At 45.0% G+C, this 144,179-nt stretch overlaps 1 protein-coding gene across 1 annotated transcript; it reads right to left on the bottom strand.

The window, feature by feature from the left end:
- Positions 1-36,783: 36,783 nt before the first annotated feature.
- Positions 36,784-109,640, bottom strand: LOC126456116 (major royal jelly protein 5-like). The gene is made up of 3 exons (XM_050091873.1): positions 109,367-109,640; positions 44,023-45,013; positions 36,784-36,793 (listed from the first exon to the last, which is right to left on the bottom strand). The coding sequence occupies exons 1-3, from the start codon at positions 109,638-109,640 to the stop codon at positions 36,784-36,786; spliced, it is 1,275 nt and encodes a 424-aa protein (XP_049947830.1).
- Between the last annotated feature and the right edge of the window lie 34,539 nt (positions 109,641-144,179).

Raw genomic sequence — 144,179 nt, 5'->3', positions numbered from 1 at the left:
AATGTTTCAGTCTGTGTATATTGTACACTAAAACTTAGACTTTCATTGCAATTTTAAAGTCGGATTAATACACTTCGTTAACTCCTATCTCGTTTAATTATGTTTTTCCACAGGAAAAAAAGGCGCACCACGAAAGAATCATCCGATTAGGGCGGAAACGGGTAGATGTGATGTAGGCGTACAGACAAATCGAGCACGTTAATAACGTTTTGGTCCACCTCTAGCGCTTATGCGAGCAGTTGTTCTGCTTGGGATTGACAGAGTTGAGTGTCCTCCTGAGGGACATGGTGCCAAAGTCGGTCCAAATGGCGCGTTAGATCAAAATTCCGAGCTGGTTGGACTGCTCCACCCTTAATAACCGAAACGTTCTCAATTGGCGAGAGATCCGGTAACCTAGCAGGCGAAGACTGATTTTGGCAAGCACGAAGACAGGCAGTAGAAACTAGCCATGTCCGGGGGCATTATCTTGCTGAAATGTAAGCCCAGGATGGCTGGCCATGGTGGGCAACAAAACGGGGCATAGAATACCGTCGACATACCGCTGTGCTGCAAGGCTACCACCGATGACAACCAAAGAGGGCCAGGTATGAAATGAAACGGCAGCCCAGACCATCACTCCTTATATGGCGGGCGTCCACCCGGTTGGTACCTCACCGCTGTCGGGGTCGTCTCCACACACGTCTTCGCTGCTCACCGGGGCTGAGTTCGTAGCGGGTCTCATCACTGAAGGGGATTTTATTCCAGTCTGTGAGATTCCAGGATCCGATAACCACCCACCTACAGACTGGCGAAACATCTGGCAGACTTACTAGCACCCAAACTGGAACACTGCGAACATCACGTTATTGATTTTTCTCGGTTTTTGAAACTCTTTCTCCTGAAAAATCATCTAGTTTTTCTGAAGTTGTAATCATTCGTTCGCCTGTACACGCACATCACATCTACCGTTTTCCGTCATCTACATCTACATCTACATGACTACTCTGCAATTCACATTTAAGTGCTTGGCAGAGGGTTCATCGAACCACAATCATACTATCTCTCTACCATTCCACTCCCGAACAGCGCGCGGGAAAAACGAGCACCTAAACCTTTCTGTTCGAGCTCTGATTTCTCTTATTTATTTTGATGATCATTCCTACCTATGTAGGTTGGGCTCAACAAAATATTTTCGCATTTGGAAGAGAAAGTTGGTGACTGAAACTTCGTAAATAGATCTCGCCGCAATGAAAAAGTCTTTGCTTTAATGACTTCCATCCCAACTCGCGTATCATATCTGCCACAGTCTCTCCCCTATTACCTGATAATACAAAACGAGCTGACCTTTTTTGCACCCTTTCGATGTCCTCCGTCAATCCCACCTGGTAACGATCCCACACCGCGCAGCAATATTCTAACAGAGGACGAACGAGTGTAGTGTAAGCTGTCTCTTTAGTGGACTTGTTGCATCTTCTAAGTGTCCTGCCAATGAAACGCAACCTTTGGCTCGCCTTCCCCACAATATTATCTATGTGATCTTTCCAAGCGAAGTTGTTCGTGATTTTAACACCCAGGTACTTAGTTGAATTGACAGCCTTGAGAATTGTACTATTTATCGAGTAATGGAATTCCAACGGATTTCTTTTGGAACTCATGTGGATCACCTCACACTTTTCGTTATTTAGCGTCAACTGCCACCTGCCACACCATATAGCAATCTTTTCTAAATCGCTTTGCAACTGATCCTGGTCTTCGGATGACCTTACTAGACGGTAAATTACAGCATCATCTGCGAACAACCTAAGAGAACTGCTCAGATTGTCACCCAGGTCATTTATATAGATCAGGAACAGCAGAGGTTCCAGGACGCTTCCCTGGGGAACACCTGATATCACTTCAGTTTTACTCGATGATTTACCGTCTATTACTACGAACTGCGACCTTCCTGACAGGAAATCACGAATCCAGTCGCACAACTGAGACGATACGCCATAGGCCCGCAGCTTGATTAGAAGTAGCTTGTGAGGAACGGTGCAAAAGCTTTCCGGAAATCCAGAAATACGGAATCGACCTGAGATCCCCTGTCGATAGCGGCCATTACTTCGTGCGAATAAAAAGCTAGCTGCGTTGCACAAGAACGATGTTTTCTGAAACCATGCTGATTACGTATCAATAGATCGTTCCCTTCGAGCTGATTCATAATGTTTGAATACAGTATATGCTCCAAAACCCTACTGCAAACCGACATCAATGATATAGATCTGTAGTTCGATGGATTTCTCCTACTACCCTTCTTAAACACTGGTGCGACCTGCGCAATTTTCCAATTTGTAGGTACAGATCTATCGGTGAGCGAGCGGTTGTGTTATGATTGCTAAGTAGGGAGCTATTGTATCAGCGTAATCTGAAAGGAACCTAATCGGTATACAATCTGGACCTGAAGACTTGCCCGTATCAAGCGATTTGAGTTGCTTCGCAACTCCTAAGGTATCTACTTCTAAGAAACTCATGCTAGCAGCTGTTCGTGTTTCAAATTCTGGAATATTCCGTTCGTCTTCCCTGGCGAAGGAATTTCGGAAAACTGCGTTCAATAACTCCGCTTTAGCGGCACAGTCGTCGGTAACAGTACCATCGGCACTGCGCAGCGAAGGTATTGACTGCGTCTTGCCGCTTGTGTACTTTACATACGACTAGAATTTCTTCGGATTTTCTACCAAATTTCGAGACAATGTTTCGTTTTGGAACCTATTAAAGGCATCTCGCATTGAAGTCCGTGCCAAATTTCGCGCGTCTGTAAATTTTAGCCAATCTTCGGGATTTCGCGTTCTTCTGAACTTCGCATGCTTTTTCCGTTGCCTCTGCAACAGCGTTCGGACCTGTTTTGTGTACCACGGAGGATCAGTTCCATCTCTTACCAATTTATGAGGTATGAATCTCTCAATTGCTGTTGCTACTATATCTTTGAATTTGAGTCACATCTAGTCTACATTTGCATAGTTAGTTCGGAAGGAATGGAGATTGTCTCTTAGGAAGGCTTCTAGTGACACTTTATCCGCTTTTGTAAATAAAACTATTTTGCGTTTGTTTCTGGTGGATTTGGAAGAAACGGTATTGAGCCTAGCTACAACATTTGAATACACACATCAGAAAAATGTACAGAAAAATGGAATAGAGATCAACGTAAACATTATTTCCGCCCTTTTTAGTGCTCATGAAAACCACACATTGCATGTTGTACCGGCATACAGCGAGACCTACACAGGTGGTGGTCCAGATCACTGTACACACGGTTACCTCTTATACCCAGTGGCGCGTCCTCTTGCATTGATGCATACCTGTAGTCGTCCACAAATTCGTCAAGGCACTGTTGGTTCAGATTGTCCCACTCCTCAACGGCGATTTGGCGTAGATTCCTCAGAGTGGTTGGTGGGTCGCGTCGTCCATAAACAGCCCTTTTCAATCTATCCCAGGCATGCTCGATAGGGTTCATGTCTGCTGACCACTCTAGTCGAGCGATGTTATTATCTTGAAGGAAGTCACTCACAAGATGAGCATGATGGGGGCGCGAATGCCTCGCCAATATGCTGCCGATATCATTGCACTACCGGTCGGAGGATGCCATTCACGTATCGTACAGCCGTTACTGCGCCTTCCATGACCATCAGCAGCGTACGTCGGCCCCACGTAATGCCACCCCAATACAGCAAGGAACCTCCACCTTGCTGCATTCGCTGGACATTGTGTCTAAGGCGTTCAGCCTGAGCGGGTTGCCTCCAAACACGTCTCAGACGATTGTCTGGTTGAAGGCATATGCGACACTCCTCGATGAAGAGGACGTGATGCCAGTCCTGAGCGGTCCATTCGGGATGATGTTGGGCCCATCTGTACCGCGCTGCATGGTGTCATGATTGCAAAGATGGACCTCGCCATGGACGTCGGGAGTGAAGTTGCGCATCATGCAGCCTATTGCGCACAGTTTGAGTCGTAACACGACGTCCTGTGGCTGCACGAAAAGCATCATTCAACATGGTGGCGTTGCTGTCAGGGTTCCTCCGAGCCATAATCAGTAGGTAGCGGTCATGAACTGCATTAGTAGCCCTCGGGTGGCCTGAGCGAGGCACGTCATCGACAGCTGTATCTCGCTTTTGTTCACTCCGAGACGCCTGGAGACTTCTTTTGTTGATAGCCCTTTCTGGCACAAAATAACAATGCAGACGCGATGAAACCGCGGTATTGACCGTCTAGGCATGGTTGAACTACAGACAACACTTGCCCTGTACCTCCTTCCTGGTGGAATGACTGGAACTGATCGGCTGTCGGAACCCTTCCGTCTAACAGGCGCTGGTCGTGCATGGTTGTTTACATCTTTAGGCGGGTTTAGTGACATCTCTGAAGAGTCCAAGGTACTGTGACTGCCATACAGTATCCGCGGTCAACGTCTATCTTCATGAGTTTTGGGAACCGGGGTGATGCAAAACTTTTTTTGGTGTGTGTAATTACTTAGTAATGTGCCGTTTTTTTCGTTGAGTGTATGTTACAATGAAACCAGACGAGTGTCCCGTTTGTATCATCATGTCAAATAGTTGCATGTGGTGAAGTGACTGCCTGAACCCAAATAAAAAAAATAAAAAAAATTAAAGTATCTGTCTACCTCTGTCTCTATCTATCTGTCTCTATTTCTCTCTATCTGTCTCTGTCCCTCTCTATCTGTCTCTGTCCCTCTCTATCTGTCTCTGTCCCTCTCTATCTGTCTCTGTCCCTCTCTATCTGTCTCTGTCCCTCTCTATCTGTCTCTGTCTCTCTCTGTCTCTGTCTCTCTCCCTCTCTGTTTCTGTCTGTCTCTGTTTTTGTCTGTCTCTCTCTCTCTCTACCTCTTGCCTCTCTCTCTCTCTCTCTCTCTCTCTCTCTCTCTCTATCTCTTGCCTCTCTCTCTCTCTCTCTCTCTCTCTCTCTCTCTCTCTCTCTCTCTCTTGCCTCTCTCTCTCTCTCTCTCTCTTGCCTCTCTCTCTCTCTCTCTCTCTCTCTCTCCCTCTCTCTCTCTACCTCTTGCCTGTCTCTCTCTCTCTCTCTCTCTCTCTCTCTCTACCTCTTGTCTGTCTGTCTCTCTCTATCTCTTGTCTGTCTGTCTGTTTCTCTCCCTCTCTCTCTCTCTCTCTCTCTCTCTCTCTCTCTCTCTCTCTCTCTCTTTCTCTTTCTCTCCCCGAGCCGGAGTCGGTGTCTCGTAACATCACAGCGTGATTCACAGCTTACGTGAACTGATAAGGCACCAGTTCAGCAGTATCGCGGGACACAGTTAAAAGGACATGGTGGGAACTGCGTTGGAATGGCTCTCCTGGTGTGCTGCTGAACTGAATGGCGTGCTGGCAGCCTCATTAATGGCACCCACCTCTGTGTGTGAGTGTGTTGCAAAATGTGGCGGTGCGGTTGCTCAAGACCCGGGAGTGGCCGCCCCGCCACACTGCAGTGCGCCGAGGAGAGAGCGAGGGCAAGTGCCGCAGATTACGTTCCCGACAATGGCCACCTCATACTGTCTGCCGTAACATTTGCTTACACTTACGTGCAGTACTAAAGCGATGAAGGAAAAGCTGAAAGATGGATGGAACGTATAGAGTGGCTCTACGATGGAGGTGAGAAAGGAGATACGACAGTGCGATAAGAATTTGGCAGTGCACTGATAGATCCGAGTCCAAACGAGGCCGCTGCACTATACCACATTCCCTCAAAATTGAGATGTTTGACAGAGCCGGCCACGACAAAACTATTCTACCTGGTGAGCAAGACTTAGGACGTGACACTGTAACACAGATGTGCTCCCTAAAATTTTTGAGCATTATGTTCCATTATGTTTACTGCAAATATGATGTACTTGTTTTATTGCGTAAATCTTTAGATACTACAGGGTGGTCCATTGATAGTGACCGGGCCAAATATCTCACGAAATAAGCATCAAACGAAAAAACTACAAAGAACGAAATTTGGCCCGCTAGATGGCGCTGCCATAGGTCAAACGGATATCAACTGCGTTTTTTTTTTAAATAGGAACCCCCATTTTTATTACATATTCGTGTAGTACGTAAAGAAATGTGAAAGTTTTGTTTCGACAACTTTTGTTGCTTTGTGACAGATGGCGCTGTATTAGTCACAAACGTATAAGTACGTGGGATCACGTCAGTGCGGACGGTATTTGCTTCGTGATACATTACCCGTGTTAAGATGGACCGTTTACCAATTGCGGAAAAGGTGGATATCATGTTCATGTATGGCTATTGTGATCAAAATGCCCAACGGGCGTGTGCTATGTACGCTGCTCGGTATCCTGGACGACGACATCCAAGTGTCCGGACCGTTCGCCGGATAGTCACGTTATTTAAGGAAACAAAAAGTGTTCAGCCACATGTGAAACGTCAACCACGACCTGCAACAAATGATGATGACCAAGTAGGTGTTTTAGCTGCTGTCGCGGCTAATCTGCACATCAGTAGCACACAAATTGCGCGAGAATCGGGAATCTGAAAAACGTCGGTGTTGAGAATGCTACATCAACATCGATTGCACCCGTACCATATTTCTATGCACCAGGAATTGCGTGGCGACGACTTTGAACGTTTGAACGTCGTGTACAGTTCTGCCACTGGGCACAAGAGAAATTACGGGACGATGATAGATTTTTTACACGCGTTCTATTTAGCGACGAAGCGTCATTCACCAACAGCGGTAACGTAAACCGGCATAATATGAACTACTGGGCAACAGAAAATCCACGATGGCTGCGACAAGTGGAACATCAGCGACCTTAGCGGGTTAATGTATGGTGCGGCATTACGGGAGGAAGGATAATTGGCCCCCATTTTATCGATGGCAATCTAAATGTTGCAAAGTATGCTGATTTCCTACGTAATGTTCTACCGATGTTACTACAAGATGTTTCACTGCATGACTGAATGGCGATGTACTTCCAACATGATGGATGTCCAGCACATAGCTCGCGTGCGGTTGAAGCGGTATTGAATAGCATATTTCATGACTGGTGGATTGGTCGTCGAAGCACCATACCATGGCCCGCACGTTCACCGGATCTGACGTCCCCGGATTTCTTTCTGTGGGGAAAGTTGAAGGATGTTTGCTATCGTGATCCACCGACAACGCCTGACAACATGCGTCAGCGCATTGTCAATGCATGTGCGGACATTACGGAAGGCAAACTACTCGCTGTTGAGAGGAGTGTCGTTACACGTATTGCCAAATGCATTGAGGTTGACAGACATCATTTTGAGCATTTATTACATTAATGTGGTATTTACAAGTCATCATGCTGTAACAGCATGCGTTCTCAGAAATGATGAGTTCACAAAGGTACCTGTATCACAACGGAACAACCTAAATAAAATGTTCAAACGTACCTACGATCTGTATTTTAATTTAAAAAAACCTACCTGTTACGAACTGTTCGTCTAAAATTGTGACCCATATGTTTGTGACTATTACAGCGCCATCTATCTCAAAGCAAAAAAAGTGGTCCAACTAAAGCATTCATATTTCTTTACGTACTACACGAATACGTAATAAAAATGGGGGTTACTATTTAAAAAACGCAGTTGATATCCGTTTGACCTATGGCTGCGCCATCTAGCGGGTTAACCATACCGCCATCTGGTTTCCCCCTTCAAGCTAGACAAGTTTCGTTCTTTGTAGTTTTTTCGTTCGAATGAATGAGGTATTTGGCCCGGTCACGATCAATGCACCACCCTGTATACATTAATTAGAAACGTGATATGGTCTGTAACCTGGAGAAATTTTGTACTATGCTGTATCAATTCTGTCTTTATACCGTTAGGGAAAGTTAGGAAAGCCAATATAGTTGGCAGAGGTTAAAGACGTGTGTGCGAGCGCTGTCTGAGGAGGCGGGTGTGACGTCAGAGCAGAGCGCTTAGAAGACATGCTAGGTTGTGACACGTTAAGAGTTGACCGCACGCAAGTGGCGCACACTGCCCGGTCTTTGTGGAGGCGCAACGTTGCTAGTAGCGAAGCTCCGAGAGCATGAATGGGGGCAGATGTAAGAGGCTCCAATAGTACAGAGATCCTGCCCCGTAATTGGTCACTGCTAATCAAGGTGTGCCCGCAATATTACATGGAGAAATGGGAGCATTGTGGACAACGAAGACGACGGCTTATTATCTGCAACGAACTGGAAGATCGTTTCATTTTCGTTACCGTTTGTGAGGCATTACCAAGTGGCATTCCCGGAGAATTTCACAAAAGTAATGAGCGTGCTACATAAAAACTGTGAGTACCTGATCTTGTCAGTCATTATCACCTGCTTGCTCCGATTCCTTTCAAGTTATTGAATACCGGAGTGTTGTTTAAGTAGTGAAAATAAAAGTATTAAAAGATTATCGTTGCCATTTCTGTTTGTTTACTAAAAATAATTGAAAGTAATTAATAATGAAGCCTAAGGAAGCCAACATTGTTGTCAACTAACATCGTTGTTGTCATGTTCGATGGATCATTTTGCACGGTAGATCGTAATAATGTGGAACGAGTCATTATACATTCACATCGGAAATTAATTTGTACATACGGCTATATTGTCAACATTTCTAATTATTTTTTTACAGGCAGTTACTCCTGCTAACTGATTGAAGGCGAAGTAAAGTAACTAAAACTTAAGTAATTCTGGCAGTCTCAAATCAATTAAGTTCACATATCGCTTATGTGTGTTTATTGTAATAATGCTATTGTGTGCTGGCGTATTTCGTATTTCGGCGTTGTCGATCTCTTGGAAGCCATCAGTTGCTTATTTCATCCAGTAAATTTTTGTAGTAATAACGATCTGTTCAAAGCACATGTCCAGGAATCTAATGTACGTAAGTAAGCGTAAATCTGAGGTTACGAAATTACTGTCGTGACAAAACAGCTGCTTCCGCTTAATTAGTTGCTTTTCAATAACGAAATCGAATCCCCTTTTCCAAATTAACGTATCTCAGCATTTACGAGATAAGACAACTGCTTTCTTTTTTCATTATTGTTTCGTAACCTATTGTGCTGTCAGCAACTTGCGTCATCCTTCAATTTTCATACATACAGCAAAACGGTTACATATCATTGTTGTCCGCATTATTGATCACATTAGGCAGACAATGCCGAATAGGGCTGGCGACTGTGTTAATTCCTGTACTGTTCGAACTACTTTTGTTGTGGGCTTTTGAAGTCATGTGGTACTCTTTTCGTTTCGTATTTTATGTGAGTGAGAGCACTGTTGTGTCTACTTACAACTTGTACAGAAGGCAGACGGGAGTTTAAGGAATCGAGGGGCCTGAAAGGGAATGAGTGGTTGATAAAGTAGTAACAGAGTTGTAGCCTATCGCCAATGTTATTCTATCTGTACACTGAGCAAGCAGTTAAAGAAACGAAAGAATAAATTGGAGAAGGAATTAAAGTTCAGGGAGAAGAAATAAAAACTCTGAGGGTTGCCGATGACATTGATATGCTGTCGACAGCGAAGGACTGGAAGAGCAGCTGAACGGAATACATGGGTTGTTGAAAGGAGGTTATAAGATGGATATCAAGAAAAGGAAAAAAAAGGTTAATGGAATGCAGTCGAATAAAGTCAGCCGACGCTGTGGGAATTACATTAGGAAATCAGACTAAAAATGTAGTGAATGGGTTTTGTTATTTGGGCAGGAAAAGTAACTGATAATGGTCGAAGTAGAGAGTATATATGAAATGTAGACTAGCAGTGTCAAGAAAAGCATTCCTGAAACGGAAATTCATTAACATCGAATATAAATTTAAATGTTAAAGACTTCTTTTCTGAGGTTATTTTGAGTTTGGGCTTGTACTGAAGTTGAATCGTGGACGATAAACAGTTTCTACAAGAAGAGAATTGAAGGTTCTCAAATGTGGTGTTAACAGGAGAATGCTGAATACTGTGTGGGTAGATCGGGTAGCTAAGGAAGATGTACGCAATCGAATTGGGGAAGAAAAATTCGTGTTACAACCTGACTAGAAGAAGGGATCGGTTGATAAGACACATTCTGACATCAAAGGATCACAAGTTCATTCAGTATTGAAGAAACGTGTGAGAGGTTAAAATCTTACAGGGAGAGAAAAAGATGAATACAGTAAGCAGATTCAGAAGGACGTAGATTGCAGTTACTGTGCAGAGGTCGTTACGCTTGCGTGGAATTGGACTAGCTTGGAGAGTTACAGCAAACCGCTCTTTCTACATCCACATGGATACTCCGCAAATCACACTTACTTGCCTGGCAGAGTGTTCATGAACCACCTTCACAATAATTCTCTATTATTCCAATCTGGAACAGGGCGCGGAAAAGAACAGAACAAATATATCTTCCCGTGCGAGCTCTCATTTCCCATATTTTGTTATGGTGATCGTTTCTGCGTATCTTATTATAGTGATCGTTTCTCCGTATCTACGTCGGCGTCAACAAAATATTTTCGCGTTGGGAGGAGAAATTGATGCGCTAAGTGCGACATCAATAGAAAGTTGATGATTGAAATTTCGTGAGAAGATGCCGCCGCAACGAAAAGCGTCTTCGTTTAATGACGTCCACCCAAATCCTGTATCATATCAGTGACACTCTCTCCCCTATTTCGCGGTAATACAAAATGTGGTGTTCATCTTTGAACTTCTTCGATGTACTCCGTTAATCCTATCTGGTAGGGATCCCAGACCGCGCAGCCGTACTCCAAAGGGATGGACAAACATAGTGTCGGCAGTCACTTTAGTGGATCTGTTACATTTCCTAAGTGTTCTGCCAATAATGCGCAATTTTTGCTTAGCCTACTCCACATTTTCTGTGTGTTAATTCCAGTTTAAATTGTTCGTTATTGTAATTCCTAAGGCCGACCGTTGTAGCCGAGCGGTTCTAGGCGCTTCAGTCCGGAACCGCGCTGCTGCCACGGTCGCAGGTTCGAATCCTGCCTCGGGCATGGATGTGTGTGATGTCCTTTAGTTAGGTTTCAGTAGTTCTAAGTCTAGGGGACTGATGACCTCACATGTTAAGCCCCATAGTGCTTAGAGCCATTTGAACCATCTTTTATAGTTCCTAAGTATTTAGTTGAATTTGCGGCCTTCAGAGAAGACTGATTTATCGTGTAACGGAAATTTAACGAATTCCTTTTAGCACTCGAGAGGATGATCTCACATTTTTCGTTATTTGGGGTCAATTGCCAATTTTCGCACCACACAAATATCATGTCGAAATCTTTTTTCAATTTTTTGATCTTCCGATGCCTTAACTAGACGATAATCGTCAGCAAACAACCTAAGAGAGCTGCTCAGTTTGTCTCCAAAATCATTTATCAAGATCAGGAACAGCAGAGGGCTTGTAACACTACCTTGGGGAACGGCAGAGATCACTTCTGTTTTACTCGGCGACTTGGTGTCAATTAACCCCTCTGACAGGAAATCACGAATCCCGTCACATAACTGAAACGATATTCTTCGAACTGAATGACCACAGAAAATGTAAATTTGTACTTTCAGAAACATATAACCGAAATTACTTTGTGCCAGTAGTACTGACACATTTTTCTGTGTAACAGTCGCTTTAAAGAAGTAGCTGTACTACGCCAGGTGGTCAGATAGTATGCCAAGGCGCATTGTGTTGAGATACTACACTACTGGCCATTAAAATTGCTGCACCGCGAATATGACGTGCTACAGACGCGAAATTTAACCGACAGGAAGAAGGTGCTGTGATATGCAAATGAGTAGCTGTGCAAAGCATTCACACAAGGTTGGCGCCGGTGGCGATACCTACAACGTGCTGACATGAGGAAAGTTTCCAACCGATTTCTCATACACAAACAGCAGTTGACCGGCGTTACCTGATGAAACGTTAGTTGTGATGCCTCGTGTAAGGAGGAGAAATGCGTACCATCACGTTTCCGACTTTGATAAAGGTCGGGTTGTAGCCCATCGCGATTGCGGTTCATCGTATCGCGACATTGCTGCTCGGTGGGTTCAGGAGGGTAATACGGAACGCCGTGCTGGATCCCAACGGCCTCGTATCACTAGCAGTCGAGATGACATGCATCTTATCCACATGGCTGTAACGGCTCGTGCAGCCACGTCTCGATCCCTGAGTCAACAGATGGGGACGTTTACAAGACAACAACCATCTGCACGAACAGTTCGATGACGCTTGCAGCAGCATGGACTATCAGCTCGGAGACCATGGTTGCGGTTACCCTTGACGCTGCATCACAGACAGGAGCGCCTGCGATGGTGTACTCAACGACGAACCTGGGTGCACGAATGGCAAAACGTCATTTATTCGGATGAATCCAGGTTCTGTTTACAGCATCATGATACTCGCATCCGTGTTTGGCGACATCGCAGTGAACGCACATTGGAAGCGTGTATTCGTCATCGCCATACTGGCGTATCACCCGGCGTGATGGTATTGTGTGCCACTGGTTACACGTGTCGGTCACCTCTTGTTCGCATTGACGGCACTTTGAACAGCGGACGTTACGTTTCAGGTGTGTTACGACCCGTGGCTCTACCCTTCATTCGATTCCTGCGAAACCTTCATTTCAGTAGGATAATGCACGACCGCATGTTGTAGGTCCTGTACGGGCCTTTCTGGATACAGAAAATGTTCGTATGCTGCCCTGGCCAGCACATTCTCCAGATCTCTCACCAATTGAAAACGTGTGGTCAACGGTGGCCGAGCAACTGGCTCGTTACAATACGCCAGTCGCTACTCTTGATGAACTGTGGTATCGTGTTGAAGCTGCATGGACAGCTGTACTTGTAAACGCAACCTCTATTTGACTCAATGCTCAGGCGTATCAAGGGCGTTATTTGTGCCAGAGGTGGTTGTTCTGGGTACTGATTGCTCAGGATCTATGCACCCAAATCGCGTGAAAATGTAATCACATGTCAGTTCTAGTGTAATATATTTGTCCAATGAATACCCGTTTATCATCTGCATTTCTTCATGGTGTAGCAATTTCAATGACCAGTAGTGTACATACCCACAACTAGCCGTGCCAATGAGTTCGGTTCTGTGCAGGGAAAAACAAATCGCTCCCGATATGATCTTCGGAAAATTGATTTTCAGGAGAGAGGGAAGTGACTACACAAAATGACATGAAGACTCGCGTATTGTTCTGTTTCCTAACTGCTCCTATATAACCGTATTATTTCGCTCCGCCGTCCCGAACATGTAAATGGAAAGTGCAATCGGACAGATCGACCCGCGAGCGAGCGGGGTGATCAGCAGCAGCAGACAGAGGGGGAGAGAGAGAGAGAGAGAGAGAGAGAGAGAGAGAGAGAGAGAGAGAGAGAGAAGGGGGGGGGGGGAGAGAGTTAGCTGACTGCTGGCGCGGAATGTGAGAACCCGGCCTGTCTGCTTGCGTTGCTATAGAGCGGCCACTGTGCATTGCGAGCGAGCGCAATCCCGCTTCCGAATCGAGCCCTTTGATGGAGGTAATCGGACGCGCTGGGCTGCCAGTTTCCGAGGGCCACACTGGCTGCATTGTCGGGCGCAGCCGCTGCGAACTGTCAATGGGGACAGACAGTTCCGCGAATGGGATCGCCCCGCGCGCGCACTGGGGCGCTCGTAGTCGCCCTAAGCTGCTCCAGCAGTGATGCCCCGGCGGTACGATACTCCCCTAACGACATTTCCCCTAATTATTTACACTGCTGCCCGCTGATTGAAATAACTGCACCGGGAACTTTACTTACTGTGCGTGTATTATTGTTTTCAGTACTTCTCCCCCCCCCCCCCCCCCACCCCCCCTTCCAACAGATTGATTCTCTTTTACGAAAAATGAGTCATATTGGAACAGGATCGCGCGCGCGCGTGTGTGTGTGTGTGTGTGTGTGTGTGTGTGTGTGTGTGTGTGTGTGTGTTTGTTTGGTCTTCAGTCCTGAGACTGGTTTGATGCAGCTCTCCACGCTACTCTATCCTGTGCAAGCTTCTTCATCTCCCAGTACCTACTTCAACCTACATCCTTCTGAATCTGCTTAGTGTGTTCATCTCTTGGTCTCCCTCTACGATTTTTACCCTCCACGCTGCCCTCCAATACTAAATTGGTGATCCCTTGATGCCTCAGAACATGGCCTACCAACCAATCCCTTCTTCTGGTCAAGTTGTGCCACAAACGTCTCTTCTCCCCAGTCCTATTCAATACTTCCTCATTAGTTATGTGATCTACCCATCTAATCTTCAGCATTCTTCTGTAGCACCACATTTCGAAAGCTTCTATTCTCTTCTTGTCCAAACTATTTATCGTCCATGTTTCGCTTCCGTACATGGCTACACTCCATACAAATACTTTCAGAAATGACTTCCTGACACTTAAATCTATACTCGATGTTAACAAATTTCTCTTCTTCAGAAACGCTTTCCTTGCCATTGCCAGTCTACATTTTATATCCTCTCTACTTCGACCATCATCAGTTATTTTGCTCCCCAAATAGCTAAACTCCTTTACTACTTTAAGTGTCTCATTTCCTAATCTAATTCCCTCAGCATCACTCGACTTAATTCGACTACAGTCCATTATCCTCGCTTTGCTTTTGTTGATGTTCATCTTGTATTCTCCTTTCAAGGCACTATCCATTCCGTTCAACTGCTCTTCCAAGTCCTTTGCTGTCTCTGACAGAATTACAATGTCATCGGCGAACCTCAAAGTTTTTATTTCTTCTCCATGGATTTTAATACCTACTCCGAATTTTTCTTTTGTTTCCTTCACTGCTTGCTCAATATACAGATTGAATAACATCGGGGATAGGCTACAACCCTGTCTCACTCCCTTCCCAACCACTGCTTCCCTTTCGTGCCCCTCGACTCTAACTGCCATCTGGTTTCTGTACGAATTGTAAATAGCCTTTCGGTCCCTGTATTTTACCCCTGCCACCTTCACAATTTGAAAGAGAGTATTCCAGTGAACATTGTCAAAAGCTTTCTCTAAGTCTAGAAACGCTAGAAACGTAGGTTTGCCCTTCCTTAATCTAGCTTCTAAGATAAGTCGTAGGGTCAGTATTGCCTCACGTGTTCCAACATTTCTACGGAATCCAAACTGATCTTCCCCGAGGTCGGCTTCTACTAGGTTCGTATGAACTTTTAAATTCGTGTTTCCACAAAACACAGGAGAAGGTTGGAAATTATGAAGCAAATGCCGAAATTTACCAAAATACAGAAAATATACTTATTCACTGGTCATACCGGACTCGAGAGTCCATTACCGCAGCAACGTATTTGCGCCACCTGTCCCTGTCTTGGGCTATTTCCTTCCATTCACCTTCAATACCTAGGCTCCTCAAATCAGCCTTCACATTGTCCTCCCATCTACGCCACAGGACGTTTTCCCTCTATGTGCCCTACCAGTACTCTGCGCGCTGCCCTGCCCTCATCCATTCGAGCTACGTGACCCGCCCATCGCAGCCTACGTGATTTAATAATACTGATTATGTCAGGGCTTAAATAGAGTTCGTGAACCTCTTCGTTATGCAGTTTTCGCCACCCTCCGCCAATGTCATCCCTTTTTGCTCCGAAAATTTTCCTCAAAATTTTGTTTTCAAATACTCGAAACGGCTTTTCATTTTGCACAGTTAGACACCAAGTCTCACACCCATACAGCACAACTGGTAGAATAATAGTTTTGTATATTCTAATTTTTAAATTCCTAGACAATATCCGTGATGAAAGTAATCTAGTGAGAAGTGAGAAGTAGCACGCATTTCCCGCCCGTAATCTCTTCTTGAGTTCGGATTCAATCTCATTTCTTGAAGTGATGTCCACGCCTAGATACTTAAATGTGTTCACTCTTTCAAACTGCGTGTCTCCAACTCTTAAAATTTCCTGATCTACTGCTGTTGGCATTCTAGTAGTAACCAGGTATTTAGTTTTGTCTTCACTTATCCTTAGACCTACATCTTCACTAGCCTTGATTAACGCATTCGCATTTGCTGTTACAGATTCTTTCCTATCGCTAATGATGTTTAGATCATCTGCATATCCTAATATCTTCATATTTCCATTTAACTCCACACCCTCTGAATTATCTGCTGCCATTCGTACAATATATTCTAGGACTAAATTAAAAAGTAGCGGAGACAGGGCATCTCCCTGCTTAAGTCCGTTCTTTATTACAAATTCTTTTGACTCCAATTTCCCCACGCGTACTCTACCTTTTGTGTCTTTCAAACTCGCTTCTATAAGTCTAACATACTTCTTTGGTATTCCAAGTTCCAAAAGAATTCTGTACAATTTTGATTGCAATACTGAATCATATGCTTTTGTAAAATCTATGAAAAGATTATGAACTGGTTTATTGTATTCCCATTTCTTTTCCAAAATTTGACGCAGGGTGAATATTTGGTCTATAGTTGATCTGTTCTTCCGAAAGCCTGCTTAGTAATCCCCCACAATTTCATCTGCATATGGTGTCAGCCTGCTTAGCAGAATATTCGAGAAAATTTTGGAAATTTCCAAAATACAGAAAATGTGTGGAACGTAATAAGAAAAAGGAAGACTTATTTTTCTGGACGTTTATTTCGAACGCATGAGACTAGATTAACTCGGAGTTTCTAATATTTGTGGTGTAAAAAGTAAACAGGCTGGGTCAACGACGTAAAAAAGGATTTAGAAACAATATAAAAAAAAGATATAAACAACAGAAGCCTTTCGGGGAAAAAAGTATTGAAAATGGAGGGATTCCAAGGCAGGGTAGCTAAAAAGACCGGTTCAAAATGATCTGAAGACAGAAAGAAGAAACATAATAAACAAATGAAAGATTACTGGAGGAAAAGAACAAAGAAGAATTGAAATTGATGATGATGGTTAGTTTGTGGGACGCTCAAGTGCGACGTGATCAGCGCCCATACAAAGTCCGTTTTTTCACAATCCAATTTTGTACACAGTCGCCGGCCGGAGTGGCCGTGCGGTTCTAGGCGCTACAGTCTGGAATCGAGCGACCGCTACGGTCGCAGGTTCGCAACCTGCCTCGGGCATGGATGGGTGTGATGTCCTTAGGTTAGTTAGGGTTAATTAGTTCTAAGTTCTAGGCGACTGATGACCTCAGAAGTTAAGTCGCATAGTGCTCAGAGCCGTTTGAACAATTTTTGTACACATTCCAATCTATTCACTGTCACGGATGATGATGATGATGAGGAGGAGGAGGGGGAGGGGGAGGTGGGGGAGGGGGACAACACAAACACCAGTCCCCGTGCAGAAAAAATCCCCAACCCGGGTGGGAATCTAACCCGGGACCCCGTGATCAAGAGGCAGCAACGCTAGCCACTAGACCACGAGCTGCGGACGAATTGAAATTGGAACGTGATTCTCAGATGGCCTATTCGCAGTATAAAGAAAGGGTATTCTTAGATGAGGAAGGACGAAAAAGATCAAAATCAGTGAAAAGGTACTGGGCAGTTCGGAAAGAAAACCTATTGAAGATGATAACCAGAAAATGATTGACCGAAGTGGTCCAATCAGGCTGTAAAATAAGAAGGAAGTTGATGTGTAATATGGCCACATTTAAAGCAAGCACGTCGAACTTCTAGTGCTCAGGCTCCTTACCGTTTCAAAGGTTTTGGATGTAGCAGTCGAAGAAGTCTGGCTGTTGCGGATCTTATCTGATCTGAACCCTATTCCTTTCATGTAAGGGAACGCCGCGAAAAGCTTTATTCAGATTTCCTGAGCCCACCGCAGCTACAGACTAGGAACGCCGCCTTGTGGCAGACTGAGAGGTGGTCGAGACCCGGCTGTTCGGTGACGTGGCGCGTCTCACCTGGCGACCTGTTACCAGGTACGGCCTGCAGCGCCTCTCCCTCTCCCTTGTCCTGTCCTGTCCTGTCCTCTCCTGTCATTACGCTAATGGGGGCGGGCGGGGTCGCGTGAGCGCCACGCCTCGCTGCCGCTACGGGTAGACTGCTCCCGGAGGCGCCCTTATTACTAAAGTCGCCGCCTGCCTAAGAGAAACACACTCCCGCCCCAAAAACTTAACGTAACCGATAAACGAAAATATTCCTTCAAAACAGGATGCCTGGATGGCTACGTAAGCGAAGTAAAGATTCGTCACCAGACGGTTGATGGTCTGTGGCTGCCTTGTTGACTTACATAATCATACCATTCCTGGTGTTAAACTTGGATCAATGCAAACCACTATGAACAAGTGTCTTTCTGAGGCTTGACAAGTGATAGAAAGTGCGTTTGGAATAATGACTATTAAATGAAGATTGCTGCAATGTAGTACAGGGTGTCCGAAAAGTCTTTCCCTGATTACATAAATTGATAACACAGGCTAGAAGTAAGATACAAATATGAAACTGGTGTCTAATTGTTTACAAACCATCAAAGTTTTTTCACACATCAGTAAACTTCCACATGAGCACCCTTGGTAGCACGTAGCACATCTAGGCGATATTCAATTTCCGTCCACACATTAGCCAACATCACTGGGGGGATAGATTCAACGACTGTGGTTATCCGTTGCCGCAGGGTTTCGAGATCTGATACACGTGTTCAGTAGTCCTCGTCCTTGACATAACCACATAAAAAGAAGTCTAATGAGGTTATGTCAGGAGAGCGTGGAGGCCCATCACGACCAATCCATCGCCCAGGAAAGGTCATATCGAGATCGGCACGGACGTCCAAACCCCAATTAGGCGGTGCACCGTCTTGCTGAAACAAGACATCGGGGTGATACTGAAGCAGCTGAGGAACAGCATACAGTTGGAACATCTCCAGATACACTGCAGATGTGATGGTAGCCTCAGCGAAGAAAAATGGCCCGATAATTCGATCGTGCAATAGCGTGCACCAAACATTCACCTTTGGACTGCCTCTTGTGCACTACATGACCTCGCCATGGGGTTGTGAACCCCAAATGCGCACATTATGGCGATCACTACTCCACTGACAAAAAAGGTCGCTTCGTCGGAAAAGACAATTCGTCTGAAATAACCATCATCGTCCTCAATACGCGATAGCATCTCGACCGTAAAGTCATATCGACGTGTACTGTCATTGGGCAACAAGGCCTGAACGATTTGCACTTTGTATGCACGAAACAATAAACGTTTGTGTAAAATGTCATGGAGAGAGATTTTTGGCATCTGTAATTCACGTGAGGCCCTGCGCACCGATTTCTTCGGACTTCGCAGAAAAGACTGCCTTACAGCTTCTACCCTGTCTGCTGAGGTTCTTGGTTGACCAGACCTCGGAAGGTCAGCAACCGATCCCGCGTTCTTGAACTTCTCATACCAGGCTTTAATGCTCTTGACACCTGGTGGATTCCTGTCAAATGTTGTCTGGAAGTGTCTCTGCACTATCGTTGGTGATCGTGTCTCTTCGACACAAGTTTCATATTTGTATCTTACTTCTAGCCTGAGTTATCAATTTATGTAATCAGGGAAGTCTTTTCGGACACCCTGTAAGACAGGGTGCCTTTGTTAAGGGCCAGAATTTGGTGACAATATACATCAAAATGTCTTGTCCATGTCCTATTTTTCTACGTAGTTACCATCACGTTCTATGGCCGTACGTCAACGTTATGGAAGAGCTACGTATTCCCTGCTGGTAAATGCTCTTGTCTTGTAGGCGCAGCCATGTTTTCCCTGCATGACTGACACATTCGGTATCTTCGAAGTGTGTTCGCAGTAGAGAATCTTTAAGCGGCCCAAAGAGATGGAAGTCCGAGGATGCCAGGTCTGGACTGTAGGGTGGACGAGCCAGTGATCTCCAACCCGATTTGACGATGTGTTCCCGGGTTCTGAGGCTTGTGTTTGGGCGCACATCATCGTGTTGGAACAAGATCACTGCAGCATCATCATACACTGCACACAAACATTTAGGGATTTTCACCACGGTTTCCTTTTTTTTGCACACAAGAATTCAATAACAGCACGCTGCTTGTATCGTGGGTCGTATATAGACGCGATTTTGACTGTGTACTACTGTTCTGCCATCTGCCGGCGCACAGAACAAGCATCAAATGTGAAGCACCAACAAGGACGTTTTTCGATGTGCCGGAATATAAAGGCTGTTTTTAAAAGAAATGTGGGGCATTGCTTACTGAACGACTCTAGTACATGTTTTTCTCAGCATCTACACTATTCCTAGGCATTATACAGAATGACCAGTACCATTTACGCGAAGTGTTAAAAGAGCAAAAGATAAAATGCCTTCATTAATTAATAAGCATTTGAAACTGAAAGAACAAAACTACGAAATAAAGCACAGGATATTCTTAGGAAAACAATGCAGGCGGAACTGACATTGAAGTACTTGTTGTAGTAAGTTCTTATGTTTCTTCCTCACAAAAAAACACACATTACTTTTTGGCAATTTGATCTTGTACATATATATGACGACTTAAAAGAGTGTTAGCAGAATATTGTTAACGGTAAAACACAAAGCAGAATTGGCATGACCTATTTGTAGCAATACGGAAGGCTATAGTGACATTTTGAATTGCAATTAATTTTCTTTTTGACACAAAGGCACCTCATATTTTGGCTTTTTTTTTTTTTTTTTTTTTTTTTTTTTTTTTTTTTTTTTTTTTGCTTGTACACCTGACCAATCCGTGGCCGCTTCCTGCGGACTGAGATGTAACTGCAGATCGGAGAGACATTTCGTGGTCAGGAACGACTTCAGCTCCCATGAAGTTGTTTGAACATGCCGTGAAGTCTTGCGTAGACTTATTTCAAGATCCCTTCTGCAGTTCCATGTCCGTAAAGGCCATCTTCCGCCACGTCCACTGAGCGAGGTGGTGTCATGGTGCGCACGAAGGACTCGCATTCGGGAGGACCACGGTTCAAACCAGCGTTTAGCCTTCCTGATTTAAGTTCTCCGTGAGTTGCCTAAATCGCTTCTGGCAAATGTAGGAATGGTTCCATTGAAAGGGCACGGCCGACTTGCTTCCCCAGCCTTCCCTAATCCGATAGTACCGATGACCTTGCTGTTTGGTCCCCTCTCCCAAACCAAACAACACGTTCATAACAACTGTCAACAAATTGCCTGAGTCAGCCCGCCCTTAGTCGGCATCATACACTGAAGCGCCACAGAAAGTGGTATTCAAATACAGAGAGATGTAAACAGGTAGAATATGGCCTTGCGGTCGGCAGTGCCTATATAACACCACAAGTGTCTGGCGCAGTTTTTAGATCGGTTTCTGCTGCTACAAACTTAGGTTATCAAGACTGAAGTGAGTTCGAACGCGGTGTTATAGTCGGCGCACGAGCGATGGGACGCAGCATCCGAGGTAGTGATCATGTGGGCATTTTCCCGTACGACAATTTCACAAGTGTACCGTGAGCATCAGGAATCCGGTAAAACATCGGTGTGGCCGGTAAAAGATCCTACAAGAACGGGACCGACGACGACTGAGGAGAATCGTTCAACCTGACGCAAGTGCAACCCTTCAGTGCTGGGCCATCAACAAGTGTCAGCGTACGAACCATTTAACGAAACATCATCGATATGGGTTTTCGGAGTCGAAGGACCACTCGTCTACCCTTGATGACTGTACGACACAAAGATTTACGTCTCGCCTGAGCCAGTCAACATCGACATTGGTTTGTTGATGACTGGAAACATGTTGCCTGGTCGGACTAGTATCGTTTCAAATTGTATCGAGCGGATGGACTTGTGTGGCTATGGAGACAACCTGGTGTATGCATGGGGCCTGCATGTTAGCAGGGGATTCTTCAAGCTCGTGGAGGCTCTGTTATGGTGTGGGGCGTATGCAGTTGAAGTGATATGGGACCCCTGATACGTCTAGATACGACTCTGACAGTAAGCATCCTGTCTGATCCCCTGCATCCATTCATGTGCATTGTGCATTCCGACGGACTTTTGCAATTGCAGAAAGCAATGCGACACATTACAGGTCCAGAATTGCCACAGACTTTTCTCAGTTTAAACATTTCGGCTGGCCACGAAACTCTCTAGACATGACGATTATTGAGCATATCTGCAATGCCTTCCCGCGTGCTGTTCAGAAAAGATCTCCACCCCCTCGTACTCTTACGAATTTATGGACAGCTCTGCAGGATTCATGGTGTCAATTCCCTTCAGAAGTATTTCAAACATTAGTAGAGCCCATACCACGTCGTGTTGTCACTTTTGCGTGCTAGCCCGAGCCCTACACGATATTAAGCAAGTGTACCAGTTTCTTTGGCTTTTCAGTTTCTTTTTGCTGTATTGGCTCTACAGGACCTGTGAAACCTGAAGATGGTGATAGACAATTATTCCTTCTTTGGCATCACTCTATAAAAGGAACTACTGTAGAGTCAGGCGTCTCCGTATAAAGACCATTTCAGTAGCGCTCCTGTAGGTAATAATTGTCAAACTAATACCATTACACGTAACTATAAAGCATTCTAAATAAATCAACAAATGGTCTCGATGCAAACTGAAATAATTAAAAGGTGTACTTACTTTGTGATAGTACAGTGTGACATAACAACAAACAGGTTTCGAGTAAAGCTAAGTCGCCCATATGGAACATCGTAAATATTAATGTGTGCAGTGCCATGGTATTCTTCTTCAACAAGATATTATGTGCTTTTAAAGTTCATGTTTCTGTTGAAAAAAAACTATACTTCCATATTTTGACAGATAAAATAGTTTAGAGTGTTAATGATGAATCAAAACACGCACCTCTTCGCGTGCTGTCATTCGCACAAAACCTGACTTCAGTATGTTGCACTGCTTATCAAATGACAGTTGTTACGGCCACATGATTCACGTTGTGCACCGACAGATCTGAGTGCAGAGCGCTTAACCCTCTTGTACATATAAAACCTAATACCTCGAGAATATAGACAATATCGTTCAGCTCTCAACATCAAATAAAATTTCGATACGCTGGCTACATCTCGTATGCAGCAATGTATGACCTAAACGAACCTTATGTAAACTATTTTTACGTGTGCAATACTTAAAAATTTGTGCAATGATTTACTTAGTTTCAAGCAGCACAAAACTATGACAAGAAAGGACAAGAAATTCAGTGCTTTATCGAGTGAAGGCACCAGGCGGTGTGAAAGAATCCATTTTTTTATACCGAATTTTATGTATTGTATTGTATGTTAACCGGGAACCTAGAAACGACGGACAGGCTCCGTCCCCGCCGCAGCCGCAGTGGTCCACAACCCCACGACGACTACCGCAGTCCACTTCACCCCTCCGCCGCCCCACACCGAACCCGGGGTTATTGTGCGGTTCGGCCCCCGGTGGACCCCCCTCCCCCCAGGGAACGTCTCAAACCAGGTAAGCGTAACCCCTCTGTTTGTGTGGCAGAGTGATGGTGGGGAACTTGTTTGCGCAGCAATCTCCGACGTAGTGTAACTGAGGCAGAATAAGGGGAACCAGCCCGCATTCGCAGAGGCAGATGGAAAACCGCCTAAAAACCATCCACAGACTGACCGGTTCACCGGACCTCGACACAAATCCGCCGGGCTGATACGTGCCGGGGACCAGGCGCTCCTTCCCACCCTGAAAGCCGTGCGTTAGACGGCACGGCCAGCCGGGCGGTCTCTTATACCGAATAGTTTTCGCGGAATCGCGTGATAGACATTTATAGTGGCCGGCACGCCCACTCAAGAATTTTACCGACAGTTAATGTAGCATGGTTGCACTGCCCACGAAGGACAGTAGATGACTGCAGACCCCACGTCAGATTTCAGCAATTATCCAAAAACAAACGGAACCGACGAGAGACCTCTTTCACTGACCAGACGGTGCGACTCCAGCAGCGAAACACAGTCCCGAGAGACAACCTTACAGGTGAGGCTGCACTTACGTCTCCTACGCTGTGAGATGAGGTTGACATCCATACCAGCTTGGCCACAGTGCCAAACTGACCTAAATGGCACTTATTCCTTCAACGGTGCACGCCATCTTCGGTCTTTCTTCTTTAATAATGTGCATGGCGGCCATCAGAATAATTTTGATCCTTGCATCAGATGGTCCTGTGATTCATTAACTCACGGGTGGGTCCAGAATGCTAAGCAAAATTGATTTTATAAAAGACATTTGCATATTAAGTTTTGCCACTCTCTTACTACACACGATATCGCCCCGTGATTGCAGTCGTTGAATTGGTAATTTCCTCTTCAGTACTAATATCGGATTGGATTTTATGCCAATTCAACACTTCGGTGCTCTTTCTTTGTAAGAGCTGGACGAAACTTTCGCTAAGGTATCTGGTCTCTCCACCTGTGTGAGTGTGAAACATCTAGAAAAAGTCTCAGGTTTATAATAAAACTGCTTTTGAAGAAAAAAACCTTGTGAAACCTAAGATATGAAGCACGTGACGGTGAAACAATCAAGCTCTCATTTCAACTGCACGAAATCTCGTGGTCGGCGTGAAACAGGTGTTTGCCAAACATGCATTTCCGCTATGCACTGCAATTTCACCACTGCCAGAGAAGGTAAAGGCAATTGGTAGATGCGGATCATAACACTCCTTTGCTGCATTAGGAAAAATATTTTGATAATCGCTGCCAGCGTCATTTCAGCGTTCAAGGTAACGGTAAAAAAATCCAATATCCGCTGTAGCATACCGATTGAGCTCACATAAAAAGTTACAAAGCCCAACGCTGGCCTGGGGAAAACCTCCTTGGCATTTTTTGTCATCCTTCTTGCGACTAGTTTGAGGTGGCACGCCTGGAATTGCTCCTCTCCTGTCCGAACCTCTTCATCTCAGAGGAGCACTTGCACACTACATCAGTTATGTTTTTTGGGTATGTCCCAATGTCTGTCTTCCCCTATGCAACTGTCTCTGATACCGTGGAAGTTATTCCATGATGACTTAACCCGTGTCCTGCCGTCCTATCCGGTCCTTCTGGAATGTTTTCCACATCTTCCTTTCTTCTTTCACTCTCCAGAGAACCTTCATGTTCGTTATCTTAGTTGTCCATCTGATTTTCAAAATCATCATGTAGTGCCAAATCTTCATACTTCCGTGCTTTCCACAAAATCCGTCATTCAATACCATACAGTGGTGTGGCCGAGAGATATTTTGTCAGATTTTGCTTCATTAAAATAAGGCTCATGTTTGACACAAACAAGTTCAATACTGAAAGACAGTCCTAAACTGCAGAGAGCTCTTAAAAAACGAGGTAGAGCGTCACCAGGTTGTCTGTGTACACTCTTTGTGAGCGCGGATCGCCCACCAGCAATTTGCTCCGCGGCCATTATTACAGTTTTCGAGCGTCGCCTTACTCTACGCTGCTATGACTGATGGACGACATTTCACGATAACCTGACGATAACCCTCCAAGGGCGAAATGCATATTTTTTTAAGAGCTTTCTGCAACTTAGGATTGTCTTTAAATACTAAAACACAATAGAAGGTTGCCATACCACCGCACCACAATGGATTGGAATAAATTTTACTAGTAGACTTCTCTTGGATAGGAATGACCTCTTTGCCTGTTCTTCTATGCTTTTTGTATCTCTATACTTTGTCAGTTAAACATTATTTTGCTTCCAGCGTCACTTCGTCCACATTCATAATGTTAAGTTCCTCATTTTTGCTGCTCTTGGTTAATTTCGTCCTTCGGTCTCGGTCGATATTTGCACTAAGCAGACAGTTTATTCTATTGAGTGTGCTCTGTAATCTTCCTCACCTTCACCGAGGATAGCAGGTCATCCGCGAATCTTGACGGTGCAATACTTTCACAGTGAATTTCAGTCGCACCTTCGACAGTATTTCTTGTTGCATTACGTGTTACCATCTCTCGCAATATGAGGTTACGTCAAATCGAACACGATCGTTTTAGTGATCCAGGTGTTGCAGCGTGGTGGGGCATAATGTTGCATGGGCGTACTGAACTCCAAATCCTTGAACACGGTACACTCACTGATCAGCGTTGACACTACTCGATCGAAATGTGCGTCTTTTCACTCGTGCGTTCGGCGATAACTTCACTTTCTATGGATGACAATGTGCGACTGCATCGGACTGTGCAGGTGGAGCAACTATTGGAGGGAGAGCGTATTTGCTGAATGGATTGGCCTGCCCGATCCCCTGACTTAATTTCCATCGAGCACTTGTAAGATAGAGACGTGTCGCTGTACGTCCACATGCACCACCCTCGCTGGTGGAGGAATGAAACACCCTGCCACAAGAACTCCTTACCAGCGTTGGGGTCAACATGGGAGGACGTTGCTCAACATGCATTGCCGCCCGTGGTAGTCACAAACGCTATTAAGGGGAGGTTTACTATCTTTTGGTTCAAAAAATCGATTTTTTTAAATTGCATTTTTGGTTCCATAAAAGTGTTTAGAATCCACCCCTGAAACGGTTTTTCCGAACAGGAACGGAAGTGTTTGTTATTCGCGGTTGAACAAAAAAACGCACCTGCCTGAAATCGGCCTTTTTCACGCACCAGTTTTTTTCTTTCGGAGGACAAGTTATTGTACCAGTGCTTGGGAGGAAACACACACAATTCAAATGAAAGTTTGAACGCGTGTGTTTGGAAGTTAGCCCCCCAAGCATTTCCATTCTGGTGCGAAGACTGTGGAGACTGCGACTTTCCTGGCAGTGAGCAGCTTCACCGAAGGGTATTCAGCAATTCTGAAGACCATGACAACGATGAACGTCACCCTGGGACTCTATTCGACGCAGTTTGCCAAGCATTCGGACGACCACCGGATTCAAGCGGCCGAAAACCGCTTGTCACCGGCCGTACGAGCGGCTCTGGAGCAGCGCAGTATAGCCCAGATCGAGCAGAACGTCCTCTATGAGGAAGACGAAGGACTAGTTTATGGATGCGGAATAGCAGACTGAACGTACGTTGCATAATATTGATTTATATGTTGTCAAAACTTCAAAAGCGTTTTTCTCGAAATGATTTTTTTTATCGCGTGGTGTGGTAAATTCAAATCTACTGAACCGATTGACATGATTCTTTGTTTCCGACGAAGCTAACTAAATTGTCTAGGAGTTATACCACTTTTATTCCGATTCATCAACTATAAATATTTTTACTTGGCCGACGACGTCGAAAAATCGATGAAAAAACCCTTTTTTTCAAATGGCCGCCATTTTTGTTTCCTATGGTCCAAATAACTTAAGCGAGGTCCAACTCCTAAAGAATGTTATACACTTCGCTAACGTCAACTCGATTTTGATTTCAGACGAGCCGGCTCACCTGTGACATACCGCGCGTGGAGGTCTACATCGAAATTTTGTTTCGTTCCGACGGCACTTCAGCCTTTGCTCTTCGACATTTCCGGTCGACAAAATTACAGCCTGTAGAGGAAATATCAATACAAATTTTGACCAAATTTGACATTGGTATCTATAACAAATCCTGAGGAAAACAGTCTCAAAGAACATGCTTTTTTCGGGCCAAAGATAGTAAATCTCCCCTTAAGAACCATGCCCCGCTTTTTGTTGTGTCCGGGGCACCATCACAAATAGCGGTAACTTTAGTGCAATTGTTCTTGTTGTGGTCTTCTGTCCAGGTACTGGTTTGATGCAGCTCTCCTTGCTACTCTATCCTGTGCAAGCCTCTTCGAGTAACTACTGCAAACTACATCCTTCTGAATCTACTTAGTGTGCTCATGCCTTGGTCTCCCTCCAATGATCGTTACCCTCCACGCTTCCCTCCAGCACTAAATTGGTTATCCCTTGATGCCTCAGAACATGTCCTACGGACCCATCCCTTCTTCTAATCAAGTTGTGCCGTAAATTTGTCTTCTCCCCAGTTCTGTTCAGTAGCACCACATCAGTTACGTGATCTATCAAACATGGTTCAAATGGCTCTGAGCACTGTGCGACTTAACTTCTGAGGTCATCAGTCGCCTAGAACTTAGAACTAATTAAACCTAACTAACCTAAGGGCATCACACACATCCATGCCCGAGGCAGGATTCGAACCTGCGACCGTAGCGGTCACGCGGTTCCAGACAGAAGCACCTAGAACCGCTCGGCCACACCGGCTGGCCGTGATCTATCCATCTAATCTTTGATATTCTTCTGTAGCACCACATTTCGTAAGCTTTAATTCTGTTCTTGTCTAAACTGTTCATCGTCCACATTTCACTTCCATACTTGGGTACACTCCATACAAATATTTTCAGAAAATACTACGTGACAGTTACATACTGGGTGTTAACAAATTTCTCTTCTTCAGAAACGCTTTCCTTGCCATTGCCAGTCTACATCTTATATCCTCCTCACTTCGATCATCAGCAGCTATTTTGCTCTCGAAATAGTAAAATTAATCTACTATTTTAAGTGTCTCACTTCCTAATCTAATTGCCTCTGCATCACCAGATTTAATTTCACTAATTCCATTATCCTCGTTTTGCTTTCGTTGATGTTCATCTTATATCCTCCTTTCAAGACCCTGTCCATTCCGTTCAACTGCTCTTCCAGGTCCTTTGCTGTCTCTGACGGAATTAAAATGTCAACGGCAGACCTAAGAGTTTTTATTTCTTCTCCTTGGATTTTAATTCCTACTCTAAAATTTCTTTTGTCTTCTTTATTCCTTGCTCAATATACAGATTCAGTAACATCGGCGAAAGGCTACAACCCTGTCTCCGTCCCTTCCCAACCACTGCTTCCCTTTCATGCCACTCGACGCTTATACACTACTGGCCATTAAAATTGCTACACCATGAAGAAATGCAGATGATAAAAGGATATTCATTGGACAAATATATTATACTGGAACTGACATGTGACTACATTTTTACGCAATTTGGGTGCATAGATCCTGAGAAACCAGTACCCAGAACAATAACTTCTGGCAGTAATAACGGCCTTGATACGCCTGGGCATTGAGTCAGACAGAGCTTGGATGGCGTGTACAAGTACAGCTGCCCATGCAGCTTCAACACGATACCACAGTTCATCAAGAGTAGTGACTGGCGTATTGTGACGAGCCAGTTGCTCGGCCACCATTGACCAGACGTTTCCAGTTGGTGAGAGATCTGGAGAATGTGCTCGCCAGGGCAGCATACGAACATTTTCTGTATCCAGAAAGGCCCGTACAGGACCTACAACATGCGGTCGTGCATTATCCTGCTGAAATGAAGGTTTCGCAGGGATCGAATGAAGGGTAGAGCCACGGGTCGTAACACATCTGAAATGTAACGTCCACTGTTGAAAGTGCCGTCAACCCGAACAGGTGGTCGACACGTGTAACCAGTGGCACACAATACCATCACGCTGGGTGATACGCCAGTATGGCGATGACGAATACACGCTTCCAATGTGCGTTCACTGCGATGTCACCAAACACGGATGCGAGCGTCATGATGCTGTAAACAGAACCTGGATTCATCCGAAGAAATGACGTTTTGCCATTCGTGCACCCAGGTTCGTCGTTGAGTACACCATCGCAGGCGCTCCTGTCTGTGATGCAGCGTCAAGGGTAACCGCAGCCATGGTCTCCGAGCTGATAGTCCATGCTGCTGCAAGCGTCATCGAACTGTTCGTGCAGATGGTAGTTGTCTTGCAAACGTCCCCATCTGTTGACTCAGGGATCGAGACGTGGCTGCACGAGCCGTTACAGCCATGTGGATAAGATACATGTCATCTCGACTGCTAGTGATACGAGGCCGTTGGGATACAGCAAGGCGTTCCGTATTACCCTCCTGAACCCACCGATTCCATATTCTGCTAACAGTCATTGGATCTCGACCAACGCGAGCAGCAATGTCGCGATACGATAAACGGCAATCGCGATAGGCTACAATCCGACCTTTATCAAAGTCGAAAGCGTGATGGTACGCACTTCTCCTCCTTACACGAGACATCACAACAACATTTCACCAGGCAATACCGGTCAACTGCTGTTTGTGTATGAGAAATCGGTTGGAAACTTTTCTCATGTCAGCACGTTGTAGGTGTCGCCACCGGCGCCAACCTTGTGTGAATGCTCTGAAAAGCTAATCATTTCGCTTCTGTAGCACGTGGTCTAGGGGTAGCGTCTGTGATTCAAAATCAAAACGTCTTCGGTCCCGGGTTCGATCCCCGCCACTGCCTAAATTTTGATAAATAATCAGCATTGGCGGCTGAAGTCTTCCGGCATTAGAAAATCTAATAGTCATGGGCGACTGGAATGAAGTTGTAGGAGAAGGAGTAGAAGAAAAGGTTACAGGAGAATATGGGCTTGGGACAAGGAATGAAAGAGGAGAAAGACTAATTGAGTTTTGTAACAAGTTTCAGCTAGTAATAGCGAATACCCTGTTCAAGAATCACAAGAGGAGGAGGTACACTTGGAAAAGGCCGGGAGATAGGGAAGATTTCAATTAGATTACATCATGGTCAGACAGAGATGCCGAAATCAGATACTGGATTGTAAGGCGTACCCAGGAGCAGATATAGACTCAGATCACAATATAGTAGTGATGAAGAGTAGGCTGAAGTTCAAGACATTAGTCAGGAAGAATCAATACGCAAAGAAGTGGGATACGGAAGTACTAAGGAATGACGAGATACGTTTGAAGTTCTCTAATGCTATAGATCAGCAATAAGGAATAGCGCAGTAGGCAGTACAGTTGAAGAGGAATGGACATCTCTAAAAAGGGCCATCACAGAAGTTGGCAAGGAAAACATAGGTACAAAGAAGGTAGCTGCGAAGAAACCATGGGTAACAGAAGAAATACTTCAGTTGATTGATGAAAGGAGGAAGTACAAACATGTTCCGGGAAAATCACGAATACAGAAATACAAGTCGCTGAGGAATGAAATAAATAGGAAGTGCAGGGAAGCTAAGACGAAATGGCTGCAGGGAAAATGTGAAGACATCGAAAAAGATATGATTGTCGGAAGGACAGACTCAGCATACAGGAAAGTCAAAACAACCTTTGGTGACATTAAAAGCAACGGTGATAACATTAAGAGTGCAACGGGAATTCCACTGTTAAATGCAGAGGAGAGAGCAGATAGGTGGAAAGAATACATTGAAAGCCTCTATGAGGGTGAAGATTTGTCTGATGTGATAGAAGAAGAAACAGGAGTCTATTTAGAAGAGATAGGGGATCCAGTATTAGAATCGGAATTTAAAAGAGCTTTGGAGGACTTACGGTCAAATAAGGCAGAAGGGATAGATAACATTTCATCAGAATTTCTAAAATCATTGGGGGAAGTCGCAACAAAACGACTATTCACGTTGGTGTGTAGAATATATGAGTCTGGCGACATACCATCTGACTTTCGGGAAAAAGCATCATCCACACAATTCCGAAGACGGCAAGAGCTGACAAGTGCGAGAATTATCGCACAATCAGCTTAACACCTCATGCATCGAAGCTGCTTACAAGAATAATATACAGAAGAATGGAAAAGAAAATTGAGAATGCGCTAGGTGACGTTCAGTTTGGCTTTAGGAAAAGTAAAGGGACGAGAGAGGCAATTCTGACGTTACGGCTAATAATGGAAGCAAGGCTAAAGAAAAATCAAGACACTTTCATAGGATTTGTCGACCTGGAAAAAGCGTTCGACAATATAAAATGGTGCAAGCTGTTAGAGATTCTGAAAAAAGTAGGGGTAAGCTATAGGGAGAGACGGGTCATATACAATATGTACAACAACCAAGAGGGAATAATAAGAGTGGACAATCAAGAACCAAGTGCTCGTATTAAGAAGGTGTAAGACAAGGCTGTAGCCTTTCGCCCCTACTCTTCAATCTGTACATCGAGGAAGCAATGATGGAAATAAAAGAAAGGTTCAGGAGTGGAATTAAAATACAAGGTGATGGGATATCAATGATACGATTCGCTGATGACATTGCTATCCTCAGTGAAAGTGAAGAAGAATTAAATGATCTGCTGAACGGAATGAACAGTCTACACAGTATGGTTTGAGAGTAAATCGGAGAAAGATGAAGGTAATGAGAAGTAGTAGAAATGAGAGCAGCGAGATACTTAACATCAGGATTGATGGTCACGAAGTCAATGAAGTTAAGGAATTCTGCTACCTAGGCAGTAAAATAACCAATGACGGACGGAGCAAGGAGGACATCAAAAGCAGACTCGCTATGGCAAAAAAGGCATTTCTGGCCAGTAGAAGTCTACTAATATCAAATACCGGCGTTAATTTGAGGACGAAATTTCTGAGAATGTACGTCTGGAGTACAGCATTGTATGGTAGTGGGACATGGACTGTGGGAAACCCGGAACAGAAGAGAATCGAAGCATTGGTGCTATAGACGAATGTTGAAAATTAGGTGGACTGATAAGGTAAGGAATGAGGAGGTTCTACGCAGAATCGGAGAGGAAAGGAATATGTGAAAAACACTGATACGGAGAAGGGACAGGATGATAAGACATGAGGGAATGACTTCCATGGTACTAGAGGGAGCTGTAGAGGGCAAAAACTGTAGAGGAAGACAGAGATTATAATACGTCAAGCAAATAATTGAGGACGTAGGTTGCAAGTGCTACTCTGAGATGAAGAGGTTAGGACAGGAAAGGAATTCGTGGCGGGCCGCATCAAACCAGTCAGTAGACTGATGACAAAAAAAAAAAAGCACGTCGTCTTCGTGGTGAAGCAATTTTAATGGCCAGTAGCGTAACTGCCAACCGGTCTCTGTACAAATTGTAAATAGCCTTTCGCTCCCTTGTATTTGACCCCTGCTACCTTTAGAATTTGAAAGAGAGTATTCAAATTATTTAGTGCGAATAAAAGTGTAATTTCTGTTTGACAAAGTTTCGTCGAGCTATGCGTAAGTTAGCTTGTCCTTCAGTTTTGCCGGTCAACTGGCCAAGCGGTTCTAGGCGCTACAGTCTGGGACCGCGGGACCGCTACGGTCGCAGGTTCGAATTCTGGCTCGGGCATGGATGTGTGTGATGTCCTTAGGTTAGTTAGGTTTAAGTAGTTCTAAGTTCTAGGGGACTGATGACCTCAGCAGTTGAGTCCCATAGTGCTCAGAGCCATTTTTGAACCTTCAGTTTTGCACACCAGTGCAATTGCAGTCTGAAAAGTGGCGCCACTACGTAACTTGTGGCACGGCTGACCCACTTGTGCTCCCGGCGTCAGCTAATGAATTTCAGCCGGGAGTGCAGCGAGGCGTCATTTCGCCGGCTCCTGACCGCCCACCGCGCAGCCTCGGCCGACAAGTGGAACAGGCGCGATAAGGAAGTGACGAGTCGGCAGATTAGACCGCTAATGGCTGCACTGCCCCACCCCCACCCTCCCCCACCCGGTTCTCCTTTCCTCAGGTAGGCTAATTGGCTCCCTGGGGACGCGCCAGCCCCACTAACGACGTCAGCGGCAGCTCTAGCCGTCGCTAGGTGGCGTCGTCTTCCGCGGCGTGAAATAGCACCCCGCTAGGCTCCGCCGAACACACGTTGTCGCAACGGCAGAGGGCGTGGAACGGTAACAAGCTCGTGGAAGCTATGGAGGAGACGCTGTGGTCTGATCACATTCGTGGAAGCTCGAGTATCTCGTAAAAAGATGCCACGCGCCATACACTTACGCTAATGTGTGGCCACATTAATGATGTGGTCATCATTGCTGCACTGTGTGCAGTATACGGCAGTGTTCTTACTGGAGCAGGCTGTGCAAGCAGGTGAAGAGTTATGGCCGAGATGTACACTGAAGAGCCAAAGAAAATTGTACACCTGCCTAATATCGTGAAGAGTCCCCCGCCAGCACGCAGAAGTGCCCCAACACGGCGTGGCATGTACTCGACTAATGTCTGAACTAATACTGGAGGAACTGACACCTTGAATCCTGCAGGGCTGCACATAAATCCGTAAGAGTACGAGGGGGTGGAGATATCTTCTGAACAGCACGTTGCAAGGCATCCCACATATGCTCAATAATGTTCATGTCTGGGTAGTACGGTGTCCAGCAGAAGTGTTTAAACTCGTAAGAGTGTTCCTGGAGTCACTCTGCAGCAATTCTGGACGTGTGAGGTGTCGCATTGTCCAGTTAGAACTGCCCAAGGCCGTCGGAACGCACAATGGACATGAATGGATGCAGGTAATCAGACAGAATGCTTAAGTACGTGTCTCCTGTCAAAGTCGTATCTAGACGTATTAGCGGTCCCTATCACTTCAACTGCATTTGCCCCATACCATTGGAAAGCCTGCATCAGCTTGAACACTCCGCTGCTGCCATGAGGGGTCCATCGATTCATGATGTTCTCTCCATACCCGTACACGTCCATCAGTTCAATACAATTTGAAACGAGACTCGTCCGACCAGGCAACGCAGGGCGATGTGGCCGAGCGGTTCTAGGCGCTCCAGTCTGGAACCACGCGACCGCTACGGTCGCGGGTTCGAATCCTGCCTCGGGCATGGATGTGTGTGATGTCCTTAGGTTAGTTAGGTTTAAGTAGTTCTACGTTATAGGGAGCTGATCATCTCAGAAGTTAAGTCCCATAGTGATCAGAGCCATTTGAACCATTTTTGACCAGGCAACATGTTTCCAGTCATCAACAGTCCAGTGTTGGTGTTGACGAGCCCAGGCGAGGCGTAAAGCTTTGTGTCGTGCAGTCATCAATGGTACACGAGTGAGCCTTCGGCTCCGAAAGCCTATATCGATTATATTCCATTGAATGGGTCGCACGCTGACACTTTTTGATGGCCCAGCATTGACATCAGCAGCAGTTTGCGGAAGCGTTGTACTTTGAGCACTGTGGGACTTAACATCTGAGGTCATCCGTCCCCCAGAACTTAGAACTACTTAAACTTAACCAACCTGAGGACATCAAACACATCCATGCCCGAGGCGGGATTCGAACCTGTGACCGTCGCGGTCGCGCGGTTCCAGACTGTAGCGCCTAGAACCGCTCGGTCACAGCGGCCGGCGGTTGTACTTCTGTCACATTGAACGATCCTCTTCAGTCGTCGTTGATCCTGTTCTTCCAGGATCTTTTTCCGGCCGCAGCGATGTTGGAGATTTGACGTTTTACCAGATTCCTGAAATTCACGGCGCACTCGTGAAATGGTCGTACGGGAAAACTCCCACTCCATCGCTACCTCGGAGATGCTGTGTTCCATAGCTCGTGCGCCGGCTATAACACTACGTTCAGATTTACTTAAATCTTGATAACCTGCAATTGTAGCAGCAGTGACCGATCTAACAACTGCGCGACATACTTGTCTTGTATAGGCGTTGCCGACCGATGCTCCGTATTCTTCCTGATTACATATCTCTGTATTCAAATACGCGTGCCTATTCCAATTTCTTTGGCGCTTCAGTGTGTAATACTGGCATGCCATTTTCTCTTTGTCATTTTTAAATGAGTACTACCCTCTCACTCTTGACCCTGCTTCCTCCTCCTCAGGTGGACAGGACTTCATTGCTAGTTCATGTAACCTGATACTCAGTCCGTAGGTGGAACGTAGAAACACTTGAGTATTCATTATTTGGGAACGCACTCTGGCACGCACTTCTGCGATTTCTCGGGTATAACTGTAGATACAATTTTATGTCAAACTTTTTTCGCAGTGTATATTTGCCTAAGATGTTTTTCACGTTTTTTTTCCATCTATTATCTGTCCGAGTTCAGTGATTCACCTTTCTCATCGTATCTCTCACATCCTGATCATTGACTGGTATTCACTGGCTGGGTTCTAAGGACCGGTGGCCCTCCATTCACGGAGTGTTCAATGCTCTTGTCGCTTCTAGTAATAATTCTCATCATTCATGACTAAGATAGTTAGTTTCCACATATGGTACCATTTCGTATATAGTGTACTGTCGTACATTTTCTCCCCCCACCCCACCCATAATTAATTTTGGTCATATGAATTTTGATTTCATTAGGATCTTACTTAAAATATCATTACTAATTCATTATTGCGACTATAATGTTAGTTAAGAAATTCCAGGTGCTAAATTTTGAGCCCTTTCGTTTACCGTAAAAATTTCCACATAAATCTGTATATTCACTTATTTTCCTTCATTGGGACTACATCCTTCTAATAATTCCTTGAAAATGGTAGTTTTTTCGTTTCTTTGCTAACCTGCGAAAGGAAAATCTATTCTGGTGTTACCATTCATTTAGCGTATTAGTTTCTTTGCCAGTGATAAAGGCTATTGTAAGTAAAATTTTCTTTCTACAGTCTTTGAGGTTTGTTGCTTTATAAATAGTTGACTGCAGATCAAACGAGCATATTTCCTTTTGATGACAGTATCGCTTCATTCACTGTTAAACAATGTCGATAAAAATACCGTAATTGTTGCTAGCCTCGTATTTAAAATAGATTATCGGTGCGTAGTGAAATGAAGTTCCAGAGGAGCAGGTTGAGTGTAACAAGACGAGACAGATTGCGAAATGTGTATGTGAGGGAAAGACTAAAGGAGGAACCAGCACAGGACAGGATAGAAAAATCAAGACTGCAGTTGTATGGACACATGAAGAGAATGGATGAGGGAAGAATTCCAAAGAGGCAACTGGAGGGGAAGAGGCCCAGAGGAAGACCAAGAGATAGATGGGTGAAGGGAGTGAAGGAATGTGTGACAAGAGGAGGAGAGAACTGGACGAAGGTGGAAGAGGGGGAATGGTGGAAAGACAGAACACGATGGATAGGCTTGTGTTCCCGACAGACCCAGCCAGTGGCTGGAAACTGTCCAAGATGATGATGATCGGTGCCAACATAGAAAGGGTATCCCAGCAGGAATGGTCAGTCTTCAGATATAAGACAGTAACGCTCATTCGAAGCAATAAACTCTGTGGAAAGATGCCCTATTCTGAATATTGAAAATTTGGTGACGCACGTGTCGTGTAGCTACGTACTTTTTGTAGGCCAGTCTGAGATGGTTTCCCGAGTTGATAGATCCTGTGTCACACTGTTCATCTCGACTTCTTTTACGCAACTGTGGTGCTTTTTAAACATTCACAGTGCACTGAGAATAAATGACACATTTACATTAAATGTATTATACCCAAAACCATTCGCAATAGAGCATAAAGCCTTATGAAGATTTTCGCTTAAAGTGATCATTTCTGTGATATCCCTGAATATTGACCATTTCCTCTCGGGAATACTACGCACAGCATGTCGTGCGTACACACAAAACACTCCGTTTCCTACTTGAAAGATGTAATGCCAGAAAATGTTACACTACTTCGAATACGTCAATTTGCGTCGGTGCTAGCCTGCTCGGGAACTAACATTCATTTACACAATTTGCGATATTTTACCCTGAGAATTGACAGCGCAGGAATTTTTTTTCTTAAATCTTCTTAAAAGGTAGGCGAAAGTAGACAGTGTCATTAATAAATTGCAGTTGTTTCAAAGAAAATGCCTTTTTTGCATGCTGCGTATCGAAATTTTTATTTTTATTTGTACACCCAGACGCTTTTCGCCTTTTTTACAAGGCATCTTCAGTGGGTGTCGTAAAATATTATACGATTTGTCCATTTTTACACACATGTTATGGTTTCACATCTAGGTTATTCTAGTTATAGATTTAAAAACAGTTCCTTAACGTTTTTTTTATGAAATGAAAAGGTACTTACAGGTAACTTCTAATTCACTGCATCCAAGCAAACTGCTTTTTCTGATCTGGCAACCAGGTGGACATTTTACAAATGGTTCAAATGGCTCTAAGCACTATGGGACTTAACATCTGTTGTCATCAGTCCCCTAGACTTAGAACTACTTAAACCTAACTAACCTAAGGACATGACACACCCATGCCCGAGGCAGGATTCGAACCTACGACCGCAGTAGCTGCGTGGTCCCGGACTGAAGCGCCTAGGACCGCTCGGCCACCCGGACCGGCAGACATCTTATAGTTCACTTTCAGTTCACTGTTTACGTTACACATCACTGTAACTGCCATCTTTTTAATAAAGAGTTTCATTTGTTTTTCTAAGTGTTACCAACATTCTCATCTTTCTGCCTCCAACTGTTTTTTGAATGTGTGTGTGTGTGTGTGTGTGTGTGTGTGTGTGTGTGTGTGTGTGTGTATTAGAGAGGGAGAGAGATTTCTTATTTTTTATTTTTTTAATAAAATAAAAATTATTTATTTTTATTACTAGTTTTTGTTTATTTTCTTTTTTAATGGTTATATATAAAAAGTTTGTTTTGGTTGTTCTGTTATTTTTCCATTGTGAATCTTATCTTTCTGTGTATTGTGTTTATATCTGTATGCAACTGGTCAATTTTTGCCTGAGATTCATCTGTTAAAGAAAGGTTGTCATCCATGTATCTGAACCAATAAAGTATGTTGTAATTCTTCGTGACAACATTTTTGAAAATTAAGTTTTCTACATGGTTTATGAAAATGTTTGCTAGGGTACCTGATACTGGGGATCCCATTGGTAACCCATCTTCCTATCGTTACCTGCGAAGCTATTTTTGTTCCATTTTTAGAAACTGGTATTGTGTCACACTGTTCCAGCAATGTGTTATTTCAGAATCATGAATTCCAAAAGTTAGTGCCTTCCTTTGCACAAGAATTCACCAGCCATTCCAGTACGACATGTGTAGCTGGCAGCGATGCGCCTTCCATGGCTGCCGATGAATAGTTGTGCAATTCTGGCGCCAAAATACGCTGCAGTACCCCGTGCTTGTTCCGCGACTGGATTGCCGGCATTCCATGACGTAACAGGACAGGCTCATTAATGCAGCTTGTTTCGCAAGTCCGCGTGGCACTACACAATTCTGCTCTCTACTCAATGGTTTGCAGGTTATTTCTTTGAAAGGGTAGCATACGCCTCCACACCTCTTGCCCACACGTATTTTATGTGCCTTTCTTTCGGGAGCGGTGCTGTAACGAAATAGCAAAAAAAACTTGCAGCTGTTGCTCATTTATGGCCGAACACTGTTGAATTGTATAATGGTCTTGGTGGTAATTCTATTTCCTCACCAAGACAGTAGTAGAAACTGTCGAAAGTTACGAATTTACTGCAGATCTTCAAGGCAGAAATTTTCCGAGAACATGTTGTACAAGGAATCCATAGCAAAAAACTTCGTGGTTACAGCTTTATCTCACAGTTCAGATATTTGCACCACCATATTTCCTTCGGTGCCCTTAAGAAACATGGAGATTGTTATTCCATGGTGTTTTAACACATACCCTAGCATCCTTTCCCACCTCCTTGTCACACTTTTCCATACATTACTTTTCTCGGCTATCCTGACGAAAATCTCGTTACTGATCTTATCAGTCCATCTGATTTTCAACATTCTTGTGTAGCACCACATCTGAAACGCTTCGATTCTCTCTTATTCTGGTTTTCCCACGCGCCATGGTTCTGTTTCCATACAGCGCTGTGTTCCAAACGTACATTCTCAGACAATCTTCTCTTGGTCAGGAATGCCCTCATTTTCTGTGACGATCTGTTTTTTAGTTCTCCTAGCTTCATCTCTTAAGTGCTGTTTTCCTTCCAAGGTAGAAGGATTCGTCACCTTGTGATCACAAGTTTTGGTGTTGGGCTTCTCGCCATTATCATTATTCTACCCCTCAATACTTTCGTTTTTTTTCTGTTTTCCCTCAGTCCATATTCTGTACTGACTGCACTTTTCGTTCTATTCAACAGTCCTTCAATTTTCACATTCAATGTGGGTAGCGATGTTATCAGTGCATCTCATGATATCCTTTCACCTTGAATTTTAGCTCCACTCCTGAACCTTTCTCATCTTTCCGTCATTGCTTCTTCCATATATCGATTGAGCAATAGTGGCGAAAAACAACCAATTTCTTTTAATAGGACCACTTCATCTACATCTACATCCATACTCCGCAAGCCACCTGACGGTGTGTGGCGGAGGGTACCTTGAGTACCTCTATCGGTTCTCCCTTCTATTCCAGTCTCGTATTGTTCGTGGAAAGGAGGATTGTCGGTATGCCTCTGTGTGGGCTCTAATCTCTCTGATTTTATCCTCATGGTCTCTTCGCGAGATATACGTAGGAGGGGAGCAATATACTGCTTGACTCTTCGGTGAAGGTATGTTCTCGAAACTTTGACAATAGCCCGTACCGAGCTACTGAGCGTCTCTCCTGCAGAGTCTTCCACTGGAGTTTATCTATCATCTCCGTAACGCTTTCGCGATTACTAAATGATCCTGTAACGAAGCGCGCTGCTCTCCGTTGGATCTTCTCTATATCTTCTATCAACCCTATCTGGTACGGATCCCACACTGCTGAGCAGTATTCAAGCAGTGGGCGAACAAGCGTACTGTAACCTACTTCCTTTGTTTTCGGATTGCATTTCCTTAGGATTCTTCCAATGAATCTCAGTCTGGCATCTGCTTTACCGACGATCAACATTATATGATCATTCCATTTAAAATCACTCCTAATGCGTACTCCCAGATAATTTATGGTATTAACTGCTTCCAGTTGCTGACCTGCTATTTTGTAGCTAAATGATAAAGGATCTTTCTTTCTATGTATTCGCAGCACATTACACTTGTCTACATTGAGATTCAATTGCCATTCCCTGCACCATGCGTCAATTCGCTGCAGATCCTCCTGCATTTCAGTACAATTTTCCATTGTTACAACCTCTCGATACACCACAGCATCATCTGCAAAAAGCCTCAGTGAACTTCCGATGTCATCCACAAGGTCATTTATGTATACTGTGAATAGCAACGGTCATATGACACTCCCCTGCGGCACACCTGAAATCACTCTTACTTCGGAAGACTTCTCTCCATTGAGAATGACATGCTGCGTCCTGTTATCTAGGAACTCCTCAATCCAATCACACAATTGGTCTGACAGTCCATATGCTCTTACTTTGTTCATTAAACGACTGTGGGGAACTGTATCGAACGCCTTGCGGAAGTCAAGAAACACGGCATCTACCTGTGAACCCGTGTCTATGGCCCTCTGAGTCTCGTGGACGAATAGCGCGAGCTGGGTTTCACATCACCGTCTTTTTCGAAACCCATGCTGATTCCTACAGAGTAGATTTCTAGCCTCCAGAAAAGTCATTATACTCGAACACAATACGTGTTCCAAAATTCTACAACTGATCGACGTTAGAGATATAGGTCTATAGTTCTGCACATCTGCTCGACGTCCCTTCTTGAAAGCGGGGATGACCTGTGCCCTTTTCCAATCCTTTGGAACGCTACGCTCTTCTAGAGACCTACGGTACACCGCTGCAAGAAGGGGGGCAAGTTCCTTCGCGTACTCTGTGTAAAAGAGACCTTTCCTCTTTTGAGCGATTTTAATTGTTTCTCTATCCCTCTGTCGTCTATTTCGATATTTACCATTTTGTCATCTGTGCGACAATCTAGAGAAGGAACTACAGTGCAATCTCTCTCTGTCAAACAACTTTGGAAAAGACATTTAGTATTTCGGCCTTTAGTCTGTCATCCTCTGTTTCAGTGCCATTTTGGTCACAGAGTGTCTGGACATTTTGTTTTGACCCACCTACCGCTTTGACATAAGACCAAAATTTCTTAGGATTTTCTGCCAAGTCAGTACATAGAACTTTACTTTCGAATTCATTGAACGCCTCTCGCATAGCCCTCCTCACACTACATTTCGCTTCGCGTAATTTTTGTTTGTCTGCAAGGTGTTGGCTATGTTTATGTTTGCTGTGAAGTTCCCTTTGCTTCCGCAGCAGTTTTCTAACTCGGTTGTTGTTCCACGGTGGCTCTTTTCCATCTCTTACGATCTTGCTTGGCACATACTCATCTAACGCATATTGTACGACGGTTTTGAACTTTGTCCACTGATCCTCAACACTATCTGTACTTGAGACAAAACTTTAGTGTTGAGCCAACAGGTACTCTGAAATCTGCTTTTTGTCACTTTTTCTAAACAGAAAAATCTTCCTACCCTTTTTAATATTCCTATTTACGGCTGAAATCATCGATGCCGTAACCGCTTTATGATCGCTGATTCCCTGTTCTGCGTTAACTTTTTCAAATAGTTCGGGTCTGTTTGTCACCAGAAGGTCTAATATGTTATCGCCACGAGTCGGTTCTCTGTTTAACTGCTCAAGGTAGTTTTCAGCTAAAGCACTTAAAAAAATTTCACTGGATTCTTTGTCCCTGCCACCCGTTATGAACGTCTAAGTCTCCCAGTCTATATCCGGCAAATTAAAATCTCCACCCAGAACTATAACATGGTGGGGAAATCTACTCGAAATATTTTCCAAATTATCCTTCAGGTGCTCAGCCACAACAGCTGCTGAGCCAGGGGGCCTATAGAGACATCCAATTACCATGTCTGAACCTGCTTTAACCGTGACCTTCACCCAAATCATTTCACATTTCGGATCTCCGTCAATTTCCTTCGATACTATTGCACTTCTTATCGCTATAAACACGCCTCCCCCTTCACTGTCCAGCCTGTCTCTGCGGTATACATTCCAATCTGAGTTTAGGATTTCATTACTATTTACGTCTGGTTTCAGCCAACTTTCTGTCCCTAGTACTATATGAGCGTTGTGGCCGTTTATTAATGAGAGCAGTTCTGGGACCTTTCTATAGACGCTTCTGCAGTTTACTATTAGCACATTAATATTGTTATTCCCTGTTGCATTTTGCCTACTCCTACCCTGCTGCGTCTCAGGAGGCGTCTTGTCGGGCCTAGGGAGGGGATTCTCTAATCTAAAAAACCCCCATGTGCACTCCACACGTACTCCGCTACCCTTGTAGCCGCTTCCGGCGTGTAGTGCACGCCTGACCTGTTCAGGGGGACCCTACATTTCTCCACCCGATAGCGGAGGTCGAGAAATTTGCACCCCAGATCTCCGCAGAATCGTCTGAGCCTCTGGTTTAAGCCTTCCACTCGGCTCCAAACCAGAGGACCGCGATCGGTTCTGGGAACGATACTACAAATAGTTAACTCTGATTTCACCCCGCGAGCGAGGCTTTCCGCCTTCACCAATTCCGCCAACCGCCTGTACGAACTGAGGATGACCTCTGAACCCAGACGGCAGGAGTCATTGGTGCCGACATGAGCAACAATTTGCAGTCGGGTGCACCCAGTGCTCTCTATCGCCGCCGGTAGGGCCTCCTCCACATCTCGGATGAGACCCCCCGGCAAGCAGACAGAGTGAACACTGGCCTTCTTCCCTGACCTTCCCGCTATTTCCCTAAGGGGCTCCATCACCCGCCTAACGTTGGAGCTCCCAATAACTAATAAACCCCTTCCTTCTTTCTTCGTTTCAGTCCTTCCATCCTTAATATTCCCTTTTGCTTACTGTACACATTTTATATTGCCTGTCTTTCCTTATATCTTACACCTACCTTTTTGATAATTTCGAACGTTTTGCGGTATTTTGCACCGTCAAAACCTTTTCCCAGGTGGACAGATTCTGCTGTTTCCTCATTTTTTTCTACATTTTTGCTTCCATCATCAAGCGCAACGTCAAGACTGCCTTTCTGGTGCCAGCCGGCCGGAATGGCCGTGCGGTTCTAGGCGCCGAGCTACCACTACGGTCGCAGGTTCGAATCCCGCCTCGGGCATGGATGTGTGTGGTGTCCTTAGGTTGGTTAGGTTTAATTAGTTCTAAGTTCTAGGCGACTGATGACCTCAGAAGTTACGTCGCATAGTGCTCAGAGCCATTTGAACCATTTCTGGTGCCATTACTTTTCCAAAAGCGAAATTGATCTTCATTTAACACATTCTCAACTTTCTTTTTCATTATTCTGACTCTTATCGTTAGCAATTTTGATGCATGAGCTATTAAGCTGTTCGTACGATAGTTTTCGCATTTATTTTCCTTACTAGCCTAGAGACAGGGAGGATTATATTTCCCCCCAAGTCGCCTAGTGTAGCTCCAGTCTCACACTGTACAAAATAACGTGAGTAGTCTCTGGTAGTCCATCGAGGGCGGTGGGGCAGCAGCCGGACGTGAAGTGAGTAATCAAAACTGGAATCAGGTGCTGTATTGTAATTCGAACGTCTTTTACTCAAAAGATGCTACCAGTTTCGACGCGAAAAAGCTGCTTCTTCATGCCCAAGTGTAGCCTGCCATCCCGGTACAAAGTACAGCGATAAAGACCAACGGAGTCTTTAAACTGAAACAGTACAACTTATCTCGAAAGCTCTGTTAAACTGTGACTCCAGTACTGTATCCCTGTGTGTTTCTATTCTTCTATCACGTCTTCAGGCAAGTCTTCATCTTTGAGGGGCCTTCAACGTCTCTTTCCAACCTGTCCACTCTTTCCAACCTGTCCACTCTTTCCAACCTGTCCACTCTTTCCAACCTGTCCACTCTTTCCAACCTGTCCACTCTTTCCAACCTGTCCACTCTTTCCAACCTGTCCACTCTTTCCAACCTGTCCACTCTTTCCAACCTGTCCACTCTTTCCAACCTGTCCACTCTTTCCAACCTGTCCACTCTTTCCAACCTGTCCACTCTTTCCAACCTGTCCACTCTTTCCAACCTGTCCACTCTTTCCAACCTGTCCACTCTTTCCAACCTGTCCACTCTTTCCAACCTGTCCACTCTTTCCAACCTGTCCACTCTTTCCAACCTGTCCACTCTTTCCAACCTGTCCACTCTTTCCAACCTGTCCACTCTTTCCAACCTGTCCACTCTTTCCAACCTGTCCACTCTTTCCAACCTGTCCACTCTTTCCAACCTGTCCACTCTTTCCAACCTGTCCACTCTTTCCAACCTGTCCACTCTTTCCAACCTGTCCACTCTTTCCAACCTGTCCACTCTTTCCAACCTGTCCACTCTTTCCAACCTGTCCACTCTTTCCAACCTGTCCACTCTTTCCAACCTGTCCACTCTTTCCAACCTGTCCACTCTTTCCAACCTGTCCACTCTTTCCAACCTGTCCACTCTTTCCAACCTGTCCACTCTTTCCAACCTGTCCACTCTTTCCAACCTGTCCACTCTTTCCAACCTGTCCACTCTTTCCAACCTGTCCACTCTTTCCAACCTGTCCACTCTTTCCAACCTGTCCACTCTTTCCAACCTGTCCACTCTTTCCAACCTGTCCACTCTTTCCAACCTGTCCACTCTTTCCAACCTGTCCACTCTTTCCAACCTGTCCACTCTTTCCAACCTGTCCACTCTTTCCAACCTGTCCACTCTTTCCAACCTGTCAACTCTTTCCAACCTGTCAACTCTTTCCAACCTGTCAACTCTTTCCAACCTGTCAACTCTTCCCAAGGTGATTTCGACTTTTCTCTCTGTAAATTGTTGTTTGTGACAAGTATTTCTTTCTCGATTTCTCCGCAGTTTACCTGCAGCCACCCGAGTAAGCAAACCCGACAAAATGGTTCAAATGGCTCTGAGCACTATGGGACTTAACATCTGAGGTCATCAGTCCCCTAGAACTACTTAAACCTAACTAACCTAAGGAGATCACACACATCCATACCCGAGGCAGGGTTCGAACCTGCGAATGTAACGGTCGCGCGGCTCCAGACTGTTCCGCCTAGAACCGCTCGGCCACCCCGGCCGGCGCAAAATCGACAGTTTAAGCATTTAATCTGAATATGGTTCATCTTTGAAGACCAAATCCGAGAAAGGTGACACAGTGTTAGCACACTGGACTCGCATTTTGGAGGACGGCCTATTCAAACCCGCGTCGGGCCATCCTGATTTAGGTTTTCTGTGATTCCCCTAAATCGTTTCAGACAAATGCCGGGATGGTTCCATTGAAAGGCCACGGCCGACTTCCTTCCCCATCCAACCAACCACATCTCTGTAAGTCTACTTTGGTACGGCAAATCTTACGTTGAAGGATGAAACGAGAACTGCCTTGTCGGAACCATGTGCACTGTCTGTCGTCGTCGTTGTAGTCTTCAGTCCGAAGGCAGGTTCGATGCAGCGCTCCATGCTACTCCATCCTGTGGAAGCCTCCTAGTCTCTTCATTCCTGTATAATAACTACAGCCTGCATGCATTTGAACAGCATGCATTTGAACCTGCTTACTGTATTCAAGCATTGAACTTCCTATACAACTTTTATCTTCAAATTTTCTTCCATTACAAAACTGACGATTCCTTGATGTCTCGGAGTTTGTCTTATCAACCGATCCTTTCGTTTAGCCAAGTTCGCCCATAAATTTATTTTCTATTTGTTACACAATCTAGCCACCTAATACTTAACATTTTTCTCTAGCAACATATTTCAAAAGCTTGAACTTTCCTTGACTGAATTATCTGAATTATTAATTGCGAACGTTTCATTTCGCTGTAAGGCTAAGTCCAGACATAACTCCAGAAAAGACTTACTAAGAGCTATATTTTAACATCCAATTTTAAATTCTTTTTTTTAGAATCGATTTTTTGCTATTGCTATTCTATATTTTACATCCTCTCTTGTTCCTCAATCGTCAGTTATTTTCTGGCCCAAATAAATCCAGATTCACGTGTTACAAAAGAGAGACTAAATTCATTGCTGTAGCTATGATTCCATTCCTAACAGTGGCGTAGAACTCCAGCATTTCTATTGAAATTTAATCCCCCGATGGCTTATAGAGACGTTCAAAAATGGTTCAAATGGCTCTGAGCACTATGCGACTCAACTGCTGAGGTCATCAGTCGCCTAGAACTTAGAACTAATTAAACCTAACCAACCTAAGGACATCACACACATCCATCCCCGAGGCAGGATTCGAACCTGCGACCGTAGCGGTCGCTCGGCTCCAGACTGTAGCGCCCAGAACCGCACGGCCACTCCGGCCGGCTATAGAGACGTTCTATGAGCGTACAAAACAACTAAGAAATATTGCTGAATTTCTGACGAACTAGCTTTTATTTTACCTGCGGCAATTTGTCGAGAGTGGTGGAATTAAATTAACTTCGACGTCGCAGAGGAATTTGAGAGAGAGAGAGAGAGAGAGAGAGAGAGGTGATCTCAGAAATTTTTTCTTAAACGAAGTATAACCTTAACCGTAATAAATCACTTAAAGCATAGGAATAATGCAAAGTAATTACCAGATGAAACGACAGCTTAATTAATCAACTGAAGAGCCACCTCTAATTGATGAGGTGGCTTTTGCAGTGAGCTGAATATTCGTTGCAATTTCGCGAGTCGAAGTCCTAGAAGTAATGTATTAATTTTAGAAATTGCATTCAAAGTTCATCAACTTAACTGGAATACATTTTGTTAAAGCCCACTCGTGAAAGCCTCTGACCTTCTCATACTGACAAATGTCAATGTCTTCATCACGTAACATTTTATGAAAACTGATAATCAGTTTCGGCTTGGCATCTGTCTTCCGATCTAAAAATTTTAGCAGCGACATGTCGGTGCGTACTCAGTACTTAGCAATGTAAAGCTAAAATGTTTCGAGTGGTTCTAGGCGCTTCAGTCCTGCCTTGGGCATGGATGTGTGTGATGTCCTTAGGTTAGTTAGGTTTAAGTAGTTCTAAGTTCAAGGGGACTGATGACCTCCGATGTTAAGTCCCATAGTGCTCAGAGCCATTTGAACCATTTTTTGACACCATTCCTGATCAAAATATTAGACGCTCTTCATAGCTTTATGCCGATAAAATCGTTTTGGCGTCTAAAATAAGCCAATAAATTTTAGTGTACGTAAACAAACAGAAAATAAGTCTACATCTGTGTGCCCGTGTGAGATTTGTTGTCGACAGACAAGCGTATGGTAGTGCTAGGATGAACAGCCAGCTACCACTGTCAGCTGGTGGAAGTATCTGGCGCGAGCCTTGATTCGACTGACAACTGTAATAGATGTTACATACGTCACTGAAGTTCATGGAGGTTAACCGCTACGGCGTTGCAATTTGAAACCCAGCTGCGTCAGGGCAACGACAGCAAACACATTGTAGGCACTTAGAATTGCAGTGTGAGATTACGCAGAATAAATCTCCATAGACGTACATAAATCTGAACTCGGTCTGGAAGAGGACCAATGTTCAGAAGCACGTACAGCAAGCGTACACAACGACGAGTTGTGCTACTGCTGACCTTTCAGTATGCTCATAATCGTATATTTAAGCGCTTTGGGCAGTGTCACCTGTGTATGCAGATGATTTAAAGGTGTGAGAAAATGGAGGAGGAAGAGTACAACACGGGCGAAACGTTTGAGAGGATATGGTGGGACGGTATGGATAGAAATTTAATGTAAATAAATGAGAACTGAGAGTGACAACGCGGAATAAGAAAAGAGTAGCAATGCATATGAGTATTAGATGATAAATACTAAAAGTGAAAAGCTCCATTTACCTGGGGAGCATAATAGAAGACAGCGAGCGGAAAAATGATTAGTGAAATGGGAAGGCAATCCGTGGATTTTTTGCAGAGTGTAAGAAGCGTGGTTTGCAGCTATGACGTGCTACCCAAAAGCAAGCTGCTGTTACACCGGGAATATTATGATTGAATACAAGCGTATGCGTAAGAAACAAGGGTAATGAAGTAAAGACAGTTGAGCAGGATAGTCTTGCGAGATGAAATTTCAAAGAAGCAGAATAGGTCTTACAAGAATGGCAAGCGTAAGGTGAAAGAAATATCGATATCGAAGGCCTTGCAAGAGACCGTTGATTTCTTTTATGACAAAAAATTATCTAAAATTAGACTACAAACTAATAACGAGGCTACGAATGTAGTTTGTTGATCCCTCTGTCATCACAAGGAACTCTGTTGCGTCGCTAGGAAAAGCTCCCAGAGGACATTGTTGAACCATGCTGAAGCCTGCTTCTCAGCGCCTCAGACACAGCTCGGTGAAGTTAATTTCTTCCATGTGAGAAAATAACCGACCAGATATTGCGGCTCAGTTGAAAACCAGGTGGCTTGATAAATATGCGCGGCATCTTCGGTTCTTCCGTCGTAGCATTAATCTGCCATGTGTGACTCCAGCAGTCATTAGTATTAATGCCGTTGCCAACTAACATTCTTGATGTTTCCAAGGGAGGGTGGCAAGAGCGAAGCCTTGCCTTACTGATTGTTGGAATGTTTGCGTGAACAGGGAGATTAGGATTTCCTGTAGCTTTTTTACTACACTCATACCGGCGCACAACCCCGCCGCATAGAATGAGGTGGTACGTTGCGAAGTATGGGTAGCCAGAAAGTGAGTGTAGGTTAGATGGTACAAGTTGAAAGACACGTGGAATCGTTGAACTGTATGCCACAAAGACCTATTCATCCACACTGAAGAGCAATGTTCCGCAACAGGGTAAGCCAATCACAGAAGTACGGCGTGTCGATGCAGAAATGGCAAGATGTTGTGGGCATTAGACGTTTTTCGAAGTAGCACAGCACGCATACTGAGAAGTTTAATTGTAGACTTCCTGCTCTTACAAGAAAAGCGCTAAAATTACACATAACAAAGACGTTTTTGTCGTCTTCAGTAGGAAGATTGGTTCTATGCAGCTCTCCACGCGGATCTATCCTGCGCAAGCCTCTCCATGCCCAAATAACTACTGCAACCTTCATCCATATCAACCTGCTTAATGCAATCCAACCTTGGTCCCCTCACACCATTTTTATCCCTCACACACGCCTCCCGTTACCAAACTGACTATCCCTTGACGTTTCAGGGTATATTCCATCAACCGATTCCTCCTTTTAGTTGTGATATGCCAAAAATTTTCTTTTTTCCCCCTACTTCCACTCTGTGCCTCTTTCATTAGTTGCCGGATCTAGGCATTTCATTTACAGCATTGTCCTGTAGCACAACATTTGAAAGGCTTTTATTGTCATCTTGCCCGAACAGATAGGCTACTGTCCAGAAAAGTATCTTCGGGAAAAACTTCGTAGCACTTAAATTCATATTCCAAATCAACAAAATTTTCTCGTCCAGAAACACTTTTCTCTGTACATAGTCTGTTTTCAGTTACTCTGCTGCCAGAATACCAAACCTAGAGTACTTCCAGTGTGTTCTTTATCTGATTTCCCAAGCATCGCATGATTTAGTTTAACTACATTCCACTACCCACCTCTTAATTTTCTTGATGTTCACCTCACAATCTCTTCTTCAAGGCGGAATCCATCTATTAAACTGCTCTTCAGACTCCTTTTTCGTCTGACAGAATTGCAGTGGCGCTGGTAAACCTCAAAATTTCTATTTCTCCTGAACTTTCATCCCCTTTCCAAATTTCCCCTTGATTTCCTTTACTACTCGCTCAATGTACTTATTGAACGACTTCGGGGGTAGGCTACATCGCTGTCCCATTCCAGTCTCAAGTGTCAACTAGTGCTTCCCTTTCATATTTGTTGATTCGTAAAACTGCCATCTGATTTCTGAACAAGTTGTAAGTAAACTTCTTCTCTCTTTATTTTTTCCCTGATAACTTCAGAATATCAAAGAGTGTATTCCAGTCAACATTGACAAAACCTTTCTCTAATCTACTAATGTCTTCAACGTACGTTTGACTTTCTCCAAGCTAGCTTATATGATAGGTCATAGGGTAAGTTGTGTCTCGTGTGTTCGTACAAATTTCCGGAACCGTAACTGATCTTCTCCGACGTCGACTTAACACACGATTTTTCCATTCTTCTGCAAATAATTCGTGTCGTCATTTTGCAACCATCACCCATTAAACTGATGGTTCGGTCCTATTCACATGTAAGCAGTTGCCGTCCTTGGAATTGTATTATGTTGTTGAAGTATATGTGTGTGTTCCAGCTGTCTCATAAATCTTGCAAACCAGATGGAAATATTTTCACCCACCAAGTTTGCCTCTCCAAACTGCTAATGGAATGTCGTCTACCGCATGGGCTTTGTTTTGACAAATATAACTCCAAAATATTGCGAAATACAATTTCAGGTTTTATCATCTTTTGTAACTCTGACGTCCAAGACATTCTAAATACAAAACGTCCGTAAGCTTCCTCAAGTTAGGCAGTGGTGGGCCAGAAACAGGTAATCAGTGTGAGAAACAGTTTCGCGAAACAAAAGGTGTCACTTTCAACGTGATAAATGTGACCTTCCTCATTCAGCCGTTGCTTCCCCAGTTAACGTTGCTGGAACAGTCTGTAGACGGTCGATTACGTTAAAAATTTCCATCCTAGAAATGCACAATTAATTGCAGGGAGACAAGTTTTCTTGTTCTCTTTGGTTATAATATTCAGAAATTTATCATTTTCGATTTCTCAGTGTAATTAACCAGTTAACCAGACGCTCTTTCAAATATATTTCAACAGTTTTTAGTGAACGAACTTGTAAATTTCCCAATAATTTTCTGACCAATCTTTGGAGGAGCCGCAGAACGCAATAAGGAAAAATTTGAACAGAATTCCTTTCTTAGTAGAAATTTTATAAATGATGGGTTGGTTGGTCCGGGGGGAGGGGATCAAACGGACAGGTTATCGCTACCATCGAATTAGGTAAGGATGGGGAAGGAAGTCGGCCGTGCCCTTTCAAAGGAACCACTTCGGCATTTTATAAATGTCGCTAGCGATGACAGAAATCATCGTGTGCTGTTTCATTGTAACTGTGGAGTCTTCGATAAGAAACTAAATATGACATACGCTGTTAAATATGTGCGAAATGTGCGTAAAAAATAAAAGGTTCACATAATACTATAAAAAATTTTCTGTCACAGTGCGTATCATTTTTTTTTTTTTTTTTTGTTGCTTGATTATAACGGTCTTGGAAACTAACCGGCAGTTTTTGTTCTTTCCAGGTAAGCTTCAACCCGAGCGTGCTGATAGCGGAGTAAGTAAGAAACTTGCAACAGTTAATTAATGGTGGCTCTACGAGTTTCCTCTGGCACGATTTTCCTAGTCTCCGAGTGATTTAAGGCTGCCGTGAACTATTGCACCGTGATAGTTTTATTAGGTAAAGCAATACAGCAACGGCAAACTTCAGAGTCTGAATGGAACTAAATTTAATTGGTAATATGAGCACGGTAGGGTCTAGTCATTAAGAAACTTCTTACTTACGAACACAATAAACGAAACAAGTAGTTATCTTGAGGTTGGAGCTCGGTTTTCCGTGTTTACTTTTTACAATACATATGTTTTTGGATAGGGTCCGCCTATAGAAGAACGCAATTTTGTTCTTTATCCAAACACGTTTCACTGCAGTTGCAGCATCATCAGTGGGCTTTTATTTTATGGCTGTTGAACATAAAGAATGTTCTTTACTGTTTGTACACATGTAAATATTAGTTTTCAAAAAAGTAATTACAAATTTTTTCCAGAACACACAAAATTATGTATTCATACGTTTTTACCACATGGTGTGGTTTTCCTGCAAGAATGGGGCCAAGGACTACCGAAGGAAATCGTTCAACAGGTATCAGCGAACGAACCATTCCTTGAAACACACGACACAAAACTTTATGCCTCCCCTGGCCCCGTCAACACCGAAGTTACACTGTTGATGACTGGAAACATGTTGCCTGGTCGGAGGAGTCTCGTTTCATATTGTATCGAGTGGATGGACGTGTACAGGTATGGAGACAACCTCATGAATCCAAGGACCCTGCATGTCAGCAAGGGACTGTTCAAGCTGATAGAGGCTCTATAATGGTGTGGGGCGTGTGCAGTTGGAGTGATACGGGATCCCTAAAACGTCTAGATACGACTGACAGGTGGCACGTACGTAAGCGTCATGTCTGATCACTTCCATCCAGAATGAAATTTTCACTCTGCAGCGGAGTGTGCGCTGATATGAAACTTTCTGGCAGATTAAAACTGTGTGCTGGACCGATACTCGAACTCGGGACCTTTCCCTTTCGCGCGCAAGTGCTCTACTATCAGAGCTACCCAAGCACGACTGACGACCCCTCCTCACAATTTTACTTCCGCCAGTACCTCGTCTCCTACCTTCCAGTTTTAACAGAAGTTCTCCTGCGAACCTTACAGGACTAGCACCACTGGAAGAAAGGATATTGCAGAGACATGCTCTACCACTTGCCCGCGAAAGGCAAAGGTCCGGAGTTCGAGTCTCGGTCCGGCACACAGTTTTCACCTCCATCCATTCATGTCCATTGAGCATTCCGACGGACTTGTACAATTCCAGCAGTACAATGCGACGCTCCACACGTCCAGAATTGCTACAGTGTGGCTCCAGGAACACTCTTCTGAGTTTAAATACTACCGCTGGCCATCAAACTCCCCAGACACAACATTACTGAGCATGTCTGGGATGCCTTGCAGCGTGCTGTTCAGAAGAGATCACCACCTCCTCGTAGTCTTACGGATTTATGGACAGCCCTGCAGGATTCAAAGTGTCTTGCGGCACTTTAGTGTGCTCGTGAGGGGGGGGGGGGGGGGCTTACACGATATTAGGCAGGTGTACCAGTTTCTTTGGCTCTTCGGTGTATAAAAAAGTCATTATTTTATTCACATCTTGCCAATCTTGAGCGGAATTTCTTGTGGCTATTAAACCTTCGGCTTCGGCCGAAGGTTAGGGCGATAGTCGATTAATCGGCTTCGGCCAGAGATCGACCTTCGGTCGGACACTGGCAGCTACCGTTAATGAATGTGTAATGTGATGGAGAACCTTGAGTACCAGAGGCGCGGTAAGTGCCGCATAGTTAGTGTATGACGGTGTGGGGCTGCCCCGGCGTGACTGCTATCGCGAACCACCTGGCGTGTCGTTTACACCCGGGCGGCAGCTGAGTGCCAAGTGTGGATGCAGGTGCGCCGCTGACGGGCCCAGGAATGTGGAGATGCCACCGCACGGCGAGTGTCCTCGGGAACAGCGGCCTCCTGAGGTCCTCGAGTGGGCTGCCGTCCAAGAGGGCACCTGCTCCGTGGCGTAGCTGTGTGCGAGAGGCTGCAGTAGCGCTGCGCTGATCGAGCAGATGCGTACGATTACATCGATTAAAATTTTTAGAGCTTGCAGTAATTTTGCTGTATGAGCTGAGAAAGGCGGGAAGAGCAGCCATTCGTTTCGAATTTATCGTTCACCACTGAGTTTAAAGGCAGACCAAAGTGCAATAATGTGACATTACATTCATACATTTTCATGGGCGGCGGCTTCATTAATTAAAACTTCGGTGCTAAGAAGCCGTTGTCGAACAGTATAAATTTTTCCTATTGGCGTTTCGTTGCCAACTGTGGGAAACATCATCCAAGGTGAGCGAACGGCTAGTTGCAGGGCCGTGGAGGTCCCGTTTCTATAGACCGCATAGGAATCGATGTAAAACCACCTTTAAGCAAAGAAGGGAAAGCAGAAAAGTGGAAGAAGTATGTAGAGTGTCCATACCAGAGCGATGCCCGAAAATGGAAATGGCTCTGAGCACTATGGGACTTAACATCTATGGTCATCAGTCCCCTAGAACTTAGAACTACTTAAACCTAACTAACCTAAGGACAACATACAACACCCAGTCATCACGAGGCAGAGAAAATCCCTGACCCCGCCGGGAATCGAACCCAGGAACCCGGGCGTGGGAAGCGAGAACGCTAGAGCGATGCCCTTGAGGGTAATATTATGGAAATGGAAGAGGACGTAGATGAAGATGAAATGGGAGATATGATACTGCGTGAAGAATTTGACAGGGTGCTGAAAGACCTAAGTAGAAATGAGTAGACAGCATTCCATTAGAGTTAACGATAGCCTTGGGAGAGCCAGCCATGACAAAGCTCTGCCGCCTGGTCAGCAAAATGTATGAGACAGGCGAGATACCCTCATACTTCAAAAATAATATAATTCCCATCCCAAAGAAAGCAGATGCTGAAAGGTGTGAAAATTTCCGAACTATCAGTTTAATAAGTCAAGGCTGCAAAATACCGACACGAATTTTTACAGACGAATGGATAAACTTGTAGAAGCCGACCTCGGGGTAGAACAGGTTGGATTCCGTAGAAATGTTGGAACACGGGAGGCAATACTGACCCTACGACTTGTCTTAGAAGATAGATTAAGAAAATGGCAAACCTACTTGTCTAGCATTTATAGACTTAGAGAAAGGTTATGACAATGTTGACTAGAATACTCTTTAACATTCTGAAGATGGCAGTGGTAAAATACAGGGAGTATTGTATATTGTATAGAAACCAGATGGCAGTTACAAGAGTCGAGAGGCATGAAAGAGAAGCAGTGGTTGTGAAAGGAGTGAGACAGGATTGTAGCCTGTATATCTGTATATTGAGCAAGCAGTAAAGGAAACAAAAAAAAAATGCAGTAGGAATTAAAATCCATGGATAAGAAATAAAAACTTTGAAGTTTACCGCCCCCCTGACATTGTAATTCTGTCAGCAAAGGACCTGAAAGAGCAGTTGAACGGAACGGAAGGTAAATAGTTTAGACAAGAAGAGAACAGAAGCTTTCAAAATTTAGTGCTAGAGAAGAATGCTGAAGATTAGATGTGTAGATCATGTAACTAATGAGGAGATACTGAATAGACTTGGGGAGGGGGGGGGGGGGGAGGAATTTGTGGCACAACTTGACTAGAAGAAGGGGGTTGGCAGGACACGTTCTGAGGCATCAAGGGATCACCAATTTAGTTGTGGTTGTTGTTGCATGTTTCCGGACACTTTCCGTCTGCGAAGCCCTCTGAGTCCAGTTATTGCTAATCTTTTTAAGGAATTTTTTGAACTTCATGCGCTGCAGTCAGCCAATAAAAGGGCTCTGAAGCGGTCTCGGTATGAGAATGACATTTTTATGACATGGAATCACGGTGAAGAGGAATTGAACGGTTTCGAGGTGCATTTAAATAGCATTAATTCCAAGATCCGATTTACTACGGAGACAGAGAGTAATGGACAGCTTAATTTTTTGATTTTTCAGTAAGAAACGAATACAGATTGTTAACTCCATAATGATTTGAATCATCCCAGGCAGAAGAGACGTCTTATTAAAACGTTGGTGAATAGTGATAATAAAATCTGTGAGTCAGTTTATTTCAAAGAAGAACAAAACCATTTGCGAATGCTTTTAAGAAAAATGGATACGCTGATATTGAGATAGAGCACTCCATCCCAGAAGAAGAGTGTCCGGAAATATGACACAACCACCACCGTCGCCTGGGAATCTTCCATTTATCCGCAATATTACTGACCGTATTGGGAAAGTTGTGGCCAAGTTTAGAGTTGAAACAATTTTCAGAGCCACCAAGAAGATCAGTGAATGTTTAAGATCAGTGGAAGACGCACTATACCATTTTGCAACCCCTGGGGTGTATAAAATTCCGTGTAGTTGTGGTAAGGTTTATATTGGAACAACGAAATGGAGTGGTTATATCTGCCTAACAGAGCAGAAAAAGGAAATGTATGGGACACATCGGCAAATCTTCTGTAGCGGGACACGTTCTTAAAGAGGTGGTAATGACATAAAATTTAATGATACAAGCGTGCTAGTTAAAGACATCGCATTATTATGCACCTATATGGAGAAGCCATAGAGATCTATAAACACCACAATAATTTTCACAGAAAAGAAGGCTTAAATTTAGGTAAGATATGACTGTCGGCTTCATACCAATAATGTGACAATCGATTGCCTCTGATCGAGAGTAATGACGTTAGTCAGATGCAGTTTGTCCACAGTGCGTGATGGGTGGTGGCGCCATCTATGCGCTCCGTATAAACGAGGCATCTACGCCCCACCAGCCAGTCGTTGACTCATCTCGGGAGATGTTGCCCGCAATTGGGAACGAAACGTCATGACGAAGAAATTCTACTGTTCGACCACGGCTTCTCAGCCTGGAAGTTTTAATTAAGGGAGTTCTCCCATTCTTTTCCAACTGAACTGGATTGCATTCACTAACGATGCACACCTCATCCGCAAAGAATTACTTGTCGGCAGAGTATTAATCCTTTCACTGCTGTGGACGTGTGTACACGTCCTGCTGTGTCGTTCTGCAGGTGTTGTGGGCGTGTATACGCGCGCGGTTTGGGTTTTCCTACTATGTCTGTATGCGTCCTGAACCGCAGACAGCTATCTGCTGCGGACGAGTTACTTCCATATCTCGGTGAATAAAGAAGTATTTATCACACAAAATATGTGCCGTGCTACAGTTCGCAAAAAATTCCTCTTTTGCATATCTCGAATCGTTTGAAATATAAGGATTGCTATGACGGCATGATTCGCGAGCCGCAAGGACGTGAATACGCACATATCACGTGACCACCCTTCTCACATAAAACCCAGAAACTCGGAAACGAATTGAGATCGTTCTGCTCTCTAACATTCACTGCAATGTATGAGCTAAAATCAGGCATACGCGAAGTATACGCAATGTGTTTTTACCTGTGCAAAATCCATAACACCTCGCGCAATATTTCACTTAATTTGATGCAGAGCGATAGTTGACCGTTCCTTGATCGAGCAAAGATATCAGACTGTAGACGTGCAAAAATATTTTTTTTCATCTAATCGGAAGATTAACAGCCGGCCGGCAAGTCCGCACTGACAGAACCGGCTCTTCGCACGCGACCGGCCGTCGGAAATAAAGCCCAATAACTCGAGAACGAAATGAGATACCGTTCTGCTCTCAGTTTCAAATAAAATTTCTATATCTTATCTAAATTTGATTCACCGCATTATATGAGCTAAAATCAACCATACGCAAAATTTACGCAATTCGTTTTCACCTCTGCAAACTTCTTAAAATTACGAGCAATGTTTTACATAATCTGATGCGGCGCAGTAATTATGGCGGATAACGAAAAGAAATACAGCCATCTGTCGAGTGAAGATATACACACTATAAAATAAATAAAAAATATATTGTTATTTAAATATTAATTATTCTATCTGTATGATGGTGATTGTGATTGCAATTATAATTAATATTTTGCTTATCTGGAACGTGGACGTTTAATTATTCGTTATCAGACGCTTGACAATGGCTTTTTCGTAAAGGCAATGTTACTCGTAGTTGACCGTGAAATAAAACTGAATAATCGGACTTCGTAATTAAATCGTTTCCAAAGACTGCTGCGGTAGGTGCGGACTCTTAATCTAAATCTCAATATTTCAATAATTTGCCAGCCATGCCAATACGTCGTACAGAGGTGATTGTCTACTAAACATAAAAAAGTTACACAGTTAGTTAAATCAGATATATTCAATGAATAAGCCTACAGTTCATAATCCTACTTACTTTTATAAATATAAATTCTTTACAGAATCGAGTGCCTAGTGTGGTTGCAACTCGCAGTATTCTTCTATAACATGAAATATGGCGGTGTGCCTGACAATAAAATAATATACGTGCTTCTCGCACCACTTCAAGCAGAGCTCTCCTTTTTAATCAAACATAAGAGTAACGTAATTGTGCTTTTGTTTTATCAGCGACACAGCGCTGCAGTTGTGTGCCATAGGCTTTATTTATTTGTCACTGATTATTTATTTAATTAATATTTCGCGTTTCCGAGGGAACTCACGCTCGGCATGCAAATGTGCCTTTATAACACTACTTAACCTAAATTATCCTAAGGACAAACACACACGCCCATGCCCGAGGGAGGACTCGAACCTCCGCCGGGACCAGCCGCACAGTCCATGACTGCAGCGCCTTAAACCGCTCGGCTAATTCCGCGCGGCAAACTTTTTCACGTGACATGTTTTGAAAATCGGATAAGTATTAGACATGGGCCGATACGCCATCTTTCAGCACAGGCACCGTCATTTGGCGAGCAGTACAGCCATTACAAAAGTCGCGCTATTCACGGAAAGAACAAAGGTCACGTCTGCTCGTAGACTGCTGGCCATGAAAATTGCAACATCAGAAAAGATAGCAATAAACGAAATCTTTTTTTTATTGCGAAAATCTGGTATATTAAGGAGAGTATCTGACTAAACGTGTTGGCGTCGTGGGGTTATATAGGGTGCAAGATTTACAGATTTACTACACATAACAACCACCTGTAGCGGCAATTGTGCTTCCAATGCAGCAGAGCCTCTCGTGTCCAACTGAGGTTAGATGACAAGGGTACGTCATTCTATGCTTCTCAAGCTCTACGCGAAATTTCAATAATCATAATGGCTGGCGAGTGTTTCCTTGCTAGGCTCTGTGCGGCACATGGCCAGACATTGTGTGTGGAGAGCGATGCTGCCCATGGTAACAGTCGAACACACCCCGCGTCGAGATACGCGAGGACAGCACGAGCAACGCGTGGTCTTGCGCTACCTTGTTGAAGGACAGCGTCCTGCAGACCTCGAAACTAGGGCACAGTTAAAAGTCTTCAGAGACCGAAATTTAATGCCTGCTGTCCAACGTAGCGGCTATGCGAACAACAAGAGATGGTGTTGTGTGCCCAGTGTACCTCGTACAATCACGTTAGGTGGCTGGGCTTCTATGTCAATTACGAATGGAATCTGGCATCGTTCGCTTCTTCTCGGAGCATCCATATTCGGCTACGTTTATCGTCAAGCTGCGGACAGAACTGGGATCCGTTTGGAAAGACGACGAGGTGCCATCGCGTGAACATGTTGTCCAGACATCACCACTGTCGTTGCGGCTCTGTCAGTGCTACCCCGGCAAGTGAAACAGCAGCAATCGTCGCCCTGTTTGCAGGCGGTGGTGCTCCACATGTCGTCGCAGTGTGTGTGTGGGGGGGGGGGGGCTGTGGGGGGGGGGGGGGGGGGAACTTGCCTTCCTGCAAACGGGTCCACAACCCACCCGACTGACGTAGCTGTACGATCCTGCATGGCCGAGCAAAAAAAATCCGTATCCTCTCGGGCGCTATTTACGTGGGGCTGTCGACATCCTACAAGGCTTCGTGGCCCTCATCAGCCTATCCGCTACAGATCCCCATGGTAAGCGCGGGATCCCGATCAACGCGGAAAGCAGTATCGCGGAGGTTGGTTGACGCCATACTACGGTTTGCACGGTCTCTGGTACGATTCCTGCTGGGGTATATTTGTCTGTCACCACTTACAGGGTGAGCACAAAGTCTTGCACGATTATAAAAAATTATAACACAATAACCGTTTGACATAATAAGTTACATTTGATGCAGTTACATAGGTTAGTGTTACTAGTTTATTTCAAGACCACTTGCGTTAGTAAACCCCAACGTGTCCTCCCCCGGTAGCTTGGAAAATGTGGCGGTATTCCAATTACCGCCAGGTGTTTCGTAACATGTGTTCTGTCACAGTACCCACAGCAGCTTATATCCTAGCCTTCAGTTCGTCGACGTTAGCAACTGGTGTGACGAAGACTCTGTCCTTGATATAGCCCCAGAAAAAAAAGTGGAGGGGCCAAGGTGTTGGACCGTTCCTTCCAATCCACCGAAACGGACATTACTCCTCCCTCCACATGTTACGAAACACCTGGCGGGAACTGGAATACCGCCTCGACATTCTCCGAGCCACCATACGTTGAGGTTTACTAACGTAAGTGGTCTTAAAAAGCTAGTAACACTAAACTATGTAACGGCATCAAATGTAAATTATTAAGTCAAACGGTTTTGCTGTAATAAATTGTTATAACCAGGGTAAGACTTTGTGCTCACACTGTATATCACCCCCGGCAAATTTTGTTGATGTGAATAATGCCGAGACGTACCGTGGTTTGTAGCGCACGTTGAACAGTAGGTTCAAATGGTTCAAATGGCTCTGAGCACTATGGGACTTAACATCTTAGGTCATCAGTCCCCTAGAACTTAGAACTAGTTAAACCTAACTAACCTCAGGACATCACACACATCCATGCCCGAGGCAGGATTCGAACCTGCGACCGTAGCAGTCGCGCGGTTCCGGACTGCGCGCCTAGAACCGTGAGACCACCGCGGCGGGCTGAACAGTAGGTCCCCTTACAATGGTCTCTTGTTAAGTTCGTTTAAATGTTGAAGGCAGGCAACAGCATTCCCCCCCCCCCCCCTCCTCCTCCCCCCGCCCGCCCTCCCCCCCTCGTCAGTCTTCTGTATGCTGTGATGCTTGCGGATCGCCATTATTCATTCCCCTGTGGCAACTTTCTCATCTCAGAGTACCTATAGCTTGTCACTGCAGTTGTTGCCCTCCACAGCTCCATCAAAGTACCTCTTGAGTTACTATCTCATATTTTAACAGTTGACGTACCATGCAATGAACATGTAAGGACTGGATTAGGGTAGGGGTATGGTCGACTTCGTTTTCCGGGAAAATTTTAGGAAAGTGTGGTTCATCTGTGAAAGAGACTGCATATGGGACACTAGTGCGACGCAGTTTTGAGTACTGCGTTTGGTATCGGTATCAGGGCGTATTAAAGGAACACTTCGAAGCAATTCAGAGGCGATCTGCCAGATTTGTTGTCAATAGATTCGAACAACTCATAAGTATTCGGAGATGATTCGGAAACACAAATGGGAATCCTGAGGGAAGGTGACGTTCTTTTCGGGAAACACCATAAACAAAATTTGGAGAACCGCCATTTGAAACTGACTGCAGAACGATCCTACTGCGGCCAACAAACATTACACTTAAGGACCACCAACATAAGCATACGAGAAATTACGGCTCATGCGGAGGCATATAGAGTGTCGCCTTTATATTGCTCTGTTTCTGAGTGAAACGGGAATGAAAATGACAACTTGTGGTACAGTGTACCCTCCGCCACGCACCGTACGGTGGTTTGCGGTGTCTCTATGTAGATGTAGATTTTTCTTTTTTGCCATCAATCTTCTGACTGGTTCGATGCGACTCGCCACGAAATCCTCTCCTGTGCTAACCTGTTCATTCCAGAGTAGTTCTTGCAACCTACGGCCTCAATTATTTGCTCAATGTATTCCAATCTCCGTCTTCCTCTACAGTTTTTGCCCTCTACAGCTCCCTCTAGTACCATGGAAGTCATTCCCTCAGGTTTTAACAAATGTCCTATCATCCTGTCCCTTCTCCTTATCAGTGTTTTCCACATATTCCTTTCCTCTCCGATTCTGCGCAGAACTTCCTCATTCCTTACCTTATCAGTCCACCTATTATTCAACATTCGTCTGTAGCACCACATGCTTCGATTCTCTCCTGTTCCGGTTTTCCCACAGTCCATGTTTCACTACCATACAATGGTGTACTCCAGACGCACATTCTCAGAAATTTCATCCTCAAATTAACGCCGATATTTGATATTAGTAGACTTGTCTTGGCCAGGAACGCCCTTTTTGCTATTGCTAGTCTCCTTTTGATGTCCTCACTGCTCCGTCCATCATTGGTTATTTTGCTGCGTAGGTAGCAGACTTCCTTAACTTCATCTACTCCATGACCATCAATGTTGATGTTAAGTTTCTCGCTCTTCTCATTTCTACTACCTCTCATTACCTTCGCCTTTCTTCGATTTACTCTCAATCCATACCCTGTACTCATTCGACTATTCATTCCGTTCAGCAGATCATGTAATTCTTCTTCACTTTCTCTCAGGATAGCAACGTCATCAGCGAATCATATCATTGATATTCTTTCACTTAGAATTTTAATTCCACTTCTGAACCTTTCTTTTATTTCCATCATTGCTTCCTTGATTTACGGATTGAACAGTAAGGACGAAAGGCTACATTCTTGTCTAACACGCTTTTTAATTGAATGTAAATATGTAAACTTAGTGATGTCTCTCCCAAACATATCCATACAAGGCTACACCTCATACAAATACTTTCAGAAAAGACTTCCTGACACTTAAATCTATATTGATGTTAACAAATTTCTCTTCTTCAAAAACGATATCCTTGCCATAGCCAGTCTACATTTTATGTCCTCCTCACTTTGACCATCATCAGTTATTTTGCTGCCCAAATAGAAAAACTCATTTACTACTTTAAGCGCCTCATTTCCTAATCTAATTCCCTCAGCATCACCCGATTTAATTGGACTACATTCCCTTATCCTCGTTTTTCTTTTCTTGATGTTCATCTTATACCCTCTTTCTCAGCACTGTCCATTCCTTTCAGCTGCTCTTTCAGGTCCTTTGCTGTCTCTGACAGAATTACAATGTCATCGGCAAACCTCAAAGTTTTTATTTCTTCTCCATGGATTTTAATTGCTACCGCAGATTTTTCTTTTGTTTCCTTTACTGCCTGCACAACCTACAGATTGAATAACATCGGGGATAGGCTACAATCCTGTCTCACTCCATTCACATCGACTGCTTCTCTTTCATTCCCCGCGACTCTTATAACTGCCTTTTGGTTACTGTATAAATTATGAATAGCCTTTCCTTCCCCGTATTTTACCCCTGCCAGCTTTAGGATTTGAAAGAGAGTATTCCAGTCAACATTGTCAAAAGCTTTTGTAAGTCTAGAAATGTTGTAAACGTAGGTTTGCCTTACTTTAACCAGTCTTCTAAGATAAGTCGTAGGGTCGGTATTGCGTCGCGTGTTCCTACATCTCTACGGAATCCAAACTGATCTTCCTCGAGGTCGGCTTCTGGCAGTTATTCCATTCGTCTGTAAAGAATTCGTGTCAGTATGTTGCAGCCGTGACTTATTAAACTGATAGTTCGGTCATTGTCACACCTGTCAGCACCTGCTTTCTTTGGAATTGGAATTATTACATTCTTCTTGAAGTCTTGAGGGTGTTTCGTCTATCGCATACATCTTACCCACCAGGCGGTAGAGCTTTGTCGTGGCTGGCTCTCGCAAGGCTATCAGTAGTTCTAATGGAATCTTGTCTACTGACGAGGCCTTGTTTCCACTTAGGTCTTTCAGTGCTTTGTCAAATTCTTCACGCAGTATCACATCTCCCACCTCATGTACGTCATCTTCCATTTCCGTAATATTGTCCTCAAGTACATCGCTGTTGTATAGACCCTGTATATACTCCTTCCACCTTTCTGCTTTCCCTTCTTTGCTTAGGACTGGTTTACCATCTGAGCTCTCAGTTTGAATGTAATGAATTTCCTTGAGACAGAGAAGTTGCTGTCCATGCATCAGCACGGCTTTAGAAAGCATCACTCCTGCGAAACGCAACTCGCCCTTTTTTCACATGATATCATGCGAACCATGGATGAAGGGTATCAGACGGATGCCATATTCCTTGACTCCGGAAAGCGTTTGACTCGGTACCCCACTGCAGACTCCTAACTAAAGTACCAGCATATGTGATTGGTTCCCAAATATGTGGTTGACTTCTTAAGTAATAGAACCCAGTACGGTGTCCTCGATGGTGAGTGTTCATCGGAGGTGAGGGTATCACCTGGAGTGCCGCAAGGAAGTGTGGTAGGTCCGCTGTTGTTTTCTATCTACATAAATGATCTTTTGGATAGAGTGGATAGCAATGTACGGTTGTTTGCTGATGATGCTGTGGTGTACGGGAAGGTGTCGTCTTGAGTGACTGTAGGAGGATACAAGATTACTTGGACAGGATTTGTGATTGGTGTTAAGATAAGATAAGATAAGAGAGATTAGGGCTCGTACAGAGGCATATAGGCAGTCATTTTTCCCTCGTTATGTTTGGGAGTGGAACAGGGAGAGAAGATGCTAGTTGTAGTACGAAGTACCCTCCGCCACGCACCGTATGGTGGATTGCGGAGTATGTTTGTAGAGGTAGATGTAGATATTCTTACGGCTGGGTCTCTCTTCTCGAAAGGTCTCTAATTTTTCTGTAGGCGGCATCTATACGCTTTTATATTCTTGCGCCCGTGGTCTAGGGGTAGCGTCTTTGATTCATAATCAAAACGTCTCCGGTCCCGGGTTTGATCCCCGCCACTGCCTAAATTTTGATAAATAATCAGCATTGGCGGCCGAAGACTTCCGGCATAAGAAGTCAGCCTCATTCTGCCAACGGCCTTGTCAAAGAGGGCTGAGAAGCGGATAGCGGTTCAGGGCACTCTCTTGTCCTAGGGGTGGGAAATTGCCCCTAAAGGCGGAAGAATCAGCAGTGATCATCGACATGAGGATGCAGAAGGCAATGGAAACCACTGCATTAAAGACACGTAACGTGTATCCACAGGACATGTGGCCAGTAATTGAAGAAGTGTCATGATGATCTCTCCATTGGCAAAAGATTCGGGAATAGTCCCCCATTCGGATCTCCGGTAGGGGACTGCCATGAGAAAAAGATTGAATAATCAACGAAAGGATAACGTTCTACGAGTCGGGGTGTGGAATGTCAGAAGCTTGAACGTGGTAGGAAAACTAGAAAATCTGAAAAGGGAAATGCAAAGGCTCAATCTAGATATAGTAGGGGTCAGTGAAGTGAAGTGGAAGGAAGACAAGGATTTCTGGTCAGATGAGTATCGGGTAATAGCAACAGCAGCAGAAAATGGTATAACAGGTGTAGGATTCGTTATGAATAGGAAGGTAGGGCAGAGGGTGTGTTACTGTGAACAGTTCAGTGACCGGGTTGTTCTAATCAGAATCGACAGCAGACCAACACCGACAACGATAGTTCAGGTATACATGCCGACGTCGCAAGCTGAAGATGAACAGATAGAGAAAGTGTATGAGGATATTGAAAGGGTAATGCACTATGTAAAGGGGGCGAAAATCTAATAGTCATGGGCGACTGGAATGCAGTTGTAGGGGAAGGAGTAGAAGAAAAGGCTACAGGAGAATACGGGCTTGGGACAAGGAATGCAAGAGGAGAAAGACTAATTGAGTTCTGTAACAAGTTTCAGCTAGTAATAGCGAATGCCCTGTTCAAGAATCACAAGAGGAGAAGGTATACTTGGAAAAGGTCGGGAGATACGGGAAGATTTCAATTAGATTACATCATGGGCAGAGATTCCGAAATCAGATACTGGATTGTAAGGCGTACCCAAGAGCAGATATAGACTCAGATCACAATATAGTAGTGATGAAGAGTAGGCTGAAGTTCAAGACATCAGTCAGGAAGAATCAATAAGCAAAGAAGTGGGATACGGAAGTACTAAGGAATGACGAGATACGTTTGAAGTTCTCTAACGCTATAGATACAGCAATAAGGAATAGCGCAGTAGGCAGTATAGTTGAAGAGGAATGGACATCTCTAAAAAGGGCCATCACAGAAGTTGGGAAGGAAAACATAAGTACAAAGAAGGTAGCTGCGAAGAAACCATGGGTAACAGAAGAAATACTTCAGTTGATTGATGAAAGGAGGAAGTACAAACATGTTCCGGGAAAATCACGAATACAGAAATACAAGTCGCTGAGGAATGAAATAAATAGGAAGTGCAGGGAAGCTAAGACGAAATGGCTGCAGGGAAAATGTGAAGACATCGAAAAAGATATGATTGTCGGAAGGACAGACTCAGCATACAGGAAAGTCAAAACAACCTTTGGTGACATTAAAAGCAACGGTGGTAACATTAAGAGTGCAACGGGAATTCCACTGTTAAATGCAGAGGAGAGAGCAGATAGGTGGAAAGAATACATTGAAAGCCTCTATGAGGGTGAAGCTTTGTCTGATGTGATAGAAGAAGGAACAGGAGTCGATTTAGAAGAGATAGGGGATCCAGTATTAGAATCGGAATTTAAAAGAGCTTTGGAGGACTTACGGTCAAATAAGGCAGAAGGGATAGGTAACATTCCATCAGAATTTCTAAAATCATTGGGGGAAGTGGCAACAAAACGACTATTCGCGTTGGTGTGTAGAATATATGAGTCTGGCGACATACCATCTGACTTTCGGAAAAGCATCATCCACACAATTCCGAAGACGGCAAGAGCTGACAAGTGCGAGAATTATCGCACAATCAGCTTAACAGCTCATGCATCGAAGCTGCTTACAAGAATAATATACAGAAGAATGGAAAAGAAAATTGAGAATGCGCTAGGTGACGATCAGTTTGGCTTTAGGAAAAGTAAAGGGACGAGAGAGGCAATTCTGACGTTACGGCTAATAATGGAAGCAAGGCTAAAGAAAAATCAAGACACTTTCATAGGATTTGTCGACCTGGAAAAAGCGTTCGACAATATAAAATGGTGCAAGCTGTTCGAGATTCTGAAAAAAGTAGGGGTAAGCTATAGGGAGAGACGGGTCACATACAATATGTACAACAACCAAGAGGGAATAATAAGAGTGGACGATCAAGAACGAAGTGCTCGTATTAAGAAGGCTGTAAGACAAGGCTGTAGCCTTTCGCCCCTACTCTTCAATCTGTACATCGAGGAAGCAATGATGGAAATAAAAGAAAGGTTCAGGAGTGGAATTAAAATACAAGGTGAAAGGATATCAGTGATACGATTCGCGGATTTCATTGCTATCCTGAGTGAAAGTGAAGAAGAATTAAATGATCTGCTGAACGGAATGAACAGTCTAATGAGTACACAGTATGGTTTGAGAGTAAATCGGAGAAAGACGAAGGTAATGAGAAGTAGTAGAAATGAGAACAGCGAGAAACTTAACATCAGGATTGATGGTCACGAAGTCAAGGAATTCTGGTACCTAGGCAGTAAAATAACCAATGACGGACGGAGCAAGGAGGACATCAAAAGCAGACTCGCTATGGCAAAAAAGGCATTGCTGGCCAAGAGAAGTCTACTAATATCAAATACCGGCCTTAATTTGAGGAAGAAATTTCTGAGGATGTACGTCTGGAGTACAGCATTGTATGGTAGTGAAACATGGACTGTGGGAAAACCGGAACAGAAGAGAATCGAAGCATTTGATATGTGGTGCCATAGACGAATGTTGAAAATTAGGTAGACTGATAAGGTAAGGAATGAGGAGGTTCTACGCAGAATCGGAGAGGAATGGAGTATGTGGAAAACACTGATAAGGAGAAGGGAAGGATGATAGGACATCTGCTAATATATGAGGGAATGACTTCCATGGTACTAGAGGGAGCTGTAGAGGGCAAAAACTGTAGAGGAAGACAGAGATTGGAATACGTCAAGCAAATAATTGAGGACGTAGGTTGCAAGTGCTACTCTGAGATGAAGAGGTTAGCACAGGAAAGGAATTCGTGGCGGGCCGCATCAAACCAGTCAGTAGACTGATGATAAAAAAAAAAAAAAAAAAAAAAAAAAAAAAAAAAAAAAAAAAAAAAAAAAAAAAAAAAAAAAAATTCTTGCGCTTGTCCTCTAGCCATTCCCGTTTAGCCGTTTTGCACATCCTGTGGATTTCTTATTGTAGGTCACATAAAACACCAACTGGTAATGTTCTGTTATTCAGTGCCTGTCAATTCCACGAAACAACGCTGGTACGTCCGTCTCGATCTCGATGTTAGTCAGGCAGGGGTACTAAAGTAATAAAACAGCACGGGAGAGACGCTGCTCGGCAGGTGAAATGTCGTGAAAGCGACTGCGCTGTCATTGTGTCACGTGTTTCTGGCGTACTGCGGTGGGCGCAGACTGCAAACCGCCCACGCGGCGGGCTCTTTGATCTGCTGCGCCGGAAACGTGAACCAATGACAGGGCGGTGGCGCACTGCCCGGCGTCCGTAGGTGTCCTTTCCGAGGCGTCGAGGGCTGTCAAAGGGCAGTGTGGGGGAGCGAGGCTGTCGCCCGGTCTCGGTGGCACTGCGGGTGGGGTCGGTGTCGGGGGGGGGGGGGGGGGGGGGGTAAGCAAGAGTGGGGAACGTGGCTGACTGCAGCGCTCTGATGAATCCGCTCGCCGGCTAATTCGCGCCCATCTAACCGGCGTGCCCTGCTCTGGACGGTGGCCACCTACCCTACCTCTTCCTTTGTCCCGCCGCCTCGCCGCTGGACCACCTCTGCCTGCTCTAGAGCTCGCGGTCAGGTTTTTTGTCCAACTCGAGCGGGAGGCAGGGAGGAACAGTGTGGAGATCTGAGAGGGAGTGCCGAGAACTGCTACAATGGGAGGCCCCAGCCGAGCCGAACAGCCGCGCGTAAAATCGTGGCCACTCTGCCACGGCCAGGCGCAGACGACGAGCACTCGTTCGCCGCCTCCCTCGCCTCCCCTCCACTCCTCCCGCCGTCTTTCTTCGACGCGCGAGAGCAGAGGCAGCACTTCAGACGTCGATATTCACCTGCAGTGCTGGTTTTGCGCCAGACATCACCGGACCTGTACACGAGGTACCGTTTGAAGGTCGTGCTGGCCATTAAAATTGCTACACCTCGAAGATGACGTGCTACAGGCGCGAAATTTAACCAACAGAAAGAAGATGCTGTGATATGCAAATGATTAGCTTTTCAGAGCATTCACAAAAGGTTGGCGCCGGTGGCGACACCTACAACGTGCTGACATGAGGAAAGTTCCCAACCGATTTCTCATATACAAACAGCAGTTGACCGGCGTTGCCTGGAGAAACGTTGTTGTGATGCCTCGTGTAAGGAGGAGAAATGCGTACCATCACGTTTCCGACTTTCATAAAGGTCGGATTGTAGCCTATCACGATTGCGGTTTATCGTATCGCGACACTGCTGCTCGCGTTGGTCGATATCCAATGACTGTTAGAAGAATATGGAATCGGTGGGTTCAGGAGAGTCATAGGGAACGCAGTGCTGGATCCCAACGGCCTCGTATCACTAGCAGTCGAGATGACGGTCACCTTATCCCCATGGCTGTAACGGATCGTGCAGCAACGTCACGATCCCTGAGACAACAGATGGGTATGTTTGCAAGAAATCAACCATCTGCACAACATAGTTCGACGACGTTTGCAGCAGCGTGGACTATCAGGTCGGAGACCACGGCTGCAGTTACCCTTGACGCTGCATCACAGACAGGAGCGCCTGCGATGGTGCGCTCAACGACTGACCTGGGTGCACGGATGGCGAAACGTCATTTTTTCGGATGAATCCAGGTTCTGTTTACAGCATCATGATGCTCGCATCCGTGTTTGGCGACATCGCGGTGAACGCACATTGGAAGCGTGTGTTCGTAATCACCATACAGGCGCATCATCCGGCGTTATGGTATGGGGTGCCATTGCTTACACGTCTCGGTCACCTCTTGTTCGCATTGACGGCACTTTGAACAATGGACGTTACGTTTCAGATGTGTTACCACCCGTGGCTCTACCCTTCATTCGATCCCTGCGAAACCCTACATTTCAGCAGGATAATGCACGACCGCATGTTGCAGGTCCTGTACGGGCCTTTCTGTACACGGAAAATGTTCGACTGCTGCCCTCCGGAGTGGCCGAGCGGTTCTAGGCGCTTCAGTCTGGAACCGCGCGACCGCTGCGGTCGCAGGTTCGACTTCTGCCTCGGGCATGGATGTGTGTGATGTCTTTAGGTTACTTAGGTTTAAGTAGTTCTATGTTCTGATGACCTCAGAAGTTAAGTCCCATAGTGCTCAGAACTATTTGAATTTGACTGCTGCCCTGGCCAGCACGTTCTCCAGATCTCTCACCAATTGAAAACGTCTGGTCAGTGGTGGCCGAGCAACTGGCTGCATGGGCATCTATTCCTGTGGTTCAAATGTCTCTGAGCACTATGGGACTTAACATCTGTGGACATCAGTCCCCTAGAACTTAAACCTAACTAACCTAAGGACATCACACACTTCCATGCCCGAGGAAGGATTCGAACCTACGACCGTAGCGGTCACGCGGTTCCAGACTGAAGCGTCTAGAACCGCATGGCCACACCGGCCGGCCTCTATACCTGTACACGCCATCCAAGCTCTGTTTGCCTCAATGCCCAGGCGTATCAAGGCCGTTATTACGGCCAGAGGTGGTTGTTCTGGGTACTTATTGCTCAGGGTCCATACACCGAAATTGCGTGAAAATGTAATCGCATGTCAGTTCTAGTATAATATATTCGTCCAATGAATACGCGTTTATTATCTGCATTTCTTCTTCGTGTAGCAATTTTAATGGCCAGTAGTGTACGACCCACACTGGAAAGAAGGTAGGTTTCCCGCGAAGGAAGTGAGTAAAAGGAAAAAAGAAAACACCTTACGATTCAATTTTTTCCACCTTGGCTGTAAATTCAGTAACGACACAACAGTAAATTTGTAGAGGTTGAAAAAATCTGCCAGCCAATTGCAAGCAAAGGTTTATTGGAACCCTTGATCTCCAGTTTGACAATTTTAAAATTGTCTTGTTCTGCAGAAGGTGTAATGGACCTTTTTACGTAATATGCTGATAAGATCCGATGAATGAAGCCAAACTGCTCTTGTCATATGAGACACTAATCTCAAGAATACTATCAAAAGTCATGCCTTGAGACTACAGTACCATCCTATTTCAGGTGTGAAGATTAAATGTCAGGTGTGGATATTTAATTCATGGATATAGGTTCCGCCTTTAATGCAGAAACATTGTTTTTCTTGTTACCCAAATATGTGTCGGCGACTCTGTGCCATCATCAGTGGGTTTTGCTTATTGGAAACTCTAAAAACTGAACATATTTTAGGTTGTAACTGATATAAAAAAGTGAGACGTAAAGAAAATTTTTGCTCGTTTTCCTTCTTACTGTGACTTTACATTATATGGTTTTGCAGGACCATCTGTATCGTGTCGCCGGCCTGTGTGGCCGAGCGGTTCTAGGCGCTTCAGTCTGGAACCGCGTGACCGCTACGGTCGCAGGTTCGAATCCTGCCTCGGGCATTGATGTGTGTGATGTCCTTAGGTTAGTTAGGTTTAAGTAGTACTAAATTCTAGGGGACTGATGACCACATATGTTAAGTCCCATAGTGCTCAGAGCCATTTGAACCATTTTTTGAAAAGTGCAAGCGACGTCGGACTCTTAGCTAAGAGCCAGTATAGTTGCCGCCCACATGCTCCCAAGAAAGGAGAACCTAAGGATGGACTACTATTTTTCTGATACTTTAGTTTCTTCCGGCATATAAAACGCTCAAATAACTTTCGCGAACGTGGTCGGATGATATCTTCGACAACCGCCGATATTTCGACAGATCCAGAACTTGTCATTTCCGAGGCACAAATGAAACGGGAGATCGCTGTCAAGAAAATTTAAAACCTCTGTATCCGAGCCAAAAGCCGTCAAACTCCCCCCCCCCCTCCCCCCCCCCCCCACACACACACACACTGTAGACAATAGCACCATCACACAACTAAAGATAACCTACGTCAGAAGTTATCAATAGCGAAAATTAATAACCAACGAGTGAGGTAGCATTAATTCTGACCCTCCGTTTTTTGACCAAGTAGAGAGAGAATAGTATTCCATGCAGAATTTAAACAAAAACCTTCACATCTACTTATAAGGTCACTTGCAAATTTCATCTCAACTGCTTCCTTAGTAACACTTGGCTGGAAATGAATGCAGAATCTCCGTCTTGTTATATTCCATAGAAGGATGGGTACCAGGGCAGTGTTCTCCAATAGCGTGTGTGACGCTTGTCCTCAACACAAGAGTCTTCGACGGTCATGAAGGTCTGACCAGTAAATGAAATGCTCAAACTGCAAGGAATACGGCAGACAGCCACCTTATGTGAAAGAGGTTCATCCTTTACGGAATCTAAAAAGGGTCTAATCGTAGATGATGGTCGAATAATACAGTTCACGTAATATTTGTGAAAAATACGACCATAGGAAAATTACCGTAGTCAACCGTTACTTACGGTAGTGTACGATAGCCTACGGTAGTTTTACAATTCTGATCAGTACCCATTGGTTTAGACTCTGCTGATAATGCTGGTCGAGCAGTGATTTTATAAGTGCACCTAGTCCTCCACCTTCACGCTAGGAAGCCGTACGACGTGCTCAAATCGGACTGACCCCGATGAGTCCTCGTGACATCATTGGTAGGTCTTCTCTCTGGCGTTTATACTGCACTTGTCCGTCCTGGTATTTGGAGTTTGGAAAAAAAAGGGACGGCGGATCTGGTATTCTGGCCATTACGTAAATAATACCTGAACAACCTTAGTATTACAACGGTTGGTAACTATCTAGCTGAAGTTATCTGAAACAACTAGTTTTAAAACTGTTCTTAGTCACTTACACAATGCATAGCTGCATTCCACGCAACTCGGAGCAACTTTCGTCACTAGAGTGGTCAAGTTGTTATTCAGCAGAATAACTAGTTCTAAACGTCGAAAAATGTAAGTTAATGCAGATGAGTTGGAAAAACAATTCTGTAATGTTCGAATGCAGAATTAGTGGTGGTCTGCTTCACACAGATGCGTCGATTAAATATTTAGGAGTAACGTTCCAAAACGCCATTAAATGGAACGAGCACGTAAAATGTGAAGAAAATGACTGGGTAGTGTAAAGAAATTAAACCATAACGTACTGTGTTAGAAAGTTACGACAAGATATGAGCCGCATGTGAAGAAAATAGTTTTCAGAGCTCTATTTTGCGTCATTCTGACCGTGAATTTCTATTATTTGAACTAAAAAGAACCAGTATTACTTCCTAGCTTAACGAAAGTATACACTCTACAGTTTGGCAAACAACACCAAAAGAGCATAAAACACGAAAACTCCCGTAAATCATTGATAAATAATTAAGGAAATGGATATAATTTTGTTCAGTTATAGCTGTAAGAGCTAAATAAACTTGCACTTGGTCAAGAGTCTGTCCTAATACGACCTCTTCTATAAAGTAAACACAGTTTACGTACACAGAAGCGCCAAAGAAACAGGTATAGACACGCATATTCAAATACAGAGATATGTAAACAAGCAGAATACGGCGTTGCGGGCGGCAACGCCTATATAAGTCGAAGTGTCTGGTGCAGTTGTTAGACCGATTACTGCTGCTACAATGGCAGGTTATCAAGATTTAAGTGAGTTTGAACGTGATGTTGTAGTTGGCGCACGAGCGACGGGACACTGCATCTCCGAGCTTGCAGTGAAGTGGGGGTTTTCCCGTACGACCATTTCACGAGTGTACTGCGAATATCAGGAGTCCACTGAAACATCAGATCTCCGACATGGATGCGCCGGAAAAAGATCCTGCAAGAACGGGACCAACGACGACTGAAGATAATTGTTCAACGTGACAGAAATGCAATCCTTCCGCAAATGAGTGCAGATTTCAGTGCTGGGCCATCAACAGGTGTCAGCGTGCGAACCATTCAACGAAACATAATCGAAACGGGCTTTTGGAGTCGAAGCCCCACTCGTATACCTTTGACGACTGCACGACAATGGGCTGTTGATGACTGGAAACATGTTACTTGGTCGGACGAGTCTCGTTTCAAATTGTTTGCCGGCCGCAGTGACCGAGCGGTTCTAGGCCCTTCAGTCTGGAACCGCGCGACCCTACGGTCGCAGGTTCGAATCCTGCCTCGGGCGTGGATGTGTGTGATGTCCTTATGTTAGTTAGGTTTAAGTAGTTCTAAGTTCTAGGGGACTGATGACCTCAGCAGTTGAGTCCCATAGTGCTCAGAGCCATTTGAACCATTTGAACATTCTAATTGTTTCCGGCGGATAGACGTGTACGGGTATGAAGACATCCTCATAACATGAATCCATGGACCCTGCATGTCAGCAGGGGTCTGTTAGAGCTGGTGGAGGCTCTTTAATGGTGTGGGGGGTGTGCAGTTGGGGTGATATGGGACCCCTGATACGTCTGGATACGACCCTGACACGTGACACGTACATAAGCATCCTGCCTGGTTACCTGCATCCATTCATGTCCATTGTGCATTCCGACGGACTTGGGCAATTCCAGCAGAACAATGTGACACCCCACACGTCCATAATTGCTACAGAGTGACTCCAGGAACGCCCTTCTGAATTTAAACACTTCCTCTGGCCACCAGTCACCAGACATGAACATTAATGAGTATATCTGGGATGCCTTGGAACGTGCTGTTCAGATGAGATGTCCACCCCCTCGTAGTCTGACGCCCTTGTGGACAGCTCTGGAGGACTCATGAAGTCAATGTCCTCCAGCAGTACTTCAGACATTAGTCGAGTCCATGCCATCTCTCCTAAAGAATACTGAAACACATACAGTAACAGTTGCAATAAAATATTAAGAAAGATGGAAGCAATAAATGATAATGTCTGCTCTTTTGTGGTGAAATTAAAAATGTCAACACTGATTGCAAGTGCACACTACAGGAAACTACCTTTATTTAAGAAATGCAAATGTTGAGAAAAGATCGCTACGAAAGAAAATGACATCACTTTCGGAACTACTTAAAATGTTTTTAGTTTTCGGAAAGGGCAACGCTTGGCGTTGCAGCGTATCTTTTTGGATACGGTGTGACGTCATCAGTGGCTCGTCGATGCTGGCGGTGAAACTTAAACAGCTCGTCGGTTGTGAAGTGGCAGTAAATACATCCTCTTGCTTGGAATGTGTTTCTCCGGGCGGTTATTGCATTCTTCGTTCCATTTCTTACGTCATGGGCGGGTGGAACGTAGTTGTTTAAGTATTAATCCACGTTCAAAAAAAAAAAAAAATGGTTCAAATGGCTCTGAGCACTATGGGACTTAACATCTATGGTCATCAGTCCCGTAGAACTTAGAACTACTTTAACTACTTAAACCTAACTAACCTAAGGACATCACACCACACCCAGGCCGGCCGGAGTGGCCGAGCGGTTACAGGCGCTACAGTCTGGAACCGCACGACCGCTACGGTCGCAGGTTCGAATCCTGCCTCGGGCATGGATGTGTGTGATGTCCTTAGGTTAGTTAGGTTTAAGTAGTTCTAAGTTCTAGGGGACTTATGACCACAGCAGTTGAGTCCCATAGTGCTCAGAGCCATTTGAACCATTTGAACCACACCCAGTCACCAGGAGGCAGAGAAAAATCCACGTTCATACCCGGATGATGATAACGTTCCTTACACACACGTTTCTATTTCTAACGTCCTGTACAAAGTACCCAATTCATCCCGCTGATTGAGACGTTATAGTGTGTACATTTTTAGCAATCACGATCGCGAATTCATAATTGTGGAGAAGACAGTGCCACAAGTCACAATCAATTTGTAAGTCTCTACGGGGACAGTTAACGTTTTAACACGTGCAGCAGTTTATTCAGTAGCAAACCAGATCGGTATTTTAAAGTATATTAGTCCGCGCAACTCAGTTAGGAGGAGGAAACAATTCAGCTCTCACAAAGACAATCGCAGTCCACTCGCGTACACATTATCACTGCTGTTTATATTTCTCCACGAAGCGCACAATACCCACAGACTGTAACACTTCATTTCATAACGTCCACGTTGAACTTTAGCTTAAGCTGCGACTGAAAAATAAGAACGCGGCCGTGACTCATCGTATGCTTATGCCTAACACGATTACACAACATATAACCCGCGCGTGCGCTATGACACCGCACACCACCTGACTGCCTTCACCGTTCGACTATCGATATCGCATCTCAGTTCTTGCAACAGTGCTACATATTACATTTATTTCTACGCAGCGGGTTAGACATAAGCATTACAAAGAAAATGAAACACGCATTGAAACTTTTGCATACTCAGTTAAAACGAGATTCATTTTGCAAAATAAAGCAAGTCATAGTAACTTTTCATATTACAGAAGAAAACAAAAAAGTATTCTAGACCGCCAAAGACATGCGTACAGAGTAAAAGGAACCACAAGGAAAGAAAGAAGGAAAAAAAATTATCCATTTAGCTGTATCTTCACAGCAGCTCATCTTAAACGAGACTGTGTACAGAACATTTGTACGACCCATTGTAATTTTATAGCTTTTGGGATCTCCGCCAGGTCGGAATTTAGAGACGTGCTGCTGGATTAGCTACTGGTAGGTTTCATCAACACACAAGTATTACGGAAATGTTTCGTGAACTCAAACGGGAATCCCTGGAGAAAAGACGTTCTTTTCACGAAATGCTGTTGGAGTTAAGAGAAGTCCTATTTGCAACAGACTCCAGAACGGAAACGTACATATCGTTTAAGTACCGCGGAGAAAAAAATGAATCAGGACTCGTACGGAATCATAAAGACAGTTGTTTTTCTGTCGCTCCATTTGCGATTGTATAATAGCAGGAATAACTAGCAGTGGTGCAACGTGCCCTCCGCCATGCATCGTATGATGGGTTGCGGATTATGTGTGTAGATGTAGACAGCTGTACTTAACTGGAATTCTGAAATATTTACTGGATCTTCTTTGGCGAAGAACTGTCGGAGTACTGTTTTTAGTAACTGTGTTTTAGTCGCGCTATCAGCAGTTAACATTAATACTCCCATCGCACAGTGAAGGTATGTATTGTACCATCCTGATGGTATAGTTTACATACGACCAGAATCTTCTTCTACTTCTTGCGTTAAGGCCTCTGTGGGACTATAGGTAACCTCCTGATGGATTGTATTTAGCACTTTCCCAACCAGAACCTCTTCATCCTGTCTCTTCGTTTCTCCCGCTCTTCAGTATCCGCTTCTCTTGTCTGCTCCACTGGTGATTCTTTATCCATTTCCCGTATCCTTCGGTATCGGCATCTGGTCTTGGGTACTTGATTCTCGTAATTTCCTTTCCTTCTATCTTATTTCCAGTTCCGACCAATGCGGCCGGAGTTCAACAACCCTCTTTGTTATTTCTTTCCTCCTCCCTGCTTTTCTCTATACGCTTTTCGTCATTACATAAATATTCATCCGGGTTAGATGTTCAGACACACCTTACCCATTTTCAGTCTTTCTGCTGATATTTTCCCCATGCTCCGACACAAATCTTCGCGCCGGCCGGAGTGGCCGAGCGCTTCTAGACGCTGCAGTCTGGAGCCGCGCGACCGCTACGGTCGCAGGTTCGAATCCTGCCTCGGGCATGGATGTGTGTGTTGTACTTAGGTTAGTTAGGTTTAAGTAGTTCTAAGTTCTAGGGGACTGATGACCACAGCAGTTAAGTCCCATAGTGCTCAGAGCCATTTTGAACAAATCTTGGCCAGATCTTCGCATCTCTCTCTCACTAATAATGTTAAGACCTAGTATTTTAGTTAGTATTCTTCTTTCTTCTGTCTCTGGCCGTTCTACGCTGTTTCTTGCTAGTATTATCGCTTCAGCTGGATATAATATTGCATTCCCAACAGTTGCCTTGTAGTGTCTATATGGTTTAGTAGATATTGCCTTCTTATTGTATATATCTCTGGCTAAACAGAAGCCTGACCTCATCTTCTCCACCTGATTATTCGCTTGTTACTCCTGTTTCTTCCTGTCATACAGGGTATCCGTAACGTCCCTTTACAACTTCAAAATTTTATTACAACGACAGTTGTTGAAATATTTTAACAATCAGTTTTTATAAAAGTTTTTTTGACAGAGTTTAATACACCTCTATATGGGCGCCTTTAGTTGCAAAGCACATCAAAACGGTACTCGATTTCTTGCCATGTTCGCTGTAGCGCAGCGTCATCAGTGGTGGCAATGGCATTACGAATCCTTCAGCAATGTCTCGTATCAGTGTTCGATACACGATATCTTTTACATACCCCCCCAAAAAAGAAGTCCAAGGGAGTGATATCTAGCGAACGCGGTGGACAAGGAATTGGCCCATCCCTCCCAATCCTGGAAATGTTTCACTGAGGAACCGACAAACATGCAGTCTCCAATGTCGCGGTGCACATCTTGCTGGAAAATACTTGGTTTCAAGTCAATCAATATTGTGGTGCTACATATTCGGTCAGGAGGTTGAGGTAAACATCTGCAGTAATTGTTGAGTCGTTGAAGAAAAATGGACCAATTATTCGGTTGCACATGATTCCACACCACACATTCACTTTGGGACTATCCCGGTGAAGCTCCCTAGTCAAATGGAGGTGTTCAGATCCCCAGATTTTCACACTGTGTCTTTTTAATGTCCCAGAAACATGAAAAGTTGCCTCGTCACTGAAACAAACTCGCTTGAGGAACGCTTCATCCTCCGGAAGGCGTTCCAGCATGTTGAGTGCAAACTCTGTCCGTTTTGGCTCGTCGTTTGGCCCAAGTGTCTGTAAAAGTTGCACTTTGTAAGAGTACAACGGTAAATTCTTGTGGAGGACCGTATGCACAGTTGAACGTGGTAGTTGCAACTGTCTGGCAGCAGTGCGGATGGACTTTGTAGGTGAACGAGTGAAGACGTTCAAAACACTATAGATGTTTTTCTCGGATGATCTTGGTCGCCCGCTTCTCACTTTATCCAACACTGTCCCTGTCTCCATAAATTTTTTGTAGCATGCACGGATTGAAGGGCGCGATGGTGGATCTCTTCCATACTTCGTTCTGAAGTTTCGTTGAGTCTGAACATCCGATTTTGTCTCCATAAAACAGCACACACATTGTGGCTTCTCTTGAGGAGTTGCCGTTTTATAGAGGCTCAGTTTCTTCCATCAGCAGAGTATCTGAAACACAAAATTTTAGTATATATATATATATAAAAACTTCAGTAAACAGTGATTACAATAAAATAAATTTTGTTAAGATATTTCAGTAACTGCCGTTGTAATAAAATTTTGAAGTTGTAATGGGACTTTATGGACACCCTGTGTATTCTATCAGGTATTTAAATTCCTCTGCCGTTTGCAAAGTGCTTTTGTATTGTTGTACACGACGCTCACTCCCACCCTTCTTGCTGTCTCTCTTAGGTTGTCGAGCTGTGTTTTCGCCTCTTCTCACCGTCTCACTGCTATCGCCATGTCATCGGAAATGGCTAGTCAGTCCATGTGGGCCCTGCTATACTTTTTGTGCCGCAAGTGCATCTCTGGTCTTAATATTTTCTCCACTGTCTCACCGTTTTGATCAGTCTAATTATGATACTTAGGTGTTTTCTGACACAGAATTTTTAATTAAATCGACACCCTAGCTACAAACAGGCGTTGTTATATATCCTTGGGGACGTGTTGAAAATGTGTGCCCCGACCGGGCCTCGAAACCGGGATCTCCTGCTTACATGGCAGACGCTCTATCCATCTGAGCCACCGAGGGCACAGAGGATAGTGCGCCTGCAGGGACTTACCCTTGCACGCTCCCCGTGAGACCAACATCCCAACATGTCCACACCACTACATTGGTAGTGCGCCTTAAAGCTGTAAGCAGGAGATCCCGAGTTCGAGTTCCGGTCGAGGCATACATTTTCAACACGTCCCCAATGATGTATACCAACGCTTGTTTGCAGCTAGGGTGTCGATTTAATTATCACTTCTTTCTAGAGAAGCTGCACGGTCATCAATGGTATCTGTTCTTTCGGGCTCAGATACTACCTTCGTATATACAGAATTTTTACTTTTTAGCTTAGCAGGTTGGCCACACAAACGTCACTCGTTCTTTGATCTCTCCATTCAACCTCCTCCATCTTCATCGGTGCAGGTAGTCTTCTCCTGCTAGTCCCATCTTGCTCGCATTCTCCCTGATCACGTCAGTCCACCTCAGCCATGGTCTTCCTTTTGGACTTTTACCTCTGACGTTTCTCCAGGCGTTCCCATCCTTCACTGGTCCAAAAATCTCTCTCAGGATATCTTTCTCAAACGTTCTTTCTATCTTTGGGGCCAGTCTCTAGGAGTCTACTCCGTACAGGAACAGGGTTGGCATGGCAACCTTGTAGATCCCAATCTTCATGGACCTCGATAGGAGCCGGGACTTGAGCAGCTTTCCGAGGACAGACCTTGACCTGTTCTCCGCTTGATTTATTGCCGTTATTTCCTCGTCTGTCTCATTCCTTTTACTGCTGCCTCAAGTCATCTGAGCTGTTTCAACATTTCAGAGATTTTAACATCTAAATGTTTGTCGCCGTTCTCTCTCTTCACTAAGAGGTATCTAGCGTTATCCATACTCACATTCATGTTAGAGCGTGCTCTCCGTGCCTCTCACACAACATTCTTGCCATCTGAACCATATCTTGATCATTCTGTACTGTTAACACTACAGGTTGACCCAAAAGTCGGTTAACATTTGAAATTTCAGTACTTCGCAGAATAATGTGGGTTTGTTGCTGTTGTTGTTGTTGTGGTCTTCAGTCCTGAGACTGGTTTGATACAGCTCTCCATGCTACTCTATCCTGTGCAAGCTTCTTCATCTTCTAGTACTTACTGCAACCTACCTCCTGAATCTGCTTAGTGTATTCATCTCTTGGTCTCCCTCTACGATTTTTACCCTCCACGCTGCCCTCCAATGCTAAATTTGCGATGCCCTGATGCCTCAGAACATGTCCTACCAACCGGTCCCTTCTTCTTGTCAAGTTGTGCCACAAACTCCTCTTCTCCCCAATTCTATTCAATACCTCCTCATTAGTTATGTGATCTACCCATCAAAGAATTAACACTTGCTTGAAAAGAAGAAGAAATGTCGTGCGACTAGGGCCTCCCGTCGGGTAGGCCGTTCGCCGGGTGCAACTCTTTTGACTTGACGTCACTTCGGCGACTTGCATGTCGATGGGGATGAAATGATGATTAGGACAACACAACACCCAGTCCCTGAGCGGAGAAAATCTCCGACCCAGCCGGGAATCAAACCCGGGCCCTTAGGATTGACATTCTGTCGCGCTGACCACTCAACTACCGGGGGCGGACGTGCTTGAAATGACGTGACAATGACGCGAGGTTTTGTTGAAACCAGAAAAATTTCACAAAATTATCAGCAGATGGCTCTTCATATGATACCTAAGCAAAAATTAGAGTAACTACAGACTTCTAGCAAAGAAAATATTCTTCATGACAAGTGCTCAACAGATCGGCCGTATTTCACCTGTAGATAGGTATGGTGAGAAATTGCTGTTGAATGTTGTCTTTTACCATCCCTAACGAGGTCGGACGGTTCGGGGTAGCCATGGGACTTCAGGTAACTCCACAACCAGTAATCAGACGCACTGAGGTCAGCGGTCGTGGGAAGTCAAGAGCAACGAACCTGGCGGCTGAGCACGTGATCCTTGCCAAAGGATTTGCGCGAGAGATCTTCCACACGTGTAGCAATATAGAGAGGATAGTAGTCGTACCTTCCAGCAGGTATTTATCAGCCAGGCTAGGGACGATCTGACTCCGTATCTCATTACAGCTCATTTTATAGACGACTCTTATGCAGCGTTACTGACGTGTTGGTGTCCATCGCCATCTGTTGGCCAGTTGTTGCACTCGTTTTAGTTATAAAAAAACCCAATGACATTTCAGGCACGTTTCTCAATTTTAACCTCTACATACACCAATCCGTGAATTGGTGCATTTTCAAATGTTGGAGGACTGTGGGTCACTCCGTACGTGATCCTTCTGGCCCGCTAAATTGCTGTCTCTGGGCTTGTTAACTTTCTCAGTGGCCTTTCTAGAATCAGATCAAATAAAACCTTTATCTTCTTTTCTCCCGCTGTGTCTGCTAAAGTTGAGAGTCGCGACTTACAACAGACGGGTGTGCTCGCACAGACAGCGGGCGTCGGTTGGCGGCGTCCCTCGGCGCCGGCCGCCAGGGCGACGCCCTGACGCGACGCCCGGCGCCGACGCCGCCCCCGGCGCCGCCTCCGGAATGATATTCGCACAAGTCTGCGGCGCCGGCGCCACCATCTCCGCCCCCTCTCCGCTCTGCGTCCCCCTCCCCCACTCCTGTGACCCTGGGACAGAGCATAGCTGGCGAGGAGACGGCCGGCAGGCGCACACTGCGAATTCCTGCGACGTTCTGCCACAACTTTCTGTGCGTCCGCCCTGCTCTTAAAAGATTTTACATCCCGTCCGTCCTTCCCCGAAAGCGAACATCTCTCCTGTCAACCGTCTTGCAGCATCCGCTTTTCTGCTCTCGATTTTTATTTCTTTCCACCAGTATGGCCGTTTTAGTATCTACTTAGTGCCGGTTAAATTTCTGTCTGTGTGTGTGTGTGTGTGTGTGTGTGTGTGTGTGTGTGTGTGTGTGCGCGCGCGCGCGTGTGTCATCGCCACTGGAAAAGCAGCCTGTGGCAACTGAAAGACAATAACAGTTACCCAAAATCGTACACACAATACATGCTCGCATTACTGACATGATTCAACCAGATGGAGGTAGGAGGTTACTTCAGGCAAAGCAGCTTTTACTGAACGCGGCGCTACACTTCAAAGTGACACAGGTGCATGACACTATTTCTCAGCATAGTCACCAGAAGTACGAGGGTCACTCCAAAAGAAATGCACACTATTTTTGTAAAAATACAGTTTTCATTCTGTATGTGTGAAAGTTTTAGAGTGTGTAGGTACATCCTTCCCGCTTGTTTTCAAACTTAGTCCAACCTGTTCCCGTGGGTGACGCCGTCACAGCATGTCTTTAAGATGGCTGCTACACTTGACGTTCATCAGAAGCAACGTGCTGTCATAGAATTCCTGTGCTGTGAAAACGAGACAGTGGGAAACATCCACAAGAGGTTGAAAGAGGTGTATGGAGATGCTGCTGTCGATCGCAGTACAGTTAGTCGGTGGGCAAGCAGGTTATGTGATAAAAGTGGGCACGGCAATACTGAGGATTGTCTTCGCAGCGGCAGGCCTCGTACTGCACACACTCCAGACAATGTGCAGAGAATTAACGAATTGGTGACTGCTGACAGACGCATCACAGTGAACGAATTGTCACGCTACGTTGGAATAGGGGAAGGAAGAGTTTGCACAATACTGAAAGCTGAAAGTGTTGGCGTTAAAAAAAGGTTTGTGCCAGGTGGGTTCCCAGGATGTTGACAGTGGCTCACAAAGAAACAAGAAAAACGGTATGCAGCAAGTTACCTGGCACGGCTGGAAGCCCGAGAGAATTTTGTTAAGGAGACATTTTTGTATGTCCTAGGCCGCCAATATTGAATTATCGAATTTTGTGACGCCTTATGTTGGAAGCTTTTTAAGACACTAATTTACAATTTTCCACAATTATTGAATTTACCTTTCTGGATAAATTGAACTAGTATTATTACTGAAATTCTGTTGTGGTGCATGTTATCTTTTTTTTTTTTTTTTTTTTCAAACACTCAATTTTTGACAGAATTTTGTAAATAAATGAACATAAAAAACAAAACAACTCAGGATATTTTAATTATTCTAGTTTCACATGTGTTGAATCTATCACTTTGCATGCTTTAAAATTTCATGTCTCTACCATCAGTACGTTTTTAGAAAACTGGTCATTATTGCAAAAAAATGTAGTTAAGAGATATTGAGGTTTAAAACCTTTTTTATTGCAAATTCTTACACAGACTTACATTTCTGCATTTTTTATGCACTAGAATTGCCCTGGCCCAAAATCTGTCTTCTTCAGTGTCTCAAGAGCCCAGAGCTTGCCGCCTCCTTTTCCTTCTTGCTTCTTTTGTCATTTGCTGAGCAGCTTACTCTGTTTCACGGACACGAAGCTCACTGAGTTCCAGTAGCCGTTTAGCTGTGTTCTGTCCAAATCATACACCTAACTTCTCCAGAGCCTTAAGTCTTTCCTAGTTCCCACCATTAAAAGTCATTATAGCATCAGACAATGCTAACATTACAGTCATAAGGCCAACAAATACATTTTTAGGCACACGGCACCACACATTACTGAAGGACTCATTCACAATTTGGGTCTTCCCATGTAAACACTTCTTTGGTAGCTCAGGATTTGCCACATCTCTGTAAATAGGTTTGATTGCCTCCATTACTGCCAGAGGAAGAGAATGTTTGTGTAAATTCATGCAGCGTGCCAGAAAATTCAGCTTGCCTATTTTTACATCAAGTGTTTGGTGGAGGCGGACACAAAGTATGACACGGCTTTTCATCGGTTGATATTCGATGAATGCAGGTCTCACATATGTTACCCGCAAATTTGCGTGTCTTGAAGTTACTTTTACGCTTAGTCATTTTATTTATGTATAAAAAGAATAGATATTAACTTACTACAAAAAAGCCGATTTAGGGGGAAAACAAATAAATAGCTCTTACAAGAACGAAGGCGACAGTCACACTGATTGGTCTGCAGACACCACAGGTATCGCATTAGAATGACATTTCACACTTCACAGCTATTGGTTGTTCATGTTTGGCGCATGCGCACTTACTGTGTTGACAGTGCCAGTCCCGTTATTTAATAGCCACACGTCGTACATTAAGACCGTGGTTCAAATCATAGTGAAAATAGACGCCTTCGACTGGTATTCAACTCCAGACTGGTATTCAATTCCAGGGAGAACGGCGGCGAACGCGCACGTCATTCTCCAGCAACGTAGCACCCTGACCCGTGTTCCGCGGTAGCGTGGCGGAAACTCTTGGTCGCAGCGGTGGCGGACAAACGGTTGCCCCGGGGCCGACTCCGTTGTTTGACTTCGAAAGCGGGCGAGCGATTTGAAAACCAAATTCGTGCTGCAGAGGATCCACGAAGCCAGACGCTGTCAGACAGCGAGGGCACGGTGCGGGAAAACATTAGTCTTCAACCCCTAGCCATTTACAAAAAAGCAGTGTGTTCCCTGGAACATGGGTTCTGGTTATCAGGTGCGTGTTCACAGAATTCTCTCAGCTACACTGCCCTCCTAAATTTCCAAGAATAAATGCGCAGTTTCAACAGAGCAGCAAGTTTGCTCTTTTGGTTTTTCGATTTACATTACAGTCGCTGGGCACACCATGTGTCAGTTCTTACGTGGCTGAGTTCCGTCAGAGGGTACTTTGCTCTTCAGTGAGACAAGGTAGAAAACTCGAAACCGGGAATAAACTGGGTGTTGCGCGGTCATTTCGTCCAGACGCTTTGTCTGTGCCACAAATAATTTGTTTGGAGCATCATTAGAGTAATTACACGTAAAGTGAACATTAAATTTTTCTCATCGACGTCTGCGCATAAATTTATTCCGTCAATATTCGTCAGGCCTTAGAATGAAATGGAGGTAGCGACTGTTTCCGCGGAATACTTGACAAATAACGTCTCATCGGTACATTCTTAAATAGCTTTTCTTGTAAGACTTTCGCCCAAAATGCGTTTGACAAACAGCAGATAGGTTTCAGTCGTTACATCGCGCCTCAGTGAAATTTTAAGAGACAGTTGACGAGAACGTTGTCTTTTCTCTGTCGTTCAATGTCTCAGAGAACAAATTTTGTCTAATATTTTTCTCTCTACCAAATTCTTTGTACGTATCTGGCCCCTTTTCAATTGTTCCGAATTCTTCGTCAGCGTAAAGGGTGCGAATCTCTCACACTAGAGCAATCCATTTCCTTCACACAGACTGCTGCCGTTTCATAGACGCAAAAGAGCCGATGTCGTCTTCTTAAGGTCCGACTAACGCTTAGTGTATTAACCGTTTAAGTTCAGAAGGTTGAGACTTAAATTTAGAAGCCTTCCTTCGTAAACTTTTCTACGGTGTAAATATCTGCTGAAATCCATTCTTCTCAACTGAGCTCTTTTATTCGAAACACCAGTTGTAATGACTCAGAGTTCGACAATTAGACTTCCTCTCTTTCTATTTTTTATCATAATTTTCATCGGCAAGGAAGGTAACTATGAAAATCTGCGGGGCAGTCGCATCAGTAATGAAATCCGAAACTCTCGAAATTCGGTAAAGTATTGGGAACCTTAAATGTGACTGAAAAAGGAACGTGGATTTGTAACGTCCCCATTCTTCGATCGGTTAAATCAACTGATTGTGTGCTCGCGTACTTAGGTATTCCGGAAGCAACACTATCTGTTCCAAATACTCCCGAATATTAAACTCAATGTCAAGAATGACAGTGGCAAATCACTCAATTATAACATATCCTCCCCCCATGGGGAAGCAAATACTCACGCAACACTTAACTACGCATCTTAAAATCCTCCAGCATAGGATTTCCCGATCCGTAAAAGACGTTCCACAATGTAAAATAGTCCCAGACGTTCCAAATTCTCACAAAAATATGTATGAGCATAGCGAAAGACGCCGGCCGAAGTGGCCGTGCGGTTAAAGGCGCTGCAGTCTGGAACCGCAAGCCGCTACGGTCGCAGGTTCGAATCCTGCCTCGGGCATGGATGTTTGTGATGTCCTTAGGTTAGTTAGCTTTAATTAGTTCTAAGTTCTAGGGGACTAATGACCTCAGCAGTTGAGTCCCATAGTGCTCAGAGCCATTTGAACCATAGCGAAAGACGGATAATATACAATATGTATTAGAGCCAAGAAGAAGCAGTACGAGTGGAAGATCAGGAACGAATGCTCGAATTAAGTGCAAGTCAGAGATGCAGCTTTTTTTCTCCTGTTCAATCTGTACATAGAAAAAGGAATGACGGAAACGAAGGATGGCTTTAGAAGTTGGATTAAAATTGAGGTTGAGAGAATATCGATAATATCAGCTGATGGTATTGCTATCCTCAGTGGAAGCGACAAGCCGTTACATGACATACTGAACGAAATGAACAGTCCACTGAGCACAGAATATGGACTGATAGTAACCCGAAGAAAGTGATGACTAGCGGAAATGAGATTAGTCATAAAAGTATCGTCAAAATTGGGGATCACCAAATGGACGCAGTGGGGGAATTTTGCTTCCTGCTATTTTTTTTTCGAAAATTGACGTTTTCAGACCACGACTGTGTACAAAATACAGATAGATTCTTGCAAAGAAGACAAAAGCAACCAGCTACTGTTGACAATGCTCTTTATTTACACAAATACCGCAGTTCCTGAATTCGAACCGACAGGTTCATCTTCAGACAAATGTTTCCTCTAGGGGGAATAGAGCCGATTGTAAACTCCAACAAATGTGAATCTAGACGTGAACAGCCGACTGAAAATGAACCAATCGGTTCGAAACCGCTATTTGAGTAAATAAAGAGCATTGTGAATAGTGGCTCTTCGCTGTTTTCATCTTCGTAAGAATCAACCTGAATTTTGCCTCCTTTGTACCTAAAAAATGTATGATGAATATAGCAAGGAGGACATAAAAAGTGGACTACATACACAGAGGGCGTCAGTGGCGAGAAGGAGGCGACTAGTAGCAAACATCGGCCTCGAATTGAGGAGAACATTTCTAGGAATGTACGTTTGGAGTACAACATTGTATGAGAGTAGATCATGGAATGAGGGGGGAAGGAGAAGAAAATCAAAGTGTTTGAGAGGTCTTCAAGGATATTGAAAATTACGTGGACTGATAAGAAATGAAAAGGTTCTCCGCAGAATGAGCTAGGAACGAAATGTGGAAGAGTCTGACAAGAAGAAGGAACAGAATGATAGGACGTGTGTTACGACATCACGGAATAATTTTCACGCTTCTAGAGGGAGCTGGTGAGGGAGAAGACGGCATGGAAAGACAGGTATTGAAATACAACCAACAAACAATTGAGGACGGTGGGTGTACAGACTACTCAGAAATGAAGAGGGTCCTTGGTACCAAGAAGCTGTTGTAGACAGATCAGCACGTTTTTAGAAAGCATCGCTGGTGTGAAACTCGGAACAGACGGATTCCGTATTTCTAGAGCTCCGGAACGCATTTGGCAGGGTGCCCCACTGCAGGTTGTTAACGAAGATACGAGCATGTGGAATAAGTTCACAGGTATGACAGTAGCTCGAAGACTGTAAATACATAAAACTGCAACCAGTCACTTTTTTATTGCACGAACCGGTTTCGAACCTTTTCACGTTCATCTTCAGATGGTTTCCTGGAAGTTACATGACTATTTCTAGCATAATGGTACGCGCTGGCTCGCGACAGAATGGGCGACTTTTTTCTCTTAGTGTCCGTCTGTCTGCTTCCATTTTGATGACCAGTTGGTACATCACTTCACAACTAGCCATCAAGATGGAAGCAGACAGACGGACGTTAACACAAAAGAATCGCCCATTCTGTCGCGAGCCAGCACCCAGCATTATGCTACAAATAGTGATGTAACTTCCGGAAAACCATCTGGAGGTGAAGGTGAAAGGTTCGAAAATCCGTTCACGGAATAATAAATAACTATTTAAAAAGTGACTGGTTGCAGTTTTATGTATTTACATACAGTTAGGTCACGGGTTCTAAAATATCCGTAATGGATAGGCACAAGCTCGAAGACCTCTTTGAGCAACAGAGACCAGTACGTCGACCTTGACAGCGAGTGTGCGTCTGTGACAAGGGTATCGTCTGGAGTGCCCCAGGGAAGTGCGACAGGAGAGCTATTATTCTCTATACATAAACACAAATGATCTGAAGACAGAGTAAGCAGCAATTCGCTGTTGCTTGCTGCTGATGTTGCGGTTTACGGGAAGGCCTTGGCTGAAGGATACAAGATGACTTAGACAACATTTCTACAACAATAAATCAGAAATTGAGTTCGCCTTGCATGTTTTACATTAAAAAAAAACACTGATGGTGGTGATATTTATCGCCTCGCCGAAACTACTTTGGGAGAATAAAGAAAAAACCCTCGATTTCTGATATTATTGTTGTTTTTCTATGCAAACACGGACCAAGTGGAAGAGTTCCAAGATATAATTATTACATTTCTAGTTAACGTGATAGCTAGCTCTAAATGTGGAGCAATGTAGATAGGTAGGGAAAAGAGCCCCTGACATTGGGATAGAGCGTTAGTGAAGTGATGCGTTGCTTTGAAATATTTATTTTTTTCTTTTATCTCTAATTTATTTTCATTTAATTAATGTTGTGATGATCCATATTAAGAAAAAGATAACTGATATGTAAAAAAGCCAGGTAATGAACAATATACATTGTAGCACCAAAGAACACCTTCTCTGCATCGGTACTTGCGCAAGCGGTATAGGTGGTGACTGGAGAGCCACTGAGATAAATGATAGATGTCGTCCAGTTGTCATCGTCTTGATGTCTGGTCTTGTGTTCGTAGGAGCTGTAAATGATTAGATATAAGTTAGATAACCCTGTAGATTTTGCTGGCTTAATATTGCTTCGCCGGCCGGGGTGGCCGAGCGGTTCTAGGCGCTACCGTCTGGAACCGCGCGACTGCTACGGTCGCAGGTTCGAATCCTGCCTCGGGCATGGATGTGTGTGATGTCCTTAGGTTAGTTAGGTTTAAGTAGTTCTAAGTTCTAGGGGACTGATGACCTCCGATGTTAAGTCGCATAGTACTCAGAGCCGTTACGCGCACATCGAGTTAGCCATAATACGTGACAAGAGCTTTACTGGCGCATTCAACATGGACAACACTGGCCGGTCAGCTGGTGCAGCTAGCCTGCAGTAACGTGGCCAGCTGCAGTTCACACGTAAAAAGAGACGAGCATTGGAGCAATAGAGCTTCGAATGTCATTTAATTTTTAAGCAGATTGAATTGATGCACTGCAAGTCTTCCACAATACAATCGCCGGCCGGGGTGGCCGAGCGGTTGTAGGCGCTTCAGTCTGTAACCGCGCGACTGCTACGGTCGCAGGCTCGAATCCTGCCTCGGGCATGGGTGTGTGTAATGTCCTTAGGTTAGTTAGCTTTAAGTAGTTCTAAGTTCTAGGGGACTGATGACCTCAGAAGTTAAGTCGCATAGTGCTCTGAGCCATTTGATCCATAAGTAGGGTCTACTTCCAAGGGCGTAACGACACCAGTGTTCGTGTGCTACGGCTTCTGACCAATCATCGCGTTTGTGTTTGTTTACATCAGGTTTACTCTTATGGTGAACGGATTATAGTCAAGAATGCACGGGACATGTATGTGGGTATGCTGCCCGTGTGTAGAATGGGGAATGCGCGCGGTCTGTCTGAGATCGACCGAGGGCAGATTGTGACGGCCCGGAGGCTCGACACGAGCATTTCGAAAACGGTAAGATTTGATACGTGTCCGAGGAGTGCTATGGTGAGTGTCTTCAATTCGTTGTGAAACCAAGGTGAAACCACGTCCAGACGTCGTGGGGCTGGGTAACCAAAACTCATTACAAATGTCGGACGCCGTACCCTGGGTAGACTGGTAGAACAGGACAGGCGGCGAACTGTGTCGGAACTAACATCAGACTGTAATGCTGGACAGAGTACAAGTGTGTCTGAACGCACAGTGCGCCGAAAACTCCTAACGACGGGCCTCTGCAGCCGGAGACCCATGCATGTCAACATTAACACCCCGATATCGACATATCACACTGACACTGGCACGTGACCGTGGGCACTAGACGCTGGCGCGCAGTAGCAGATCGTTTCATTGCCTGATGAATCCCTGTACCTTCTTCATCATGGCTAAAAGAAACTCGTTAAACTTCGGTTACACGATAAATCATTCTAATCTAAAAGTCGTAAATTCAACTAAATACCTAGGTATTACAATTACGAGCAACTTAAATGGGAAAGAACACATAGAAAATGTTGTGGGGCAGGCTAACCGAAGACTGCATTTTATTGGCAGCACACTTAGAAAATGTAATAGACCTACTAAGGAGACTGCCTACACTACGCTTGTCCGTCCTCTTTTAGAATACTGCTGCGCGGTGTGGGATCCTTACCAGGTAGGACTGACGGAGTACATCGAAAAAGTTCAAAGAAAGGCAGCACGTTTTGTATTATCGCGAAATATCGCAGAGAGTTTCACAGAAATGATACAGGATTTGGGCTGGAAACCATTAAAAGAAAGGCGTTTTTCGTTGCGACGGAATCTTCTCACGAAATTCCAATCACCAACTTTCTCCTCCGAATGCGAAAATATGTTGTTGACGCCGACCTACATAGGGCGGAACGATCACCACAATAAAATAAGGAAAATCAGAGCTTGTACGGAAAGATATAGGTGTTCATTCTTTCCGCCCGCTATACGAGATTAGAATAATAGAGAATGGTGAAGGTGGTTCGGCGAACCCTCTGCCAAGCACTTAAATGTGATTTGTAGAGTATCCATGTAGATGTAGATGCCGATGGGAGGGCACGAAAACGTCGTCTTCCAGGGGAACAGCAACTTCTCGCCTTACTGCGCGACGGAGACAAGCTGGCGGCGGCTCAGTTACGCTCTGGGGAACATTCAGTTGGGCATCCATGAGTCCAGTGGAGCTCGTGCAAGGCACCGTCACGGTCAACGAGTAGCGTACACTGGTTGTAGACCCTCGTACACCCCTTCATGGCGATCACGTTTCGCGACGGCAGTGCATTTTTTCAATAAGATAATGCTCCATCTCACAAGGCCAGGAGTGTGATGGAGTGGTTCGGGGAACACAGTGGCGAGTTCAAATTGATGTGCTGGCTCTTCAACACGCCATATCTGAGCCCTGTGAACACATCTGAGATGTGATCAAACGTGGCATCAGAGCTGATCGCCCCGTTTTCCGGAACTTGCGGGAATCAGGTGTCTTGTTTCTTCAGATGTGGCGCCAACTCCCTCCGGCGCGCGGCTGTTAGCTGTACGAAAGGTGGACGTACCGGCTGTTACGTAGGAGGTCTCAATGTTCTGGCCGAGCAGTGTGTGTAGTTGAAGACGTAAGACAGGGAGTTTGGCAGATGAAGAGGTCGCGGTCACGAAGTAAACGAGACGCGGTGCGGCTATAAACGGCGCGGTGGGAGAGTGGAGAGGCCCGCGGAACCTGGCCGACCAATCAGAGAGCGGGCGGCGAGCGTGCGGCGCCTTTGTTCCGCGCCGACATCGATCAGCGGCGGCCGCGTAATGACCTCCAGAGGAGTCGCCAAAGGATGCGTCGGCGGCTGTGGAGTGTCCTCTCTGCCCGCCCACCACCCACTCTTTGTCCTCGGCCGGCCGCGCGCGACCGCTCCTGCCCTCCCCCGGATTTGGTGTTATCGGTCCCGGTTCCAGCACGAGCTGCAGTCAGTGGGCGTCCCGTCTCGAGCGCGTTCATAAAAAAAAAACCGCTCAAGCTCTCCTGTTTAGAGTAGTTTCCTAGCGTTAGCATGGAGACTGACGATTCTCTAACGACCACTAAATCGGTTAAGTTTTTTTCTTGAAAACTGTAAATGTAGTTCCAGTAGCAGCTCGTGCAAAATTATGCCAGTAAGCTACGATTTAATGACCTGTAGCCGCAGTAGTAGTAACTACACTGAAGCGCCAGAGAAACTGGTATGGGCATGCGTGTTCAAATACAGAGATGTGTAAAGAGGCAGAATACGGCGATGAGGTCGGCAACGCCTATGTAAGACAACAAGTGTCTGGAGAAGTTCAAAAATGGTTCAAATGGCTCTGAGCACTATGGGACTTAACTACTGTGGTCATCAGTTCCCTAGAACTTAGAACTACTTAAACGTAAATAACCTAAGGACATCACACACATCCATGCCCGAGGCAGGATTCGAACCTGCGACCGTAGCAGTCGCGCGGTTCCGGACTGCGCGCCTAGAACCGCTAGACCACCGCGGCCGGCTCTGGAAAAGTTGTTAGATCGGTTACTGCCGCTACAATGGCAGGTTATCAAGATTTGCGTTCCAACGTGGTATTGGAGTCGGCGCACGAGTGCTGGACACAGTATCTCCGAGGTACCGATGAAGTGGGGATTTTCCCGTATGACTATTTCACTAGTGTACCGTGAATATCAGGAACCCGGCGAAACATCAAATCAGCGACATCTCTGTGGCCGGGAAAAGATTCTGCTAGAACGGAACGAACTACGACTGTAGAGAATCCGTTCAACGTGACAGAAGTGCAACCCTTCCGCAAATTGTTGCAGATTTCAATGGTGGGCCATCAACTGTCAGCGTGCAAACCATTTAAAGAAACATCGATATGGGCTTTCAGAGCCGAAGGGCCACTCGTGTACCCTTGACGACTTCACGCCTCCCCTGGGTCCTTGAACATCGACATTGATGACGGGAAACATGTTGCCTTGTCGGACGAGTCTCGTTTCAGATTGTATTGAGCGGATGGACGTGTACGGGTATGGAGACAATGTCATGAAACCATGGATCCTGCATGTCAGCAGGAGACTGTTCAAGCTGATGGAGGCTCTGTAATGGTGTGGGGCGTGTGCAGTTGGAGTGATGCGGCACCCTACATACGACTCTCATAGGTGACACGTACGTAAGTATCTTGTCTGATCACCTGTATCCATTTCTAGACGTCGAAGTGTACAGGAGAACGGAGGGCACAATGGGGCACAGAGTATATCGCAGGCCTACACATACAGACACGTATCTGCATGCCCAATCCTACCACCACCCAGCGCAGAACAACTCTGTCATCCGTTCTTTGGCAATCCGTGCGCAGCGCCTAAGTGATGCTCAAAACATCACACCTAAGCTTAAAAGACTACGCACAACGTTTCTAGCCAATGGCTACAGCCATAAGTCGATAAACACAGCCTTGTCGACGAACACAAGGAAGAAAGATAAGCAAGAAATAGACAAACTGCAGTCAACAGTGCGCTTACCTTATATGAAAAACGTTACTGACCGAATAGGCAAACACCTTCGCCGCGTTGGGTCGCAGCCTGTCTTCTATAGTGGTCGTAGGATCCAGGACGTGCTAGGCTCCACTAAGGACAAGGTGGATGCATTACACACTGCAGGCGTTTACAAGGTGGAATGCGAATGTGGTGAGGCATACATCAGCGAGACTGGTAGGCCAATAGCAACGCGCATTCGGGAACACGAGCGTTATATTCGTCTAGGGCAACACAACAAATCCGCAGTGGAAGAACACCATCAAGACTGCGGAAAAGAAATGAAGTTCAGCGAAGCCTGTGTTGACCAAGCAGCCAATTATGACGAAACGCAAAATCAGAGAGGCCATCGAAATACTAAAACACCCTAACAACATGAACAGGGAGAATGGACTCGGGCTTGCCCCATCTTGGCTGCCAGCAATCAGAGCCCGACAGACCACACTGTCAACACGAGGCACGAGCACTACCGGCGGGTAACTGCCGCCGCGCGGCCGACGTCCAGCAGTTGATAAACAGCAGCAAACTGCTCATTCGACGGTGACCACCAATCCTGGTACATAACACAAGAGCCAATAGACAACAGAGGTCACGTTCTCCCTCCACCGTAATAACCTATTAAAATAAAGTTCCCTCTCCTTCTTCCTTAAGTGACAAATGAAACTAACTACCTTTTTAAAATTATGACGTAATGGCATGCGTAGTGAACACTAACAAAATATAAAGGACACTGCATAGCTATAACGCACCATTAGACCCAGAAGAAGGCCGCTGCAATCGTGGCCGAAACGTTGGTTTTTCTCCAGCAGCAGTAGTTTTTACATTATGACGCAGTACTATACCCAGAAAACTTTTATGTCCAGTGGAAGACTCTGCAAGAGAGACGCTCAATAGCTCGGAACGGGCTTTTGTTGAAGTTTCGAGAACATACCTTCACCGAGGAGTCAAGCGGTATATTGCTCCCTCCTATGTATATCTCGCGAAGAGACCATGAGGATAAAATCAGAGAAATTAGAGACCACACAGAGGCATACCGACGATCTTTCTTTCCACGAACAAGACGAATAGAAGGGAGAACCGATAGAGGTACTCAAGGTACCCTCCGCCACACACCGTCAGGTGGCTTGCGGAGTATGGATGTAGATGTAGAGATGGGCACGAGTCCGAAACTGGTCGCGTTTTAAATGAAATCACCGTCTGTTCTGACTGGTAGTGGTTATTGTTCTACATCTTCTTCCGATTGTTTTTTAACGTATCGGCTGAGTTATTCGTTCTTTTGACTGAATCTACTTTACGAGGTACACCGAATGAAAACACATTTAGTCGGTTGTGGTTTAGGTATCGATTGGATGATTATTTATTCATTCCTTTTGAGTGAAGCCAGTCTGTGGGAGCAATTGAATGAAAAATCTATACAGTCCGTCGTACTTCTGCACACTGAGTGAATTATTCATCAGTTCTGTTCAAATGACACCAGTCAGTGGTTTACTGTCAACTGAAAAATGTATTCGTTCTTTCAACAGAAACCACTTCTCTGTGTTTTAAATGCCTGAGATATTAATTCATTCTTCTGAGTGGAAGGAGTCTGTTGTACTTCCATTGATTAAACTACACCGGTAGTCTACAATTGGGGACACATGCCCCTCAGAGGATAACCGCTACCCACAGGGGCAAGTGAAGATATGTAGGGTGGTACGAAATGTTAAATTAACTACTATAAAGGGTGAACCAGAACTGCGACAAACTTACAGAAGTGGCCAAGTGGATCAAATGCAAGGCAAAAATATCTAGTAAACGTGGACTGTAAACTGCTTAAGAGCTGTGAGCAATTCTTCAGTAGCGAAGATGAACAAGAGCTCGTAGATCTAAAAGTATGCGTTTTAGAGCCCATGTTTACTGAATTTTTTTTCTCGGGTCGATCCATACTACCACCTCTGGAAGTTTATCTGACCTCTGCTTCATCTTGTAGATATTTATTTCATTATGTACTGAACTGACTAATAATTCCTTTCTTCATTTACACCTGATTAATATATTGATGGGGATTAATTTGTTCCCGATGCAGTTAATGCTTTGATGTATTGTAGGAGGTAGAAAGTTCAGTGTTTAAATGTCCCTTAGGAGTAGTGAAGATGATACAAACATTTCCAAATTATAGTGATCGCTTGCATACCTTTTTACTAAAAAGTTGGGATGTTTGCGTAAATTAACAATCATTTGCATTTATTAGAAAAAATGGTTCAAATGGCTCTAAGCACTATGGGACTTAACATGTGAGATCATCAGTCCCCTAGACTTAGACCTACTTAAACCTAACTAACCTAAGGACATCACACACATCCATGCCTGAGGCAGCATTCGAACCTGCGACCGTAGCAGCAGCGCGGTTCCGGACTGAAGCGCCTAGAACCGCTCGGCCACAACGCCCGGCACATTTATTTGTTCATTTTCTTCTGTGGGAGCTGATTGTATTATGCAGAAAATTACGTTACCGGCTACATATACACAGATCATACCTAGACGCACAAACGTGTTTATCTTTTACAGCCTCTGAAAAAAGTAGGTGTAGTATTTCATGGACATGAAAAAGTACTGTTCACGTTCACATACAGGTATTTCAATTTCACAGTTAACTCCATTCCTAGCCAACGCTGCGGATAGTGTGTAGCTAAGTTCGCACTCCCTCCGGAACGGTACGAACGACGGATACACCCGTCTTACTAACAGTGCATTGTATTCTGAGTGGAAACAATCGGTTGGTTTGACGTTGTTAAATCATTAATGTTGATTGCACTCTGTTGTCGCCTGGTGTCACTGGTACTTTCTTTCCGACATTTGCTTTTTATTTAGTAGCAATAAGTAATTATTTACATAATAGTGAACTTTGCGTCTGGATCAAAATTCCAAAACTCTCAGTCGCGTGGGATTTTTTTTTTTTTTTTTTTTTTTTTTTTTTTTTTTTTTTTTTTGTAATAGAAAAATTGATACATGTTCCGGTCGCCACAATCTCTAGAAAGCAAATTCCCTTCCATGGTGTTATGGACAATTATGGAATATTTATTTTTCCAAGCTGTGGATAACTCAGTCCATGCAATATGTGGCACCATTAATAGCCTTGTCATTTGCTACCAGTACGTCTCTGGCGTCGTGGCTATCGCCAAGCTGTTTGATGTTTTATTGTGTTCTCCACAGCAACACATTGTATTCACCTCTCCAGGCAGTACTTGCCTTGTAGTTCCACACTTGTTGTCCGAGACTCCAATGTAAAGTTAGTCCAGAGCTTTCTGTACAGGAAAAGGCAGGTGGAGAATGTTATGTAACTCTTCTCCTCCGACCGAGAAGGAGAATTACATTGGCAAAGAAAATTATTCATATTTGGAAACGAGGGTCCGTGGACTAGTACTCGGTTGCTGGAATTAGCAGGCTCGTAGTTCTTAATTCGCGACCGTGTGAATTTATTGCAGGTGTGCCAAATTCATTCCGCTTAGACGTCGGTCTTCGTAATGAAATAGTAACTATAGGCTCTGGAAAAGTTGGCTACCGTTAGTAGCGATCTGCCTGAGACTTGTACATATCATGCAGATGGCTAATGGCTGCTAATTGTTCGGCTTCATGCCATTATTCTGGAAAAAGCATTACAGATACTTACAGGAACCCTAAGATCGGTCAGCTGTGAAAATGGTGATAATTAGTTTTACGATAAATACACGTACATCATTCCCAGTTACTGAAATTATTATTATCCAAAAATCACAAATGCTTATACAAGCACTGGCCAAGGCACGAGAAAGAAGTCTAGCAGAAGAAGAAGAAAAGAGTGTTTATTAAAGTCAAGTGACGTAAAACTTACAAAAATTCGGAGATAATATTTTGTTGATTTTACTGCAATTACTGCTATATACACTAAGTTTGAATTCTTTGGCCATGTGCATAAAAAAACGTTGAATTACAGATAAGCATTTATAGTACAAAAAACTTAGAACGTCAAGAATCATTAGACATACATAGGAAAAGAAATCGATGCGTCGGCACAAGACCAGACAGTAATTGTTCTTTCTTTAAATGATGGCATGTTGATTCAGCGCCCTCAATCCTTGAAGTATTTCGGCTTATCTTTTTCCCTTTCAGTGTGGTGTTCGGACTAAGAGACTGGCGTGAAACGAAGACTGTTCGCGCGATACCCGTTTAGTGTGCCTCTGCTTTGTTGTTCGCTTCTGTCAGTATCATCTTCCACCTTCACAACTGCCCGTATTAGGTGCTAACATGTCAGCGAGATGGTATACATAGCTGGTCGACTAGGGTTGTATAAAAACAATAAAGAGGCGCCTCGTTTCATTTAGGACTAAATCAACGTACAAGCTGTGACAGTCACGAAAAAGTTTTCAGTGACTGATATTTGCTTTATTACAATTCAAATCTTGGATCACAATGTTTATTTGTAGTCAGGCTATTAATTTCGGTCGCTAACGAGCATCTTCAGACCTGAATAGAAATGTGTTGCACATTTATAATGAAACTCGTTTCCATTCAGGTCTGAAGATGGTCATTACAGACCGAAATTCATAACCTGGCTACAAATAACCATCGTGAGCCAAGGGTGGAATTGTAATAAAGTAAGTCAGCGTACCCTATGGTGCACTCGACCATAAAGAATGGAGAAGTAGAGGGTGAAGAGGCAGAGTTCAGATCAGGCGGCTAAGGTGACATGAGACAGCTGGAACCCCACTTTTCATCATCATCATCATCATTTAAGACTGATGATGCCTTTCAGCGTTCAGTCTGGAGCATAGTCCCCCTTATAAATTTCCTCCATGATCCCCTATTCAGTGCTAGCATTGATGCCTCTTCTGCTGTTAAGCCTATCACTTCAAAATCATTCTTAACCGAATCCAGGTACCTTCTCCTTGGTCTACCCCGACTCCTCCTACCCTCTACTGCTGAACCCATGAGTCACTTGGGTAACCTTGCTTCTCCCATGCGTGTAACTTGACCCCACCATCTAAGCCTGTTCGCCCTGACTGCTACATCTACAGAGTTCATTCCCAGTTTTTCTTTGATATCCTCATTGTGGACACCCTCCTGCCATTGTTCCCATCTACTAGTACCTGCAATCATCGTAGCTACTTTCATATCCGTAACCTCAACCTTATTGATAAGGTAACCTGAATCCACCCAGCTTTCGCTCCCATACAACAAAGTTGGTCGAAAGATTGAACGGTGCACAGATAACTTAGTCTTGGTACTGACTTCCTTCTTGCAGAAGAGAGTAGATCGTAGCTGAGCGCTCACTGCATTAGCTTTGCTACACCTCGCTTCCAGTTCTTTCACTATGTTGCCATCCTGTGGGAATATGCATCCTATGTACTTGAAACCGTCCACCTGTTCTAACTTTGTTCCTCCTATTTGGCACTAAGTCCGTTTATATCTCTTTCCCACTGACATTCCTTTCGTTTTGGAGATGCTAATCTTCATACCATAGTCCTTACATTTCTGATCTGTCATCCGCATATGCGAGACTGCTTATTTTGTGTTCACATATCTTAATCTCACCCAGAGAGTCTATTGTTTTCAACATACGATCCATAAATAATATGAACAACAGTGGAGACAGGTTGCAGCCTTGTCTTACCCCTGAAACTACTCTGAACCATGAACTCAATTTACCGTCAACTCTAACTGCTGCCTGACTATCTATGTAAAGACCTGTAATTGCTTGCAAAAGTTTGCCTCCGATTCCATAATCTCGTAGAACAGACAATAACTTCCTTCTAGGAACCCGGTCATATGCCTTTTCTAGATCTATAAAGCATAGATACAATTCTCTGTTCCACTCTTAACACTTCTCCATTATTTGTCGTAAGCTAAAGATCTGGTCCTGACAACCTCTAAGAGGCCTAAACCCACACTGATTTTCATCCAGTTTGTCCTCAACTAACACTCGCACTTTCCTTTCAACAATTCCTGAGTAGATTTTACCCACAACGCTGATTAAAGAGCTACCTCTGTAGTTGTTACGATCTTTTCTGTTTCCATGTTTAAAGATTGGTGTGATTACTGCTTTCGTCCGGTCTGATGGAACCTGTCCCGACTCCCACGCCATTTCAATTATCCTGTGTAGCCATTTAAGACCTGACATTCCACTGTATTTGATGAGTTCCGACTTAATTTCATCCACCCCAGCCGCTTTATTCCATTGCAATATACTGACCATTTTCTCCACTTCCTCAAATGTGATCCTATTTCCATCATCATTCCTATCCCATTGTACATCGAAATCTGAAACATTACTCATCGTATTTTCACATTGAGCAACTCTTCAAAATATTCCCTCCATCTGCCCAAGGCATCAACAGGATTCACCAGCAGTTTTCCTGACCTGTCCATAATACTTGTCATTTCCTTCTTACCTCCCTTTCGAAGACTGCTAATTACACTCCAGAATGGTTTTCCAGCAGCTTGACCCAAAGTCTCCAACCTGTTTCCAAAGTCTTCCCAAGATTTCTTCTTGGATGCTGCAATTATCTGTTTGGCTTTGTTTCTTTCTTCAACATACCTTTCTCTGTCTACCTGAGTTCTAGTATGTAGCCATTTTTGATACGCCATCTTTTTCCTTTTACAGGCTGCCTTGACAGTGTCATTCAATCAAGCTGTTTGCTTCATCCTACCTTTACACACTACTGTTCCAAGACATTCTTTAGCCACTTCTAGTACTGTGTCCCTGTACCTTGTCCATTCCTTTTCCAATGACTGTAATTGCCAACATTCAACTAACTGGTACCTTTCTGAGATCACTGTTATGTACTTGTGCCTGATTTCCTTATCCTGAAGTTTCTTCACTCTTATCCTCCTACATATGGACCTGACCTGCTGCACTTTCGGCCTCACAATACCAATTTCACTGCAGATTAAATAGTGATCAGTGTCATCAAAGAATCCCCTGAATACACGTGTGTCCCTCACAGCCTTCCTGAACTCCTGACCTATTATTATCTAGTCTATGACAGATCTGGTTCCCTTGCCTTCCCAAGTATACCGGTGAATGTTCTTATGTTTAAAAAATGAGTTTGTGATTACTAAGCCCATACCGGCACAGAAATCCAAGAGTTGTTTCCCGTTCCTGTTGGCCTCCATATACTCTCCAAATTTACCCATAAACTTTTCATAACCTTCTGTTCGATTTCCAATCCTGGCATTAAAATCACCCCTGAGCAGAACGCTGTCCTTGTCCTTTACTCTAACAACTATGTCACTGAGTGCGTCACAAAAACTATCCATCTTATCTTGATCTGTCCCTTCACAGTGCGAATATACTGACACAATCCTAATTTTCTTCTTAGACACTGTCAAATCTATCCACATCAGTCGTTCGTTTACATATCTTACTGCAACTACGCTGGATTCCATTTCTTTCCTGATGTAAAGCCCTACACCTCATTGTGCTATTCCTGCGCTGACTCCTGACAGGTAAACCTTGTATTCTGCCACTTCCTCTTCTTTCTCACCCCTTACCCGAATGTCACTAACATCTAAAACGTCCAACCCCATCTTACTTGCAGCCTCTGCCAACTCTACCTTCTTCCCAGAGTAGCCCCCATTGATATTAATAGCTCCCCATCTCGTTACCATTCGTTTGCCGAGTCGTATCTTAGGAGTCCCTGGTTTGTCAATTGGAGGTGGGGCTCCGTCACCTCCAAAGGTCCGAGGCATTTTGCTCTGATTGTTGCCAGCATCATATTTAAAGTACCAGGGAAGCAGGTTGCTAGCCTTACTTGCCCCGGGTCCCATTGGGTTTTACCCCTAACGGTTGAGGGACTAACCGGTGGATTTGGTAGTCTTTGCCGTCTGAGCACAAAGGTGACCACGACTCAGAATATTTTCGAGATGCCCAGCCTTATTCCAATGTAACTGGTATCCTGACTGTCAGGACCACCAGGTTTTAAATAAACGCTCTCGAATTTTTTGTGCTCCGATAGGGGAATTTTTCCTCTGTTTATTACATGGTTGAGCCATCGCTTACAAAAATAAAGTCGATTCTTGTTGCTTTCGAAAGTTCGCTTACTAGGTAAACATGAGCGACCCTAAGTCGAAAGGAAGTAGGTGTTCGATCTCTAAGCCCTGTCTTTGCTTGAAGGGTTCGTGAAGAGACTGCACAATATGTCTCCCATTCCCATGTACGTCAGTGTGATTGCAGCCGGATGTGTCTGACGTAAAAGCACGCCGTGTCCCAGGGAACAAGACAACGTAATCCACTCCAGCGCAAGCGTGACGCGGAAAGACGTGACAAAAGTTGTCCATTGTGTGAGGACACTGCATCCGCAGATGGAGCGTACACAGGGCGATTCCTTGATGATATTGCAAACTTTCAGGGATGATGGAGAAGGGTAAACGAATCAATTTTAGGTGAGGGTCACTGGTCCGGAAACGACCGAGCCGAAAGTTAAAAGCGAAGATCGTTCTGATACGTCTGAAACTGGTGTGCTGCACCCGTCTATCAATCATCTACACCAGGGGTCTCCAAACATTTTAGTCCGCGGGCCACGCTGACTCCTCCACAAAGTCATAAGGGCCAAGATTTACCTAGTGCGATTAAAGCACCCTAGCACTGCATGACCACCGTAATGTAAGGCTAAAGGAAAGATGAAATCGCAAATATCTAAGGTTGTGGGAATAGCTAACACTGAAACGAACTACGATTTTTATTTAATTAGATAATTTTGATTGGTGGACGTACCTGACCGAAATTATGCGTATTTTATTCTGGCGAATTTCACCGACAAAAAAGTATGTCACTGCACACTCTTCACGAAAGCGTCCTGCAAAGTTAACGAAATCTCAAAATCATTGTTAGCAACACTATAACTGCAAGATGTAGAGGCAGACAAAGTCAAGGCATTGTTATTTCAAGCGGCGCAACAATAAGTTTAGTTATATAGTCTTGTAGCGGGTAGCAGAGCCCGAGCATATATTTGATAGTTCTGTTGCGTGATTGTGTCCGACAATGTCGCAGTATGTTGGTCGCGATAGGCCTCGAGACTCAATTGTTGGCAGTATAGGTACCACCCCAAATACGAGGTGCATTCAAGTTCTAAGGCCTCCGATTTTTTTTCTATGGACTGGAAAGAGATAGAAACATGCGCATTGTTTTAAAATCAGGCCGCGTTCATTGTCAATACGTTCCAGAGATGGCAGCACCGTACGGCAGATGGAATTTTACCGTCAGCGGCGAGAATGAGAACTGTTTTAAATACTTAAAATGGCGACGTTTTCCTTACTTGAACAGCATGCAATCATTCGTATTCTGAATTTGCGTGGTGTGAAACCAATTGAAATTCACCGACAGTTGAAGGAGACATGTGGTGATGGAGTTATGGATGTGTCGAAAGTGCGTTCGTGGGTGTGACAGTTTAATGAAGGCAGAACATCGTGTGACAACAAACCGAAAGAACCTCGGTCTCGCACAAGCCGGTCTGACGACATGATCGAGAAACTGGAGAGAACTGTTTTGGGGGATCGCCGAATGACTGTTGAACAGATCGCCTCCAGAGTTGGCATTTCTGTGGATTCTGTGCACACAATCCTGCATGACGACCTGAAAATGCGAAAAGTGTCATCCAGGTGGGTGCCACGAATGCTGACGGACAACCACACGGCTGCCCGTGTGGCATGTTGCCAAGCAATGTTGACGTGCAACGACAGCATAAATGGGACTTTCTTTTCGTCGGTTGTGACAATGGATGTGACGTGGATGCCATTTTTCAATCCAGAAACAAAGCGTCAGTCAGCTCAATGGAAGCACACAGATTCACCACCACCAAAAAAATTTCGGGTAACCGCCAGTGCTGAAAAAATGATGGTGTCCATGTTCTGGGACAGTGAGGGCGTAACCTTACCCATTGCATTCCAAAGGGCACTACGGTAACAGGTGCATCCTACGAAAATGTTTTGAAGAACAAATTCCTTCCTGCATTGCAACAAAAACGTCCGGGAAGGGCTGCGCATGTGCTGTTTCACCAAGACAACGCACCCGCACATCGAGCTAACGTTACGCAACAGTTTCTTCGTGATAACAACTTTGAAGTGATTCCTCATGCTCCCTACTCACCTGACCTGGCTCCTAGTGACTTTTGGCTTTTTCCAACAATGAAAGACACTCTCCGTGGCCGCACATTCACCAGCCGTGCTGCTATTGCAGTGGTCAAAACAGACTCCTAAAGAAGCCTTCGCCGCTGCCATGGAATCATGGCGTCAGCGTTGTGAAAAATGTGTACGTCTGCAGGGCGATTACGTCGAGAAGTAACGCCAGTTTCATCGATTTCGGGTGAGTAGTTAGATCTGCAGTGATAAGCCAAAACATTTTGACCGCTGCCCACCGCGACGTTGGATGCCGTCTGGTGGTATGGTGGCGTTGCGGGCACGTGACGGTGTAACAAAAGTATGTAAGCGTGGTCTAGGCGCTAGTCTGGAACCGCGCGACCGCTACGGTCGCAGGTTCGAATCTTGCCTCGGGCACGGATGTGTGTGATGTCCTTCGGTTAGTTAGGTTAAGTAGTTCTAAGTTCTATGGGACTGATGACCTCAGAAGTTAAGTTCTATAGTGCTCAGAGCCATTTGAACCATGTAAGTGTGGCAGACACGAACGGGGGGTCAGCCTAGCAAAGATACGGGCCGCGAATGCGGAAATCAAAGCGACTTTGCCTGTGAACGAGTATCTCGAAAACGGCGAAGCTGATCGAATGTTCACGTGCTACTGTCGTGAGCAATTACGGAAAGACGTATAAATACGCTCAATCTATCACTAGGCGCTAAACGGTTGGACGTCCACAACTCTTCGCAGAATGTGGGGTTTGGAGGCTTGTCTGCTCTGCAGAATGCAATAGAGGTTGATCTCTGGCATCTCAGCCGAAGAGCACTATGCTGGTGCTCACCTAAGTGTTTCGGAAAACACCATTCATCGTATGTTGTTCAATGTGGAGCTCCACAGCGAGCCACCCTTACGTGTTCACATGTTTGCCCAACGACATCGTCAGTGGGAACGGGACCATCCGGCTTCAACCGTCAAACAATGGAAACGTCTGGGCTCTTCGAATTAGTCACATTTTTGCTACCCAAGGTAGACTGTCGTCTCCGCAAACGCGACTCGAAATTTGTAGCACGCCATGGACGCAGGCTGTCCCGAGCAGTACTATTCTGTGGGGTACAATCTCCTGTGCTTGCGTTGGACCTGTGGTAGTAATCGAAAACAAGCAGACAGCTGCGAACCACCTGCATCCATTAGTGCTTGAAGTCTTCCCCGACGGCGATGTCATATTCCAGCAGTGTAATTTCCGTGTCTCGGAGGCAGGATCGTGCTACAGTCGTGTGAGGAGTATTATAGTGAACCCACGTTGACGTCTGGGCGACTAAATTCGCCTGATGTAAATTCTGTCGAACCCATCTGGGTCGTTATCGGGAGTCATCACCACGTACGTAAATCAGCGGCCCATTATTTATGCGAATTACATGAACTGCGCTTAGACATAGGCCACATACCTCCACAAACTTACCAACAAACTGACACGCAGTATTAGCAATGTATTTCGTTCCAGAGATGGACAAACAATCTATTAAATAGTTTGTAATTACAAGGTTCATATGGCTCTGAGCACTATCAGACTTAACATCTGAGGTCATCGGTTCCCTAGAACGTAGAACTACTTAAACCTAACTAACCTAAGGACATCACACACATCCATGCCCGAGACAGGATTCGAACCTGCGACTGTAGCAGTCGCGCGGTTCCGGACTGAAGCGCCTAGAACCACACGTCCACCGAGGCCGCCTAATTACAAGGAAGAGCGTCCGTTTTTGTTTGTAATTCATACAAATCTACTGTTTTATTTCGATCTTTATGAAATTTTTGCAGACTTTAAAGATAAAAGGACTATCACTGTCTGCATAATGTTTCGTAGTATGAGTAGAAAAGAATTATGTAATATACAGGGTGGAGAAAAATTCGTGCACTCGGACTCCGGAGCGCGATTCCTCGCTTACTACCGATACAAAACTGTCTGCCACAAAATTTCGCCCTGCGCATATTTGGGGCAGTTCTCAAAAAATTGCAGTCAGATACTTCTCGCAAAATGTAACAGATGACGCAGCTAATGACCTTTCCATACTAGCGGAGACGTATTCGTACGTCGCATTCCGTTGACGCCGAGTAATTCAAATATAGTATGGCCTGCGACTTAAAGCGACTGAAGTTTCCGATGCAGCTTGCGTTCGCTGCGAGTATCAAAAAGGTACAGGGCCATTCACCTAGCGTGGCAGATATTGTTTATTTACACGTCAAGTTACGTAGGACCAAATTGAGAAGCAAATCTCCAAGGTCATGGAACATGTCAGTACATGAAATTACAAAAAGTAATAACAGATAAAAATACAGTGTGTACATGAAGTCCGGGAACCCTTCCAATTATTTATTGCACAAGAACTAAACATTGTACAGATGTCATGCATATTGCATTTTGCAGAGGAACTCTGAAAGGTGTTTTTTTTTATTTTTTTTACAAGCTTTCGATATTCGTACCTCGAGTGACCCGGCAGACATCAGTATGGTAATCGAATTCTTGCCATACCCGTTCCAGCACGGCATCGTCGACTGTGGCAGTCGCTTCCTGTATTCTCTGCCCGAGCTCTGCTACATCACGTGGTAGAGGCGGTGCATACACCAGATCTTTAATGTGTCCCCACAGAAAAAAGTCACACGGAGTGAGACCTGGTGATCGGGGAGGCCATTTCATGAAACAGCTGTCCCTTTCTGTAGCACGGCCGATCCATCGATGCGGTAGCTCAGTGTTCAGGTACCCACGAACTTCACGATTAAAATGGGGTGGAGCCCCATCCTGCTGAAAGAGGAACGGAGAGTCCGACTGCATTTCAGGCATCGGCCATTGCTGCAACGTGTCCGAGTAGGAATACACAGTGACAGTACTCTCGCGAAGTGCTGTCGCACCTGAACTCGCCATGTTTGCGACTAGCGCTGACTATCGGCAAATTACCAAACTACGCTGTCGTGGTATACATGGAAAAAAAAAACTTTCAGGGTTTCTCTTCAAAATGACATATGTATGATATCTGTACAGTGTTTGGTTCTTGTGCAATAAAGAACTGAAAGTGTTCCCGAACTCCCGAACTATATGTACGCCCTGTAAACGTTTATGAACCCGAAAATAGTCAGTCCATAAGTTTAAGTAAAATCAATCAACAATACAACAAGAATCAGCTTAATTTTTCAAGGAACTCCTCGACAGAATAGGAGGAGTGGCCCATGAGGAAACTCTTCAGTTACGATTTGAAAGCGCTTTGATTACTGATAAGATTTTTGAATTGGAGTGGTAGCTTATTGAGAATGGATGCAGCAATATACTGCAAACCTTTGTGCACAAGAGTTAAGGAAGTCCGATCCAAATGCAGGTTTGAATTCTTGGCGAGTATTAACCGAGTGAAAGCTGCTTATTCTTGGGAATAAGCTAATATTGTTAACAATGAATGACAGTAAGGAATAAATACGAGGGTGAGTCAAATGAAAACCTTAGATATTTTTTAAAATTTTATTTATTGTGCAAAAGTGGTACGAAGCTGTATCACTTTTCAACATAATCTCTCCCACGCTCAATGCAAGTCCTGCAGCGCTTACAAAGTGCATAAATTCCTTAAAAAAAAATTCTTTTGGTAGTCCGCGCAACCACTCATGCACCGCATGGCGTACATCTTCATCAGAACGGAACTTCTTTCCTCCCATTTCGTCTTTGAGTGGTCCAAACATATGGAAATCACTTGGGGCAAGGTCTCGTGAGTATGGTGGATGAGGGAGACACTGAAAATGCAGGTCTGTAATTGCTGAAACTGTTGTACGGGCAGTGTGGGGGCCCTGAATTGTCATGTTTCAAAAGGTCACCTGCTGAAAGGAATCCACGTCACTTTCATTTGACTGCAGGCCGCAGATGATTTTTTAGGAGATCTGTGTATGATGCACTGGTGACAGTGGTCCCTCTAGGCATGTATTGGTCCAAAATGACGCCTTTTTCGTCCCAAAAGAGTGTCAGATTAACTTTCCCTGGTGATGGTTCTGTTCGAAACTTCTTTGGTTTTGGTGATGAGGAATGGCGCCATTCCTTGCTCGTTCCCTTCGTTTCCGATTGGTGGAAGTGAACCCAGGTTTCGTCTCCAGTAACGATTCTTTCAAGGAAGCCATCACGTTCTCGTTCAAAGCGCCGAAGGAGTTCTTCACAAGCATCAACACGTCGTTCTCTCATTTCAGGAGTAAGCTGCCGTGGCACCCGTCTTGCAGACACTTTGTGAAACTGGAGCACATCATGCACAATGTGGTGTGCTGACCCATGACTAATCTGCATACATGCTGCAATGTCATTCAGTGTCACTCGGCGGTTTTCCTTGACTATGGCTTCAACTGCTGCAATGTTCTGTGCAGTCACAACTCGTTATGCCTGACCTGGACGAGGAGCATCTTCCACTGAAGTCACACTACTTGCTAACTTCCAACTCCATTCGTAGACTTGCTGCTGTGACGAACATGCATCACCGTACTGAACCTTCATTCGTCGATGAATTTCAATAGGTTTCACACCATAGCTACGCAAAAATCGAATAACAGAACGCTGTTCTTCGCTGGTGCAAGTAGCAAGCGGAGCGGCCATATTTATACTGATACTGCGACGGTATGTGTGCATCTGCACTATGCTGCCACCTACAGGCCATTGTGCACGCTGTTTGTAGCACGCTTACCAACTTAGAGGATATTGTTGTTGTTGTGGTCTTCAGTCCTGAGACTGGTTTGATGCAGCTCTCCATGCTACTCTATCCTGTGCAAGCTTCTTCATCTCCCAGTACCTACTGCAGTCTACATCCGTCTGAATCTGCTTAGTGTATTCATCTCTTGGTCTCCCTCTACGATTTTTACCCTCCACGCTGCCCTCCAGTACTAAATTGGTGATCCCTCGATGTCTCAGAATATGTCCTACCAACCGATCCCTTCTTCTACTCAGGTTGTGCCACAAACTCATCTTCTCCCCGATTCTACTCAGTACCTCCTCATTAGTTATGTGATCTACCCATCTAATCTTAAGCATTCTTCTGTAGCACCACATTTCGAAAGCTTCTATTCTCCTCCTGTCCGAAATATTTATCGTCCATGTTTCACTTCCATACATGGATACACTCCATACAAATACTTTCAGAAACGACTTCCTGACACTTAAATCTATACTCGATGTTAACAAATTTCTCTTCTTCAGAAACTCTTTCCTTGCCATTGGCAGTCTACATTTTATATCCTCTCTACTTCGACCATCATCAGTTATTTTGCTCTCCAAATAGCAAAACTCATTTACTACTTCAAGTGTCTCATTTCCTAATCTAATTCCCTCAGCATCACCCGGCTTAATTCGACTACATTCCATTATCCTCGTGCTTACAGGATAACGGCGCGAAATTTCGATTTGTTATTACAAATTTAAGGTTTTCTTCTCACTCACCCCCGTATATTGAGAGGCTAATGTCAAGATACCCAGACTCGTGAACAGGCGTCGACAAGAGGTTAAACACCACGGATAACGCCGGACACTGCAGCTAGTTACGGGTAAAATCCACTCAACGGAATGAATTGATGGATTTCGAACAACTGATTGAATAGATTGTTCTCATTTGTTCCTCTCAGTAGCCATGAGCAAAATAGTGGTCCTGAGTGGAGCCGAGAAGAGGTCCGGCATTTCACGACGCGCCCTTTGTTGGCACAGGGAAGGAAACTGAGGAGAACGTTTCGGACCCGTAGAGCGGGTCGCGTCATCAGAGAGTAGAGTGTGTGTCCGTTCGACCGTCCCGTGGGAGCGCTGCGACGCGCTCGCGGACCCCTCGTTCTTCGGCCGGAGCCTCGTGTCCCCCGGGGCAGCCGTGTGCTGGCGACACCGCACGCGCGCCGCCGCCCGGCCAGCCCTGTGTGACGCAGGGCGGAGGGCTAAAAGCATTGCCCTGTCCGCCGCGAGGCGCGCGCGCTGAATAGCGGATGAGTCCGGGACGCGCCGTATAGCGTACTCCGCCCAGGCCAGGGGGCGCGCCGGCCCGACGCTGCACCACAATAGGCGCAGACATTACTGCTCGCACTCGGAGCGGCGTCTGCTACCATTTTACAGCACCTGAAGCGTTCAGCGCCGCGCGTTAACTCGCCGCGTGAGGCGATCAAGAAAGACAGGTCGTGGCGCGTACGTCACAGCACGTGACACTTCAGGTCTTACGAGTGCCAGCAGCCGTGTCCGGGGAGGAGCGAGTAACTACACTCATGTTTATAAATTAAGCATAAGTGTGGATGTGGTGCTACACAATGTGGCACTACACAAAACTGGCGCTAATAGCATAGGCACATAGGGAATGCACACGACACGAATCTGTAAGTCCACGGCATTGGTGATATGTTGAGAAAACCGTCCCAAAACACATGTGCTACTAAACGCCACTGTTTCCTGCTCATATACCCCGACATCAATATGGGATATTATCACCATGCACACGTACACAGGTCGCACGACGGGCCGACATACTCTGGACCAGGTGGTCGAGCAGCTGCTCCCATTCTTGCACCAGTGCCTGTCTGAGCTCCTGAAGTGTCGTAGGGGTTTGAAGACGTGCAGCGATACGTAGACTGAGAGCAACCCATATGTGCTGGATGGTGTTTAGGTCTGGAGAACAAGTAGGCCACTCCAGTCACCTGATATCTTCTGTTTCAAGGTACTCCTTCACGGTGGCAGCTCGGTGGGGCTGTGCGTTATCATCCATCAGGAGGAAGGTGGGACCCACTGCACACCTGAAAAGGCGGACATACTGGTGCAAAATGACGTCCCGATGCACCTGATCTGTTACAGTTCCTCGCTTCCCACGCCCGGGTTCCCGGGTTCGATTCCCGGCGGGGTCAGGGATTTTCTCCGCCTCGTGATGGCTGGGTGTTGTGTGATGTCCTTAGGTTAGTTAGGTTTAAGTAGTTCTAAGTTCTAGGGGACCGATGACCATAGATGTTAAGTCCCATAGTGCTCAGAGCCATTTGAACCATTTGTTACAGTTCCTCTGTCAAAGACATGCAGGGGTGTACGTGCATCAATTGTAATCACACCCCACACCATCAAACCACGACCTCCATGCAGGTCCCTTTCAAGGACATTAAGGGGTTGTTATCTGGTTCCTGGTTCACGCCAGATGAGAACCCGGCGAGAATCACAGTTCAGACTATACTTGGACTCGTCCGTGAACATAACATGGGACCACTGTTCCAATGACCATGTACTATGTTCTTGACACTAGGCTTTACGGGCTCTCCTGTGACTAGGGGTCAGTGGAATGCACCTTGCAGGTCCCTGGGCGAATAAACCATGTCTGTTCAGTCGTCTGTAGATTGTGTGTCTGGAGACAACTGTTCCAGTGGCTGCGATAAGGTTCCGAGCAAAGCTACCCCTGCAGTACTCAGTGACCATCCGCGGGCACTGATAGTGAGATATCGGTCGTCTTATGGTGTTTTACGCTGTGGACGTCCCGTACTGTAGCGCCTGGACACGTTTGCTGTCTGCTGGAATCGTTGCCATAATCTTGAGATCACAGTTTGTGCCACACGGTGGGCCCGTGCTACGATCTGCTGTGTTTGACCAGCCTCCAGTCGCTCTTGTATTCTACCCCTCATAATGTCATCAATATGTGTCCTTTGAGTCATTTCCAACAAACTGTCACCATTAGCACATCTGAAAACGTCTGCACACTTAGTCGCTGCACCGTACTCTGACGTGCACCAACACACCTCTCCGTATGTGGACTGCTGCCAGCGCCACCGTGCGACAACCGCAGGTCAGATGCACCGCATGGTCATACCCCGAGGTGATTTAAACCCGCAAACCGCCCATCAGAGCGTGTTTCACCATACATCAGCATTATCCTTAATTAATGAGCATGAGTGTACTTCAGACGAGTTTAATAGTTCTTGACTGCGTGTTCAATACATACGAGCTCTCGACAGCACGCGACAAAATTAAGACTTTCATTGGGTACCTTATATTACGTATTCCATCAGAATTCACGTTGGTATGCAGAATGTACTTACATGAGTCTGGCGACATACCATCTGACTTCGGGAAAAATATCATCCACACAATTCCGAAAACTGCGAGAGCTGGCAAGTGCGAGAACTACCGCAGAATCAGCTTAACAGCTCGTGCATTCAAGAACAATATACTGGGTGATCAGAAAGTCATTATAAATTTGAAAACTTAATAAACCACGGAATAATTTAGATAGAGAGGTAAAAATTGACACATATGCTTGGAATGACATGGGGTTTTATTAGAACAAAAAGAAAACCAAAGTCCACAAAATGTCCGACAGATGGCGCTGGACAGCAAAACGTCAGTGACTACGCTTGACAATCGTGTATAAAAGGAGCTGTAATGAGTGAGAGAATCAGATGCGCCAGCAGCCGCAGCATGTTGACGTTACCTGGAAAGGCACTTTTAGTGAAGCTGTATTACCAGAATAGGGAATGTGCTAGTCCAGCGTTACGATCCTATCGCCATAGGAAGGGGATTCGAGCGGGTAGAGGTCCGTTGACAAATGCAGCTGTGGCGAGAATGATTTCGAAATTCGAAGCCACGGGTTGTTTAGGCGATAGACCCCGTAGTGGCCGACGGAGCACAAGGCGTAATGCTGCTGAGACAGTTCAGGAAGAAATGGAGACTGTAGCGGGTTCGTCTATGCACGGGGAAGACAGCGCTCGTGCAGTTGCACGTCGCACCGGCATTCCATACACTGCTGTTTGGTTGGCACTTAGGCGTAACCTCCGATGCTATCCGTACAAAATCCATCGGCGTCAGGAACTGTTACCTGGCGATTTATTGAAGCGGAGGGCATTTGCGGTGTGGGCGTTTCAAAAGATGGCGGAAGATGACGATTGGTTGAGTAACGTGTTGTGGAACGACGAAGCTCAATTAACGCTCCGAGGGTCTGTCAACGCCCACAACTGCAGAATTTGGGCTACCGAAAATCCTAGAACTGTCGTGGAAACTCCACTGCACGACGAGAAAGTCACGGTATGTGCTGGATTTAGCACATCTACCGTTATCGGGCCTTTTTTCTTCGAGGAAATGCGTGATTCTGGTTTTGTAACTGCTACCGTGACGGGTGAGAGATACGCCGATATGTTACAGAATCGCATCAACCCCAGCGTGGCTGATAAACACCTGCTGGAACGTACGATGTTTATGCAGGATGGCGCTCCACCACATATTGCTAGACGCGTGAAAGATCTCTTGCGTGCGTCGTTTGGTGATGGTCGTGTGCTCAGCCGCCACTTTCGTCATACTTGGCCTCCCAGGTCCCCAAACCTCAGTCCGTGCGATTATTGGCTTTGGGGCTACCTGAAGTCGCAAGTGTATCGTGAACGAGCGACATCTCTAGGGATGCTGAAAGACAACATCTGACGCCAATGCCTCACCATAACTCCGGACATGCTTTACAGTGCTGTTCACAACATTATTCCTAGACTACAGCTATTGTTGAGGAATGATGGTGGACATAGTGAGCATTTCCTGTAAAGAACATCATATTTGCTTTGTCTTACTTTGCTATGCTAATTATTGCTATCCTGATCAGATGAAGCGTCATCTGGCGGACATTTTTTGAACTATTGTATTTTTTTGGTTCTAATAAAACCCCATGTAATTCCAACCATGTGTGTCAATTTGTACCTCTCTATCTACATTACTCCGTGATGTATTCAGTTTTCAAATTTATACTGACTTTTTGGTCACCCGGTACATAAGTGACCGGATCCTGTGCTGGATGCACTTTATTACTGACACTCGCAAATAACGTGATAGGCATAACCTTCTGAAGAAGGGAATTGAGTGCCCGAAACCGGTCAAGAAATTAAATTTATTTTATGTAACTGTTTGCTTATTATGTTTTTATATTCAGAAGGGTATTCGTTGCTATACATGAGTCAGCTCCACGTTGCTTGTGTGTCGTAGCTGTAACGAGATTGGGAGTGAGGGAAAGAGGGAGGGAGGGATGGATGGACGGATGGATGTCACAAAAGCTGTTGCTGACTTGCTGCACCTGTTGGCCAGAGTACGTCTCCAGAAGCGCAGTCCAGCATGTCGAAACTAAAGGCTGGTTCGCTTGAATCGGAGCAAGATGCAATCTCCATATTATTCATATTAAATGCAAGTAATAATTAATTTTTGCTTCAATTGCTATTTGATTCTGATGTTCTGTACCACGTATATGTGTTGCTAGGCACGAATCTATCCAATTATTATTTACACCAGACTACATTTAGTGTCATTACCTCAGGTTATAGTCTCACATAACCTGACAAAACTGATTACTTAGTTTTGTTTAAAACCCTGTTTGTTAAGTTATGAGTGATTGAAAATTCTACTACAGTGCGTAATTGGAAAAGATTTGAGGTGATGTACACGTTTGATAATGATGACACCACCCACTGGGAAGATAAGACAGCCATACCTTCTAGTAACATTCTTTGATTTTTATGAAACTAATTAATTTAAGAGATAGTTAATGTTAAAAGTTCAAATATATCTAGGTCTTCTATTGTAGATTTACCCATTGCGCTTGGTTGATTCCAACTTCTACCACCATGATTTTGCCGCTTAAAATTTCCTGCATCGAATGACATCCTTCACTAAATAATTAAGCCATTAATTGAGAATTGTACAAAATTGGCAGAGGTGATTATCAAACGAAATATGGCGCATGTACTTGTAAATGGGTTATTCCCAGCGCGGACGGATGACATGTTTCCACGAGCATTCGTGTTTTCCTAAACGGCGACATAGTTTGCAAACAAGATTAGTATTATAACATATAGTCAGTCTGAATTACAAAAAACCAAACGTAACCGTTATTCAAACCAAAATGTAGTTTATCAAATCGCACCATGTTCATAACCCATGATTATACGGCTTGTTTTTAATTAACGTTTAAAAATCTGCGAAGAGACGTAAGTGACGAAGTGTCAGAAAATATCCCAAAAGTGGATGACAAATGTTGAGCATGTGATGTCAGCATATGATGTACCTCGCCGTACGTGCAGCGGTTGACCCTATCGGCCTGCCGCACCTGATAAACCCAACACGAGTCACGTATTCACGTCGGTGTGGCTCCCACCCTAAGCTCGCGACTTTAGCGCGCGGGGCTCAGGTTTCGAGTCTTGCGTGCGGCAGCCTGTTATTTTCTCTGCATTAGACAATAACGTGTTTACATTGAGGTAAGCTTGTATGTACCGGTGCAAGTGAGAAGCCTTCACGTGTGTGTATTATCGTAAGTACAAACCCGGGAATGTGAACAGAGAACCTAAATGTGCTACCGAGCTCAAAGCCATATCACTTACACGAAATTGAATGGAATGTCGTGTGTGTGTGTGTGTGTGTGTGTGTGTGTGTGTGTGTGTGTGTAAACCGATCTCATATGTACCTCGCCGTACGTGCAGCGGTTGACCAAATAAATAAGCAAAGCCGACCTGTATAAGAATGTAGCCCGAAACACACGAAAATTTCTGCACTGGTGCCGGCCGAAGTGGCCGAGGGGTTCTAGGCGCTGCAGCCTGGAACCGCGAGACCGCTACGTTCGCAGGTTCGAATCCTGCCTCGGGCATGGGTGTGTGTGATGTCCTTAGGTTAGTTAGGTTTAAGTAGTTCTTAGTTCTAGGGGACTGATGACCTCAGCAGTTAAGTCCCATAGTGCTCAGAGCCATTTGAACCATTTTTTTCTGCACAGACATATGGCCCTGGTAAAATAAAGAAACTGGCAGAACCTACATTGCTCAAAGAAACGAAACAATCACGTGTTATGAATGTCACCTGCAAAATGAAGTACGGGCAGAAATAGCAACACAGCAAGACTCCGCAACAGCTAAAAAAAAAAAGCTGCTAAAAAGTAAGTACAGTTAGTCCAGTTAACAGAGAGTGCCAGTTAAACACAAGACTCAATCTTTAAGTTCAGAGATTTCAGTTAGGCAGGAACTTGCCGAAGAAACCAATTATAGACTCTAATATGAAAAGTCATTTAATCTAATAACTTCCATGATCAGTAAATTAACTCAGATCAATCAATAAAATAATTATCAAAAAATCGACTGTGACAAGAGTGAAGTGGACCAACAATACAATTCTACAAAAATGAAAATAAACTTTTTAGCCGCGTGGAGTGGCCGCGTGATTAGAGGCGTCATGTCACGGATTGCGCGGCTCCTCCCGCCGAGGTTCGAGTCCTCCCTCGGGCGTGGGCGTGTGTGTGTGTGTGTGTGTGTGTGTGTGTGTGTGTGTGTGTGTGTGTGTGTGTTGTCCTTAGCGTAAGTTAGTTGAAGTTAGATTAAGTAGTGTATAAGCCTAGAGACCGATGACCTCAGCAGTTTGGTCCCATAGGAACTTACCACCTAAATTTTTACGTCATCACACAATACCTTGTTCATTTCAATGCCTTCATGTCCGTGTGCTATCGAGCCATTGTCCTGGGTCATCATTCATTCCTCCTCGTAATAAATCTGCTACTCACATAGCTCCAAAAGTGCGTCCATGCATTACCTTGTACGCTAAACGAAAAACCACCCGCCTGCTGCACACCGCAGCTGTCCACTACTGACTGTGAAACATTCTACGACTCCACAGTGCTGTCATCGCAGACATGGGTACCGTTGGCTAACAACAGTTTCTCTGGCCACAATTCTTCAATTATATCATTTTCGTTTACAAATATTAACACATCCGATAGCGTCATCAAAAAATAGCCATCTTACACCTGCCTAGTGGTCTCCGGTAGTTTATTGCATAGTACAGAACAGCAAAAAACTGCCGTACTGCATCACAAGTGAGTGAGTCTAAGCTTCCGAATTTCGTCGTTATCAGTAAATGACCTATGTTTCCTACACTAAATAATGTTTGCAAACAAAGACAAAAGAAAAGAAACTCAAAATAAGAAAAGTTGATCAGTTTGAGCAAGGAAAATATCTGTGTAACTTCTACGTTTACAACAGTTCACTTTTACAAAAGGAGTTAGAAATTTGCACCGTTGCACGTGCGTCGAGGTATGTAATCTGGTGTCGTCACATGTTCAATATTTGTCATGTTTTGAGGTATTTCCCGTCATTTGCGGCCCCATGTGTCTTGTCTTAAATTAACTCTCGCAGCGGTATGTACGCGTCGTTTAGCGCGTTTTTAAACGTTAAGAAGTCACTCTGTGTAGCTCACTCCACCCCAAAACAGGCAGTCCGCATCGCCAAGCAATCAAGTAACACCTGTGTAACATACTCGCCAGAGTCAGAGTCAGTAACATTGTATAAAAATCGCCCGACAGTATTGTCCATTCAAGATACGCGTGTGGCTCAACAAGTTAACTTCGATAAAGTGTATGACTTCGTAAGAACTTCTGTTGAACATGTGCACTGTATCAGTGATACTCTGTCGCTATGTACTGTTGATATTGTGTTCAAAAAAATGTGGCTTCATAGTGTTATTATGTCGTTAATGCCACTGTCGCGTATGAAAATAACACCCCGCCTTCTTTCGGATCATGGTACAGCAACCTCTTAAGATGCTCAAGAAGGAATAGGCAGTCTCTCTTCCAAATTGGTTTATTTATTTATTTAATTTGTGATGCGTTTCACTCTCACAGGAGCATCATCAGACATTGGCTAGAATACTCGAGGACCACTGGCAAGTGTACAGAAAGTCCTGCAGTTACCTTTCTGTACACTTCCCAGTGGTCCTCGAGTATCCTACCCGATGTCTGATGATGCTCCTGTGAGAGTGAAACGCATCACAAACTAAATAAATAGTAAAAAAATTATTTTGCAGGTGAGACTGCCTATTCTTTCTTGAACTTTGGCGTATAGTTAAGTGTTGGTACCTAACTGCACATAACGTTTGATGTTAAATTGTATCTGGTGATCACAATGTTTGTCTTGATAATAAATGTGGAAAAAACCACATTACTTGAAAATTTGTGTAGCAGGCACCATTAGTACACATTCTGGGAATCAGTTAAAGGCTGTTCTACAAGAGTATGACCATAGAGAGACGCGGAGAGTTTAACGGACAATGCAGGCAGGTCCGCCCCGTTGCATGCCGCGCGTTACTCCGACGGAGTAAGATCTCCCTTCTAGTATTTACGACCAGTTCGTGACTCGCCTGGCACACTTACACTGCTGACCATACATCGACTGGACTTTCTCTTAGCTCACTGCTGCACTGCCCATACATCATCCTCCAGTGGTACAGCCTGTGTGCATACACAAGTTGAGCTCCTAACGTGGAAATTTCCAGGCGTTCGAGGGGAGCAGAGGTGAGCTGCACTTTCATTTGTCTCTCTTCCAAGGGAGAAGTAACGTGCCCAACCATCACTGCCAGCCGCGTTAAAATTGATCAAATGACAATTGTGATGTTTGGCCCATTTATTTGGGTCTCTGTGCTGTTTCGCTGACTTTTGGACCCTTGACTTCCTCACTTTAATAGCGTAACAGCCTTGGGGGAGTAGATCTCTCTAGATTTTCAACGAAAATTAATTGGTTCAAAATGGCTCTGAGCACTATGGGACTCAACATCGGAGTTCATCAGTCCCCTAGAACTTAGAAGAACTACTTAAACCTAACTAACCTAAGGACATCACACACATCCATGCCCGAGTCAGGATTCGAACCTGCGACCGTAGCGGTCGCGCGGTTCCAGACTGAAGCGCCTACAACCGCTCGGCCACACCGGTTTGCAATTGACTATTTGGTGTCAAATACGAAACGAGGCAGCGTATTTCCTTGTAAACTGTTCGTTTCGATTCTCTGAGCAAAAAGGTTAAAGGAATTTGGATATTTTCTCATTTCATTTGAAAGCACCATGACGTGAAGAACAATATTAAAATGACAAAAGTTTTTACAATTAAAACTCGCTTCAACATTTACCTGACTTCGCCGCTAGCCATTTCCAATAGATCATGGGATGAGACTCATTAACTTGGGCTACTGAACTTTATAGAAGAGATTTTAGTTTTCCAAAAACATCATAATGCGTAAGCATAAAATGTATCCCAGTTCTACAGCAGGTTGACGAAAGTGATTCAGGCATCAAATTCTAGGTATATGTGTATCAAAATTTTTCAAAAATGGGCTGACTTGCTCTTCCTTTCAATCACTAGGCACCTGTCGTCGCTTCAGCAACCTATGATAAACTCCTACAAGGGGCGGAGCTCTTCCTCAGAATCTGTGTGGAATATGCGGCTGGTCCCGGCAGAGGTTCGAGTCCTCCCTCGGGCATGGGTGTGTGTGTGTTTGTCCTTAGGATAATTTAGGTTAAGTAGTGTGTAAGCTTATAGGGAATAATGACCTTAGCAGTTAAGTCCCATAAGATTTCACACACATTTGAACATTTTTTTGTGTAGAATTTGTTTGTCTTTGTTACAAAAATAACTATAGCTTAATGCTGCAGGATGTGTTCCGTCAACCTAACGTCGTGCCATAAAGCTCTTTCGGCCATCACTTCATTCAGTACTACATTAATCATCCGGTCCACACACCCGATCTTCATCTTTCTTCTGCAGCACTACGTTTCAAAAGCTTTTCTTGCTCCTGCCAGTTATCGTCCACGCTTCCTCTACCTAGAAGGATACTCTCCTGACAAATGCCTTCAAAAAGCTTAAGTTAGTCAGATGCTTATCCTCCTCCAGTATAAAAAGACCTAGAATATGCGCCGTACAACACTGTCTTCCTTTCTTACACAATTTAATGTAATTTTTTCCAGTTTAGATAATCTTTTACAGTAACATAGCATCAAATACAGTGTTGTTAATCTAAAATCTTCGTAGAAATACGTCTAATCTAACAGTAAAAGATGTTTCTAAAAGAAAGAGTGTTAACTTGTATCATTAAGAAAATCTTCAAATATCAGTACGCAGTGTCACGTAGTAGGCAATGATACCATGTTTTCTTGCTCAATGCGTGTATAGCGCGGGTTTATGGACTACGGCTTCAAAAAATTGCAGTTGATGTTCCCTTAGCCTCAGAAATACTCACGGGAAAGCAGCATGCAATTACCATCTTCGAAAGAAAACATTCCTTCATAAGAGTTAGAATAGTAAAATTTTTACGTCACTACTACTGGTCTCTGTACGTTCTCCGGCCAGTGATTCCGAATACCAGATCCACTGCTTAAGTGCTTCCTGGCAGAAAATAATCGAATTGCATAGCTTCGACCACCTCCCCACATTCGCGCGCGCGCTCTCTCTCTCTCTCTCTCTCTCTCTCTCTCTTCTCCTCCTCCTCCTCCTCCTCCTCCTCTCCTTCTGTTCTCTCCATCCCTCATCTGCATTGAATGCAGATTTCTCGAGGCGTGTAGAAATCTGCATTCAATTAGGCGTGAGTTATTGGCCTAAATTTGCAAATGCTCTGAGAGGCTGGAAATTACGGGGAAAGCAGGAAGGAGGGAGGGGGCGGGAAGTATTTGCCAGTACAGTGAGTTTAAATGCTGAGCATTGCTGTGCAGCAGTTGCGTCAGTAGTCTCTAATTCCTGTGGAGGGTCGGTTACGTGATTTAGATTTGCCGGGGCCTTTGCCCGTTGCGGCGAGCTCTGGACGGTCCATTCAACACGTCCAGAATCGGTCTATACCACTAACAAGCCACAAATTGTCGCCCATTGATCGTGACCGGGCCGGCTATCTCACGAAATAAGCGTCAAACGAAGAAACTACAAAGATTGAAACTCGTCTAGCTTGAAGGGGAAAATCAGATGGCGCTATGGTTGGCCCGCTGGATGGCGCTGCCATAGGTCAAACGGATATCAACTGCGTTTTTTAAAAATAGGAACCCCCATTTTGTATTACATATTCGTGTAGTACGTAGAGAAATATGCATTTTTTAGTTGGACCACTTATTTCATTTTGTGATAGATGGCGCTGTAACAGTCACAAACATATGGCTCACAATTTTAGACGAACAGTTGGTAACAGGTAGGTTTTTTAAATTAAAATACAGAACGTAGGTACGTTTGAACATTTTATTCCGGTTGTTCCAATGTGATACATGTACCTTTGTGAACTTATCATTTCTGAGAACGCATGGTGTTACAGCGTGATTAGCTGTAAATACCACATTAATGTAATAAATGCTCAAAATGATGTCCGTCAACCTCAATGCATTTGGCAATACGTGTAACAATATCCCGCTCAGCAGCGAGTAGTTCGCCTTCCGTAATGTTCGCACATGCTTTGACAATGCGCTGACGCATGTTCTCAGGCGTTGTCGGTGGTTCACGATAGCAAATATCCTTCAACTTCCCCCACAGAAAGAAATCCGGGGACGTCAGATCCGCTGAACGTGCGGGCCATGGTATGGTGTTTCAACCGCACGCGAGCTATGTGCCGGACATCCATCATGTTGGAAGTACATCGCCATTCTGTCATGCAGTGAAACATCTTGTAGTAACATCTGTAGAGCATTACGTAGGAAATCAGCATACATTGCGCCATTCAGATTGCCATCGATAAAATGGGGGCCAATTATTCTTCCTCCCACAATGCCGCACCATACATTAACCCGCCAAGGTCGCTGATGTTCTACTTGTCGCAGCCATCGTGGATTTTCCGTTGCCCAATTTCGTCGCTAAGTAGAACGCGTACAAAAAATGTGTCTTCGTCGCGTAATTTCTCTTGTGCCCAGTGGCAAAACTTTACACTCGCCATGCAATTCCTGGTGCATAGAAATATGGTACGCGTGCAATCGATGTTGATGTAGCATTCTCAACACCGATGCTTTTGAGATTCCCGATTCTCGTGCAATTTGTCTGCTACTGATGTGCGGATTAGCCGCGACAGCAGCTAAAACACCTACTTGGTCATCATCATTTGTTGCAGGTCGTGGTTGACATTTCACATGTGGCTGAACACTTCCTGTTTCCTTAAATAACGTAACTATCCGGCGAACGGTCCGGACACTTGGATGATGTCGTCCAGGATGCCGAGCAGCATACATAGCACACGCCCGTTGGGCATTTTGGTCACAATAGCCATACATCAACACGATATCGACCTTTTCCGCAATTGGTAAACGGTCCTTTTTGACACGGGTGATGTACCACGAAGCAAATACCGTCCGCACTGGCGGAATGTTACGTGATACCGCGTACTTACACGTTTGTGACATTTACAGCGCCATCTATCACAAAGCGAAAAAAGTGGTCAAACTAAAACATTCATATTTCTTTACGTACTACACGAATATGTAACAAAAATGGGGGTTCCTATTTTAATAAAAAACACAGTTGATATCCGTTCGACCTATGGCAGCGCCATCTAGCGGGCCAACCATAGCGCATCTAGTTTCCCCCTTCAAGGTAGACGAGTTTCATTCTTTGTAGTTTATTCGTTCGATGTTTATTTCGTGAGATATTTGACCCGGTCACGATCGATGGACCACCCTGTATATATTACTACATAATTCGATTATTTTCTGCCTGGCAGCGTTGAAGCAGGGGATCAGGTATCCAAAATCACTGGCTGAAACGCTTACGGGTAAGTAGTAGGGACGTAATAATTTTACGTATTTATATTATTATAATTACAATATTATTATAAACTAGCGTAGCGTCCGCTGCTTCGCTCGCGTAAACTGTATAGTCTGCCTGGAGTTTTTTTCTTTAATCAAATTTTTATGTCACACCCATTTCTCATGTGTAAATCTACACACTAGAAAAGAGTTTGATATCCTTTACACGGCTGTCAGTCATTGCATAGCTAAAATGTTCCAACGGGTTTAATTTAATTTTTGTACAACGAGTTAGAAAAAGGAAGTGACTAATCGGATGAGCGGTTCTACACTTGTTATCGCCAGTCTTACACAGCGTATTGAATTCACTCATCTCAAACGGTTATTCCTGTACATGGAATCGCATGTAAACGGACCTATTTTGCGATCACTAATGATTAGTTTGCGTAGTGATTGCAACAAATATAATTCCATAAGCATGTATTAGGCTTGCTAAAATATTAATGTATTATAGACCAGTTTCTTTTTCTATGCCGTTCTGACAAAGCCGATTTGTCCTCATGACGGTTAAGTATCTATCGCAGCACCTTCTAAACTTTCGACGCTAATTAAGGCCATAGAAGAAAGGTCTTCTCTGAATGTTATTCGCAAAAAGCGAATCTGCTTCCATAAAGAAATATTTCCATAAAAATCTTGATCCCATATTTCACCACCTTAGGGGTGGAACTTTGAAAAATTCCCTTCTTACACCATCCCTACGCTACACAGTCAACACATTCTCCAAATTTTAAGTTTCCATCCGTAGTGGTTTGGATTGGCCGCTGATGAGTCGGTAAATCAGTCAGGAGATTTGAATTAAAAAGTCTTGATTGCATTGAAATTTAAAACTCTGTCGGCGTACGAATTGTTACATAAAATTTCGGGAGGACTGCCGGGTGCTTTTAACTTACTGGTACGATATTTCGGAGCCGAGTCTTCGGTCATCTTCAGGTGAATACCGACGAGAAATACACAAAGCTCTCCTGTTTAAAATCCCGCCCGTACATGAGTGGTGTAGTGGTGTCCTAGTTGGCACTGCGCATGCGTTGCTTGAGCGTATTACCTTCTGCTGAAGCCTGTGCGCTGGTCTGTGGTGAAAGTTCGCCTCTTCAATATCAAAACGATTGTCTTTGCACGGCAAGATTGCAGGACGATACCGATTGCACAGACCACGAAGTTTCTGTATAAGCGGAGTTTAACTGGAAACCGCCGTCTGGATTCATAAGAGATTCAGACAATCGTATTTACACTGATTCATTGATGACTGAACTCCAGAAGTTTGATGTATCGGCCACAATTTTTGTTTTCCTGTATTTCGTCGAATGACCAGAAGAAATGCGGTGATGAGCGACAGCGGACTTGCTCCCTTGGAGAAGGCGAGTACGCCGCTGATGATCGTGAAAGTATCATAGATAAATATATCTTTAAAAGTGAAAGTATCTAACCAAAATTGTTTCCTTTTTAATAAGTGAAAGTACCAATGATAAAGTTGTTCCAAATTAATTATTCAACAAACCTGCATCTAACTGCGTCTGCGAACTTGTTTCTTGCACTCCTCCATTTTGCCAGTAATGAAACATGTATTTGACTTAGCAATCAAGTTTAAGAGACTAATGCCGTTTGTGAAATGGCATTAAGTTGGTACTGAAAATTTAACTTTTGACCCTGATGTTTAATTAATGAAATTATATCTTGCCTTGAATAATGCCAGTTGTGCAATGGCATAAAATTAGTTGTTTGAAATTACTTTGCTCTGATAACTTTAGTTACACCCAAATCGATTTCAAACCATGAACTGCACATATATATTGCAGACAGGCCTCATTTTTTAAATTATTTCATTGGTGGGTAACTTTACTATACTACTCATTTTCATATTCAATACAAGCAATGGATGTGGATGATTATGATTCAGGCTGTTAGATTTAAACACAATGTTGATCTCAATATATATATTGTTAAAATGTTAAGCCATACACAGAACTACCATCTCCAACATTTTTGTAGCACGAATCACTCTTACAAAAAATTTTACAAAACACTTACTGCGTCAAACCTTGGACATACAAATCCTAACTCTGAACATTATCTAACAGAAACCATTTTGAAATCATTATATATCTTCTCTCCTTTACGTGCTAAAGTTTGCTCAGTGTAAATTGCGCAGCTCTAGTCCTACCTTAAAGCTGTCACCAGCCGGCCGGAGTGACCGAGCGGTTCTAGGCGCTTCAGTCTGGAACCGCGCGACTGCTACGGTTGCAGGTTCTAATCCTGCCTCGGGCCTGGTTGTGTGTGTCGTCCTTAGGTTTAAGTAGTTCTAAGTCTAGGGGACTGATGACCTCAGATGTTAAGTGCCATAGTGCTCAGAGCCATTTGAACTAAAGCTGTCACCACACGTCTGCTTCCTCCGGGCACCTCGCTGCGACTGGTTCAAATGGCTCTGAGCACTATGGGACTTAACTTCTAAGGTCATTAGTCTCCTAGAACTTAGAACTACTTAAACCTAACTAACCTAAGGACATCACACACATCCATGCCCGAGGCAGGAATCGAACCTGCGACCGCAGCCGTCACGCGGTTCCAGACTGTAGCGCCTAGAACCGCACGGCCACCCCTGCCGGCTCGCTGCGACTCCCGAGTTTTGTACTGCGCGCGTCCGGTTCTCTTAACCATCAAAGATCCTCCTACTCAAAGATATTATACTCATCCCACCTTGCGGTTGGCAACTACCGACTTTATTTTCTGGTTCTACCCTGATCAGACCTTAGCACATACCTTGCAATCTATAACACGATCCTGCACAGTGCGCGTTATTTTCCCTACTGTTGTTATGTCCGCAGTATAACACAACAAATATTCCGTGGTAACCAAATTCATTTGACCTTCTGTCACTCAAAACAAAACTGAGTTCGACTACACAACACTTCGCTGGCTGTAGCGCCAAGGAGAAATCAGAGTCACTAGTAGAGAATACAAGTCCAAACCACTGCCGACCAGTCGATACCGACGCGTCGCAAGTTTCCAGCCAGGGAGGCCACAGTACGGTTCGATCGTCGTGAATCCAGCAGCCGGGTAGTAAGACAGTCATCGGCGAAGATTGAAATGGTTAAATGGGCTCAGGGAGCTCGCTTAAATCCGCAGGTCCGGCCAATCAGAGTGTTGGTAGATGGCGCCCTTATGCGGTTGCTCACTCTGGTGGCAAGGGCAGTGCCGCCAGGGTAATCCGTATCAATAGTGGTGTGTACGCTGCCGCTAACCCCGCGACGACGCGTTCACTTGCGCCAGTTGTTGACATCGTGTGCGGCGCCAGCGGTACTCGCTGTGCCGCGCGTGTTGTAGCACGCCGCGCCGAGTTGACGGCTGCTGTGCGGCGGCCGATACGACGCCTACGTATGATTTGGTGCTTGTGCACGAAATCCTGTAAACACCTGCTGTGCGCAATTCTGAGTTGTCTTTAACAGATCCCAAAAGCCCTGGAAGGGGATCGAAAGATTACTTTGTCTTTTCAATATTCTGCCTATTTCAGCTGAAACATTTCTGGGATATGGTAGGCAAGCGCTAGCTTTGAAGGCTTCGTTACCGTCGACAGGACGTTGGACATTCCAGTGATGGCTGACAGTATCTAGTGGAACTACCAACAAAAACGTGATAGGGAGGCGGAAGGACGGGCAGGGGGTGGGGGGTGACTGAGGGATTTGAAGGGAAGGGAAATGGCAGGCGAGATAAGTAAGAAAGAGCTCGACTCGCCTGCATTCCTGGCAGGTAAGTGGACGCTTTTCGACTGCAGGTAGGTGCGGGCTTATCTGAGAACACGGGCCTCTTAAGGCCAGCAGGAAGACCCCTCAAATGGCGGCGCCGGAGGCCATAGGTGGCAGACAGGAATCCGTGACTAAGCAGTCGTTTCCCAGTTCCGGGCGGCAGAACTCACGGGCGTGATTCTTCTTTCACGCGCCGCGGCGCACAGACGTATCGGCAGTGGGGGGTGGGCAGGTGGAGGCCACACAACACGGGCGCGGCCGACGTACCGTGTGAAGTGGCGCGCACGCACCCGCACAACAGCACCCGCCGCCACAGGACCACAATGGCGGCTCTGTGCCGCGGGGAGCCACCTGACCTGGACCACCGCTGCTGTTCGCCAGGTCACTCTGGACCAGCCTCGTCGCAATTCCAAGCACGCAAGCGGAAAAGTCCATCCACCAGTGCTGTGGACGGCCCAAGAGCGACCGATCGCATAGGTGACCTTGAAACCTCCCCCTGGGAAAAATTTATGAATTACTGTGCTGACAAACCTCTTACATTATCTGATTTTCGAACAGCTGAGCAGAATTGAACGTACTCAGACATTTCGCTCTTTACTTATTCTGACCATCACTAAACTGACACACAATATTTTTAGTGCAACGCAATCTGACTTTCTATAATCCCTACAAAAGAATGGCCCTGACTAACAATAACCTATACCTGTCATGATTCACTTACCTCACAAAAATCTTCGTTACTCGAACTACTGCAAAACAGCGAGCGCCAATACCGCCAGCTAAATAAAAGATTCTAACTACTGAAGGCACTAACTACTGATAGGCATAGTTAGCAAATGAAAGATTTTGATAAAGAACAAACAATGTATTTACGTTAATAGTGTTCAAAAGTCATAATATATATATCAGTCCATGACATCCAATATTACAAATTTACAGTCTCTGATGGACACACGTCCAGATCATCCGCTCTCAAAACTCCGCCATCTCTCTCCCCACATTCACCACTGCTGGCGGCTCATCTCCAACTGCGCAACGCTAAGCGCTGTTCACATCCAGCTGCCCAATACTACAATAGCGAATATTCCAACAATGCTAACCAACCACAGACTGCACACAGCACAGCCAATGATTTTCATACAGAGCGCTACGTGGCGTTACCAACATAAAAAACCTAAACAGCCTACTTACTACCTCTTGTAACTGTGCCATAAAACTGAATTTATTCCAAATACCACGAGCTGGGCCGTATATGTAGCGTATTTCCTCCGACGTTTCGCCAGATACTTGTAACTTCGCTTTTGCAACGTCTAGTTGAATTCAGCCCGAACAAATACCGCTCATGGAGTCTTTAACGTGGCGCCCAGGTTTGACAGAAAGCGTCGGCATGTTTCCCGTTACGAACAAAATTATTTTTATAAAGTATTTTACGAACTAATTCGACAGAACGGTGCGAAATTAGTGTCGTGCATGCAGAAAGCCAACCTTCATTTGGATCGCACCTCCGTCACTCCTGTGCAGAAAGTCCTTCTGTATCCTGCTGCATCCGTTTTCAACAAGCGGCCACAAGAATTAAAAAAAAAAAAAAATCGTCGTAGCAGTTAGCCTCGTACTTTCGTCTGCAGTGAAAAATATCCTTATGGCTCACTCTTCCTAAACTGTCGGGGAGTCCTTAAAGCCGGCCGGAGTGGCCGAGCCGTTCTAGGGGCTACAGTCTGGAACTGCGCGACCGCTACGGTCGCAGGTTAGAATCCTGCCTCGGGCATGGATGTGTGTGATGTCCTTGGGTTAGTTAAGTACTTGTAAGTTCTAGGGGACTGATGACCTCAGAAGTTAGGTCCCATAGTGGTCAGAGCCATTTGAACCATTTTTGAGTTCCTTAAAGAAAATCTTCCGCTACACCGTTGACATGCATAGCATAAATGTACGTTTTATTTTTATCTATTATTGCTTTTCTGAGGGTAATTTTATGTGGTGACACGTTTCATGTCCAGGAATGATGCGGGGCGGTAGCAGTCGCTGCGGGTCAGGGCGATGTTGTCGCTGCTAGGGTTGTATGTCGTATGTTAACCGGGGACCTAGAAACGACGGAGTGGCTCCGTTCCCGCCGCAGCCGCAGTAGTCCCCAACCCCACGACGACTATCGCAGCCCACTTCACCCCTCCGCCACCCCACACTGAACCCAGGGTTATTGTGCAGTTCGACCGCCCGTGGATCCCCCCAGGGAATGTCTCGCACCAGACGAGTTTAACCCCTATGTTTTCGTGGTAGAGTAATGGTGGTGTACGCGTACGTGGAGAACTTGTTTGCGCAGCAATCGCCGACATAGTGTAGCTGAAGCGGAATAAGGGGAACCAGCCCGCATTCGCCGAGGCAGTTGGAAAACCACCTAAAAACCATCCACAGACTGGCCGGCTCACCGGACCTCGACACAAATCAGCTAGGCGCTCCTTCCCACTCCGGAAAGCCGTGCGTTGGACCGCTCGGCTATCCGGGCAGGCCGCTGCTAGGGTACTATTTGTTACTCCTCTTGCTTTACTGTCCATGTGTCTGCCCCCGGTAGCTGAGTGGTCAGCTTGACAGAATGTCCGTCCTAAGGGCCCGGGTTCGATTCCCGGATGGGTCGGAGATTTTCTCCGCTCAGGGACTGGGTGTTGTGTTGTCCTAATCATCATTATTTCATCCCCATTGACGCGCAAGTCGCCAAAGTGGCGTCAGATCGAAAGACTTGCACGCGGCGAACGGTCTACCCGAAGGGGGGCCCTAGTCACACGACATTTACATTTTACTGTCCCTGCTCGTACGTATCGATAAAACGAACATCGCACTTGTGAGCGCTTTGTCTAATGCACATGCCAAATTCCTCCCTGAGAAATCATTATGTTTGTGGCGGGAAATGTGTGTGTGCGGTGCCCTCAGAACGCAAAAGGAGGAGGATCAATCACAACAAAACGTGAGAAATAACAAACATGCTGAAGCGGCAAAGAAACTGCTATAGGTATGCATATTGAGATACAAAGATATGTAAACATGCTGAATACGGCACTGCGTTCGGCAACGCCTATATAAGACAAGTATCTGGCGCAGTTGTCAGATCGGTTACTCTGCTACAATGGCAGGTTATCAAGATTTAAGTGAGTTTGAACGCGGTGTTGTCGTCGCCGCACGAGCGATGGGACACAGCATCTCCGAGGTACCGATGAAGTGGGGATTTTCCCGTACGACCATTTCACTACTGTTGATGAAACATCAAATATGCGACATTGCTGCGGCCGGAAAAGGATCCTGCAAGAACGGTACCGACAACGCCTGAAAAGAATCGTTCAATGTGACAGATGTGCAACCCTTCCGCAAATTGCTGCTTTTTGCTTTTGTTGATTTTCATCGTACGAGGGCTATCCACAAAGTTCATTACGTTTTCGTTTGTTGCCGTTAGGGGAGGGGCTAGCGCGGCCATCTTGGTGTCATGGCATTCCGCCGCTCAGTCGGCATCCTGCCGTGCTAGTGAGAGGTTCGTGCTGTAGTCCGTTGAGTTACTGTGACAGTTTGAAATGCCAACGTTAATTGAAAACGCCGCGAAGTGTGAAGTGCGTGCTGTAATAAAGTTTCTGACAGCAAAAAACTGTACACCGATAGCAATCTATCGGCAGCTTTGTGAAGTGTATGGGGACAACATAATCACTGAAGGTGTAGTGCGTCAATGGGTCATAAAATTTAAAAATGGCCGAACTAACGTTCACGACGAAGAGCGAAGTGGAAGACCCAGCATAGTGACTGCCGAACTTATCGAAAACGTCGATGCCGCGGTCCGTGAAAACCGTAATTTCACAATAACGGAACTCTCTATGAGTTTTCCACAAATTTCACGAAGTTTGTTGCACGAAATCATTACCGAAAAGCTTGGTTTCCACAAGTTTTGTGCAAGATGGATACCAAAAATCTTGACAGAGATTCACAAAAATCAGCGAATGGCTGCAGCGTTAACGTTTTTGGACCCTTACGAGAAAGATGGCGACTCATTACTCGATCGCATCGTTACTGGTGACGAAACATGGGTTAAGCATGTGAACTGCGAGACAAAATTGCAGTCAATGCAGTGGGGCCACACAAATTCCCCCCAAAAACCCAAGAAACGCATGCAGACAATGTCGGCAAGGAAGGTGATGGCGACTGTCTTTTGGGACGGAAAAGGTGTGATTTTTGTGGATTTCCTGGAAAGAGGCACTACAATAAACTCTCAAAGGTATTTCCAAACTCTGCACAACCTCAGAAGAGCAATAGAAAACAAGCGCAGGGGAAGTTCGGCTCAAAGATCTTGCTGATTCACGACAACGCCCAGGCCCACACGGCAAATGCCACTCGTGAAGTTCTCGAATCTTGTAAGTGGGAGTTGTTTCCTCATCCGCCGTACAGTCCCGACATGGCACCGAGCGACTTCCACTTATTCCCAGCAATGAAGAAGTGGTTGGCTATGCAGCGTTTTGATGACGACGCACAGCTTCAAGAAGAGGTAACCACGTGGTTGAAGGCGCAGGCGGCCGAATTTTACGACGAAGGAATTTCCGAGCTCGTCCATCGCTACGATAAGTGCCTTAATTTAAATGACAACTATGTAGAAAAGTAGTATTTAAGTGTGGCTTTCATCTGTATATAATAAAAAAAAATTTCCAATACTTTACTTATTTTTAATTCCAAAACGTAATGTACTTTGTGGATAGCCCTCGTACATCCTCCTTTCAAGACACTCTCCACTCCGTTCAATTATTCTTCCAAGTCCTCTGCTTTCTTTATATCTTCTCCCTGGATTTTAATTCCCACTCCAATTTTTTCTTTTGTTTCCTTTACTGCTTGTTCAACGTACAGACTGAATAACATCGGGGATAGCCTTCAACCCTGTCTCACTCCCTTTTTCTCGTGGAGCTGAATAATTGTCACCCTGTATCAAAACCTTCGCGTTGGCAGCAAAAGACTGCAGGAGTCTCCAGGTTAAGCGAGCAGAATTCCCCCCGGTTCTCGTCGGCTGCAAGACTGCGTAACTGCTCCAGGCGCCGGCACGCGATCTGTTTGCCGAGCCCTCCAACGGCTACAGGGGGCGGGGGGGGGGTTTGGGGGGGGGGGGGGGAGGAGACACTCCTCCAGACTCCAGGCGGTGTCTCCTCGCCGCTCGTTAAGAGCGCCACAGCTCCCTTGGCATTCACTGCGCCTTTGACACGACCGCCCCGCGGATCCGGTGATCAAGCTGCTATACCACGCCACGCTGTTCCGTGTCTGCGGCCTGGTAAGCGTGTTGCTGCGGTAATGAGGCCTATAGATATTTTGCGAAGCATCCCGGCAACTTTGCCCGAACCTTCAAATTCCTGGTGCTTCTTTACAAGCGCAAGTCTTCATCGTGAACTAAGCACAGAAGCATCGGAAAGGAATAAAATGGCGGCACAGAGTCACTGACACAATAAGGCAGTTGCTCCGAATGGGTACTCATAAAACCTGTTTAGAGCTGACGCTGATTCGTTATCAACATTTTATTGTGCGCCACAGTGCAGTGTTGTTGTGGTCTTCAGTCCTGAGACTGGTTTGATGCAGCTCTTCATGCTACTTTATCCTGTGCAAGCTTCTTCATCTCCCATTACCTACTGCAACCTACATCCTTCTGAATCTGCTTAGTATATTCATCTCTTGGTCTCCCTCTACGGTTTTTACCCTCCACGCTGCCCTCGAATGGTAAATTTGTAATCCCTTGATGCCTCAGAACATGTCCTACCAACCGGTCCCTTCTTTTTGTCAAGTTGCGCCACAAACTCCTCTTCTCCTCAATTCTATTCAATACCTTCTCATTAGTTATGTGATCTACCCATCTAATCTTCAGAATTCTTCTGTAGCACCACATTTCGAAAGCTTCTATTCTCTTCTTGTCCAAATAATTTATCGTCCATGTTTCACTTCCATACATGGCTACACTCCATACAAATACTTTCAGAAACGACTTCCTGACACTTAAATCTATACTCGATGTTAGCAAATTGCTCTTCTTCAGAAATGCTTTCCTTGCCATTGCCAGCCTACATTTTATATCTTCTCTATTTCGACCATCAGTTATTTTGCTCCCTAAATAGCAAAACTCCTTTACTACTTTAAATGTCTCATTTCCTAATCTAATTCCCTCAACATCACCCGAATTAATTCGACTACATTCCATTATCCTCGTTTTGCTTTTGTTAACGTTCATCTTACATCCTGCTTTCAAGTCACTGTCCATTTCGTTCAACTGCACTTCCAAGTCCTTTGCTGTCTGTGACAGAATTACAGTGTCATCGGCGAACCTCAAAGTTTTTATTTCTTCTCCGTGGATTTTAATACCTACTCCGAATTTTTCTTTTGTTCCCTTTACTGCTTGCTCAATATACAGATTGAATAACATCGGGGATAGGCTTCAACCCTGTCTTACTCCCTTTCCATCCACTGCTTCCCTTTCATGCCCCTCGACTCTTATAACTGCCATCTGGTTTCTGTACAAATTGTAAATAGCCGTTTGCTCCCAGTGTAGTCGAAGCTTTAGTGAGTAGAGTATGATTGAGTTGCAAGAGAAAACGAATTACATATACAGGAGTGGACAAAAATGTGCAAACACGAAAAACACAACACATTGCCTTGCCTAATAGGGCGCAGGAAATATGTCGACATTCAAAACAGTTTCTAATCGTCTCGGAATGGATAAATAGGGGTCCCGTTTGTTTTCAAGGAAATCGTATATCATACTTCTGGTTAAAAACAGTCTTGGTTGCAATTTTAGTTTTTTATTTCTCAACGACGCGTTTCGCCTTATTTAGGCATCTTCAGGTTATCTTTTGTAGATGGACGCGAGAGGCACCAAGATCTGCATAACGCGTTCCCTTTCACAGGAGCGAGTAACAGAGTAAGATGGGGGCTCAGGTACTACGCTTGTCCGCCCTATTCTGGAGTACTGCTGTCCGGTGTGGGATCCGCATCACGTGGGACTGACGGATGACATCGAAAAAGTACAAAGAAGGGCAGCTCGTTTTGTATTATCGCGAAATAGGGGAGATAGTGTCACAGACATGATAAGTGAATTGGAGTGGCAATCATTAAAACAAAGGTGTTTTTCGTTGGGACGGGATCTTCTCATGAAATTTCAATCAGGTACCTGAGCCCCTATCTTACTCTGTTACTCGCTCCTGTGAACGGGAACGCGTTATGCTGATCTTGGTGCCTTTCGCGTCCATCTAGAAAAGATAACCCGATGATGCCTATTGTATTGTATGTTAACTGGGGACCTAGAAACGACGGAGAGGCTCCGTCCCCGCCGCAGCCGCAGTGGTCTACAACCCCACGACGACTACCGCAGTCCACTTCACCCCTCCGCCGCCCCACACCAAACCTAGGGTTATTGTGCGGTTCGGCCACTGATGGACTCCCCAGGGAACGTCTCACACCAGACGAGTGCCACCACTATGTTTGCGTGGTAGAGTAATGGTGGTGGACGCGTACGTGGAGAACTTGTTTGCGCAGCAGTCGCCGTCATAGTGTAACTGAGGCGGAATAAGGGGAACCAGCCCGCATTGGCCGAGGCAGATGGAAAACCGCCTAAAAACCATCCACAGACTGGCCGGTTCACCGGACCTCGACACAAATCCGCCGGGCGGATCCGTGCCGGGGACCAGGCGCTCCTTCCCGCCCGGAAAGCCGTGCGTTAGACCACACGACCAACCGGGCGGGCCTGAAGATGCCTAAATAAGGCGAAACGCGTCGTTGAAAAATAAAAAACTAAAATTGCAACCAAGACTGTTTTTAACCAGTACTGTTAAGCACTGGTTTGCTGTATGCCACATATGGATTGGAAGAATTTCTATCATACTTCTTGCAAAACACTGGCAGGTTCAGGTAACAATGAGTGAGGTGGATGGAGATTATGCACACTTCTCTCCAATATGGACCAAAGTGGCTCAATAATATTGAGATCTGGTGATTGTGATGGCTAGGGGAGATGCGACAATTCATCAACGTCCTCAGTAAAGCAGTCGCCGACGATGCGAGGAGCCTGAGAAGGGGTCCTGTCGTACTGGAACACGGCATCATCATTGGGGAACAAGCACTGTGCCTTGGGATGGACGTGATCAGCCAGAATGGTCACTTGATCCTTTGCAGCGATACGACCGTGCAGGGTAACCATGAAATACCACAATATGGCTGCTCAAATCGCCGAACCCCCGCTTTTCACTCTCGTGACGTAAAATGGGCCAGAAGCTGGAAACAGTGTAAAACAAGACTCTTCCGGCCAAATTACTTTCTTCCCTTATTATTACCATATACACTCCTGGAAATGGAAAAAAGAACACATTGACACCGGTGTGTCAGACCCACCATACTTGCTCCGGACACTGCGAGAGGGCTGTACAAGCAATGATCACACACACGGCACAGCGGACTCACCAGGAACCGCGGTGTTGGCCGTCGAATGGCGCTAGCTGCGCAGCATTTGTGCACCGCCGCCGTCAGTGTCAGCCAGTTTGCCGTGGCATACGGAGCTCCATCGCAGTCTTTAACACTGGTAGCATGCCGCGACAGCGTGGACGTGAACCGTATGTGCAGTTGACGGACTTTGAGCGAGGGCGTATAGTGGGCATGCGGGAGGCCGGGTGGACGTACCGCCGAATTGCTCAACACGTGGGGCGTGAGGTCTCCACAGTACATCGATGTTGTCGCCAGTGGTCGGCGGAAGGTGCACGTGCCCGTCGACCTGGGACCGGACCGCAGCGACGCACGGATGCACGCCAAGACCGTAGGATCCTACGCAGTGCCGTAGGGGACCGCACCGCCACTTCCCAGCAAATTAGGGACACTGTTGCTCCTGGGGTATCGGCGAGGACCATTCGCAACCGTCTCCATGAAGCTGGGCTACGGTCCCGCACACCGTTAGGCCGTCTTCCGCTCACGCCCCAACATCGTGCAGCCCGCCTCCAGTGGTGTCGCGACAGGCGTGAATGGAGGGACGAATGGAGACGTGTCGTCTTCAGCGATGAGAGTCGCTTCTGCCTTGGTGCCAATGATGGTCGTAAGCGTGTTTGGTGCCGTGCAGGTGAGCGCCACAATCAGGACTGCATACGACCGAGGCACACAGGGCCAACAACCGGCATCATGGAGTGGGGAGCGATCTCCTACACTGGCCGTACACCACTGGTGATCGTCGAGGGGACACTGAATAGTGCACGGTACATCCAAACCGTCATCGAACCCATCGTTCTACCATTCCTAGACCGGCAAGGGAACTTGCTGTTCCAACAGGACAATGCACGTCCGCATGTATCCCGTGCCACCCAACGTGCTCTAGAAGGTGTAAGTCAACTACCCTGGCCAGCAAGATCTCCGGATCTGTCCCCCATTGAGCATGTTTGGGACTGGATGAAGCGTCGTCTCACGCGGTCTGCACGTCCAGCACGAACGCTGGTCCAACTGAGGCGCCAGGTGGAAATGGCATGGCAAGCCGTCCCACAGGACTACATCCAGCATCTCTACGATCGTCTCCATGGGAGAATAGCAGCCTGCATTGCTGCGAAAGGTGGATATACACTGTACTAGTGCCGACATTGTGCATGCTCTGTTGCCTGTGTCTATGTGCCTGTGGTTCTGTCAGTGTGATCATGTGATGTATCTGACCCCAGGAATGTGTCGATAAAGTTTCTCCTTCCTGGGACAATGAATTCACGGTGTTCTTATTTCAATTTCCAGGAGTGTATATATGGAGCAAATCCTGCACACTACATGTACACGTGTACCATCTAATAGGCGACGCCAAATGGTAACAGGTACATTATTGTCTAAGCAATGCTTTACCAATTCTTATGTCATGTGTTCGTTGGTCCTTTCTGTCGGCAGTCATTAAAATGAAGACAGCTTTTCCCCATCTTCTTTGATAATGCAGTATTTCAAAGCAATGGAAATTTTACGAATAAATTTACTCGTTCCTTGAAGTTTAAAAAAGCGAAAAATTATAATACTGCTGCTATGGGTAATAGATATTTCGCTTTTTACCCGGTTATTAGTGAAAAATAACAGAGACTAAAGAAATGCCGAAAAATACCGGTTATTCAGAACCAAAAAACCGGTATCGGCTGTAACCGGTCAGTTTTTCCCATTCCTAGCTAGAGTACTGGTTGCTCCTCAGGTTTTACTGTCCCTGTTAACAGATATCACTAAAACAAATTTTGCACCAGATTAATTTGGGACCGCTCTGTCGAATGGCTCGGAAAATTTCAGCTTAAAAAATGATTTTATATGAGAAAAATACCACCACAGTGGTATCTTGAGAATATGGTTCAAATGGCTCTGAGCACTATGGGACTTAACATCTGTGGTCATCAGTCCCCTAGAACTTAGAACTACTTAAACCTAACTAACCTAAGGACATCACACACATCCATGCCCGAGGCAGGATTCGAAACTGCGATCGTAGCGGTCACGCGGTTCCAGACTGAAGCGCCTTTAACCGCACGGCCACACCGGCCGGCGGTATCTTGAGAATGTTTTTGTTCCATCACAGGGCTAGTTTCGGTGGCACAGTACCGCCATCCTCAGGCCCCACCACTGCCAACAGATTATTTGATTTCCTTGGCAACCGAGCGAGGTGGCGCAGTGGTTAGCACACTGAGCTCGCATTTTGGAGGACGGCGGTCCAATCCCGCGTCCGGCTATTCTGATTTAGGTTTTCCGTTATTTCCCTAAATCGCTTCAGGCAAATGTTGGGATGGTTCCTTTGAAAGGGCACGGCCGACTTCCTTGGCCATCCTTCCCTAATCCAATGAGACCCATGACCTCGCTGTTTGGTCTCTTCCACCAACTCAACCAACCAACCAACCATTTCTTTGGCGCTTTTACTATTGATTCCTTGTTTCTGGCACACATGGGCTAGCTTTCATCAGGAATCTATACTCGACATTGTGTGCTAGAAACAAGGATCTCACAGTAAATGCGCCAAAGAAATGTAATACTCCTTTGGCAGTGGTACGGTCTGAGGATGGCGGTAATGTGCCGCCGAAACTAGCCGTGTGGCGGAAAAAAGACATTCTCAAGATACAGCTGTAGTGGTACTTTTTCTTATAGATATCAGCAACTCAAGTCCCTCGTCCATGCAGTGCGATAGACATCCGTAAATTTAAAATGATTTTTTTCTTTGAAACGGGAAACAAACGGACGCTTTCCGTCGATACTGGGCGTGGTGTGAAAAACGTGATGAGCAGTATTTGTTTGGGCTGACTCTAGCTACACATTGCAAAAGCGAAATTGAAAATATTTCCCGAAACACCAGAGAAAATGCTGATTCTCAGGAGGGGTACCCTGTGTATACTACTCATACAGTTCGCGTTCCACTTCTGTCGCCAATTTTAATCTCATTGAGTCAATGCATTGTTAGGAAAAGAGACAGGGAAACTACATTTCCTCAGCGCAATAAATAATGCCGCTAGTTTCACCAGTAGTTTCTTGTTTTCTGTTTCGTAAGCGCTAGCTTCGCTGCGGTGACGCTATTAGTGGAGTTGGAGAGCTAACTAAATTTTATGGACTCGAGGATGCGATACATCCAAGCGAAATTGGAGTCGACGGGGACGGCTGGACGAGAGGTCAATCGCTTTCTGCAGTGAACAACCTCCTCTCCCTCTCCCGTTGTTTTCTCGACCTCCCCGTTTCCCACACGCAACTTCTTTTTGTTCCATAACAGGCAATCATCTCTGAGTTTTACAGAAAAGTCACGCAACTTTCCAATTAGCCGTGGTCGTTCATCTTCCACTTTCGCTGACGTCGAACAAAACTGGCAGACGGCTTGACGCTGTTACGAGATCACAGACCCTGCGGACGTGTTGTCTTAACATTTACTGCTCACACGTAAATACAGAGGGGTCCAAAAAGATGTATCCACTGTTTAAAAGTCCATAACTGGCAAACTAATTGACGTAGTTGTCTCATCTTTGGTAGTGTAATAGTTTGTAGTTCCGGCAATCGCCACACAAGCGTTGTATTGCGTCGTTTTGTTTTGTCAGATGACAGTCGCCAGCTAGTCAGTGTTTTGTTCTTAGTTGCACCTAGTTACTCGAGTAAACATGGCTGGCGCAAGGCTTACATTCGATGAAAGGAAGTCAGTTTTGAAGTGGTATTTTAAGTACGAAAACATTAATGAGGTTCAACGGCAATGGCGAAATGAGTATCAAACAGAGCCACCGACACGTTTAACGACCCAGATCGTAGAATGGAGTACTGCGAGTGGTTTACTAACATGGTGCGCAGCGATGAAGAGTTTGCAGAGATGATTGTGTGGTCTGATGAGGCACAGTTCAAACTCAATGGTACAGTAAATCGGCACAGTGCTGTGGAGTATCCACCACGTTCCCCAGACCTAACTCCTCTGAACTTTTACCTGTGGGGAACACTAAAGGACGTCGTTTATCGACAAAAGGCACGCACATTGGATGAACTTCGAGAATCCATCGTACATTCATGTGCAAATATCCAACTGAACACGTTGCAGTCAGTAGTTCGTGCTGCAGTTCGGCGGCATCGTTTGTGTGTGGATGTTAATGGTGATCATTTCGAACACCTACAGTGGTATCTTTAAGTTGGACTTCAAGGTACACTTTCACCAAAAATGAGACAACTCTGTCAATTAGTTTGCAAGTTATAGACTTTTAAACAGTGGGTACATTTTTTTGGACCCCTCTGTATTTGTCTTGAGTTAATGCGATCGCCGCTCGGCTTATACGGTCCACAGTAATACGGAAAACACAATGTTCAAAAATGTGCGGATTTCCACCCGTGTCCACTAATTTCTGCAGAGAAATTAGTGTATCAAAGTTCCATTAAAAATCAGCGATGGGAGAAAGTCTAAAATACAGTTTTCATGTAGATGGGATAGCCACCTCTGGATAAACTTCATTAATTGCGAAATATCTGTACAGCGGGAATCAATCTCCGCACAGGGATGAAACAAGACGCTGACGCAGTTGCATGTACTGAGAAATGCGTACGGTTCACATTTCAGCCATTATAAGTGAAATACTCTGACAGCCCAGTGATGAATGACGTGAAAAAGTAATTTTCCATAATCGTATATACACTAACTTCATCAAACCAGTCTCTGCACTGAAGACCACAACAACACACATACACTAAGGGGACAAAAATCATGGGATACCTCGTAATATCCTGTCGGATGTCCTTTTGCCCTTCGTAGTGCATCAACTCGATGTGGCATGGACTCAACAGTCGTTGCAAGTCCTCTCCAGAAATATTGAGCCATGCTGCCTCTGTAGAAGTCCATAATTTATTGCGAAAATGTTGCCGGTGCAGGATTTTGTGCACGGTTTAACCTTTCGATTATGTCCCGTAAATTTTCGATGCTGGGCGATCTGGACTGCCAAATCATTCCCTCGAATTGTCCAGAATGTTCTCGAAACCGATGACAGAGTGCGCTGTCATCCATAAAAATTCTATCGCTATTTGGGTACATGAAGTCCATGGATGGCGGCAAATGGTCTCCAAGTAGCTGAACATAACCATTTCCAGTCTATGATCGGTTCAGTTGGACAAAAGGACCCAATCCACGCCGTGTAAACACAGCCACACCATTGTGGAGCCACCACCAGCTTCAACAGTGCCTTGTTGACAAACAGGGTTCATGACCTAGCGGGGTCCGCGCCACACTCGAGCCCTGTCAGCTCTGATCTGACCAGGACACGGTTTTCCAGTCCTCTAGGGTCCAGCCGATATGGTCACGAAGAGCAGGAGAGGCGCTGCAGGCGATGTCGTGCTGTTAGTGAAGGGACTCGAATCGGCCGTAGCCCACTAACGTCAAATTTCATCGCACTGTCCTGACGGAATAGGTTCGTCGTACGTCCCACATTGTTTCCTCCTATTTATTCCCGAAATGTTGCCGTTTGTTAGCACTGATAACTCTACGTAAACGCCACTGCTCTCGATCGTTAAGTTGATGGCTGTTGGCCACTGTGTTGTCCTTGTGAGAGCTAATGCCTGAAGTATATTCTCGGCACGCCCTTGACGTTGTCGATCTCGAAATATTGAATTCCCCAACGACTTCCGAAATGGAATGTCTCGTCTAGCATCTACTACCATTCATAGTACTACATAGTCTGTTAATTCCCGTCGGGCGGCCATAATATCGTTGGAAAATTTTTCACGTGTACGCGACAGTACCGCCATCTGTATACGTGCATATCGTTGTACCATGACTTTCGTCAGCTTAGTGTATGGCGGATGTCGGGCAGAGAAGTTATAAAAAAAACACTGCGGGTATAATTGAAGTCTTTATTGAGCAGTAATCACCAAAGGCTTGAGCAGAATTATCCCATCCTTTCACGCCCCGAAGGACTGGCTATTGTGAGAATTCCTGTGACTGTGATAGGGGCTAGTACTCCAGTGTGTAATTCAGTTGGTCGTCAGACTTGAAGCGCTACATTTGGAGATATTTTCTGTGGCGAACCAAACACACTGAAGTCGCAGGACGACATTTCCGTGCTGTAGGGCAGACGGTCAAACTGCTTCCACTTGAACTTGGCCGTAACACTTAGTCTGAGCCGCGCGGGATTAACCGAGCGGTCTCAGGCGCTGCAGTCATGGACTGTGCGGCTGGTCCCGGCGGAGGTTAGAGTCCTCGCTCGGGCATGGGTGTGTGTGTTTGTTCTTAGGATAATTTAGGATAGGTAGTGTGTAAGTTTAGGGACTGATGACCTTAGCAGTAAAGTCCCATGAGATTTCACACACATTTAACATTTTTGAACTGTCTGACCTCGGGGGACATTTGGACGCGGATCATTGTGGAGCAGAATCATTTCCTCAGTGAGCAGGCCAGGTCGTTTCCTCTTGATGGACTTCAATAGACCAAGCAGTGTCTCACAGTATACACCGCTGTTAACGTTTTCCCCGTGATCGAGAAATTCGGTGAGTACCGGACCTCGATTCGTCGAAAAACCCGGTGGTCGTCACTGTGCTGAGGGCACAGCTTTGATTTTTTTTTTTTCAGGGGGAGACGATGGTACTACATTCGCGTCTCGCTAAGTTATCCCAAAGCGGCATACGCAAATTTCAACCGGTTTGGTTGTTACGCGTGTGGATAATTGTAAGAAGTGTCGAAATGCAAAGGTTCGAATAACTGTATCAGTAAATATGTCGATGAGATGGCAAATGTTCGCGAGAATTACATTATTATTATTTCGTGGTAAGGTCGTATGAATGTTGAAAATTAGGTGGACTGATAAGGTAAGGAATGAGGAGGTTCTATACAGAATCGGAGAGGAAAGGAATATGTGGAAAACACCGATAAGGAGAAGGGACAGGATGATAGGACATCTGCTAAGACATGAGGGAATGACTTCCATGGTACTAGAGGGAGCTGTAGAGGGCAAAAACTGTAGAGGAAGACAGAGATTGGAATACGTCAAGCAAATAATTGAGGACGTAGGTTGCAAGTGCTACTCTGAGATGAAGAGGTTAGCACAGGAAAGGAATTCGTGGCGGGCCGCATCAAACCAGTCAGTAGACTGATGAAAGTCGTATGGGACCAAACTACTGAGGTCATCGGTCCCTAAATTTACACACTACTTCATCTAACTTAAACTAACTTACGATATGGACAACACACACACACACACACACACACACACACACACACACACACACACACATGCCCGAGAGAGGAATCGAACCTCCGACGTGAGGAGCCGCGCGGACCGTGACAAGACACCCAAGACCGCGCGGCTACCCCGCGCGACCATTATTATTATTACGATGAGCGTTAAATAAGAAATACGGTACATTTTTGTTGTTTTTTTCTGAAAGTCGGTTGGTTTTTGTTGTGGACTGGCAAGACAGCCAATCCACAGTGACGGGTAGCCGAAAGGCACGCGTTTAAGCTCACGCAGGCTGGCGTGAGGTCTAGAACAGTTACAGGAGTTATACTAGCAAGAAAAGTACGTAGCTGCTGGAATACTTAACTTTAATCCACAATTGGTGAACATCGGTCTGACGGTACATGCATCACAAGTTAAATAGCAATTGATAATGGCGCCTTGCTAGGTCGTAGCAAATGACGTAGCTTAAGGCTATGCTAACTATCCTCTCGGCAAATGAGAGCGTAATTTGTCAGTGAACCATCGCCAGCAAAGTCGGCTGTACAACTGGGGCGAGTGCTAGGGAGTCTCTCTAGGCTGGACCTGCCGTGTGGCGGCGCTCGGTCTGCAATCACTGACAGTGGCGACACGCGGGTCCGACGTATACTAACGGACCGCGGCCGATTTAAAGGCTACCACCTAGCAAGTGTGGTGTCTGGCGGTGACACCACAGTTTTATTCCAAATTTCAATACACCATTTTATTCCCCTCTCTTTTGGTAAAAACAACCCTATTTTTGAACGTAATCTTCGTTCAGTGCGACTGCCTTACGCCACCGTACTGGTGGGGCCTGTGTGCTGGAATGGTACCACTCCATTGGTCGAAGACGGAGCCAGCATCTTGCTGCGTCATTAACCTGGCCATCACACACGTACCGCTTCCGGCGGACTGCGTCCTCCATTGGGCCAAACAGATGGAAGTCGGAAGGTGTGAGATCCGGCCTTTAAGGTGCATGATGATGAACAGGCCAATGAAGTTTTCCGAACTCCTGTAGAGTGGGATTTCCTGAGGGCAGCACGGTACATTCGAGTTGATCGTTGCTCCATGACTGAAGTCATCAAACAGAATAACCCCTTCAGAGTCTCAGAAGTTCGTCGCCACGACTGTACCGGCTCAGGGTGCGGCTGTGAACTTTTTCTTCGGAGGTCAGATGTGTGGCGCCACTTCACGGATTGGCGTCTTGTTCCCGGTTCGAAGTGATGAACCCATGTTTCATCGGCTGTAACGATCAGCCAAGTAATGTGCAAGCAATTCCACACAGATGGTCCTCGTTGCTTTTTATGGTCTTCTGTTAGGAGCGAGAAAGCCAGAGAGCGCACACACCTTTGAATACCCAACTGATGGACGAGTATGTCATCGCTAACAAACGGAGATGTCCAGTGGAGCTGCGAGGTGTTTTTGTGAGCCGTCGATCACCTCGAATGAGTGTCCACAACTTCGAGTGTTACAAGCGTCACGTCGGTGCGCGACCGGCCGGCACCGATGGCTGTCGGACAGGTTTCCGCGACCATGTTGCGGTGATGACAGACACCGCGCCCGACGACTCGCCGTGCTTTTGTTCACTTCCAAGTGTCAGAGACATTTTGCAAGCGTCTGCGAATATGTGGGATGCTCTGGTTTTCCGTGAAAAGAAGTCATTGACGGGTATCTGCTCGGAACGCAACCTCAGATACAGATGCCATTTTGAACGCAACGTATAGCACCGCCACCTACCGGAACTTTTTGAAACTTTGGGGGCTGAAGGGGGAATTTCCACTGTCTCCCACAGCAAATTACACATTTTTACAACCGAAATTGGCCGAGGAAAAAAGTGTGTTGCATTACGTTTTGAACGCCCCTCATACTGTTGTTATGATCAAAGAGTAGCAATTGCACACAGCTTTCCCCATTATTTGTTGGATGGATCCACTATGTGTCATCCCACACACATTTAACGCTGGCCGCATTCCTGTATCATGGCTGGTATTCTGTGATGCCTTAACACGTGCCTTCTTGTCAGTGTTTTTCTTGTGCCAGTGTTTTTCTTGTGCCAGTGTTTTTCTTGTGCCAGTGTTTTTCTTGTGCCAGTGTTCTTCTTCTTGTGCCAGTGTTCTTCTTCTTGTGCCAGTGTTCTTCTTCTTGTGCCAGTGTTCTTCTTCTTGTGCCAGTGTTCTTCTTCTTGTGCCAGTGTTCTTCTTCTTGTGCCAGTGTTCTTCTTCTTGTGCCAGTGTTCTTCTTCTTGTGCCAGTGTTCTTCTTCTTGTGCCAGTGTTCTTCTTCTTGTGCCAGTGTTCTTCTTCTTGTGCCAGTGTTCTTCTTCTTGTGCCAGTGTTCTTCTTCTTGTGCCAGTGTTCTTCTTCTTGTGCCAGTGTTCTTCTTCTTGTGCCAGTGTTGTTCTTCTTGTGCCAGTGTTGTTCTTCTTGTGCCAGTGTTGTTCTTCTTGTGCTAGTGTTCTTCTTCTTATGCTAGTGTTCTTCTTCTTATGCTAGTGTTCTTCTTCTTGTGCTAGTGTTGTTGTTCTTGTGCTAGTGTTGTTGTTCTTCTTCTTCTTGTGCCAGTGTTGTTGTTGTTCTTCTTCTTGTGCCAGTGTTGTTGTTGTTCTTCTTCTTGTGCCAGTGTTGTTGTTGTTCTTCTTCTTGTGCCAGTGTTCTTCTTC

The sequence above is a fragment of the Schistocerca serialis genome, chromosome 1 (genome assembly GCF_023864345.2).
Source record: "Schistocerca serialis cubense isolate TAMUIC-IGC-003099 chromosome 1, iqSchSeri2.2, whole genome shotgun sequence".
NCBI lineage: Eukaryota > Metazoa > Arthropoda > Insecta > Orthoptera > Acrididae > Schistocerca > Schistocerca serialis.
The sequence above is the reverse complement of the archived record's forward strand: the minus strand, read 5'-3'. Positions and strand labels throughout refer to the sequence as shown.

Excerpts from the sequence above, each read along its gene's own strand:
- LOC126456116 (XM_050091873.1), bottom strand. The coding sequence starts at position 109,640 with ATGTCTGCGCCTATTGTGGTGCAGCGTCGGGCCGGCGCGCCCCCTGGC. Across the intron at positions 45,014-109,366 it reads CGCAGCGCTCCCACGGGACG|AGAGAAAAGTCGAAATCACC; the intron begins GTCGAACGGACA and ends AACAATTTACAG.